Genomic DNA, 102,152 nt, shown 5'->3' on the forward strand with positions numbered 1-102,152 from the left:
CACACGCATTTACTTGGATCCTGCCTTGCGGGTGAGTCTGTTGGGGTGGGTGGGTGAGTCTTTGCTGCCCTTGAGAAATAAAGATGAGGAACCCTGTGGCCCTCAGAGCACTGCCGGAATACAACTCCCATCATTCCCGACAGCTGGCCGTGCTGGCTGTGGCTGATGGGAGCTGGAGTCCTGACACAATCTGGAGGGCTTTAAGAGACTCCCCTGCTGCCTGTGGAAGGGACACGTGGAGGCCTCTGAGTTGACCATCTTAAGCTGCTTTCAGCAGCAGCCAGGAAACTGAAATCTGATGCCCTTGCAAAGCAGCAGGACCGGATTCTCAGAAAAACTCTGCACATTCATTTCTCTGGCTCAAAAGCTGGGAGCTAAATTCTGGGGGGGGGGGGGGGGGACTTTGTTCACCACTTCACAGACAGGCAGGATACCCATTTTTAATAGGGAAATAAAGCTTTCTATCCAATGTCCCATCATGCTCTGAGCAGACGCATGGAAAGCAAGAATCAGAAGAATCTTTATTTGCATCAGCCACTAGCCATTAGCAATAAAATAAAATAAAATGAACTGAAGGTAGAGGTAAAAACATAACTATAGAAAATACATTTTGGGGGGTTTACGTCAATAATCAAATACAGTTGTACCTTGGAAGTCGAACAGAATCCGTTCCGGAAGTCCGTTTGACTTCCAAAGCGTTCGAAAACCAAAGCGCGACTTCTGATTGGCTGCAGGAAACTCCTGCAGCCAATCGGAAGCCGCATTGGATGTTCAGCTTCCGAAAGAATGTTCGAAAACTGGAACAGTCACTTCCAGGTTTCGATCGTTCGGAAGCCAAAACATTCAAGAACTAGGCTGTTCGAAAGCCAAGATATAACTGTAATAGATCTTATTCTAATTGCCCCCGCTAAAACCCTTGCAGTTTTTGCTCTCACCTGATCATCTTGATCTGCTAAAAGAAAGGACATCGTCGCAATGGAAAGCAATGGACATTTATTATTTGTTTATTTGTTGCACCTATATCCCACCTTTCCCCTCAAGGAGGTCAAGGTGGTATTTTTAGTTCTACCGCCTCCTTGTTTAATCCTCACAACAACCCTGTGAGGTAGGGTGGGATGATGGTGATGATGATGATCATAATAATAGTAATAGTAATAATAATTTATTATTTATACCCCGCCCATCTGCCTGGGTCTCCCCAGCCACCCCGGGCGGCTTCCAACAAAGTATTAAAATACAGTGGTCTGTTAAACATTAAAATCTTCCCTAAACAGGGCTGCCTTCAGATGTCTTCTAAAAGTCTGGTAGTTGTTCTTCTCTTTGACATCTGATCAGAGGGCGTTCCACAGGGTGGGTGAGAGTGAGTGAGTGGCCCAAGGTGAGCCTCATGGCTGACTGGGGATTGAACCCTGTTTCTCCCAGGTCCTAGTCTGATACTGCAAGCACAGTGAATTTATATACAGATAGGACATATAAATCCTTGCTGGATTTGTGTTCATAGTGGCATTCTATGGGTGCTTTGTAATTGTAGTGTTTTGATGGAAGATTATGATTATGTAAGGGGAGGCTTCTGTTCTTACCTCCTCCTTCCTGTCTCCCTAGGAGAAACATAAGATCACGCTGGATCATAAGTCAAAAATCTTCCAGAACTTGAATGGTGCCATCGGTGAGTGGTTGATATTTTCTGTATCAGTGTTCCGGTTGTCTATGAGTGAACACATCAGTAGGGCAGCCAGAACCGTATATTTAAAGCACTGTGATACCACCTTAAACAGTTGCGGCTTCCCCCAAAGGATTCTGGGAGCTGTAGTTTGCTAAGGGTGCTGCTTGGAGGCCCCTATTCCAGAGCTAGAATTCCCTGGGAAGAGGGCTTGATTGTAGCTCTGTGAGGGGACGAGGGGTCTTCTCAGCATCCTTAACAAACTTCATTTCCCAGAATGCTTTTTTGGGGGTAAGCTATGACTTTAAAGTGGTATCGTGATGCTTTAAAATGTGGTACATTCCCATTTAAATGCATGGTGCGAATGCTGCCTAGCTCCCCTGATCTGCATGTTTGAAACTTCATAGTCATGAGGCAAGCTGCAGATGGCAATAATTCCCACCGTGTGGTGGACTTTTCTGAAAGGGGAAACATGGTGTTTGCTTGGGGGAGCAGAGATTCAGTTTGTCCCATACTCTTTATTCCATCCTCCTTCTTAACAGACGAGGTAGTTCTGAAATTCGAACGGACCCGAGTGCGCGCCCGGAACGTCGCTTACGACACCTTTCCTGTTGTCATCCATGGCAATGGGCCTACCAAGGTATTTGAACTGCTCCTCTCCTGGCCATGCGCCTTGGTCGAAGAAGACCTTATTCCTTGGGGTTGGGAGTCTGCGGCCAGCTTGCTGAAGCTAAGCAGGTCCGTGCTTGGTCCGTGCCTGGATGGGAGACCCCACTTAGGCCAACGGACAGAAGAAAAGCAGGATAAAAGCACAAATAAACAAAATGGATGTTGCGTTTCAATTTGCCTCTGGGCTTTGTAGCCAAACCAGTCTTGAAACATTGTCTGATATCTGGGAAGGCAAGCAGGCTCCCAAGCTTACAGTCCTCATGGTGACAAAACCCACAAAGAAGAATTCAGGTTGGGGGGTGTTTGGGGAAACTGTCCTCTATTTTATTTCCTCCCCTCATCTTGCTGACTGGTGTTCTTGCCTTCTCCTTCCTTCCCTGCAGCTGCAGCTGAACTATCTGGGAAACTACATCCCCAACACCTGGACCTACGAGGGGGGCTGCGAAGTTTGTGACGAAAACCTCTTGGATCTGTCAGGCCTGCCGGTGAGTCAGAGGATAAATCAGGATGCAGAAGAGTCAGCTGTGAGGCTGGAGGCGGGGGAAGGTGTTGAGGGAGCGGCAAGGCCAGCCCAAGACATTTTTTGACCGCCTGAGGCGAAGGACAAAATGGCTTCCCTCTCGCTCCTCATACGGAAGCGAACTGAGCTGCTGTCGATGAGATGATGCCCTCCTCTATATCTGGGGGTGGTAGGTCTACTTGGCGGCAGGAAGCAAAGCCTAAGGGCACACACACACACACACACACACACACACCCTCCACCGCTTCTTTCGCCTGAGGCAACTGCCTCACCTTGCTGGTCCCTGCGGGAGGAGTGTTTGAGAGTGGGCTTCTGGAGGTTCATATTTGAGCTCACCTTTCCTGTTCCCTCTCCTTTTTGCAGGAAGAATCGTATCCACGTGTGCTTCTGGGTGTGTTCATCGAGCAGCCCACACCCTTTCTGCCTCAGTTTCTTCAGCGTCTCTTGACCTTGAATTATCCGTACTCTCATCTCCAGCTCTTCATCCACAATCACGTGAGTTGTGTACACACACACACACACACACACCCTGCAAAGGTGAGGTATTTTGTGCTGTCCCTAACTGTAGGCTAATCCTCATTTTACATCTAAAGCTCAGGTCTAATTAGACCATCAGATAAACAGCATGGGGGGGGGGGGAGAGCTGTCATAGCTTCTTAAAGGACTTGGGACTTGGGACCCATGGCACAAATTTGCATATGCTGATTTGCATGTGATGCCCTAATTATTTATTTTATTTGCTTTGTAAAATTTATATGCTCCTTGACTGTAAAAAAAAAAAAAAGAACACCTCAAAGTAGTTTACAAAATGATAAAGGGATAAAATTATCACTAAGGAAAATTAACAACAATATCTTAAGTCATTTGAAGAGTTAAAATACTGATACGTATCAGTGCCTCCAGGCAAATTAATAAGCTAGGTAACTGGTGGCTGTCTCTGAACTAGACATTTAAATCACTATGATACCAACTTTAACAGTTACGGCTTCCCTCAAAGCATACTGGGAACTGTAGTTTGCTATGAACACTGAGAATTGCTAGGAGACCCCTATTTCCTTTGCCAAGCTACATTTCCCAGATTGAATATATAAAAAAATTAAAAAATTGTCCAGAGCACCTTAGAGACCAACTAAGTTTGTTCTTGGTATAAGCTTCAGTGTGCATGCACACGAAAGGTTATACCAAGAACAAACTTAGTTGGTCTCTAAGTTGCTACAGGACAATTATTATTATTATTATTATTATTATTATTATTATTATTATTAATGTATTTCTACTGCATCAGACCAACAGTGCTACCTACCTGAATCTGTTTCCCAGACTGGTTTGACAATCCTTCTTCCCGGGGAACTCGGGGAATTGTAGTTCTGAGAGGTGAACGAGGGGTCACCTCACAGCTCTCAGCTCCCTCAACAAACCACACTTTCCCAGGGTGCTTTGTGAGAAGCCAGGAGTGTCTAAAGTGCTAGAATAGAGCTTTAAATGTATGGCACTGATGTGACATGTTTGTTGGGGGGGGGGGATTTTTTGAACCCAGGCATTCTGAGGTTCCGCTGCATCTGTGGCATTTTGATCTCCTGTTCTAGCCTGGATGTAAAGGCGCAGGAACTATCTGCTTTGTCAGAATGTGGCAATGCCAGGGAGACTCTGCTTCCCTGCTAGGGAGGCTCATTTAACATGTCCCAACGTTTTGCAGGAGGTGTATCATGAGCCGCACATCGAAGCCGAGTGGGAGCAGCTTCGTGGGGCCTTTGAGAGCATCAAGCTTGTCGGTCCAGAGGAGGAGCTGAGCCAAGGGGAGGCAAGAGACATGGCCATGTAAGTAAAAGCAGAGCAAGGCAGTAAAAGTCCGTAGTTAAACTGTGGAATTTTCTCCCGTAAGAATAGAAATGTTCTCAACCTGTTCTGACAATTTCTTCGTGTGCAACAGGGACCTCTGCCGCCAAGACCCCACCTGTGACTACTACTTTAGCCTGGATGCTGACGTGGTCGTGGCAAACCCGGATATCTTGCAGATATTGATCCAGGAGAACAAGTAAGCAATGCTTCCCTTTCCCTCCTCTGGAGCCTTTTATAAAACCATTTGTACAGCATTTCTCCTGCCCCCCATCTCCCCATAAACGACTTCTCTTTTGCTTCTTTCCCCCTCCGCGATCCAGGAAGGTAATCGCTCCGATGATGTCGCGCCACGGCAAGCTTTGGTCCAACTTCTGGGGGGCCCTGAGCCCCGATGAATATTATGCGCGCTCAGAGGACTACGTGGAATTGGTCCAGGGCAAGAGGATGTGAGTTGTGGTCAGAACCGGGTGGGAAGAAGAATTATTATTAGTGTTTATTTATTAAATTTATACACTGCTCTTCATCTGAAGATCTTGGAGTGGTATTAATATAGGAGGGTTCTGCTTCGCTCCCAAAATTTTCATTCGTATATTTAAAGCTTTTGGTCTTTAAGCTGGGGGGTTGGGACGCCTTGCTGGGTCACGGCCTGAGATAAGGTGGGTCACAACAGCGGCACAGCCAAAACACAGATATGTACCCAAAAAAAGTTATGAAGTGGGCCCCAAACAGCATGTGGATGGGCCAAAGGTGGGCTATCTACGGGACCTCCTCTCCTGGTATGCCCTGCAGAGAGGACCTTAAGGTCCATGAACAACCATAGTTTAGAGATCCCAGGCCCTAAGGAAGTCAGACTATCCTCCACCAGGGCCAGGGCCTTCTCAGTGATGGCTCCGACCTGGTGGAATGCTCTGCCCCATGAGACTAGGACCCTTCAGGACTTAACCTCCTTCCGTTGGGACTGTAAGACAGAGCTATTCCGCATGGCCTTTAATTTGAATTCAGCCTGATCTTTTATTTCCCTTCTCTTCCCTCCCCCTCCCCTTTTATGAAGATCACCCGCTCTGAGACCCCACAGCTAATTCTCTCCTGGCCTCCTCGCTGGCCCAAGTAGAACCAATTCAGCCAGCTAGCCCTGGGGATTATCTAATGCTTATTTCCCCTAAATTGATTTTTGATTTTTGATTTTTATTGTTATTCATGTTTTTATACTGTATTTTATGCTGCTTTTATAATTGTTTTAAATTTGTTGTTAGCCGCCCTGAGCCTGGTTTTTGAACCGGGAAAGGCGGGGTATAAATAAAATATTATTATTATTATTATTATTTTATTATATTGGCCTGATCCAGCAGGCTCTTCTTGTGCCCAGCTCTTCAGCAAAAAAGTTCCCTGTTCAGCTTACTTGCAGTTCATTTAAACAAGGCAGTTCCTGCCCACAGGCTTACAGTGACATGACACAAAAGGAAAGAAGGGACAGGAGGGAAGAGGAATTTTCTTTTTCATAGTTGCATAACTTATGTAAGTTACATAGATCTGCCAGTGAAACGAATAGTTTTGGGAAGAAGGCAAACTGCGGTGGAAGGGAATCTGCCACATGCGACGACTAGAGGGCAGAATAGAAAACGATGGCCGCTTACCTTCTTACTGGGAATTCTCCTCTCCCTCTTCTCTTCCTACAGTGGAGTGTGGAACGTCCCCTACATCTCTCAGGCCTATTTGCTGCGAGGGGAAACTCTGCGCCAGGAGCTGCCCCAGCGCAACGTCTTCACCTTGGACGACACGGACCCAGACATGGCCTTTTGCAAGACTGTGCGGGAGAAGGTAAGGAACGTTTTGCCTCCCAGACATCCCATGAATCAAGATCTCCCCAGACTCTGCACTTCTGAAAGCTGTGTTCTGTCTCTTCCAGTGATGGTGCAAACCCGACATGTTTTCCTGGGTTTGCATAAATTTATTCTACACCTAGCACTTTTGGGGAAAGTCGAAAGATTAACAGAAGCTGTGTCCTACTTTGGGGAGTTTCACTGCTGGTTCGCTGTCCTGGCTTTCAGTTCTGTCTGCCCAATCTTAAAGGCTAGAAACCTCTTTTAAAAAAAACAAAAACCAAAAACCACCACCTACGGTTCTCTACAAGGGACGCGGGTGGCGTTGTGGGTTAAACCACAGAGCCTAGGACTTGCCGGTCAGAAGGTTGGCGGTTCGAATCCCTGTGATGAGGTGAGCTCCCGTTGTTCGGTCCCTGCTCCTGCCAACCTAGCAGTTCGAAAGCACGTCAAAGTGCAAGTAGATAAATAGGTACCGCTCCGGCAGGAAGGTAAATGGCATTTCCGTGCACTGCTCTGGTTCGCCAGAAGCGGCTTAGTTATGCTGGCCACATGACCCGGAAGGTGTACGCCGGCTCCCTCAGCCAATAAAGCGAGATGAGCGCCGCAACCCCAGAGTCGGCCATGACTGGACCTAATGGTAAGGGGTCCCTTTACCTTTTAAGGTTCTCTACACCATGAATGATGTTCTCAATAGCAAAATTCTGTGATGTTGCAGAACACATATAACCATACAATTACTGTATTTTTTGCTCCATAAGATGCACTTTTTTCCTCCTAAAAAGTAAGGGGAAATGTCTGTGCGTCTTACGGAGTGAATGTGTGGTCGATCGCTGGCTCCCTTTCTGGCTCCGCCCCCTTGCCCAGGCCTCCATTGTTGAATGTTCTGCAGGCGGAGGGTGTTTGTTTCCCCAGCGACATGTGACTGGCTGATTAGATTATCTGTCTGGAAACATTTCTTTCCTAAAGAAGCTGCAGAGCTGTGAGTTGAACCCCATAAAAACAGGATTTTTTCCCTTTGCAAAGTTAGCTCAACAAGTTTGAGCTGATCCTCAAAAAAGGGACTTTTCCCCTTTGCAAAAGAAGCTGCACAACTGTGAGCTGATTCTGCCCCAAAACGGGGCTTTTCCCCTTTCCTCCTCTAAAAATTAGGTGCGTCTTATGGAGCGAAAAATACGGTATATGGGGTTTGGGGGAGCACTTCTGTGGCCTCCCAGGATGCATGTATTTGGGGGTGGACGGTAGGTGTGGTAACTTTTTTCTACTTATCCAAATTTTAACTATCTACTTTCTCCCCCAGGGCATCTTCCTTCACATCAGTAACCGGGACGAGTTTGGGCGCCTCATTTCCACCGCCAGATACAACATATCTCACCTATATCCTGACCTCAGGCAGATCTCTGAGAATCCTCTGGTGAGCAGTCCATTTTCCTGCCTTCCGTCATTCCACAATTCACTGGGGTGTGATGGCTCCCCTCCCGCTACCCATCTTCCCACAAGTTTGAGGGGGGGCCCTAGCCAAGCGCCATCTTGTGGCCACTGCCCCCCCCCCCCCGGAGCTTCACACTTACCTAAAAATTTACCACAATGTCTTGATTTGGCGTTCTCCTAGGATTGTGGGAAATCATAAATGGCTTCTGCCCGCCTGAGGTCTGCCCTTTTAGTATCCCTGAAGTGATGTCGTGCTGGTGTACAGTGGGAAATAAAAATGGCAGCCCCCCAAACCGGCCACACGGTGCTTATCTGGCCTGAGTGCCAGTTAAGAGCCCAGTGTCTCTGCTGCTGTATGCTGGGTTATTATTTTTTAGCATTTCTCTGCAGCCATGAGGTCTAGGAACTTGCTCTTTGTCATTTTGGGAAATCCAAGATGTACTCCCTGGATCCCTTAATGTCTCTGTCCCCCACCCCCTTTTGTTTAGGATTGGCAGGAGAAATATATCCATGAGAATTACACTCAGGTGTTGGAGGCAGACTATTATGAGCAGGTAAGCATCTCTCGGTTGCCATGCCTTTGCATCGTGCATCTTGTGTCTCGGAAACTCTCCTTTCTCTCTCACACCAACCCTTCTCCCCTTTTGCAGCCCTGCCCTGACGTTTACTGGTTCCCCGTGTTCACCGACCAGATGTGTGATGAGCTGGTGGAAGAGGCAGAAAACTTTGGCCAGTGGTCCGGAGGGAAGCATGAGGTGGGAGCCCTCCCTTCTTCTTTGTGCCTAACATAAAGAAGAGCTTTGCTAGATCAGGCCAGAGGCTCATCTAGCCTTGACACTTTTCCTTATTCTCACAGAGGCGAAACAAATGCACCCTGCAGTTTCCAGCTGCTGGTATTGAGAGGTTGTAGGGATGCATGTGGTGCTGTGGTCTAAACTAGTGAGCCTCTTGGGCTTGCCGATCAGAAGGTCAGAGTGACTTCCTGTTGCTCTGTCCCAGATCCTGCCAGCCTAGCAGTTCAAAAGCACACCAGTGCAGGTAGATAAATAGGTACCGCTACAGCGGGAAGGTAAACGGCGTTTTTGTGCACTCTGGTTTCCGTCACGGTGTCACATTGCGCCAGAAGCGGTTTAGTCCTGCTGGCCACATGACCTGGAAAACTGACTGTGGACAAACGCCGGCTCCCTCGGCCTGGAAGCGAGATGAGCGACGAAACCCCATAGTTGCCTTTGACTGGACTTAACCGTCCAGGGGTCCTTTCCTTTATTATTATTATTATTATTATTATTATTATTATTCAGAGGTTTACTGCCTCCAAGAGGGAAGGGGGAGAACACAGCCATCTTGGCCTAGCAGCTGTTGATAGCCTTATCCTCCCTGAATTTCTCCATACAGTCATACCTCAGGTTGAATGTGCTTCAGGTTGAGCGTTTTTGGGTTGCGCTCCGCAGCAACCTGGAAGTAACAGAGTGCATTACTTCCGGGTTTTGCCGCTCTCGCATGCGCAGAAGCTCAAAATGATGTCACGTGCATGCGCGGAAGCGGCAAATCGCGACCCACGCATGTGCAGATGTGGGGTGCGTTTGCTTCAGAATGCGAACGGGGTTCCGGAACGGATCCCGTTCACATCCAGAGGTACGACTGTAATCTTATGTTAAAGCCATCTAAGTTTTGGTGACGCCATCAGCTACACCTTGTGAGAGCACAGTCCATAATTTAACTGTACACTGCATGAAGAAGTTACTGCCTTTTTCCTCTGTCCTGATTCTACCAAGTTTCAGCTTCCCTGGAACATCCCCAGGCTCTGCTTGCATGCTCCCTGTCATGGGCATCTGCTTGGCCACTGTGAGAACAGGATGCTGGACTAAATCGGTCCTTGACTTGATCCAGCAGGTCTTTCCTTATGTTCCTTATCCTTGAATTCTAGTACAGTGGTACCTCGGGTTACATACGCTTCAGGTTACATACGCTTCAGGTTACAGACTCCGCTAACCCAGAAATGGTGCTTCAGGTTAAGAACTTTGCTTCAGGATGAGAACAGAAATCGTGCTCTGGCGGCGCAGCGGCAACGGGAGGCCCCATTAGCTAAAGTGGTGCTTCAGGTTAAGAACAGTTTCAGGTTAAGAACGGACCTCCGGAACGAATTAAGTACTTAACCCGAGGTACCACTGTATTAAGAGAAAGGGAGAAAAGCATCTTCCTATCCACTTCCTATCCACCATGTATTCTTTCATATACCTTTACTTGCTAAATTTGGCAGAAGGGACCGTACACTCCCAGGAGAGGTTTCAGCTTGAAATTTTGGGCAAGGGGAGGCAAATGTGGCTTGCGACATCCTTAATCTTTGTTATTGTTTTATTATAAGATTATCGTAGAATCTTAGAAAAGGCAGTGGCGGAATTTGCCAGTATGCTGCTGGTTTCTCAGTACCATTTGCCTCGGCGATTTTGCCTCCCCCAGGATTCCCGGCTGGCTGGTGGCTATGAGAATGTCCCGACCGTTGATATCCACATGAACCAAATTGGTTTTGAGAAGGAATGGCTGCAGTTCCTGCAGGACTACATCGCTCCGGTCACAGAAAAGCTCTATCCCGGCTACTACACTAAGGTACCGGCTCCTGGGGTTTGTGGGGGGGGGGGGGAAGCATCCTGCCTGCCTGATGAAGCATCACAGCTGAGGGGTTGGGAAAAGGGTCGCTGCAAAGAGCCCAAGTGGGGAGATGAATAGGAAACTGTTCTGAGCTTTGGAAGGAAGCAGAGGGGGGAGGAGCATAATCAGACCATCTCCAGTTTCACGAAAGCTTGAAGTTTTTTCTCACATCTGGTGGCTATTTATAAGCCTGGGCACAGCAGCAAAGTCTGGCGTTTCCTGAATTATTTCCACTATTCTTATTTTGGGTGTGGGTGTGTATGTGCAATTTGCCATTCTACCGAAGACAATGCTTGACTCACTGCTGTTCTGCAGGCACGAGCGATCATGAATTTCATGGTCCGCTACCGCCCGGATGAGCAGCCCTCGCTCCGGCCACATCACGATTCGTCCACTTTCACCATCAATGTTGCGCTGAACCACAAAGGGATCGACTACGAGGTGAGCGCCCCCTAGAGGGCAGGAGTTGGATCTGGGGTTTTGTGTGTGTGTGTACAGGTAAAGGTACGGGTGGCGCTGTGGTCTAAACCAGGCTTCCTCAACCTTGGGCCTCCAGATGTTTTGAGACTACAGTTCCCATCATTCCTGGCCACTGGTCCTGCTAGCTAGGGATCATGGGAGTTGTAGGCCAAAAACATCTGGAGGCCCAAGGTTGAGGACCACTGGTCTAAACCATTGAGCCTCTGGGTCTTGCTGATCAGAAGTTCAGTGGTTTGAATCCCCGCAATGGGGTGAGCTCTTGTTGCTCTGTCCCAGCTCTTGCCAACCTAGCAGTTCAAAAGCACACCAGTTCAAGTAGATAAAAAGGTATTTCTGCGGTGGGAAGGTAAATGGCGTTTCCGTGTGCTCTGGTTTCTGTCACAGGGTCCTGTTGCACCAGAAGCTGTTTAGTCATGCTGGCCACATGACCTGGAAAGCTGTCTGCAGACAAACACCAGCTTCCTTGGACTGAAAGCGAGATGATCACTGCAACTCCATAGTCGCCTTTGACTGGACTTAACCATCCAGGGATCCTTTACCTTAACCTTAAAAGGTAAAGGGACCCCTGACTGTTAGGTCCAGTCACGGACGACTCTGGGGTTGCGGCGCTCATCTTGCTTTACTGACCAAGGGAGCCGGTGTATAGCTTCCTAGCTTCCGGGTCATGTGACCAGCATGACTAAGCCGCTTCTGGCAAACCAGAGCAGCGCATGGAAATGCCGTTTACCTTCCCGCCAGAGCAGTACCTATTTATCTACTTGCACTTTGACGTGCTTTCAAACTGCTAGGTGGGCAGGAGCAGGGACCGAGCAATGGGAGCTCATCCCGTCGTGGGGATTCGAACTGCTGACCTTCTGATCAGCAAGCCCTAGGCTCTGTGGTTTAGACCACAGTGCCACCCGCGTCCCTGTACCTTAACCTTACACAGGTATAAATACTCTACTTTCATTGACTAAAAAATGCGAACACTGCATGTTCATAGTTCAACAAGTGCACAGTCTGTACGTATAACTGCTGAGCTGTGCAAATCAGCAATTGTACACCCTTTTACACAAGCACATGCGAGCCTCAAACACAGTTTGTGACGTACATTTTCTCTCTCTTTCTCCTCTCCCCACCCTCCTGAAGGGAGGCGGCTGCCGGTTTATCCGCTACAACTGCAAAGTGGAATCCCCCCGCAAGGGATGGACCTTGCTGCATCCCGGACGCCTCACCCACTACCACGAAGGACTGCCCACCACCCGTGGGACCCGCTACATCATGGTCTCGTTTGTGGACCCCTAACACCAGCTCCCCCCCCGGTCCTGGGGCAGTGAGTGGGCCGCGGTGGTCAACACACTGGCAGGAAGAGACTTGTGGGGGGGCAGATGCAGGCGGGTCCATCTCTCCGGCTCGGCTGCTGCCTTCCTTGGTGCCTTCGAAAATGGAGGGAAACAAATAACTCTACGTCCGGTGCTGATGGATACGGTCCTTGCCTGGCACTGAACTTTGGGTCACTACTAGTGCTGGGAGCAGCCACTGCTGCCTTGTGGTGTTCCACCAACCTCCCCCCCACCCCATAATATGTGGGTTGAAGATGACAGGTTGTCTCTAACAAAATGTCGCTTGTTCAGGATGTGTTTTCAGTGCCTCCCTCTCTCAGCATGGCCCAGCCAACTGGAGATACAGTTGTTTTAGCAGTAGCACAATCATTCTCTAAACATTTTTTAGTCCCTTGCTCAAATCAAGGCACCTCTGGGGTTTTTTCCTACAAATATATGTACTGCTGCTGTTCTGTTTTTGCCCCAGGTCTTCACTCTTTCCCTCCACCCACCTTTTATATGAGTGTCTTTGTTACACCGAAGCTGCATTTTGTGAAAGAATGCCTCTGAGCAACTGCAGAGTTTTTCATCTATAATTCCCAACCGCATGCGGTTGAGGATCTAAGTGGAAGGTGTTTCTTCGTTTCATTGCACCATTTTTTTTAAAAAAAAAGAGGCAGGGGGAGGATGAAGAGAAAAATCTCTTCCTATAGGCACAGGGTAAAATCAGTATTAAGGGAGAAGTAAGTTAATGAGAAGTAACCTATTAATTCCCACGGAAGGGAAAAGGGGCTTGTCTATACATTTCAAGTTTACCTATATTATACATTTAAAGCTGGTTATAGCACTTGAAAAGTCATGCTCCCTCAAAGAATCCTGGGAGCTGTAGTTTGCTGAGGGTGCTGGGAATTGTAGCTCTGGAGGCAAACTACAGTTCCCATGATTCATTGGTGGAAGCCCTTATGCATTAAATACAAGATGTGGTCTTCCTCCCTGCACACAGCTACAGTTCCCAGGGTAGTTTAACAATCAGTCCCTCTTCCTAGTGAACTCCGGAAATTGGGGCTGTGTGTGTGTGTCTCCCAACAACTCTCAGCACCCCTAACAAACTATAGTTCCTAGGTTTCTTTTGTGAGGGGGGGCCATGGTTTAAAAAAGTGGTATAAGAGTGCTGTAAATGTTTGGTGTGGATTGTGGCCTAACCTCGAGGTGGAACAGCAACAGAGGAGAGCTTGCCTTATGCAGCAGCAGGGGTCCCTTTTATGCTTGATTTTTGAAGTATTTTAAACACTGTGATCAAGGCAGCACCTACTCAGACACACACACGCACCTCTCTTGGGGCATCTGCAAAGTGTGACTAATGTCTTTTTAGCAGTATGTGGAAAACGTGGTTGGTTGGGGGAGGGAGGGAGGAATGTTTTTTCCATTTGTCAGCATGCCTAAGCCAGGAGCTCCCCTCCCCTGGGGTGAGGAGGGAAAGGCCTGGCTGGCACTTGTGAGACAGGGGCCTTGCGTAATCTCCCATAATCCTGTGGGCTTTTCTTTTTGGCCCTCAGCCCTAGTCTGGCTGGTAGGGTGGACATGCGTCGGCTGCTTCCTGTACAAAGCGTGCATTAAGTTATTGGCGTGGCTGTTCCACAGAACACCAAATAAATCTACCTTTTATACTAGACTCTTTTCTGTCCGCAGATTTGAGGGAAGAGGCGATCCCTTGCTTTAAGGGAAGCGCTTTGGTTTAAGATCTCTCAGTCAAATGTGTGAGAAAGACACTCTTGAGCATTGGGGCCTAAGGAACCATTTCCTTGTGAAGATCTGAGGCAGCTTTCTGTCAAGTCCAACTGCTGGTCTATATAATCTGGAAATGTCCGCTCTGAATTATAACCAGAGGCACACCCTTCCTCCCCACTGGCTTACTTTCAAAAGTATGTGAATTGGATGCACTAGGGGTGCCCAACAGATATTTCTGGACTACAACAGGGGTGGGAGGGACCAGTGTGGCCCTCCAGGCATCTCTTAATTGGCCCCTGGAACAGTCCCCAGACTGCACACTCCTCACTGGTCCTGCTTTGCCCCAAATGTTTTTGCCTGGCCAGAACTTTGACAATGCTTTCTTCTTGGCTGGAAGATGTGGGAGTGTGTTTGGAAACTAAGCCTGCATTAAAACAGCAACATTTATGCTCCATACACCCCCCACCCCAGCAAAGGAATGTGGCCCTCTTCTTCCCCTGCCCCCTGGATGACAGCTCTCATCAGCCTTGCCCACTTTAATAATGTGTTGGCTGGGGCTGACGGGAATTGCAGTCCAAGACGTCTGGCAGGCAGCAGGTTACCAAAAGCAGATTGCTCTAGCAGAATAGGCTTTCCTCATCTGGACGCCTGTTCCAGCTAGGAGGAGACCAGTCCAGCAACTCGCACAGAGACACACTGGCCAACCTCCCGTTGAAAGCAACCGCTCCTGCTGCTGTGTTTCTGCACCTGTAGGAGTTAAAAAAATCCACTAGCACCCAATGCTGACATTGCAGAATGGCCCCCTCTCTCGGGACAGGCTGATTGAGCCTTGTCCTTTTCCAGACTAGTGGATCCAAAATAGCAGGTCCTCTCTCCCCCCCCCCCCGTTTGTCTGGAAAGGGAGGGGGCTTGAGCTCAGAAGAATCTTTAAATGTAGGAAACAGCAAGCCTAAGGGTCAGAAGAGCCACTGGTACAGTAGTGGATACTACAGGGCTGGCTAAGATAGTGTTCTCATCTCCCCATGTGGATGGAGCATGGACGTAGGAAAAAGTAATGTCACCAGTATTTTAAAAGGATCTGCAAACACCAGAGAAGGAGCCGCTTGCAGGCAGAGAAAAAGCCCATTGCCACAATGTTCTTCCATCATCTTCATTTTTTTAAAAAAGCAATTCCGATAGAAAAACACAAAACGAAAACGAAAAGACAACAGTGCAGGCAAATATGGTACAGAATAAGTTAAACATCTTTTTCGTCCGCACCTCCTTGATGCTACCAGAGCTGGTGGGGGTGCAGAAATCTCCTCCTCTAGGATATAGGAGTTAAGAGGCTGTCATATATAATAAATAGAAGCCGGTCCGTGGCCACGTTTCGAGAGTGGAAGCAGGGAAGAAGATGCAAGAAAGGCCGAGGAAACTCTGGCAGGCTTGCAACATGGGCGGTAGGGAAATGCATTTGGAGGCGGGGGGGGGGGGGCAAGCAGATCAGACGCCAGCGCCAGAGGAGAAGAAATGAGCGGCCGAGTCCTGGAAAGTGGGCAGAGCCAGGAGGCCCCAATCCCCTGCAAGGGCTAAAGGAGAAGCGGGGGCGCTAGTTGGCAAGGAGCATAGCCGCTGAGGTAGAGAGAGGGCCCTGAGGCGAAGAACAGCAGGGAGAGTCTCTGCAATATTAGCAGAGATCGATGGCACCAAGAGGAAGGGATTCCCCACTTTTGCAAAAGGTAAATCCCAGGTTCCTAACATGGCCTGATAGGAAAAGGCACGGCCAACCCCACAGTTAGGGAACCCTCAAGAGCCAGGGGTAGGGCGTGGGAAGCAGCATCATGCCCACGAGCCCGTGGGGCAGGTTCTGGGTCAGTTTACCCACACGTGGAATTGACCCTCTGTATCCAGAGGAGGATGGGGGCTGTGTGCAAATCCGACTCCAGCTTGCTGGCAAAGAAGGTGCTGTGTTCAGGCATCTGATTCTGGGAATGGGGCGGACTACACTTGCAACCCTGCTTTGAAATGGAGTGCCCACCTCCCGCATTGTTAACAGGCGTTGGAAAATGGAGGCTCCAACTAGCTGCTCCTCTCTGTGTGAAAAAGGGACCCAGTCTTTGAAAGCACATAAATTTAACCCTCTGAGCGCAGGAGGTAAAGGTAAAGGGACCCCTGACTGTTAGGCCCAATCACGGACGACTCTGGGGTTGCGGTGCTCATCTCGCTTTACTGGCTGATGTGGCCAGCTTCTGGTGAACCAGAGCAGCGCATGGAAACACCGTTTACCTTTCTGCCAGAGTGGTACCTATTTATCTACTTGCACTTCGTGTTTTCGAACTGCTAGGCTGGCAGGAGCAGGGACGGAGCAACAGGAGCTCACCCCATCGCGGGGATTCGAACTGCCGACCTTCTGATTGGCAAGCCCTAGGCTCTGTTATTTAGACCACAGCGCCACCTGCGCAGACAGGAAAAAATAATCCCTGCGCTGACAAAATTTGTCATTGCAGGTGCCCCTGAATCATCTACCTCAATGCATCTGGCCTGGCAATGATGCCATGGGTGTGGGTGGGGCGATCTGGCTTTTTCCCATGCAGAATTGCTGGAGGCGGCCCACCTACCCACCCCTCCCTCTGGCTGAGGAAGTTGGCTGTCATCGCCCTGGGCATTGAGCTCCCCCACCCAGCAGGACAAGTGCTGAAGAGTTCGGACGAGTTTGTAGTTGAACCAACCGTAAGTGGCTCTGTGCACAGTGCAATGAAGCTGAAGATGCTGGCAATACCGCCCTCTTCTGGCAAACAGCAGGCAAAGCAGGCAGGTTGGGTGGTGTGCCTCCGACACCTCCAGTGGCCCACTTGTGGCATTACAGTCTACGTCCAGCGAGAAGCATTGTGGGCATGTGCTATATATTGGTCTTGCTCCTCTCTAGCGCCACCTACTGCTGCCATCTTTGGTGCCCCCCTTTGTGGCAGTGCTTCTCCTGCCCTGAGCAGAGCAGATGTTGCTCTTAGTCTGAGCCCAGTAGTGAGATAAACATCCTCGTTCCGTGGCTCTGTGCCCGCCGCCTCAGGCCGAACTGTACTTGCTCTTCGTGTGGCTGGTGCGCGTCAGCTGGAGTTGGCGGGCGGCCTGCAGGACGCGGTAGCGCTCGCGGAGGTTGCGCCGCCGCACATGCTCGTTCGTGATCTCCTGCACGTAGCGCGAGGGGAACCAGCCCTTCTTGCCGTCGGTCAGGCGGACGCCCTCATACCAGCCTACAAGAGGGGAGGAAAAGGGAAGGATACCCGTCAGCCTCTCGCTTCCTGTCCGCCCCTTTCCTCACCTTCAAAGCCACTAGGAGGGGGGTTCTCTCGGGAGTTGGGTTTGAAGCTTCCAGAAGCTTCCAGAGCAGCCCTGCTGCTTCGCAGGAAGGCTGGGGTCAGAACACAGCATATCAATAAAGTGTGTGGGCCCTAGATTGCAGGGAGTGTGTGTGTGTGTCAAAAACTGAAGGAGGACCGTTCTTTCGGTAGCTACAGGCCTCAACTTCAAAAAACACCGCCTTGTAAGAACTTAAGAAGAGTTTTGATGGACTAGCCCAATGGCCCATACTGTCCAACATCTTGTTCTCTCAGATGCCCTGGTGAGAAGGCCAGAAGATGGATCTGAGCGCAGCCACACTCTCCCCACCTGCGGTTTCCAGGAACTGGGATTCAGAACCATATGTTGCCTCTGGGTGCAAATTCCATAGTTTTAACTACCTCCATGTTTAAACATGGCATACCTTAGGTGATGAATGTTTCCCCCCTCCCCTTTATCTATCTGGGATAAGCGACACTTTTACAGAGTGATTCGATAACTCCACACACGTCGCTATTAAACGTACGCGCATTTCGATATTAAACACACACATACCCTCGTTGGTTTTGCGTAGCACATTGACAATGTCTGTAGGCTCTAGGCTCAGTTCGTCGGCCTGGGCAGCAGAGTAGGTCTCAATGCACTGCACCTGAGGGCAGTCTGTGAGGAAAGAGGGAAGGAGAAAGAAGGAAAGAAGGAAAAAGTGGCATTGGCATAGGGTACAGGGAGGTTTACAGATATAGGTGAAAATGATCTTCCTATAATTGGACACATAGTCATGGAGGAAGGAACACACATCCACAAGAATAGTTCCAGGGGGAGGCAAATTAAACACTGAGAGCAGGTTGGACACAGACTTGTTCCTCACGAAAAACAATGAGAATAGTACATTTTGCCTTGCATTGCAGGTTCGACAAACACTAGAAACTTGCTCTCTTTTTCTTATTTAAAAACCAGAAAATGAACACTGGGAATCTGGGGATTATGGTTCATGGCCAGGAAGGGGAAGAGGGTCCTGCCCTCAAAGAAATAACTTACTAGTTACCACTAATTGAAGGGAACCACAGCTTTAAGGTGAGGGCGTCATTTTATATTGGTGAGCTTGTGCAGCTTACAATTGTGAGGCTTACACAGACCATGAAGAAAAACATTTCCTGTCACAGTTAGTTGCTGATCTATAATTTTAAATCTCGATGTGGTTTTCGTTATGTATGCTGTGTATAATTGCTGTAAACCGACTTGGTATTTTTTAAAAAAATGAAATCGTGGTATTGAAGTATTTTTTATAAACAAATCCAAGAAAATCAGTGTACATGGGGGCTGACCACCACCCCCCTCCCAGCACCACCATCCTGATTCAAATCCCACCTCTGAAGCAGTTAGCGCGTCGGGCTATATACACACTACATACCCTTCAAGCACATTCAAGGAACACTCTTTCCCCTCAAAGAATTCTGGGCCCTGTAGTTTACCCCTCACAGAGTTACAATCCCCAGCAAATCTTAACGTACTACGACGCCCAGAATTCTCTGAGGGAATGAACGGGCTTTGAATGGACTCCAGAGACATAGTGTGTACACAGCCTCAGACCAAGACCTGGGAGACCCGAGTTCAAATTATTGCATGGCAGTGAAGCTCAGGTGGGTGATACTAGGCCAGACACCTTCTCTAAGCCTAACCTATCTCACAAGGTTGTCAGGAGGATAAAAAAAATTTGGGGGGACACACACTCCTTGTATTTGTATTATATTATTGTATTATATTATATGGGATCTAAATATAACAAGAAAGCAAATAAATTTAGCTGGTAGTAATGACAAGAGCAGATTTTAGGCGGTGTGTACATGAAACCAATGTGTCTCACCCCAGTCCTCATAGATGGTTTCCTGTTTGCCAACCGACTGGGATTCATGGCGAGGAAAAGCACCCATCCAGCGGTGCATATCTGACCTGAAAACAAATGACAAATCCATGAAAAGCATCTTTCGCCATGGTGGGCTGGTTCTGGAAGAGGTGAGGCAATTGCGGTCCTGCAAGAATGTTTTTTTGGAAAGTGATTCGATGCATCAGAACCATAGGGAAGCCCCAGGGCAGAGACTGCACGCAACGCAAAGCCAAGGTGTAAGAAACCACGGTTGAATCAACAACGGGTTTGCATTATGTAAGAACCAGGGCTTTAGCTACTTGTCATTTTCTTCCCGAATCCCACGCCCAGCCTGATCTCTGCCACTCACTGTGTTGGGGCACGGCAGAGCCGGTCACTGTTCCGTCCTTGGTGGTTCTCCAGCAGCGTCAGGTAGAAGCTGTTCTCCGCGCTGTGGCTTGTGGAGGATTCGCAGCAGCCCTGGGCCTGGACGAGAGAGCGGTGGGCATAATCCAGCACCACAAAGCGCTCTGAACTGCAGGAGAGGGTGAAGCAGAGGAGAAAACCTATAGCAGAGGGACTGCTAAACCGCAATGTGCACGTATAAGCCCTATTTCTTTGCAGAAAACATCATCTTGAAAAATGGCTTCTTTTCCTTCAGCAAAGTGGAATAAATAGACTGGTGTGTCATTGCCATGTTCACACCCCACAAGCAGCCAACACTTGGGCAATCTCCACTCTTATTATTATTATTATTACAGTCAAACCTCGGTTGTCAAATGTAATCCATTCCGGAAGACCGTTTGACTTCTGAAGTGTTCGACAACCGAAAACTGAAAGCAAAGTTGTAAACCGAACTTATTATTTTTAAAATTTCTAGTCCTTGAGAATACAGCAACAGGTTTGGAAAGCGGGCAACTGACTGAGACTTAAAATTTGTATAAATGTATCACAGGCTGCAGGCTTTCAGCTACCCGATTCTGCTTCTCTGCCCCATGAGTCACTTCTTAAGATCCCTTCCCTTCCCCATATTGACCCTGTCCAAAATTTGCATGCCCTTTCCTTTGTTGGGGGGCCAAGCACAACCTACTCAACCACTCCTTGCCAAGGAGAAAAAAATCCAGCGTGTTAGCTCAGCCTGGTGCTGATACCACCAAGATCATGGGATTGAACCCCATACAAGCCAAGAGTCGTAGGTCAGAGCATCTGACTTGCATGCAGACAACCCCAGGGCTTAATCCCCAGCATCTCCAGGTAGGGCTGGGAATAAGTCTCCTGTCTGAAACTCTGGAGAGCCCCTGCACATAATACCAAGGGAGATGGGGCAAGACTCTGGTTGACTCCGCTGTAAGGCAGCTCGCTGTTTTTCAGCTCACCTCTTCCGCTGGGTGATGAGCAGCAGGTCGTTGAAGAGGTACAAGTAAATGGGGACCAGTTTGGGCTTGGTGCCAAAGATGGTGCCCCGGTGAACCACCTCCAACAGCTCGCCCTGTTTCAGCAGCTGCCGGCTCTGGGAGATGATGGGAACTGCCTGGATCAAAGAGAAATCAAAACAGAATTGAAGCCCCCCAAACAGGCCACCAACTTGGATTACCTTCTGCTGAGCATTTGACGTGTGTGTGTGTGTGTGTGTGTGTGTGTGTGTGTGTGTTCAAGTGTCAGGTCAAATGTTTTTTAGACAGCATTAACTTCATCCGATCAAACACAAAGGTGCTTTAATTATTTACAGGTTTTACACTTACACTAATTATTTTTTAAAAAACAAGACAACAACGGCCATTGTGAAACAATGAAATTAACTTTTTCTTTCCTCTAAGCAATGGGAAGCACCGTACTTTTCCGTGTATAGGACTATGTTTTTTTCTTTAAAAATCATGCTAAAAAGTGGGGGTCGTCTTATACATGGGCAGTGCATAGGGTGGACATTTGATTGGTTGCTGCCAAGGTTGTCAGCGGCTATTGTGCGTGTTATTGGCTGCTGCGTCAATGGGTAGAAGAAGAAGAGGAGTTTGGATTTGATATCCTGCTTTATCACTACCCGAAGGAGTCTCAAAGTGGCTAACATTCTCCTTTCCCTTCCTCCCCCACAACAAACACTCTGTGAGGTGAGTGGGGCTGAGAGACTTCAGAGAAGTGTGACTAGCCCAAAGTTGCCCAGCAGCTGCATGTGGAGGAGCGGGGAAGCGAACCCGGTTCACCAGATTACGAGTCTACCGCTCTTAACAACTACACCACACTGGTTCTCACCACTACACCACACTGGGTAGTGTTGATTGGCTGATGCTCCTTTATGTACCTTATTTGGGCGGTCGATTGGCAACTTATGCAGGCGATGTGACAGACAGGAGGCAGATTTAGCGATGCGTATGGGTGAGTGATTATCGCCCCCCCCCCCAAAAAAAAACCACCTCAACAACCCTGGGCAATCCTCTGCAAAAAAAGCTCAACAACTCTGTGCCATCTCCCCCCATTTTCTTAAATCTGAGTCCCCCAAAATAGGGGGTGTCCTATACATGGGGACGTCTTATAGATGGAAAAGTACGGTAAACTTTCTAGAACTGTGAGTGATTAACTAACGGCTCTGGGCTTTCTTTGGCTTTTATCCTGGAACAAGCGGGTCAGCCTTGAGTCGCAAAGTCTAAAAACACCAAAATTAAAAACAGAAAGAAAGAGAAGCAATGGCAAAGCCTCACTTTTTTTTTTTTTTTAAAGAGGTGGTTGTTCTAAGTGAGTAAATAAGGCCAGCGGGCTAATTTCTTGAGCGTCCCTGACATCAAAGTTTCTGGGCATATTTGACAAAGAGTTGATGGTCAACTGGCAATATTTAACTGGTCTATTAAGAACAATATGGTGATCCCTCCTGGATCAGGCCAATGGGCCATCTAATCCAGCATCCTGTTCTCATTTTGACCAACCAGATGCCCACAATGGGAAGCCCATTCAGCAGCAGAACCTGAGCACAACAGCATTCTCCCCTCCTGCGGTTTCCGCAACTGGAATTCAGAAGCACACTGCCTCCGAAAGGGGTGGTGCTGACCAGCAAGCCAACTCAATTAATTCATTAATTAACTCAATTAATAATAATAATAATAAATTTTATTTATATCCCACCTTCCCCAGCCAAAGCCAGGCTCAGGGTGGCTAACAACAATAAAATAGTACAAACATTCTAAAATCATTTCATTATAAAATTAATTCAAACCAAATTGATGGCAACCATTAGGCTAAAGTTCTGTGAAGATTGCCAAAGGAGGGAGTCAGGCTGCGCCCTGACCAAAGGCCTGGTGGAACAGCTGCCTTGCAGGCCCTGCAGAAAGATGTCAAGTCCCGCAGGGCCCTAGTCTCTTGTGGCAGAGCGTTCCACCACATCGGAGCCACAGCCGAAGAAGCCCTGGCTCTAGGTGAGGCCAGCCTAACCTCTCTGTGGCCTGGGACCTTCAGGATGTTTTTGTTTGAAGACCTTAAGTTCCTCTGTGGGACATACCAGGAGAGGCGGTCCCGTAGGTACGAGGGTCCTAGGCCGTATAGGGCTTTAAAGGTTTTAATTAGCTCAATTAATTAATTAATTAATTAGCGGAATGTGTATACTGCTTAACTGTAAATAAGATGTTCACAATGTCTATTAATAGCATGAATTTTGCAATTATGGTTACATTTACGTGCTGCTCTTCTTCCAAGGAGCTGAAGGTGGCGGCAGATAGGCAATGCTATTTTCACAACAGCCCTGTGAGGTAGGCTAGGCTGAGGGACCCCGGCCCAAGATCAGCCAGTGTGCTTCAAGGCCGAGTGAGGGTTTGAACCCTAAATTCACAGATCGTCAATGCTCCAATCACACGGATAGCGTACTGATTCCAGGGAACGCAATCAAATTACATTATTTCCAAGGATTGGGCAAGGCACAGTTGTAAAGGAGAGGAAGATATTCGGAACCAAGCGGAGAAAAATAACGTAATGCGCTCTGTTACGCTGCTTAGCACAAGTCGCAAAGAGGAAGAGGCACAGCAATGTTTTCATTCTGCAATTTAGGCAGGCAGAGAGCATCAGGGAAGAGCCATTTGGAGTGAGCCAAAAGCAAGGCAGAGAGCTGAAGCCTTCCTGACCTTAAGCTTGTCAAACTCGATCTTGCTGGCGATGTGGATGAGCTCCTCCATGTGACGCATGCGGCCCACCTCAGAGTTACATTCTTCTATTATCTTGGTCAGAGATTGAGGGAGTGGGAAAAGGAGAGAGAGGAGAGAGTCACGTTACTTGTGGTCATCGAGAGACTGCGAAGGGAAGGGAATGCTTAGGAAACAGGCGGTATTAAAAATATACAAACGTGCAAATATCTGCAACAAAATGCAGCAGTGTGCAGCGCTCCAGCCAACCACACCCTTTCCAGAGTACAGTGGTACCTCAGGTTACATACGCTTCAGGTTACATATGCTTCAGGTTACACACTCCGCTAACCCAGAAATAGTGCTTCAGGTTAAGAACTTTGCTTCAGGATGAGAACAGAAATTGGGCTCTGGCGGCGCAGCAGCTGCAGGAGGTCCCATTAGCTAAAGTGGTGCTTCAGGTTAAGAACAGTTTCAGGTTAAGTACGGACCTCCAGAACGAATTAAGTACTTAACCCGAGGTACCACTGTACTCCATTCCATTCCATTCTTCTTGGCTAGTAAACATGCTCAGTCCTCATCAGGGTAAATTTGGGTTCGTTTTTCTTCCTTTTTTTTTTTTTTTACTTCTGCTAAACTTGGGATTTCACCCCAAATAGTCTGATACATCCCTCTTGCTTCACCCTCGGCCCCATTCTGGCTACATAGCCATTGGCACTTAGCACCTGACTATTGGGAAGGAGCAGGATTAAGCAGTGTAGTGCAAACAAGACCATGGCTCAATAGCACATCCGGTGCTTTGGGTGGCAAAGATTCCAAGGTCAACCGAGGGCATCTCTGGTTTGAGATGGTATTTGGTAGCAGCGCTGGAAAAGACCCTGCAGAGCTGCTGCCAATCACAATAGCAGGGTTGACTCGGTCTGAGATGGCTTCGTAAGTTCACATAATCAGCGTCATCCTCACCTTGGAAACAGAGGACAAAGCTTTCATGGCGTTCTGCTCTCGCAGTGAGCCTTCTTCTGTCCGACGCAGGATATTCTAGGAGAAACAAGTAAAGTTAGAGGGGGAGGAAAAGGGGCTGGAAGATGGGTTTCAGGTGCACCCTCTGCTCTTAAGCAATTGGACGAACGGGTGGCGCTGTGGGTTAAACCACGGAGCCTAGGGCTTGCCGATAGGAAGGTCGGCGGTTCAAATCCCAGCAACGGGGTGAGCTCCCGTTGCTCAGTCCCAGCTCCTGCCCACCTAGCAGTTTGAAAGCACGTCAAAGTGCAAGTAGATAAATAGGTACCGTTCTGGCGGGAAGGTAAACGGCGTTTCTGTGCGCTGCTCTGGTGTGCCAGAAGCGGCTTAGTCATGCTGGCCACATGACCCGGAAGCTTTACGCCGGCTCCCTCGGCCAATAAAGCGAAATGAGCGCCGCAACCCCAGAGTCGTCCACGACTGACCTAATGGTCAGGTGTCTCTTTAACCCCCTCCCACGTTGACACATCTGCCACACAACCTCTGAGATTTGCAGAGGATTCTGGGAGAGCATCTCCCATTTGCCCAAGGTGCCAACAGCACTTCTGCTGGACCTCGCTGAAGACTTGCACTGAGTGTGCCTTAGAAAACTCTCAATGCTCTCCCTCTGCAGCTACACGTTACAGGGGAAGATAGATAATGGTTGGCAGATGCTTCCAGCTCTACGATTCTATGGTTCTATGAATGTCTCCAGATCCCCCACCTCTATGAGCATCTTGATCCGGGTGATCCTCTGGAAAGGAAGCAGCAGGAAGGACATGAAGGGGAGCCGCTGGCATTGGGGGAGCTCCTGGAGCCGGGTGACGACAATGGCAAACTGGGGGTTCTTCTCCCTGAGAAGGAAGAGAGGAGGCAGGATTGGATCAGGAAAGAGGGCTATGTCTTCCTGCTGCAGCGCCACCTAGAGAGGGGAGGATGGAACTTGCCATAGTTATATATGCCCAGGTTACACTCAGACTAGACTACAGCAACACATTCTACGTGGGGCTGCCTTTCAAGGTGGTTCAGAAGCTTCCTCTGGTAGAAAACACAGCTGCCTCGTTACTTGAGAGGGGCAAGCGATGGGGGCATATGAATGCTATTCTGTACCGGCTATGCTGGTTCATTTCCAGAGCTGATTTAAAGCGCAGGTGGTTACCTTTAAAGCCCTAAACCAGGGCTAGCCCTCCAGATGTTGTTGAACTGGAGAGCCCCGGCCTATCAGTGTAATAGTAATAATAATAATAATAATAATAATAATAATAATAATAATAATAACAACATCTATTATTATTATTATTATTATTATTATTATTATTATTATTATTATTATATTTATTCCCTGCCTTTCTGCCTGACACAGGACTTAAGGCAGCTTCCCAATAAAAATAAGAACCATTCAAAACATAAAAAATTGGTAGCCAATACTGAGCTCAATGGACCAAAGTTCTGAATCCATATAATGCAACTTCTTATGAACACACAAGCAAGCAGCTATTCCATCAGGCTGCAGAGCAAAAGAAGAAGAAGGGCTGTTTCAGTGCCTCCACTTCTGACCTTGCCTCAACCGTCACATAGCAGGCAGCCATTCCACAGGGCTACCTGAACTGTCTCCGTCCCAGCTGGTCAATATTAGAAGGGTAACTTTAAGAACTGGTGCCTGAGCTTGTTTTCGTCCTCCTCCCTCATCTCCCCTTTTCCCTTTCATGTCGTCTCTTCTAGATTCTAAGCCTGAGAGGGCAGGGACCATCTTAATGCTGTTTTTCTTTTTCTGAAGCCACTCTGGAATACCTTTCAGCCCAAACAGCATGGTTTTCAAATGCGCTAGATAAAAAACAAAGACACAATCCGACATTGCTAGACCAACCGCAAAAGAAAGAAAGAGATTCTTTGGCTAGCGGCTCCCTATTCCCATCGAGAGACCTTTGAAACTATCAAGTCTCCCAATGGAACTCCTTTTGCTTCCTTCTCTCTTTCTGCCACTCACATGAGGCTGCTGTAGGTCTTTTCTTGGTACAGCTGGTTGCGCACGTAGTCAATGTAGACCGAGAAGTTCTGCTGTGCGTGTGTCTCCACTATGTCACAGACGTCCGAGATCTGCAGGCTCTCGGCCAGGCGTCCTTCAAGATCATGCAGAAATCTGCCAAAGGGGAAGGACTGGCATCATGAATAGCCACATATACCGTATTTTTCACTCCAGACCATAAGACGCACCCAGTTTTTAGAGGGGGAATGCAAGGAAAAAAATATTCTTTAAAGGGAGCGCTGAGCAGAGCCTGTCTGCATCCCAGGCTCTGCTCAGCACTCCCTTTCACGAGCCGCGTGGAGCGTGTGTGCGACTCTTGGGGGCTTTTCCCTGAGGGGAAAAGCCCCCAAGAGCCGCACACACGCTCCGTGCGGCTCGTTAAAAGGAGTGCGGCTCTTGCAGGCTTTCCCAGGAAGTGGGTGAAGGGACTGAGGGGCTTCCCCCACCTCCCGCAAAAGCCAGCAAGAGCTGCGCGCTGTTTAAAGGGAGCACGGCTCTTGCGGGCTTTTCCGGGAGGTGGGGGAAGGGACAGAGGGGCTAAGCCAGAAGCTAGAACAGCAAGAGGGAGCACTGCGCAGCACTCCCTCTCACTGTTCTGGCTTCTGGGATAGCTGCGTGAAGCCTCCTCAGGGCAGTGGGATTAAGGCTCCCCGTGCCCTGAAGAGGCTTTGCACGGCTAAACCAGAAGCTAGAACAGCAAGAGGGAGCGCTGCACAGCGATCCCTCTCGCTGTTCTGGCTTCTGGGATAGCCGTGCAGCCTGCATTCGCTCCGTAAGACGCACACACATTTCCCCTTACTTTTTAGGAGGGAAAAAGTGTGTCTTATAGAGCGAAAAATACAGTGTGTGTGTGTGTGTGTGTGTATGGGACATTCACGAGAAGTGGGGAAGGGGCTGTAGGTCAGTGGCAGAGCACATGCTTTTCATACAGAAGGTCCCACGTTCAAACTCAGGGTTGCAAATGTCCCCAGACTTGATAAAAGGCAGGCTCCTATTTTCCTGCATAATCATAGATCAGTTTCCTTTACTTTTCTGGATAGCCCCATGGCGATATAGGGAAAGGGGTCAGAAGAAGGGAAGAGGAAGAGGCGGAGCTGACCTTTCGCTGACCTCCTTGACTTTGCGGATGTTGGAAAAGAGGGTGCGGTGCTCGCGCAGAAGGATGGTGGCTGTCAGGTCCCGCGATTCCATAAAGTGCTCGATCAGCAGCAACAGGGAGCGCAGGTAGGATGCCTCGGAGGTCACCACCTCAAAAAGGCTCTGGACATGGCAGAGAGGCAAGAACCATGGAAAGGAGGATCAGTGGGAGGAGATGGGCAGGACTCATCACAACCATGGTTTGCTTCGCCTGTCGCACTACGCCAAACCATGGTTTAGCACGGACGTGCAGGCTGCAGAATGGGAGATCGTGGCCGCTTCAACTCTTTCCTGGCTATTTTGCTACTGTGCCATGCTGAGCTAGGCAATTATTTGGCCGGAGTGTCGCTCTCCTAGACAAATCACAAGCTGTAAATCGTACAGCAAACCTTGGCTGCAGCTCAGGTTAAGTCTGGAAAGGGCTAAGCCATGAACCAGGTATGGACAACACACAAACCCGAACTCTTTGTTAGTTCAGCATGGCGCAGCTTCAGAATGACCAGGGAGGAGCAGATCGAATGCAATCTCCTCTCTGGTTTGGAATAGCAAACCAGGCCCGTGTGTGTGATGTGATAGAACACAGCTAATCCTACCTATTCTATTTATCTTTCACTAATTAATTACTATGAACCATAAAAAGTGGCATGCCAGGAAAAGCAAACCTATCTACCACATCTCCCATGATGGGCCACTTGAGAACCCAATTAACTTGTATATTTAAAGCTTGGATTTTGTTTGCCCCGGGGTAAAATCAATTCATGCTTTTCAAACACTGATCAGCACCCAACAAACTCATCTGAAAGTGTTCTGCTTCCTAAAGTTTAGAATGAGTGATTAAAACACACAAAACAAACACATGCAATTTGTGAACGAGGAGCCACCCTTTTGAAAGTTGTGCACAATTATAAAATGACCCCATTTTTTTAAAAAAAACCAAATAAACAGCACTAATGGGTCTCTTCCAATGCTACAATTCTTTGGTTCTCAAAGTGTTCTGGGCTCGAAAAAGTTCTTCATTCAGTCTTAGGCTGTGGCTCAGCTCTGACTATGCACAAGATCCCAGATTCAGTCTCTGCCCATCTCCAATGACAGGATCTCACAGTGGCAGAACTGCAGGAGATCACTTTGCCCGAGACAACAGCCAACTCACCTCCTGCATCTTCCTCTCTTCGGGGCTGATATTTCCCAGAAGGCCGCTCTCTCGCACAGCGGGCAGCTCCTGCCAAAGCGTGCTGTGCGGGATGGGGCCCCGAGGCCCCGCGGGCCCTTCGCCAGGGGAAGGGCCCCCATAGTCAGAGCTGCTGAAGCTGCTGTTGCGGGGGACCGTTTGCCGCTTGATCTCCTTGGAGATGACAGCCTGGCGATACGTCTGGTACAGGGGCTCTGAGGAGGGAAGAGATGGAAAAGGGTTTCAAAAAGAGACACGTAGGGACTTCCGGGTTGGCGCCATCGCCGAATGGCGGACTCCCTCCGAGCTCCGGAGGGAGCCTGCTCGGCAGGGGCTGGGTCCTACCGCACCGGCGATGCGGGGACCCTTAAAAACCACGGCCACGAGGGCCGTGGACATGGAGACTCGGCTGGCACCGCCAGCGCCCTCCCGACTCGTGAAGGAGCCTTTTTAAAGGCTACGGATCGGGTGCCGGGGAGAAGCGTGGTGCTTTGAGTCCTCTGCTATCCCTGCCGAGCGCAGCCGCATGCCATCCGGCGGAGAGCGCTGACTTCTTCCATTGAAAATTCGGACTTTTTAACAACAACCCGTGAGTAATTTGGAAGCTGGGTTTAAAAGGAGGAAAAAAGGAATTTCTTTTTGAATTGGACACGAGCGGGGGGGGATCCAAAAAGGAAGTCAGTCCCCCCCCCTACTGTAAACCTTCCAAGACAAGGACGGGGAAACCAAGGTCCAAAAAGATTTGTATTGCTGATAAAAACTAAGAATTCCACGATGGGGAATTATAAGAACTGTGCTGGAGGACGAACTGAGGGAGAAGAAACGTAACCCCCCCCCCCCTGGGAACCGGGGTGATTGAAGAGAGAGCCTGGTGAAAAGAGTCGGAGATTTTGACAGCTGTCAAAGTAGCTGTCAAAGTCGGAAAGCAGAGAGGATTTTATTATGAGAACTTTGCTGGCTAAATTTGTTACAATTTGCTATAACTTGTTAAAACTTGGATACAAAATGGCGAAAACATGGATAACAATCGGACTTTTGGACTAGAGAAAACAAAGTTACAACAATCCCCCTAGAGGAGTTTCGGGACATTACAAAGATGGTTGTAAGTGGAAAAATACCATTGGAATTTTACAGAACTGGTTATCTTCTGGGAAAGCTACAAAACGGAAATAATATTTTGTCTACAGGGTGTTCAGCTAAAGGAGACAATAGAATTTTCTATTGAAGAAAGGAAGGGACTGAACGCAAGTTTTTGTTCCTGAATAATAATAATCCCTGCAGACTTATGAAGCTTCTGAATTAGAACGTTTTGTCAGCGGAACAAGAGGAAACTGGACTACAATTTGGAAAGAACAATGGGGGGAGCTTTATTAAAGATCTGAAGTTAAGTGTTTAAAAATAATTATGAAAGGAAAAAAAAAAAAAAAAAAGAGTCAGCAAGGAGTTGGGGGAAATAGGCGATTTATGGATTGTAAGAATTCCAGGCGGATAACATGGTTTGGTGGCTAGGGGGAAATTAAACCGGGGACAGGGGGGGAGAACTAAACTCCAAAGGCCTGTCAACTTCTTTTTTTTTTGAACTGGCGTTGTTTCATCTATTATATCTTTCATCTCTTATTTCTGATATTTCTATTATGTGGGGTGTCTTTATTAATAAAAAAAGGGAAATTGTGGAATAAAAATGGGGTGGGCTCTGGGAAAGAAATTTTTTGTTTTTCTATTAAGGGTATTGATGAGGAATCTAGAAATTTGAAACTCGAATAATGGTCTAAACAAATTAAGTTTTTAATTAGAACCGAGAGCTTGTGGAGCCAACAACATGAAAAAGGAATATGGTAGGGGTGGGGGAAGGGGGGAGTCCCAGAAAGCGGATATATGAAAATAAGGTTCTGAATGTATGTTACTTCTTACTTTCTGTATTTTTGAAAATTTTAATAAATATTATTTAAAAAAAAACAAAAAGAGACACGTAGCCCCTCCAGACTGATGTGTGTTTTTTTGCAGATGTATTCTGTATCGCATCAAATAATAGTGCATTGGTAGTTGATCTGTGTTACTAGGCATCATTTCATCAGATGTCAAGGAAATAAGAAGCTATCCTATTTTTAAAAGACATCTGAAGACAGCCCTGTTTAGGGAAGTTTTTAATATTTAATGCTGTATTGTTTTTAACACTCGATTGGGAGCCGCCCAGAGTGGCTGGGGAAACTCAGCCAGATGGGAGGGGTATAAACAAATTATCATTATTATTATTATTATTATTATTTGTACAGTGGTACCTTGGGTTAAGTACTTAATTCATTCTGGAGGTCTGTTCTTAACCTGAAACTGTTCTTAACCTGAAGCACCACTTTAGCTAATGGGGCCTCCTGCTGCCGCTGGAGCACGATTTCTGTTCTTATCCTGAAGCAAAGTTCTTAACCTGAAGCACTATTTCTGGGTTAGCGGAGTCTGTAACCTGAAGCGTATGTAACCTGAAGCATATGTAACCCGAGGTACCACTGTATTTGTTGTGGTTGTTGTTGTCTTGCTGTTGTTGTTGTTCCGCAAGGCAGGACTAAATAAACCCCCAGAGCATTTCCTGAAAACCAGAAGCAATCTAATGGAAGCTAAGTATCGGGAGATTTGTGACAGACAAAAGGAGGAACTTCTTCACACTGCGCATGGTTAAACTCTGGAATTTGCTCCACAACACTGTTGCTGTATTAGGCAGTATAGAAATCTATGAAATAAATAAATAAGATGTAGTGATGGCCAACTTGGAAAGCTTTTAAAGAGAGGAGTGGAGGAGGATAGGTCTATCGGTGGCTAATAGCCATGACAGTTCTGTTCTACCTTCACTTTCAGAGACCTTATGTCTCTAAATACCATTTGGTTGGAATCACAAGTGAGGAGAGTGCTGGTCCTGCTTGCTGACTCCTCAGAATGGGCCCCTAGTTAGCCACTGTGAGAACAGGATGCTGTACTCAATGGGCCTTTGGCCTGATCCAGGTTCAACCCTTTTCCTGCACCAATTTCCCACTTACCATCCTGTAGGTAAAGTCCCCAGTCAGGGCCCTTTGGGGATAGCACCAAGCAGTGTCTGCAAGGAAGGAGAAGCAGAAAGAAACTAACTGGTAAATTATCTTAAGAGATGATGCCATACTGGTTGAACCAAGGATGATGGAGCAGTCAGACTGCAGGCTTGTAAGATCCACTTAAAAAATAAGTGGCTGAGCATCTGCTTTGCATGCAGAAAGTCCTTGGTTCAATACCCAACATCTCCGTTTAGGACTAGGAACGTCCCATGTCTGAAACCCCAGGAGAGATGCTGCCAGCCAGTGTAGATTATATTGAGCTAGATGGACGAATGTTAGAATGGACCTGGTAGAAGTTTAGGCACGTTGAGAGATTCTCTGGACAGGCAAGGTCAGCTAAGTGATCATACAAGCAGAATGCATGACAATCTCTGTGTGTGTTTATGGCACTTTTAAGTCCAGCCTCCTGCTTCAACAGACACAATTTGCAGAAGACGGTATCCCAACCCCATACTCTGATTGATGCAAACAGACCCTCTGCCCTCCTGAAAGCTGGGATATGCCCTAGAAACCTGGAGTGATCCAACCAGTTCTGCAGAGATAACAGTGCAGACTTTGCTTTGCTTAGGTTACAACTCTCTCAAGATTCAATCTCCACTCCAGAAGGCAGTGGCTTGTCCAAAGTGGGGCAAGCTGACTCAAATATAATGCCTCACTTCCTATGTCCCTATATCCACTGTGAATCACCCAGAAATCTGGGCAAGCCCATCACAACATCCCCCGATCAAGATCAGCATCCTCTTTGCACACAAATACCCATGGACATCTTTCATTCAGGAATTTGCGGGCACGCGGAAGAACACCAACGCACCCGTCATTTGGGGTCTCCGCGTCAGAGTCTCCAGGAGTCGGGCATTCATTTTCGCAGCCATCTGGTGAGAGAGAAATTTTGCAGAGTTAGTTGAGATTGGAAAAGGAGCAGAGATAAAGCTATGTGTGGGCAGCAGGGTATTGCTCTCACTCGTTTTTATTTTATTTTAGGTAACTACCGTACTTTTCCATCTATAAGACACCAACATGTATAAGACGGCCCCTCTTTTTTTTAACCCAAAATTAAGAAATTAAGTTGTTTAGCTTTTTTGGGGGGGGGGAGGTCACTTCCACCAATTGCTCACTCGCCTGCCCGCCACTGCTGACCCCTTGTCACAGCCACTGCCAATCGCACACCTCACCGCAGCTGCCAATTGTTTGCCCGCTCACCGCCAACAGCCCACCCGCCCACTTGCCACAGCCGCCAATCACCTGCCCAACTGCTGCAGCCAATCGTCAGCAGGCCCTTCCGCAGCCACCAATCACCCACCCAATCGCCGCTGCCAATCTCCTGCTTGCTGCTGCCATTAATCGCACGTCCCCCCTCTGCATTCACTATCCGTGTATAAGATGACACCCAATTTTTGCCTAATTTTTTTAAGCAAAAAGCATCGTCTTATACATGGAAAAATACAATATTCTGGGTAATTTTAGTCTTTTATTATTTTCCTTGCTGGCCAATTTCCTTGGGACCTTTTCAGGAGGCATGGAATATCCTGAATAAATCTTAGCCTAACAAATCTCTTAACTCCACCCTTCTTATCCTTCCCAGGCCACCCCCCCCCCCCAATTATGTCTTTCACTTGCAGGGTGCTGTCATTACCTTGACACAGTCCTTCACCCAAGGGTGGTGGTGGCTGGGTTGGAGGAGGAGGCAGGCCTTGAGGCAATGGCGGCGGTGGCTGGGAGGGCGGAGGGGGAGTCATGGTTGTGGGCAACTGGCAGGAAGGGGGCAGGGGGGGCTGGTTCTGCGGGAGGGGAAGGGGCGCCTGCACCTGGGAGACGGGTGGCGGCGGCGGGGGCATTGAGGGGGGAGGCATGAGGAGCCCTTCCACTGCAGAGAGGAGGCAGGTGTCGCCTTGAGCTTGGTTCATCTCCAGCGGGTACTGCAGGGAACTCCGGCGAGAGTAGGCTAAAGGAACTAAGGAGTTGCGGGGCGGTTTTGTGGGGGCCTTGGGTGGGATGGCGGGGGGCAAGGCCTCGCCATCCAAAGAGGCAAGGGAACCCGCTTTGCTGCGCCGGGGGGGCTTGGGCATCAAGGGCGGGCAGCGCAGCGGAAGAGGCTCGGCGGTGGATCGGTACCCCGTCAAGACCACACCGCCTTCGGGGTGCCCGTTGGCCGAGGGAGGTGGGTCAGGGGGCTTCTTGCTGCGGGGAGAACGGCGGGATTTAGGGGGCCGCCCACTGCAGGCTGGGGGGCTGGGGGCAGCTGGGGCATTGAGCACCAAGAGGTGTTGGAAGACAGGCCCTCCCTCATCCGCAGAGGACGAAAGGTCTGAGGCAGGCCCGTCCTCACAGTCGGCCTGCTGGGAATGTGCCGGAACCCAGGCCAAGACCATGCCTGGCCGCTGTTGATGGCAGACGCAGGGGCAGCCTGAGGGGCAGGTGGCTGGCGACTCGACGCCGTTCTGCTCCACCACATGCGACATGGGCTGCTGGGGATCCTCACTGGGATCTGTGGGAAAGAGAGAAGCAAAAGAAGATAAAGCCCCCACCAGAGAAGAACGGCAGATCAAGTTGACGGATTATGCCGAAATGACTAAAATGACTGGAACCGTCGGAAATCAGGAAGACAATTTTTTAATAAGGAATGGGGGAAATTTATAATTTATCTTAAAAACCACTGTAAACAGCTAAAATCGTTAGTAGGATGGGAATAACACTTGTAGTTTAATGGTGAATTTTGGACACAATGGAGATGTAGACAATTTGGATTATCATAAAAGATGCAGGAGGAAATGGCTAACAATAGGATCCCAAAGGGGAGCAAGGGATTCCAGGAGATTCTTCAGAATCTTGTTTTTATATTGTATGTTGGATATGTGATTGTAAAATTTTAATCTGAACAACCAAATACATAAATTTAAAAAAAGAGAAGAGAAGCAACACTGGAGGCCTTGTCAAAGATAAGACAGAGCCTCTGCCGTGCAAAGGAATACTGCTTTAAATATTGCCATGCACTGAGGCTCAAAGATAAATGCATGAGAGGAATGGGGGAGGGCGGAAATGGAAACGAACAGGGATCCTACAGACAGGGATTGTGGAATTTGGAAAGCTCAAGTAGAGTGTGGAAATTAACAGCTAGGACAGAGCTTTCCCAACTTTTCACGTTGGTGACACACATTTTAGACATGCATCATTCCACGACACTGTAATTCGGTTTTACTAGCATACTGGAGTTTAAACTAACCCCTTTCCAGTCCCGGGAGGAGCACCAGGAGAATTCGCACAACACACCTACACACCGCAGCCGACACACTAACATCTCGCGACACACAGTTTGGAAAGCTCTGAGCTAAAGAAATGGAACAAACTGTTGTGTGAATGAAGCCTGTTTTAGTTGTGTCCCCATCACACCTCCCCGCAAGGGCAATACTGACACTAAAGAGGAGAAATTCAACAGCTAAGGCCACCTCTCCCTGCACTGGTTGTTAAGGACAGAGGGGTGGTTGAGGGCAGAATGAAGTTGGCAAAGCAGCGCTCCATTCAGCCTAATGGACCAGCCTGGGCTGGTATGCAAACACACTTTGCTTGCACAATTTATACAAGCAGCAAAACAATTCACCATTACTTGGGGCAGAGATTCCAGCTTGGGATGCACGTGGCTTTCGAAGCATCCTAAGGCCTGCAGGGCCAGAGGTTACCTTCCAGCCAAAGACATTTTTATTTACCTTACTTTGAGTTCTGTATGTTGTATACTGCCTTGCTGTGTTTTCTAATGAGTGTGATCTATAAATATTTTAATACCGCATTGGCCCGAATATAAGCCACACCTGGATATAAGCCGCACCTTTAAAATTCGGGGGGGGGGGGGAGAGAAAAAAAGACAGTACAGAGGTACCTCAGCTTAAGAACTTAATTCGTTCTGGAGGTCCGTTCTTAACCTGAAACTGTTCTTAACCTGAGGTACCACTTTAGCTAATGGGGCCTCCCGCTGCGGCAGCGCCGCGGCCGCGCGATTTCTGTTCTCATCCTGAAGCAAAGTTCTTAATCTGAGGTACTATTTCTGGGTTAGCGGAGTCTGTAACCTGAAGTGTCTGTAACCTGAGGTACCACTGTACTCAAATATAAGCCGCTCCCTTAAAATTCTGCAGGCACTCACACCCGTTCCGTTTTACCGTATGTCTGTTTCAGCAGCAATATTGTAAAAACCAATTTTTGTAAGGTAGCGAATTTAAGCCTCACTTTTAACTTTTCATGGTCAGAATTTGGAAAAAAAAAGTGAGGCTTATATTCAGGCCAATGCGATAATAGGGAAGGAAGCCACAAACAGCCACATAGCCTTATAGCCAAGTTCACTTACCCAACTGCCCCTCCTTCCCCTCCAATATCTTCTCTTCCCCATTCTCAGCGACAGGCACCTGGCTGCAGTTCACAGCAGGCTGAGCCGGCTTCCCAGCCTCTTCCTTCTCCGTGTGGCTGAAGCGCACGACGATTTTACGAACGGCGCCAGAGTTCTGCAGCTTGTGGAGCTGCTGCTGTTGGCTGTTGCAGGGGGGATCAGCCGACCTGGAGGATCCATCATTGGCAGCCTCAGTTGAGGAGCCCTCTGGGGGCAAAGGTGGGGTTGGTCCACGGCTCAGCCTGGCAGAGTCCGGCCTGGGGGGCAAGTACGGTCGTGGCCTGGTGGGTGGGCGGGGCTTAATGATGCGCGTGGGTTTCTGGGTCGGAGGGGTCGCCGGAGGCAGAGGGTCCATGGAGGACATCTTCACAGCGGGTGGGTCATCCGCAGCGCTGCCGCCACGACTTCATTTCCTGAGGTGGGATGGAGAACGAGAGGCAGACACAATCAAGCAGAAGCCTAAATAATAACAAATAACAGAATTTTATTTACCATATTTTTCGCTCTATAGGACGCACCCGACCATAGGACACACCTAGTTTTAGAGGAGGAGAACAAGAAAAAAAATAATTCTCCCTCTCTGCGCAGAGCCCCATGAGCGAAGCGGCAGGAGAAACGGAGCCCCTTCCATTTTTTCTCCTGCTTCGCTGAAGGGGCGCTGCACAGAGAGGGAAAGCTGCGCAGCACCTCTCCAGTGAAGAGAAGCCAGGAGAGCGAGAGGGATCAGTGTGCACCAATCCCTCTTGCTCTCCTGGCTTCGGGCAGCCATCCCTGAAGCCAGGAGAGTGAGAGGGGTCGGTGCGCATCAACCCCTTTCGCTCTCCAGGCTTCAGAGGAAGCAACGCGAAGCCATGAAGCCTGCATTCGCTCCATAAGACGCACACACATTTCCCCTTAATTTTTGGAGAGGGAAAAGTGCGTCCTATAGAGCGAAGAATATAAAGCGAAAAATATCCCGCCCTCCCCAGCCGAAGCCGGGCTCAGAAAGGCTAACAACAGTAAAATAATAATAAAGGCAGGGGGGAGGGAACATTTTTCAGCCTGACAAGCTGCCCGGGGGCGACTTGCATTTTTTTAAATGCTTCCTCACATTAAGCGAATGAAATCATAGAACTGTACATTTGGAAGCGTCATCTAAGGCAACCCTCTGTAATGTAGGAATCTCAGCTAAAGCATCCAGGACAGACGGCCACCCAACCTCTGCTTAAAAGCCTCCAAGGAAGGAGAGCCCACCACCTCCCGAGGAAGCCCATTCTACTGTTGAACAGCTTCAGAAAGTTCCTCCTGATGTTTAGTCAGAATCTCCTTTCTTGCAACTTGAAGCCATTGACCACTTTCAGACCATTCCCTGCCGTGCTCATCCTATGTTTGCTGAAAAGTCTGGTGTGTTTTGCTCATAAAGCATTCAAAAGACTGGATCCCCACCATCGAAAGTGGCTCAGCCTGCTCTATCACTTAAGGAGGGTGGTAGCTCAGTGGCTGAGCATCTGTTTTGCACTCAGAAGGTCTCAGGTTCAATCCCCGGCTTCCCTAGGTATGACTAGGAATGTCCTGATACGACAGACAGCTGATGTCAAGTCAGAGTAGACAATATTGAGTTGGATGGACCAATGGACTAACTCTGTAGAAGGCAGTTGGTTGTATATAGAGAGTGGGGATCCTTCTGAAACAACAGTAGAATAGACTGTGCCACTTAAGATGGAAGGAGGGAATGGTTTTTTAATGCGCTCTCGTGTTGTTTTTTCAAAAGCCTCTCTGCAAACGGGAGAATTAGCAAAGTCAGAAACAGGCTAGAATGGAGCCTTTGTCCCCGATGCACACACATTATTTTATTTGCAGAAAGTGCTTGTTTGTTTTAGCATAAGGGAAGGATTCACAAATGGTATCCCATTTCACTTGCAATTGTAGCCAGCACAGTCCATTACACCATCTCGTGACTCAGTCACATCATTCTGTTTAATACAGGCATGGGTCAAGGCTAAGTTTAAGAAGCTGGAGGGGCCCTGGACCCCTTGGGGAAGGAGGGGGCACATACTGGTCTACCAGCCCCAATTTACACTGTCCCACAAAGGCTACTAGCAGTATATATTCATGGGAAGTTGCCTTATCACACTGAATCATACTGGATGTGTACACATACAGCTAGGTAGTTCTTTTCCTCAATTCAGATCGAAGCTAGTTTTGGAGAGGAAAAACACTATTTCATAAGAAACAATAGGATAGATATGATTGTGGCTAACATCACTTTCCAAACCACCAATGGGAGCACACTGGATGCAAAGCAACTGGGAGTGTGCACACTTGGTGTGGCAAAGATGTTGCCCTCCCATTCGCTGCTGGACTACAAAACCCATAATCTCTGACCACTTATCACACTTGCAGGGGCTGATGGGAGTGGTAGTCCTCAACATCTAGAGGCCACTACGTTGGCTGCCCCTGTTCCCACACAGACAGGCAGCGACTCTCTCCAGTGTTTTGGACCAGGGCCTTTCTCAAGTCCAGGGTGAAATGGGTGTCGTTGGCACGACAAGCACGTGCTCAGCCACAGAGCTACAGCTTTTCGCTCATGGGAGGCTGAGGCAAGAGCCCTGTAGGCAAAAAGCAGCAGCTTAAAGGAGGGATTGTGTCAACACCCCCTCAACCCCGGTTCAGGATAAAAGTTCTGGGCGTCCGGTTGAATCAGGCTTCCTTCCGGAAGCATTCCAGAGTCATACGCGAGGTCTTGGCAGCGCTTGCCCAAAGCCCTGTCGTCATCTATCGCTTGGACTAGGCCTCTACAACCTTGTTCGTTTCTGCTCTGCACGCAGGCAGAGCATCCTGCCCTCCGGGGAGCTGAAACACGCGGCAGCCCAGCCGGCTCTAAATGCTACCCCCCCCCCCTTGAGGGCCAGCTGCCAGAACAGGCCCTCCAGCCTGGCTAGCGCACTCCCGGGTGTGGCTGTCATACTTCCAGCTGGGGAAGTTGACCGCAACAGGGCTGCTCAGCCTGGCCAGAGGCTGCCCAAGGAACGTGGAAATAAAATAAGAGGCAAGTCATAGGAAATGGAGGAGGGGAGGCGGTTAGTCTGACCCTGATGCAAGCAGCAAAGGGGGATGGCAACTCCACCTATTTTAGGTAAAACATGAGGATGGAAAAGATCAGACATCCATTTTATTGTGCATTCTTGACGTTTTGCGCTTGGAGAGTTTATACGTGACCCTGTTTTGTGGCTGCAGAGGTTTCAGGGCAGAGATACGACTTCAGTGCATCTTGCGGAAACCCTGCAGCTTTTCATACTGCAAATGCTCCGGTTTTATTTTTTTGGCCCTCCTTTCGTCGCTCTATGGAGCAAGAGCAAACGTAACAACCTAAGATGCGCTTGCAGGATCAGGCCAGTGGCCTAGCTAGTCCAGCATCCTGCTCTCACAGTGGCCAACCAGATGCCTGCGAGAAGCCTGCAGGCTTCTAGGCGGCAATAAAGTCAATAACACGAGGCAAGAATCGCAGAATATCTCATAAAGTGGAATGACGTGCAGACGCACAGCAGGTTCTTATGGAGATGGTCCAGAATAAATCCACCACTGATGCACTAATATTGCACCAATGGTATGTGTTGCAGAATACAACCCATAAAAACAAAAGCCCAACTTCCAAGAGCCCTTGTCTGACTAGGATTTGGCAGAACAGGGTTCAAATCCCACTCAGCCATGAAGCTCACCGGGTGACCCTGGGCCCGTCACTGCCTCTCGGCCTAATCCACTTTACAGTGGTACCTCTGGATAAGAACGGGATCCGGAGCCCCGTTCATATCCAGAAGCAAACGTAACTAGCGACGGCACGTCTGTGCACGCGTGTGTCACTTTTTGCCGCTTCTGTGCATGCGCGTGACGTCATTGAGCGTCTGCGCATGCGCAAGTGGCGAAACCCGGAAGTAACGTGCTCCGTTACTTCCGGGTTGCCATGGAGCGCAACTCGAACGCGCTCAACCCGAAGCACATTCAACACGAGGTATGACTGTACAAGGGTTGTTGTGGAGATTAAATGAGGAGGGGGAGAACTATGTATGTCTTGACCTCCTTAGAGAAAAAGGTGGGATATAAATGCAATAAATAAATAAGAAAATGACCACGCTATGCATTGTAGTTGCATCAGCGGTGGCCAGCATGGTGCCCCTGCCCAGATATAACTGAGTACAACTCCCATCAGCTCCAGCCTACATGGCTGATAGTCAGGGATTATGGGAGTTGTAGTCCAACAGCATCTGAAGGAGTACTCCTGCATGGCATAATGACATGTCAACCAAAACCAGTTACAGTGATGGTAGCGAAGTAGACGCTGGTCCTTATTGGGACTGTGGGAAGGGAAGATTTGACTTTCCACTCGGAGCCATTTTCCTGCCAAACCTTTCCTGCCCACTCAAAGCTGCTATTCTACCAAAACCACCCCCGCCGCCATACAACAAGTAAAAGTTGTAGACCTTTTTCCCCTCCAGGGCTTTTCTGTTTCTCTAAAGGAACTCACAAAACAGCAGTTGCTACTTGACCCAAAGGGACCGTGAAACCCACTTCAGTCCCTGCCCCTGCCTCCAGCACAAAAACATACCCAAAACATCCCACAATCAAGTGAATCTTCCATACTTCTGTGTTTGCATGAGAATCTCCCTCCCTCCCTCCCTCACAAACACGTCAAGTTTGTAGCCCTTATGATTTCCAAAAGATACCTGGGGGGGGGGGGGAGGAATATAGGGACTGGTGAAATTTCAAGTTATACAGGAGTGGGCACTCAATGCATGAGTGTTTATATGGTCAGGATGCCAAACAAGGGCAGAATAGCTCAACCCTCCCCCTCCAAGAAGCGGTAACAAAAACTATGCCAAAGAAACTATTAGTGCAACTGCAGTAAGCTTGCATCGCCGACTCCACTAAATACTCTGGCATTCCTCAATGAAGATTGTGGAGGAGGGCAGAGAGTACTATTACAGAGAGCACATACCCCTGTATAGATTCCCTTCATTTCAAATCCAATGCCACAGCTTCTATTTACTTCTGAGCCCAAGTGAGTGCCCTTATCAGCTGCATATAAACTCTCCTGGATCAAAAACTGGGCAGGGCTGGAAAGAATGTGCCAGTCGTCCCCTCCAAAATCCCCCCTCCCCGCATCCGAGCAGATTTAATTCCCAGGCCGACTGTTCCTTTTAAAAAAAAAAAAATTGGCCTAGATCTCGATTCCAGAAAACACGTTCCAAACCCTGCCACACAGGGACACACCCTCGAACATCCCCAAGCACATACATACAACACACAATGCTCTTCCTCTGCAGGCTTCAGATTTCCAGTCTGTTCTCCTAGCCTCATCTTACCTGTTCCCATACCTGACGGCTGCGAAACCACGGCCAAGCAGAAGAGGGGCCGCTGAACACATGCAAACATGCACTCACATACATGCATGGCGGGGGACTGGCGACGGGGAGGTGGGGTGGCGAGGAGGCAGGAATGAATTTGGGACAGCTGTCTCTTAGGAGACAGTTGCAAGGATGTCAGCTGCTGGGTATTTTGGGCCCGCCATGTGGGTAGAGAAAGTCAGGCTTTGTGCCTGTCAGGAAATAGAACAGCAAGGGAGGCAAAGGGGACGGGCCTGTAGAGAAAGGATGTGTGCGTGTTTGGAGGGGTACTGGTCGGCAACCGGCGGCCGTCAAACCGAAACACGGCCAGTGTAAAGTCCTTGCTTGGCCTGCTGCTCCTATTGGGCCCTAAAATCAAATGCCAGAAACCTTTAGCCCCAGCAGCTACAAGAGGCTGAGAAAGTGCCATGCAGGTTGAAACCCCCCCCAAAACAACTGAATACAGTTCCTCTCCCCAATTGGCCCAAAAACGTGGCCTCCCCTATACCACCCCCCAATCGTATATTTTCATACATATGAAAATAAAAATCAGTCCTCTGTGTGTGGGCTAAAGGGAAGAGAAAAGAGAGAAAATCATGGGAGGGAGGGTGCAGGAATGGAATGGAGTATCCTGGAAGAGGGAAGGACTGTCTGGCTCCCTTAACTAGGAGCACTCCAGTCTGTGGATGAGCAGTGGCGGGTTCAAGGCAGCCTGCTCTGCTCTTTCTCATTCCTGCATTGCAGGGGGCTGGACTAGATGACCCTTGGAGTCCTTATTACAGCTCTACAATGCTATGATTCAGTTGCAAGCCTCTTTTGTTCTCTCTGTGACCAACCACAAACACCCTCTGGGCAGCACTATAAGATTGCAGAGGAAGTCGGGAACTTCGGGCCTAGGGGCCGAATGTGCCCCCCCCCCCCAAGGTCTTTATCTGGCCCTCATAGCTCTCCCCAGGCTAAACCCAGGTTCACACACCCCAGAGCGTTTTTGCCTTACATGCATCCAAGTTTTCTAATAATGCTGGATGGAGGATAAGGGAGGAGTGTGCGAGTGTATGTAGAAACTAGCCTCCTGTAACAAAGGTAAATTTTACCTTTGTTGCTCTGTCACCTTCTGCCTTAAGCTCTGCCTTACCCTGGACTGGTGGCCCTCAGGAGGTTCGTGCAGAAGGGAATGTGGCCCTTGAGCTGAAATAAAAGGTTCATCGTTCCTGCTTTACAATCTAAAGCACTGAGTGTGGACTGAAAGGTTGCAGAGAGACTGTCTGCCCCGAAAACCACGGGACTCCCTTCCCCAAAGCCAGAGCTTCATCTTCACATCTTTTTGAGATTCCCTTTAGGCTGTGTCTAGGATTGAACCTGTACAAGCCACAGGGTGGGGGGCAGAAGTAGGAAAGGAAACGTTCCCCCTTCTGCTTCTCTGTTCAAAGATGACCTGCTTTATTTGCCTCCTTCGTTACCATTCGGGAAGAAGAGAAGGCCTCTCCCTTTAGCAGCAGGAGCGTAGGCCGCAAGAGTGCAGCGGTTGCTACGGCAACCCCGTAGCCGGTACCTTACCTAAGCTGCCCCCACCTAAGGCTTTCAAGCCTTTGAAGCCACAACGAGGGGCCAGAAATTCAACAGGAAAGCTCCCTCCACACCTGTTGAATTCCTGCCTGCTGTTTTTGCAATCATTTAGTGCACAGGAGCTTTGCTGGGGTGGAGTGAGAGGCTATCCTGCCCCCATTCTCTTCTCTGCAGCGGTGCAACGCTGCAGAGTCTTCTTCCTCCCTCTCTCTCCACCCCCTTGGCCAGAAAAGCCTCCGTCTTGATCCTGTCCAAAAACTCTCGCTCTCAGCCCCTCCTTACACTCCCCACACGCTCATCATATCGATGACAGGGAGGGAAGGCAGAGCACGCATGACCAGCTGAGGAGCAGCGCATATCCAACGCCAACCGGCTGCACGCCAACGTCCCCCGGGGAGGCCGGAGCCAGGCGCCTCCCAGCTATAGTTCCCTCCTCTCTCTTGACAGGCTGCAAAGCTGCCTGCCTTGCAGCTGATCTTCAGCATTTCAGTGGCAGGCCCCCCATTCCAGGCTCCCAGGAGAGACACAGCCATGTTTTGGGAGTGGAGAGAGGGAAAGCATTCAATAAAAAAAACTTCTCTTTCCTCAAGAACAACAAAAACCGTTTCTGGGGGTGCTCGCCCCCACCATACACTTAACAGCTTCTACACAATTCTCAAATTATGTCTACTCAGAACCCTATTTCTAATATTGGAACTCATCCTGGCCCATGAGAAATAATAATAATGATCCCATATACTGAAAGCAAACTGTGAAGATCCTTAGGTAGCCAAAACTGCACCGTCTACAGACAACACAGCAGGCTTTTGGGGACAGTCTCTAAGACAAGGTACTGTAGTAGAACGTAGTCATAATCAATTATGGGGTGCAAACCCCAACACCTCTCGTTTTAAGAATTAAATACAGTGGTACCTCGGGTTAAGAACTTAATTCGTTCCGGAGGTCCGTTCTTAACCTGAAACTGTTCTTAACCTGAAGCACTACTTTAGCTAATGGGGCCTCCCACTGCTGCCGCGCCGCCGGAGCACGATTTCTGTTCTCATCCTGAAGCAAAGTTCTTAACCTGAGGTAATATTTCTGGATTAGCGGAGTCTGTAACCTGAAGCGTATGTAACCCGAGGTACCACTGTACCAGAGAGCCCTGCTTTCCGAAGGAGAAGAAAATAAAGCAAGATGGTCAGAGCTTGGGCAGAGATTCAGACTTTTAAACTGAGGGAACAAGTCCCTATTTGGACAGCAGCACTTTTGTTCTGAGAAGAGGAAAACTCATAGGCAGAGCATGCTAAAACTCCCAGATTCAATCCCTAGCATCTCCAGGTAGGTTTGGGCAGGAGCACTGCCTGAAAACAATCTTCTGCCAGTCAGTGTAGACAATACCAAATGAGCCACTGGCATGACTCATGTATAATACAGCTTCCTAATGAATTCTAGGCATGCTCAGAGATTCTCTGGACAGGAAGAGTCAGTTCAGGCATCCTCCTACAAGTAGAGTGCATGACAACATGTGTGTGTGTGTGTATGACACTCTTAAGTCCAGCGTCCGCAATTAGCAGAGACAACCCTCATCCGACAACATCCCACAGCCATTCTTCAACCGATGCAAGCAGGCCCTCCGCCCTCCTCAAATCTGGGCTATGCCCTAGAAACCTGGAGTGATCTAGCCAGCTCTGCAGTGACAAGAGCTTGTTTAGGTGACAGCTCCCTGGAGGTTCACACTCCAGAAGGCAGCAGCTCCTAAAAAGTGGGACAAGCTGAGAATGGGATAGATCCTCAAAATATCAAAATGGAAGCTCAACCCAGAGCTCTTCTGTTACATCTCCAATAAAAAGCTGTGGCTTGTTTTCTTTAAAATGTGGGGGCTCTCTTCCATTTTGCAGCAAGTTTCTCAGCCTGAGGGCCGCCTTACCTCTGGAAAACTTTCTGGGGGCCACACGTCAGGGATGGGCAGGGTCAGAGGCAAAGGCGGGCAGAGGAACGAAAGTTAATTTTGCCTTTGTATGGTCAGCTGCTTTCTAAATACATTCCCATACCCATCTCTAGCCTGTATCTAGTAAAGCAAGTGGGATTTTCATAGTTCAAGAGCACATCCCAGTCAGGCAAAAACACCAGAGGAGGATTTGAAGAAGGACCAGGTGAGGGTGTGGCTGGAAAGAGTCCTAAGGGCCAGATTAAAAGACAGATTTGGGAGGTTTGGCCCCAGGGCCTTAGATTCCCCAACCCTGCTTTACACAATGTTCCTCCTTCAAGAAACCTGTTGCAATATTCACCTAAGTCCAAACCACATGCTATGTGGTAGGAAACTTTGCCTATTGAATTCCTGCTCCTCGTGCAGCTTGGGACTGAGGAGACCCAGGTTCAAATTCAAAGTCAGTCAAGACAAGAGGTTCACTGGTGGACTTTGTGCTAGCCCCTCTCTTTCAGCCTTGCCTACCTCACTGGGTTGTTCTTAAGAATAAAGTAGCCGAGTAAGCAGAGCATCATATACCCTTCCCTGGGCAGCTTGAAATAAACCTCCACATAAATGAAACGAACACGCCTCCCCTTTCCACCCCCACTGGCACTCCAGATAACTTTACATGGCAAAAAATATCACAAATTGGTATTATCTGTAAAAATGTTAAATCGCTGGCAATTGCAAAACGCAGGAGCAAGACCTCCCTCCCAGAAGCAAAGCACAGGTGCAGGATTCTACATTTTGAACAGAGGCTCAAGCAACGGCCGTGGGGTGGGGCTTTTGCACAGAAATGCCAGAATAAAAGATACCGTTTTGCAGATAACAAGTTGCCGGTCCTCATTATTCAGGACCGTACAGGCACACTGCGCTGCAGCCCAGGCTTGTACGGCAACTCGGAGCCACCAGATAGAACCCCAGGGAAGAATCAGAAAGGGTAGTTAAGGCCGAGAGGTGAATCCGTACCTGGAACAATTCTGTTGGCCCCTCTCGGTCAAGGACTTATTGGAGAAACTGCAGACAGGCTCCCTGCAGATGCGACTTGGCTCTTCCAAGCCACAGCCCCTTCATGAATCCTATCCTTCCAACCCTTTTCCATGGAGAAGGGAAATGCGTCTTTCCGGACGCAGGAAACGAGGAGGTTTTAGTTAGCATCCTCTCACTGCAGAGGAAAGGAAATGCTAGGAAAAAAGGAACAACCAGGGGGACGGGGCAACAATTGTTCGGCCAGCACTGCCAGAGTATTGTTTTCTTATCATTTCTAAAGCACCATCTATGCGCAAAAGCTGTGCTTTTTACATCAGGGTGTGGGAGAGCAGCGACTCATCCCCCCCCCCCATGCAATTTTCCCAACAAAAAGTCCTACATCCCCTGTTCTTTGCCCCTGCTAAACTAGACTTTTTCCTGTGTACAAATCTATCTGTCATATACAGCCATATCTCGGGTTAAAGACACACCAGGTTGCGTTTTTTCAGGTTATGGACCCGCCGAAACCCAGAAGTACCGGAACGGGTTACTTCCAGGTTTCAGCGGTCGCGCATGCGCAGCAGCACTAAATTGCACTTTGCACATGCGCAGAAGCGCTGAATCATAACCCGCGCATGCGCAGATGCGGCACTGCGGGTTGCGAATGTGCCTTCTGCACGGATCACGTTCACAACCTGAGCGTCCACTGTATAGCTCAATTGGCTAGAGTGTGATGCTGATAACACCATTGGTCGCGGGTTCAATCCCTGTACGGGTGAGCTGCATATTCCTGCATTGCAGGGGTTGGACTAAATGATCCTCGAGGTCCCTTCCAACTCTACAATTCTCTTATTCTATGACCCAAAATCCATGTACGGCCGCGGCCGCCTCACTTAAAAATATATACTGTTCTGAGTGATTATATACATACAGATGCACGCATCACAGCACATTACTTTCAATCTGGAACAACCAGTTCACCTGCTTCCGCTAATTTGGAATAAATGTAATGCGAAAAAAACAACTTTCTCCACAAGCAGTGGAGCGAGGTGGTAGAACAGACTGTGCCACCTTAGCCTGCAGGTGAAGAGGAGGGGTTGGTTGCTGAGGGAGGCGGGAGTCCACATTATAAAAAAACACACCAATCTGCTATTTTAAAAAACAAAAAGCCTAGGATAGCAGTGAGAAATGTTCCAGACTTGAGCTTTCCCAGCTACACTATTTTTCCACTTGCATGCAGATGTGCTGAGCGTGTGGTTTGTTGGGTTTTCTTAAATCCAGGGAAGCATTTTTAAAAAAGAAAAAGGGAATCCTCCCCGCTTGCAGCCTAAACTGGTATAATCCACTTTCTGCCCCCTCATTTTACTGCATGTGTTACCCCAACAAAACTTAATGTGTGTGCGTAACATTCAGCTGCTTTAAAATTATCTGTCAGCATCAAACCCGTCTGGAGCAAGTGGTTCTGGCCACTTCCCAGATGTGGTCCGCTCAGTAAAACACTTTAAAGCCCTTTAAAAGCCCACACAATGCTCTTAAAATGGGCATCCTGGATTTCCAGCGTTTCCCGACATGACCTAAAGCCGTTATGAAAGAGCTGCCATGCACTTAATCGCCTTTCTTCCAACAATAGCCAACAAGAAGCCACATGCAGGTTTAGAAGCAAGGCATGATGGGAAAATCCGTCACCTGCAAACACTGTGCATCTGCTAGTTGCGAGTCCGGGCTTTATTAAAGCCAGGAGCAGAGCATCCTAAACCCGTATTTATTAGTGCCACTCAGCCACAAGTAGTACTCAAGGCAAAGCAATACAGAAGAAAAGAGAGTCTCTCAGGATTTGCGGAACTCACTTCTCTCTCAATTGAAAAACAGGAGCCAGTATCTTTGCAATCATAGGTGCTTATCTGATATATTGGGGGGGGGGCACACATTTTTGGCCCAGCAGGCCAGATCTGTTGAATAGTGGGTAGACATAGCAGACGACGCAGCAATTTATCCAAAGCAGCTCTTTATTTGTAAGCTGGAACAGAACTGAACAGCAAACAGCTCAGCCGGCCTGCTTTTATCAGCCGGCTATCAACATTGTAGCAACAACATCCCAGGGTTTCCCGCCTAAAGTAACAGACGTGGACCTGAGTGAAAACTATATACAGTGGTACCTCAGGTTACATACGCTTCAGGTTACATACGCTTCAGGTTACAGACTCCGCTAACCCAGAAATAGTGCTTCAGGTTAAGAACTTTGCTTCAGGATGAGAACAGAAATTGTGCTCCGGCGGCGCGGCGGCAGCAGGAGGCCCCATTAGCTAAAGTGGTGCTTCAGGTTAAGAACAGTTTCAGGTTAAGTACGGACCTCCGGAACGAATTAAGTACTTAACCTGAGGTACCACTGTACATGATACTCCTGGTGGCCAGGGTGATAACTTCAATACATAACAAGATCTTTATCTCCCTCTACCCGGGAAGATAACTTTGACAAGTGGGTGGAGCAACCCACTTATCAATCATCTGGCGTCATGACAACATCAGGTGACCAGTAGGTGGCCGGTCCTGGCACCTGCAGAGGTGGGGTCTTCTTCAGCACAGAATTTCTTGCACGGAGAGTACTTGTGAAGCAGCACCCAGCAGGACTGAACTCTCCACTTACCAACCGATGAGCAGAAACTTCAGTCATGCTCTCTGCAGGGGTCTGCTTCACCAACCCAACAGAACTGAGCCACGTCCCCCTGCCCATCAGTGGCAATGAGTTCCATGGACAAGTTACTGACTGCAATATCAATACCACACCTTTCTGAACCCAAATAGAGCAAGGCAGCTAAGAACCAAAATGAAACTGTCATCAGATTAAAAACAAATAAGCAAGCAAGTTTTATTTCCATGATCAATGAGGGCTAGCGACCTGTTATTTGCAAAACAGCATCCGAGATTGTGGCAATTCTGCACAGCACCCCCACTACTAATCTTTATTTTCTAGGCCTCTAACGAATTCTCTGAAATTGTGACACTGAAAAGCACATTAAAACAATAAAGTTTTTATCTGGCATCTAAAGATACAGACAGGGGCCTGAAAAATCTACCTAGGCAGTGTGATTCCCCAGCATACGTAATTGTGACAAAATCTGCCGTGACACCAGCACACCAGCAGAACCTGCACACACACAGACTCTTGACCAAAGCTATTGCCACGTCAATCCAGGGCAATGCCAGTTTCAAGTGTACTCCTGAACTGTGAACTATTGGAATTTATTTTGTTAGTTTGGGCCCAGTTTTACGATCTGTTAGGGTCATCTTGAGTCCTGATTCTGTCTCCTGAGGCATTAGCTACCCCTCCCAGTTTGGTGTCATCTGCAAATCCCCTCAATTCCTTCAGCCAAGTCGTTTATAAATGGTCTGTGCGACACCCCACTTCTCACTTTTTCCCAGGATGATGAAGATCCATTAGTGAGCACTCTTTGGGTTCAGTCAGTCAACCAGCTACAAATCCACTTAACAGTTACCTCATCCACATTTGCCAGCTCCTCGTGGATCTCTTCACAACAGCGTTTGAAACTCCCATTGTTCTAGCCGCGTTTTGCGGCAAGGAATTTCATTAGCGTGAGCTGTTTCTGAGCTCTGGGTGCAGTACTGCGCCTAAGATTTCAGATTAAAACTGCGGAGTGGAAGGAAATGAGGACCTTTTTCTGCCTCTCCACTTCCAGTCACTCTCTGAAGACTGGAGAAGAGATTCTCTTAAGAATATTAGGGGGGCAGACAGGTAAAGCATGGCTTTGTTTTTTGCAGTCTTCAGGTGAGGACTAGACCATGTGAGAAATGAAAATAAGATTTTAGCTGCACTTCATTTTCAGCTTTTTATTCTTGCTATTAAAAAAGTGTGCCTAGACATTCTGTTGTTGTACCCATTACCGAGGTTTAAGGTGCCATTTAGCTCCCCGCTTTCATATCTCAGTTTCTAACACTGCTTCACAACTGTACATATCCTTTACATACTTCTCCTTTCCTGTTTGGTCTATTCCTTTTTAATAGGTTATACCCCTCAATTTCTACATTCCAGTCATGAGTCTCATCCCACCAGGTTTCAGTACAGTGGTACCTCAGGTTACATATGCTTCAGGTTACAGACTCCGCTAACCCAGAAATAGTGCTTCAGGTTAAGAACTTTGCTTCAGGATGAGAACAGAAATCGTGCTCCGGCGGCGCGGCAGCAGTGGGAGGCCTCATTAGCTAAAATGGTGCTTCAGGTTAAGAACAGTTTCAGGTTAAGTACGGACCTCCAGAACGAATTAAGTACTTAACCTGAGGTACCACCGTAATGCCTATTAGGTCATATTTGCCATCCTCTATTAAGAGCTCAGATTCATCTTGCTTGTTTCCCATTCTCTGGGCATTAGTATAAAGCCAACTGAGACCATAAGCCATCCTATCCAGCTGCTTCCTTCTTTAGAAGGTTTCTGGAGCACCACCTTAGTTCCCTGTATATCAGTGAAGGTATTATCTCTAGTATCAGGTTTGACTCTGTCATCTGTGATATTGTCTCCCTCCCTCTCAGTATTTAGTTTAAAGTTGTCCTGATTGGGTTTCCCAGGCCTCCTGCAACCACTCCCAGCCCACACCTAGTAGCTGAATAAAGGGAGGGATTTGTCCACAGACCACAAAAATATCTCCTCCTTCTTCTTCTTTTTGAAAATCAAAGTTTACCTCAAAGTTGAAAATGAAAGGAGGAAATAAGGAAGAACAGAATCTGTCTCATTGACTCTTGGCTTACACCAGGGTGAGTCACAAAGCGGTGGTATTCATCAGCTGCAAAGCAGATACTTCTGATTTCCTAAGAGTATAAGGAGAATGCTGATGGAACAGGCAAATGGCCCAATAGTGGCCAAACTGCTGTCTGTGGAAATAAGCCCACAAGCAAGACGCAAGTGCAACAGCACTCTTCCTACCAGTGATTCCTAGAACCTGGTATTCGGAGGTATACAGTCTCCTCTAATGACAGAGGTAGAGCTTAGTCATTGTGACTAGCAATCATTGGTAGTCTGATCCTCCATGAATTCCTCTATCCTCTTTTAAAGCTATCCAAGTTGGTAGCCATCACTACCTCTTGCGGGAGCAAATTATGCTGTGTGAACAAGCACTGGGTGAAAGGCAGAGTGAGAATCGTGACTTATCCTTCAGAGTTACTCCAAATTTACACGCCCCAAAAAGGAATGATTGCAAAGAGGTCCTTACGATTCACTCCAGAGCGAAAAGAGGTAGTAGAGGTGAAATCCCAGGATTTCAACTGAGTGAAGAAGGGGTAAGTAACTAGTTCAGGAGACCTCATATTAGTTGTTTCCTGGTGAACGAGCCCAGTGAAAGTCAATTGCACTGATGGTCACTAAGTGTTACTCCAGGCTTAAAATAAAAGGAGCCAGACTGTTGGGCTATGTACACACTGGTAGATGGCCGTCTTTCATGGATGCTTTAGCAGAGATTCCTGCATTGCAGGGGGCTGGACTAGATGACCCTTGGGGTCCCTTCCAACTCTATGATTCTACAAAAACACAGTGAGGTCATTCCTTCCCCCTGCGATTCATATTGCATTTGAACGCTGCTGTGCACACCAGACCGGGAGGGGAGCAGGCATGTCTTCATCCAGTGCGCACAAGCAGTTTGGTTCCCCTCCCCCCAGCCCTGCAAACCACCATGCCATGAACTCTGAATTCGTGAAGCCATCACCTGGGCATGTGCTGTTCTCTGTTCATGTGCAATGGCTGCCTCAAACGTACAGACCTCAGCTTAACCGCAAAGCGAACACGGCCTACGTTTTCAGATCGGATGGAAGCTGGTTAGGGGGAAAACGCATCGAACTGCTGTGGCTAACATCATGTGTACAGTGGTACCTCGGGTTAAGAACTTAATTCGTTCTGGAGGTCCGTTCTTAACCTGAAACTGTTCTTAACCTGAGGTACCACTTTAGCTAATGGGGCCTCCCACTGCCGCCATGCCGCCAACGCACGATTTCTGTTCTCATCCTGAAGCAAAGTTCTTAACCTGAGGTACTATTTCTGGGTTAGCGGAGTCTGTAACCCAAAGCGTCTGTAACCCGAGGTACCACTGTACATGTTTTCCAACACCAGTGGTGGGAACAACACACTGAAGCCAGAATAAACATGCACACAGAATAATGTGCACACAGTCTTCCTGGCTCCAGCAGAATTACACCTTGTTCACACCAGGATAAGGAGTTGGTGGGACAGAGGTTTAACAGAGGAGGATCCCCCCCTAGTTTACAGCAGGGTGAAAAAAATCAGCCCCCATAGAGAGCTCTTCTTTATTTACAGCAGGAACACATGATGAGAGTCCATTTAGCTACATTATTCCAATGGAGCACAACTTGATCAAACCTAGAGAAAGCTGAAGTTATACTACTCAGTATCCCTTATGCTGGGTAGAAATTGGGCTCCTGAATCAAACCCAATTTTTCTGCTACCAGAAAGGCACTGGAAGTGTCTATGCCACAGTACGATCGCTTCTCCAATTAAATTATTTTGCTTTGTAACCAAAGACTCCTTAGGGACGCGGATGGCGCTGTGGTCTAAACCACAGAGCCTAGGGCTTGCCGATCGGAAGGTCGACGGTTCAAATAGCTGCAACGGGGTGAGCTCCCGTTGCTCAGTCCCTGCTCCTGCCAACCTAGCAGTTCAAAAGCATGCCAGTGCAACAAGATAAACAGGTAAATGGCGTTTCCGTGCACTGCTCTGGTTTCTCCAGAAGCGGCTTAGTCATGCTGGCCCCATAACCCGGAAAACTGTCTGCGGACAAACGCCAGCTTCCTCAGCCTGTAAAGCGAGATGAGCACTGCAACCCCCGAGTCGTCTGCAACTGGACTTAACTGTCAGGGGTCCTTTACCTTTACCTTTAACCAAAGACTCCTAATGTGCTGAACTACAGTACTTTTTGGGTTGTGTTGTTGTTGTTTGTTTAATTTTATTATAGAGGTTTTCTTCTTTTTTTCATTTTTCTGATTTTCTTTTTATCCATGTGTGCTTGTCTTTCATGAAATTTCAATAATCACTTTAGTAATCTTTTAAAGTCTTTGTACTTTTTTGGACAAGTTTGTGTGTGTGTGTGTGTGTGTGTGTGTGTGTGTGTGTTTAAAAAGGCAAGATATTTGGCAACTCTGCGTGTATTCAAAGCACTCTTTTTTGATGACATCACATAATTCTGCCTTTTTAACTCTCTGAACTGTACTTTCTCCCTGTCTGCAACCAAAGTCTGTCCTGTCATTGTGTTCGTTTAATGGGCTCTTCTCTCATTTGAAAAATCAAACTGCTCAGATGAATCATTCAAAATTGAGACCACATGAAGCAGGAACCTTTGTAAATAAACCATTGAAATTGGCAAGTGTGGGGGAAGAAGGGAGAGAAATGCTCATTCTTTAACCCTGGACATATTTTATTCCCCATACCCTGTTGCCTCCTTTAATTTTGGGGGGAGGAGAAGACCCTTTCACTGCTATGTTCTTTTTTAGTTGGGCAAATTTATTCCAGCCCTGCAGTTTTTCCTCTGCTCCAGATTTCTGGAGAGGGTGGGGGCGTTCCTATTACTGTAAGACTTTTCACGCTCCCAGTTCCAAACTAGCCTCCCTTGGGAGCGGCTTAAGAAAACACATGTAATCCAGCCAGCGATAAGGCAGAGATGTTAACTCTCCTCTTCTCGCCCCCCCACCCCCAATTTCACTTGAATTTTAAGCCTGCAAGGGGAGGAATCATAGAATCATAGAATTGGAAGAGACCACAAGGGCCATGGAGTCCAACCCCCTGCCAAGCAGGAAACACCATCAGGAGACAAAGGATTCCCAAGAAAGTGAATGTGGAATTGGTCCCTATGGGGCAGAATCTTTTCCAGCTCACGGACTCTTGGGAAACATTGGGGGGGGCACATGTGAGTGGTGGGTGGAGCCCGAGACAGAAGTGGGAGGGGCAATGGATCTCTGAACAGCCATGCAAAGGAGAGACGCTTCCACAGACACACACAAACACACGTGTGTGCAAAGGCGGCCCTCCACCCAGGCGAGCAAAAGGCATAATCGCAGCTGAAGGACAGATGCCAGCCAGGCAAAAGCACCTGAGGAGTGTGTGCAGCAAGAATGGTGAGGGGTGAATCCTGGAGAGGGGGTGTGGCCTATTATTGAGAGAGACCAGAGGTGTGAAGGACCACAGATTCCCTACCACCTTTAAAAAGAACATTATAAGTGTTGCTCTAAGCCAGGGTTCGGCAAGGTTTACTGGCCATGGGCCGAATCACTCCCACGGAGATTGTCTGTGGGCTGGACTGGCGCAGTGCGACACCAGAAATCGCGTCTGCACATGTCCGCGGCGCCGGAAATCACTTCTGCGCATGCCCAGACGCCAAAAATCATGCCTGCACAGAAGTGATTTTCGGCGTCTGGACATGCGCAGGTGCAATTTTTGGTATATGCACATGCGCAGACGCAATTTCTGGTGCCGCTCAGCAAGTCCCCACACCGCGCTGCGCCAGTTCAGGGGCGGCTCATGGGCCAGTAAAACAGTCTTTGTGGGCCGCATCTGGCCCACAGGCCGCACGTTGCCGACCCCTGCTCTAAGCCTATGTACTTGGAAGACTGGATCCCACCCAGCCTAGTCCTTCCTGGAGAAGATGGAGAGGTAATTCCTTCTACCGTTTCCAATCTACTCCTGGGACCAGATCCGTTTCTCCAAAGGAGATTCTCCCAAGCCTGCGGAACGAAGAAGCCCAGCTACACCCACCCCGGCACGTGGTTGCCAGGGAGTGGGTGGGGAGATGAAAGGCGCAGAAAATCCTGAACAGGATCCTCCCCCTCAAACTGCTGGCTTTGATGTTCCAATGAGCGACGGAACCCCCCTGCATCTTAGGAAAAGATTTCCAAAAGGTTAGGTTGCCTCTCCCCACTGGGACCATTTTCTCTCCTAAATAAGAACACCTTTGTTAGGCCCTGTTTAAAATGAAATAAAAACCCTTTGTTAAGCCCACCCTCCCAGAAACTCCCTTGCACGAGAAAGATCCATTACCCTTCAGTTCCAGGCTGCCTCCGGAGTATTTCCACGCCAGATTGGGTCGACCATCCACAATGCAAAAAAAATAAATCCCTGCAAGGCGGGGGAACTTCACATCACGGACTCACTTGAGTTTTCAGAGAAAAGCCAGAAATCCAGAGGCGGACTTGCACACACACACACGCGCACACACACAAAAAGAAAAAAGCAAGCCAGCTTCCAGAGTGGGGAAAAACCGTCCTCTTTCCTTCTCTCTGTTGTTACAGGATGGTTACAACAGCTGCATTCTGCAAGCCTGCCGCAACTCAGTCCTCGCCAGCCGTCTCTGCCTGTGGTCCTCCAGAGAGAGCTTGCCCGTAAAAAGAATCAAACCGCTCCTTGTTTCTGAGTTGGCTGCTGGAAAAAAAGAAAGGGAGGGGAGGAAAAAGAAGAGCTGGTCCTCCTCTCCTCTTGTCTGATGAGAGGGTGCCGGGTGGCACAAAAGCAGGAAGGGAAGGGTTGGGATTGGCAGATGCCTTTGCACACAGGAGGAAATCAAGAGAGAGAGAGAGAGACAGAGCATAGCACGCCTTTTTTCTCATTCATTGGGAAGGGAAGGGAGTGGCGGTCGGAAAGGTGGGAGACAAGCACAGAGGACTTATTCATGGAGCGGGCTTGCTGGAAAGAAGCAAGAGGACCTAGGGGATTTGCTTCTGCAAGAAGCAGCAGCGAGGACCACCAGTTTGGATGGCTGTGAAAGAGGGTGAGGGGAAAACATGGATCAGGCTATCCATGGCTCCTGGCCACGATGGCTGTGAATTAGAGGCATCTGACTGGCTGCCACAAGAACATGATGGTGGGTTACATGGGCTATTGGGCTGATCTTGCAGGGCTCTTAATTCCCTCAAGCGTTCTTCAAAGGTTCTGGAAGCCAAGACTTATGAGGAATGGTTGAGGGAGCTGGGTATGTTTAGCCTGCTAAAGAGGAGATTGAGAAGAAGAAGAAGAAGAAGAAGAAGAAGAAGAAGAGGAAGAGGAAGAAGAAGAAGAAGAAGAAGAAGAAGAAGAAGGGGAGTTTGGATTTGATATCCCGCTTTATCACTACCCGGAGGAGTCTCGAAATGGCTAATATTCTCCTTTCCCTTCCTCCCCCACAACAAACACTCTGTGAAGTGAGTGGGGCTGAGAGACTTCAAAGAAGTGTGACCAGCCCAAGGTCACCCAGCAGCTGCATGTGGAGGAGCGGAGACGCGAACCCGGTTCCCCAGATTACGAATCTACCACTCTTAACCATTACACCACACTGGCTGAGAGAAGATACTACAGCCACCTTCAAATATCTCAAGGGTTGTCACGTGGAAGATGGAGCAAACTTGTTTTCTCCTGCTCTGGAGACCCGAACCAATGGATCTAAGTTACAAGAAAAGAGATTCCAACTTAAGATCAGGAAAAACTTTCTGACCACGAGAGTTGTTTGACAGTGGAACAGACTCTCACAGGAAGGTGTGGACTCTCGTTCCTTGGAGGTTTTTAAGCAGAGGTTGGATGGTCATCCGTCATGGATGCTTCAGCTGAGATTCCTGCATTGCAGGGGGTTGGACTAGAAAACCCTCAGGGTCCCTTCCAAATGTACACTTCTATGATTCTTGTGTTTATGTTCATATGGCCACCAACAGGCCATGAAAGATGGGCCAGAACGATGCAAAACGTTAATATGGGTGGAGATTTGGCTAAGCTATGCCAACTCATTGCAGCATACACCAATGGTTTATTTAAGAGAGCGCCACCCTTTTCAGGTTAAGGCTTGCTTTCTTCTCCCAGGGTTAAAATGCAGTGTGCCAAATAATGACTGCAAAAAGAACCCATTGTTATTACAAGCAGAAACCTGCAAACATACACAGAGGTTAACAATTCTGGGAACTCAATTCTTTTTGACTGTGGCATATCTATTTATCACATTTTTGCAACCCCGATCTTCTGCCACAGAACTCAGCGCAGACTACAAGATTTCCCTGCCCCCAGGTTAAGCCACACAACACCCCTGCGTGGCAGGTTAGGTTGGCCACTGGAGAAAATTGGCTGTGGAAGATCAATCATGCAAGATATATGTCTAGTGTAAACTGTTTAAGATGCTCCACCTTAGGGTGTAGGGACCATTGGTCTAAAAATAATTCAGGATGTTTTGTATATACACCGTTTAATATGTTTACATGCGCACTAGTTGGTTAATATGTACTGTGAACTGAGATGTAAGTCAAACCATTGGTTCATCCAATCAAATATTGCAGTGGCTCCATGGTTTCAGCCAAGAGTCTTTTAGCAGCCATTTTAATTACCCACAATGCCCCTGACATAGCACCAACCCTCGGCACTGTGGGAAATTAAAATGGAAGCCAATTGCTGCTACCTGCCGCTACCTGATAAGCCCATGGTGGGAAGGGGAGACACAGCTTTGCCACCCCTCAGAAAAAAACCCAAAAAAACCTGTAACCAGCCTTGACCTTATCTCCGAACACACTTGTTTATTAGAACAGTCATTCCTGGGCTTTGTTAAACCGTAGCTGTGGTACTCCAGATCTTGTTGGCCTACAACTCCCATCATCCCCTGTTCTCTGGGCATACTGCCTGGGGCTGATGGGGGTCCCCAGGCACTTTGGCTGCAATCCAGAGAGCCTTGCAGATCTCAGTGCGACTGTGTCTCTCTGGAGCTTCGGCCTTTTCCCTCCCCAAAAAAGTTCGACAACGACGAAGGTGGGATTCGAACCCACGCGTGCAGAGCACAATGGATTAGCAGTCCATCGCCTTAACCACTCGGCCACCTCGTCCTTCCTGGCCTCTCTGTGCACAACATACACCTCATTTGCTGACAGCAGGATCTGCACTCTTTTTAAAAAAAAAAAGCTTCCATTTCTTAAATCAGAAATACAATTTTTCAAGGGACAGGATTTAAAAATACCTTTTTAAAAAATCTGCTCCGTGTGCAGAAACAGGCTCCTGCATGCATAGTTACTGTTTCTTTGCACAAGAGGGTTGCGAAAGAACCTTATTACATAAGAGGGGGTGGGAATCAAATGTAGCCAGACATCCCACTCTGAAAGCTTTCTTGCACAACTTTTCCCCCACGGCCGCCCACACCCCGTGCCAAAAGCTGTCTGTATTGCCATGCACTAAAGAAGAATGATAATAAAAGAAACTATACCTGAAAAGAACTTGGGTTTGCCCACCTGCACAAATTATGCAATTTAAGGACCTTATTTCACCGTATTTTGCATCGTCGTTTCTACAAATATCAAGGGACAGTCTGCAGCAAAAATGCCTTGCTTCCGTGACTTCTCAAAAAAATTTCAGCCACCCCTTCAGCTTCCAAGACTGAACAAGCCTTGCATGCATCAAGCTGGCCTCAATAAGAACTAGAAACTTACCAGGGGGAAGGTATAAAAGGGAAGCATCTCAAGGAGCTTTGCTTTGCTGCCAAAGTCACACCCTTTTGTGCGTGTGGCATCTGCATAGTTTTCTCTGGGCACACCCCAGGTTGTAAAGCGCTTGTGCATTCCAGCACAGAGAGTAGGGAGGGATTTATTGCACTGCATATAGATTTCTGCGTCAGGAGCACGCAAACATATTTTTTGTCCCGCGTGTGCTGGGTATGGGCCAGGGCGGGGGCGCAAGAGCAAGGTTGTGAAACCTACAAATCTGTTCTGCCAACCCACTTGCGGCTTGAAATCAGGTAAGGTGTTTTAAATCACACTGCATGTGCTAATTAGCAGGCCGGTGCTCAAATGTTGTGTCAACACCTACACATTAATAACGGTAATTGCCGCTGTCTGTACTTTTCTGCCTGTTTACATCCACAGCCCTGTGTAGAAACACCAGCAACTCAAGAGAACGCTTCACATGAGGTGGGTTTGTAATGAAGAAAAGGCTCGTGACAAGGATGAGAAACTTGTGGCGGTCCAGATTATTATTATCAGCATCAATTTATATACAGTGGTACCTCCGGTTACATATGCTTCAGGTTACAGACTCCACTAACCCAGAAATAGTGCTTCAGGTTAAGAACTTTGCTTCAGGATGAGAACAGAAATCGTGCTCTGGCGGTGCGGCGGCAGCAGGAGGCCCCATTAGCTAAAGTGGTGCTTCAGGTTAAGAACAGTTTCAGGTTAAGAACGGACCTCCAGAACGAATTAAGTACTTAACCCGAGGTACCACCGTACCACCCTTTATCAAAAAATCCCGGGGGGTGTACAACATTACAAACACATTACAGAACATCAATGATAAAAACATTGCTAAAAAGATGATGAAAAGCACACCGACAGATAGCCTAAGAAAAAAATAGCCATCATAATATCAGTCCTCTCCCCCACACTTTGACAGATGTTCCTGAACTACATCTCCCAACTTCCCTGACCACTGGCCCTGCTGGTCAGTGGTTGATGGGAGTCCAGCAACATCCATCGTCCAGCTACCAACCTCCCCCCCATCCCAGACGCATGTCACAATAAAATGTTTTAGTTGTTCAGGTGCTGCAAGACTGTTGTTGTTGTAGCAGCAGACTCACACAGTTCCCCTGCTGGAAATCAAGTGTGATCGTGGGGGTACACTCCATTTCATCCCCAACACATAATTCTGGGAACTCTGGATGCCAGGCCCCTTTAAAGCAGTATTTTACTACTTTAAACATTCACGGCTTCCTCCCAAGAATCCTGGGAACCGCCATTTGATAATGGCACTATTGTGAGTTGTCAGCAGACCCCGATTCCCCTCACAGAGCTACAGTTCCCAGCGTTCCCAGGAAAAGCGAATTAATGGCTAAGCCGTTCTGGGAATTGTAGCTGAGGAATAGTGGTTTACTGCTCCCGCTTCCCAGGGAACTCTGGGAATTGTAGAAACGAGCTTTACAATGCCACCACCCACCCCGCCCCCCCTTTTTGGGTGGTTATGTTGAGACCCAACTGTTTAGAAACTTTTGAAAACTGGCACAGGCTTTTCCCAGAGAGGAGGCTGATGAATCACTTTCCGAGAAAGGGGAGCAGTCCGCAAACTGTCTTGTGTCCATTGTCCCTTTCCAATGCAATGTACACTTCCTTCCAGGCGGAATGAGAGCCCGGTAAGCAAGCGATCTCAATGGACAACTACGCATGAAGAGACAGTGCACTCCTTTCGCCTCCCTGCCCCATTTGCCCTTTAGCAATTAAGAAGAAGAAGAACAGCACCCATAGGTGTGGACAGGAAGGTTTAGATTCTGGACTTAATGGTCATCTGGGGTGGAAGAACCTAGTGCATAGACAGCATGCATTTAAAAAATATTTGAAGTACACGCCGTCAAAAAAAGAATTCTGGGAACTGTTTACCTCTCACAGAGCTAGCACCCTTAAACTACAGTTCCCAGGATCCCTGCATTGCGGGGGTTGGACTAGATGACCCATGGGGTCCCATTCAACTCTACAATTTGACAATTCTATGGTTCTTTGTGGCTAGCAATGTGCTTCCAAATATATACGCAGCCTCATTCTAAAATGTGGTATGCCCACCCCACTGAATTTGGAAGCCCACCTGCTCTTTGTGCAGTGCGGCACTCTGGCCCGCTGCTCTAGACTATTGCCCTAACGGTGCCCCCCCTCAACCCTGAGAGAGCTGACTTTGATGCTAACAGTCCCTTTCACTCGGCTCCAAATTCCCACAGAAATAGTGATAGTGGTTATTAGCAAATTTATATCCCCGTCTTCCACCCGGAAGAGCCCAGGGGAGACAAACACAAAAGTGATAAAGCAATGCCCTCAAAAATAAAATAAAAATATACTTAGTCAAGCCACCAGTCCTCAATGAGGTGGGAAACCTGTGTCTAACTAGCACCACCTGCAGCAGCACAGGGAGGTTCTTAGATAACTGAATGCTTCCCAAGACACAACACTTTCATGCATGTAGAAAACTAGGTGTTTAGGGGCAACAGCTAGGCTGCAATTCTCCAAGACACCTCGTTTTCCTTGGAGGAGGTCACAAACAATGACTGCCTGGGAATTTCTGTCTGGGAATTCCCAGGTGTCAAAAAATGTTATCTATGTACAGTGGTACCTCGCAAGACGAATGCCTCGCAAGACGAATGCCTCGCAAGACGAAAGAGGTTTTCGTTTTTTGAGTTGCTTCGCAAGACGAATTTCCCTATGGGCTTGCTTCGCAAGACGAAAACGTCTTGCAAGTTTGTTTCCTTTTGGATTTTCAATGCATTCCTATGGGAAACCGTGCTTCGCAAGACGAAAAATTCGCAAGACGAAAAAACTCGCAGAACGAATTAATTTCGTCTTGCAAGGCACCACTGTACGCCACTACTGCGGCCCGTATTTTGTTAGCCCAAAAATGGAAAATGAGTGAAGTCCCAACTAAAGAAGAATGGCAACTTAAGCTGATGGAATATGCAAAGTTTGCGGACTTAACATACAGAATAAGAGAACAAGAACAACATAAGTTTAGCGAAGATTGGCATTCTTTTATTGAATATATGGGGGGGGGAATTGTGTACACTTGAAAACGCTGGCAGCATTAAGATAAATTCAATAGTGTAAATAAGTTTTGATGGACGTAATAATAGAACATTGAATGGTTTAGTTTATGTAAAATATGCAGGGATTTATGATATGCAAAATGAACCATGGAAAGAGAAGAAGGGAAGTCATTGATATTTTAAGGATGTTTAAATGAGTATTCTAAATTGCAAAACAGAAAATTTAATAATATAGGCAAATAATGACTGCCACCAGCAGCCAAAATCCGTGAGGCACCGACCTCTTTTCATCTTTGGCATGCTGAATGCATTTTTTAAAAATTTTAACCGTGAACAAGCTTTGAGCTTAAACAGGACCTGTGGCCATGGACCCTGTCCCCAGGATCAGAGAGAAAGAGAGAGAGAGAGAAAGAGCAGTTCTGAGCATGCACAGAGCGCCTTCCGCTATGGAGCTATCAAAATAAAAATAGGTTTCCTGGAATGCACTATTATAACATTTCAGGAAAGTCGACCGGCCCACGCCCCTGTTGAATGATCACTCTGCAAAATAAACACAATTACCGCCTCCTGATATCTTACCTGCATTTCCTCTGACACAGTTTCCCTGGTATCTGAAGGTCTGAGGCCTCCCACAAAAAGCAGGAGACGAGCACCCATTTTTTTCACAAAAGACGGGTAAAAAGCATTCTGCATGCCGGGAACTGCCACTGGCTGGCGACATTATTATGAATCTCTCCTGTGGCAATTTTTTTTATTGCGAAAAGACACTTTATGGTTCCGCAGTGCCCAGCTGAAGGCGGAATCTGAACCCAGATCTCCCCTAGCCAGACTCCAAAGACGGAGTCCACTACATCAGGCCAACTTTGACTCTGACCATTTCCCCATGCTGCCAGTGTTTCACGGGAAATAAAACAGTGAAACAATTAAAGTCCATCCCATAACTCTCTTTATCACCTTGGCCTCCTTTCAACCTGTCTCGGAAGCAGGAAATTCTTCCCTACCTCTGCACTGGATGTAATTGGATCATTCAATCACTCCCAAAGCGAGCATTCAAGAAAATTCAACTACTTCTATGGTTGGCAATTATCACTCTGCAAGACTCACGGTTCTCAGCTCAGATATATCAGCTAATCACCAAATGGCACCTTAAATCTAGGTTGTGGTCGCCACAACCGAATGTCTAGACACCTTTTTTCTTTGTTGCAATGAGGTTTATTATTATTGATCTCTATACTGCTTTGTATTTTAAAGAAAAAAATCTCAAAGCGGTTTACATCACTTCAAAACATCAAATAAAGAAATCCAGAATAAAACAAATGCAAGCTTCAAAGAAAATATTTCAAACCCTTCTCTAAGTGACATTTTGCTTTCCCCATATTTATTTACCGACTTAATTTATAGAGCTGTCCCATAGCAGAAAGGCTCTAGGGAGCCAGGGTGGTGTCACAGACATGGCCAAACTTGGCCCTTGAGATGTTTTGGGACTACAACTCCCATCATCCCTAGCTAAAAGGAGGAGTGGTCAGGGATGATGGGAATTGTAGTCGCAAAACAGCTGGCCGGCCAAGTTTGGCCATGCCTGGTAGAGTGTTGGACAAGGAACTGGGAGCCCAGGGTTCAAATCCCCACTGGGCCATGAAGCTCACTGGATGACCCGGGGGCAGTCACAGACTCTTAACCTACCTCACAGGGTCATTGTAAGGATTAACTGAGGAGAGGAGTGAACTTTGGGAGAAAAAAATGGGATATACAGTGGTACCTCGGGTTAAGTACTTAATTCGTTCCGGAGGTCAGTTCTTAACCTGAAACTGTTCTTAACCTGAAGCACCACTTTAGCTAATGGGGCCTCCTGCTGCCGCTGTGCAATTTCTGTTCTCATCCTGAAGCAAAGTTCTTAACCCGAGGTACTATTTCTGGGTTAGCGGAGTCTGTAACCTGAAGTGTATGCAACCTGAAGCGTATGTAACCCGAGGTACCACTGTAAATGCAATAAATGAGCTCTTCTGCCTACCTGCTTAAGAAAGCAGGAGGGGCCAGTCAGATGTCAGTCGCGAAGCTGGCACCCAGAAATCACAATTGGACCTGTGCCAGTCCCAAAACTTGGCTGGCGCCTGGAGAATTTATAAGACTGCACGGATAGTACGCACCCTGGAAATGATCTCTTCCAGCTTCTGCCTTCTGGAAGAAGGTACATGGTTATAAAGACTAGGACTAGCTGCCTGAGAAACAGTTTTTATCCAAATGCGATTTTGGTTTTAAACGCAGTGTAAGGTAGTCTCTGTGGGAGTATATTGTATTTAATTATGGGGTATCAGACTTTTTAGTGGGTAACCAGGCTGGGATAGCAGGCTTGTTTGTTTTTGAATGTCTGGTGTAGATTTTTTCAATTTCGTTGTTCTGTATGGGACAATGGCAATAAAGATGTATCATATCGTATCATATCGTATAGTGAACCCTTTTTTGTACCCAGGACCGCTGACCCATGGTAAAAGAGTTTGCAGGATTCTATAGCATCCTCTCTCTCTAAATCCTTCTCTCTCCATCCATCCATGCCACTTCATCTGGCCAACAAGCTATATAAAATTTTGGCAGTTTCCCCCAAAGGGTGAGCCCATTCGGTCTGTTGCAGCAAGAACAAAACGTGGCAAGGCTTTCCACGGGCCACTCCGCAAAGCACGGCCCTGACTTGGCAAGCATTTAAAGGGATTTGCGACACCTAAAGGCTAGCAGATTTACTGTGGCGTAAATCCACATGGACGGGAGCCCATTCCGTCAAATGAGTTGGCAAACGCATGTCCACATGCCCAAGTGTGCGCTGAGTGTGCGCTGAGTCGGGATGTAAACAACAAGGGTCCAGGGAGCAGGTAACACAATTACTATCATCTGACGCTTCAATTAAAGCGGAAAGGGATACCAAACGAGCACAGCGGCCACCGCTACTCATTGCCATATTGAATAAGCCCCGTCTTTGCTATGTTTCATTTCACATGGGAAAGGGACGTGGGTGGCGCTATGGGTTAAACCACAAAGCCTAGGACTTGCTGACCAGAAGGTCGCCGGTTCGAATCCCCACAACAGGGTGAGCTCCCATTGCTCGGTCCCTGCTCCTGCCAACCTAGCAGTTCGAAAGCACGTCAAAGTGCAAGTAGATAAATAGGTACCGCTCCGGCGAGAAGGTAAACGGCGTTTCCGTGCGCTGCTCTGGTTCACCAGAAGCGGCTTAGTCATGCTGGCCACATGAGCCGGAAGCTGTACGCCAGCTCCCTCGGCCAATAAAGCGAGATGAGCGCCACAACCCCAGAGTCAGTCACGACTGGACCTAATGGTCAGGGGTCGCTTTACCTTTATTTCACATGGGAGTCTCCCATTATACTTCCTCAGTTGGAGAACAGCGACTTTCACGATGAAAACAAGGCTTTTTGGGGTAGGGGAGCCAGCAACTTCTTTTAAAGACAAAGATGATGGAGTGTTTCTGTTTTAAAGGGAGATTGTTCACGTATATGTGGGGATGTAAAAGTAAATGTAAAGGACCTATGGGCGGTGAAGTTGAGTCAAAGGCGACTATGGGGTTGCGGCACTCATCTGGCTTTCAGGCCGAGGGAGCCAGTGTTTGTCCACAGACAGTTTTCTGAGTCATGTGGGCAGCAAGACTAAACTGCTTCTGGTGCAACGGGATACCGTGACGGAAACCAGAGTGCACAGAAACGCCGTTTACCTTCCCGCCGCAATGGTATCTATTTACCTACTTGCACTGGTGTGCTTTCGAACTGCTAGGTTGGCAGGAGCTGGGACAGAGCAACAGAAGCTAACTCCATCGCGGGGATTCAAACCGCCGACCTTCTGATCGGCAAGCCCAAGAGGCTCTGCGGTTTAGATCACAGCGCCACCCACGTCCCTGTGGGGATGTACACCCCTGTTGGCATCCGTCAATGAGAGAGACAATGGAGGAATACACCTTGGGGGTAAAGTCAAACCATTGGAGTATTAACAGTACCTGCTGTGGCTGCACACAAACCTGAATAAACCTGAATAAAATATATTCAGATGTTTATATGCAGCTGTTTAAAATGCAGATAGAGAGAGACAGATGTACTGTATATATTTTCAAAGTGCGATGTTTTACAATTTTTTACATACATGCTGTAAGGATATATATTTATTGTATCATTTCAATATCCATTTTCGCAAGAGTTCTTTGAGGCAACTAACGACACTGGAATGAAACGAAAAGTGCCCCAAAGGCAACAGTCTAATTCTCTACGCATCTACACGGCAGTAATGTTTCAATGGGACCTGCTCCTGGGTAAACATATCAATAAAAGGCAATTAACTACAGAACCGCAGCCCAAGATCTGACTGATGGTATCGTGCCAAAAAAAAGCCCTTTTGAGATCAAGCACTACGTATGTTGCAACAGGTTAGAAACATAGATTCCGCAGATTTGCAGAACTGGAAGGGACCCTGAGGGTCATCCGGTCCACCCCCTACAGCGCAGGAGTCTTTTTGCACAATGTGGGGCTTGAACTCACGATCCTGAGATCAAGAGCCTCATGCTCTACCGACGGAGCCATCCCAGCTTGTTAGAATTGTCAGGCAAACTATAAACCAGGTGTGGGGAACCTTTGGTCCTCCAGATGTTGCGGAACTACAACTCCCATCATGCCTGACCGTTGGTCAGGCTTGCTGTGGCTGATGGGAGTCATAGTTCAGCTGTAGCTGGAGAGCCAAAGGTCCCCCCCCCCAACCTGCTTATAAAGCATTTAGACCAGCAGTGGGCAACTATTTTCAGGTCCAGGGACCCATGTCCTTGTAGGCAGCCCTTCAGGGGCCAGAGGGAACAATAGTAAAAGCCACAAATGGCCTTTGTACAGTGGGCTACATCCAAGCCACATATCAATCTTTGGTTTTCAAAGACACTCAAATCACCATCATCCATCCAGTCGGGCAGCAGCGTTGCAGGAGGGCATGGCGCACAGGCAGCAAAGGCCATGGCTTGGGAAGAGTCCCAGGGGCCAGACAGAAAAGGGATGAAGGTCTGCACTTGACGCATATTTAAATAACCTTAAAATATCAAAGTGGAAGACAGGAGTGCCTGGCGTGCTCTGGTCCATGGGGTCACGAAGAGTCGGACACGACTAAACGACAACAACAACAACAAAATTTCAAAAACTTCCCTTGGTTCTCTTTCCATGGTTCATTTTGCATAACATAAATCCCTGCATATTTTGTATTAACTAAACCATTTAGTATTCCATTATTACATCCATCAAAACTTATTTGCACTGTCGAATTTATCTTAATGCTGCCCACGTTTCAAGTGTACACAATTCCCCCCTCCCCATATAATCAATAAACATTTTCCAGTCTTTTTTAAATGTATGTTCTTCTTGTTCTCTTATTCTGTATGTTAGGTCCACAAGCTGCGCATATTTCATCAGCTGAAGTTGCCATTCTTCTTTAGTTGGGACCTCACTCATTTTCCATTTTGGGGCTAACAAACCACAGGCCACAGTAGTGGCCTACATAAATAACCTTTTTTGACACCTGGGAATTTCCATCTGAATTATCCCCAACAAAAAGGCCTCTGGGTGTGTGTTTTTTGGAAAAGTACTTTTAAACATTTTTTTCAATTCACTATAAATTATTTCCCAATACTCTTTTACCCTTTTATAGGTCCTCCATGTGTGAAAGAACATACCCTCTACCTCAGGGGTGCCCAAACCTTTTCAAAGAGGGCCAGATTTGATGAAGTGAACATGCGTGACGGCCGACCAAAGTTGTTTTTTTAGGATTGAAGTTGTTGAGCTTCTTTTTTAAGATTGAAGCTGTTAAGCTTTTTTTAGGATTTTACCCCAGGAGATAAACTGCCACAGGAGCCAAATAAAACTGACCGGCGGGCCGGATTAGGCCCCCAAAACAGACTTTGGACATACCTGCTCTACCTCATTGCATCTCCAGCCTTTATCTGATTCAGATAAGTCCCCACCCCGATTCAGACTGCCAACCAGAACAGAGTGGCCCTTTATTTAAAAATATGAGATATAAGGTACATTAGAAACTGCTAATACCGAATCAGGCCATTGGCCCACCCAGCTCAGTATTGTCTACACGGATTGGCAGAGGCTCTCCAGGGTTTCAACAGGTGCTCCTCCCAGAGTCCTTACCTAGAGATGCCAGGAATTGAACCTGCAAGTCAAATGCTCTACCACTGAGCTGCGGACCTGTGGACCTCCAAACCTGCAGCCTTCAAGATGTTATTGGGCTCCAACCCCCATCATCCCTAGCCAGCGTGGCCAACAAGCACGATGATGGGAGTTGTAGTCCAACAACATCTGGAGGACACAAGCTAGGAGAAACAAGGCCTCCTGCCCATCAGATTCACCACACTGAGTCCAACCAGACTTCCTTCTTCTCCACGATGCAACTCCAGGATTGCACTCTCAGCTTCCAAGCAACGTGTTTATCTCACTTTGCACATCTTTGCAGCTGCGCAGCAAAAGCTTATCAGAAACCTGCGCATTATCTCTACGCAGATATAATTCACCGCCGCAGGGGTCGTGCACGACCAAAGGTTTTTGGACTATGGTCCTAGGCTCTATAAATGCTCTGCTTGGCTGCAAGCTGAAATAATTCTGTGGTTATATAAACCACCAGCTTGGATGCACGCATGTTCAGGAGAGTATGTGCATTTAAAAAGAGAAAGGGGGGAAGGGATTTAAATCATCCCATTAAGGAGAACCCCAAACATCGATCTAGCCCAGAATCCGGCTTCACATAGTGGCCAACCAGATGTGCTCTGAAAGGCGAACATGCAGGACGTCAGCACAACTGTACTCTTTGGTTGCTACTCTCCAGTAAGCGGCATTCAACCCAAGGGAACCTGGTGGGTGGGGCCAGAGGCAAGTGGGCGGAGCATCAGGCTGGTTTGAACAAAAGGCTAGTTACGGTACTCTGCAGCACAAACCCCCCTCTTGGTCCCCTATCTGCAGAGCATTCCAAGGGCCAGATAAAAAGCCCTGGAGGGCCGCATTCAGTCCTCCAGCACCTGGAGGACTCCACAGCTAAAAAATAGTTGGTAACTCCCACTCCTTCTTCATGAATGTCTGATCCCCTTTTAAAGCCACCTGTTTGAAGCTACACCTGCTACTGCCATACCTTTGCCAGTTCCTTCACAAGGCATCTATTTAAAATGGCCTTTTTTGTCCCCGCAGCAATTTAAATCCGCTCACCCAGAACACACTTCCCATTCTGCTTCAGATGAAAACAAAGGGTCCCTTAGGCACCGGAGATTTGGCACAACACTGCTCTAACCACTAGGCGTGACTTCCTCCAAGAGCAGGACCCCAAATTCCATGAACTTGCCAGGGTGCGGATGAAGCTTGTCCCCCAGTGGGTTCCCTTTGAAACATGAGGCTCAGGGAGCTGGAAGTTCCCCATCATTTGCCCGCTAAGTGCATGAGTGCAAAGGCACCTGGCAACAAAGCCACCTGTCTTAGGCACACACAGGCACACATGTGTCAAGGCTTTCCTCTCCCAGCTGTCTCTGTATGGAAAGGCAATTGCTGACAGATCCTCCATATTTCATCTCACCAGTACAGTATAAAGCTTCCTTGTCTCGTACACAGGGCACACCTTTCCCATTTCTAACCCAGCAAACCTTGTGGGTGACAAGGAGAAGGTCTGTAGTTGAGTGGTAGAACATCTGCTTTACTTCAGAAGGCCCCAGAAGGCTCAATAGAACCTCCCAGGTAGGACTGGGGAAAGACTCTCTGCAGAGCTGCTGCCAATCAGTGCAGCCATTACTGAGGTAAATGGACCAATGGTGTGACTCGGCGTAAGGCAGTTGTCGTCGCTGTCCGCCCCCCCCCCCCCCCGTTCTCTGCGAGCCCTTCTGGATTGTCGCAATTTTCAATCCCATACAGTGGTACCTTGGGTTAAGTTCTTAATTCGTTCCGGAGGTCCATTCTTAACCTGGAACTGTTCTTAACCTGAAGCACCACTTTAGCTAATGGGGCCTCCTGCTGCTGCCGCACCACCAGAGCACAATTTCTGTTCTGATCCTGAAGCAAAGTTCTTAACCCAAGGTACTATTTCTGGGTTAGCCTGGGTAGTCTGTAACCTGAAGCGTATGTAAACTGCAGCGTATGTAACCCGAGGTACCACTGTACTAGCAAATTCGGGATTGCGCAATCAGAGTTGAACTGGGTGGGTGTGCCTTGAACGACAAACCCGTTTGCTGAAAATATCGGACCTTTTGCAACAAGGAAAGCAAAATGCAAACGTGTGAAATAACACTTGTTTGACACATCGTCTAACCACCCTGCGAACAAATCAAGATAACTGTTCAACAGCCAGGTGGAGTGTGTGGAAGTGCCCTTTGTCCAGAAAGCCTCCTGATTTTGCCCTCTGCTCAGGAATCAGTCGTCACCCGGAACCCTGCAGAGCTGGGGGCTTTTCCCTTTGCCTGTGACTGGAGAAACTGACTCACTCCTTTTGCTCCAGGGTTTCCTGCACCTTCATCAGATTAGAAGCCAGGCTGATCTCTCAGCCCCAAGCTGTAGAAGCCTCACCCTCGTCTACTCCCCACCCCCCAAACCTGGAATCAGTCGCTCCATCTGGGGCCCTACAGTGAAGTCACAATGGAAACTCACGCCAAGGCACTAAGATTGTGCGTAAAATGGAGGTTGCAATAGCCTGAGCACAGATCGCAGCCAGATAAACTGAGCACTGTCATTTGCGACATCCGGCTGCGGATGTGCAAGAGGAGGATTGTGTTGGTCTTTGGTCAAGAGGTCGCCCGATGGACAATGTCTTTGGAAGGGTATCCTCCAGGTAGCAAACCTGAACCGCAAGGTGATCAAATGAGGTGCTCTTGGTGGCCACTCTCTGTAACAGCAGGAAATGGGCAAGAAGGTGTTTCTGGAATGGCAGCAATAAATCACTCCCTCCAATAAGAAGCCCAGGTGGTGCGTGCCGACAGGACTGTACCAAAACAGGGCCGCCGAGGAACACAAAGGAAGTACGAGCATGTTCAGGGGAACATCCTGAGGACTTGAACATCAATGAGGACCAAGCTTGCTCAGTTGGTAGAGAATGCCGAGTTGGAAAAGGAAAACTGGGTGTAGGTGGAATGGAGTGTCCTGGAGGAGGGCAAGCAGGCTGGAACCCTGAACTGAAACCTTGCTGAAATGTGGGTACCGTATTTTTTGCTCTATAAGACTCACTTTTCCCCTCCTAAAAAGTAAGGGGAAATGTGTGTGTGTGTCTTATGGAGCGAATGCAGGCTGCACAGCTATCCCAGAAGCCAGAAGAGCAAGAGGGATCGCTGCTTTCACAGCACAGCGATCCCTCTTGCTGTTCTGGCTTCTGAGATTCAGAATATTTTTTTTCTTGTTTTCCTCCTCCAAAAACTAGGTGCGTCTTGTGGTCTGGTGCATCTTATAGAGCGAAAAATACGGTATACACAGCCACATTCTATTGCTGGTTCCATACATGTTAGGAACATCAAATGGTTAAATAAATCGCTACCTGACTATTTATATGGCCTTTAATTCGTTGACAGTAGAATTCTATGCACATGTACTCAAAAGAAAATTCCACAGAGTCCAATGGGGCTTACTTCCTGGTCAGTGTGACTCTCCATGTCCCTGAGCTACATTGTGGTTATCCAAAACCAGGTGATCGTCGGAGCTCCAGCTGCAATTTTTTCTAACCTCTGTATCTGGGGATGCGCGGGCATTAAGAAGATCCAAATAAAACCAGAGGGTACAAACTGTTTGTGGGGCACCGTTCTAACAATGCGCTGCTATGCACAATTAGTCCCGCTTTGCACAATCCGGAGCACGCTTGTTCAAAAATAAATGCCACGGAGTTCAGCCGCCTGTAAACATGCACAGGAATTCGTGTAGCCTTTCGCCTCCTAAATACATGTACATACCTCGGAGGCAGAGCACATGATTTATATGTGGCGTCAGGCTCAAATCTCCGGCAGTCTCCCGTTTTAACATCTCTGGCAGCGAGTGTGGCAAAAAGATGCCCACCACTCCATGCCTTGGAGAGTCACCGCCAGACAGAGAAGGCAACAGTGGACCCACAATCCGACTCAAACTTGAATGCCCTCATAAGTCCAGCTCTTCCACATGAAAAGTGTTGGGGGCCCTGCTGGGAGCCGCTCCCTTAAAAACCCCATAAGGAGTCGCCGATTCTCACCGGGGTTGCAAAAGGCACTCTGCATATGTTCAATGACACTCTCACACACTTGCACGCGCGCTCTCTCCATATATACATATATATATTCTTCACGCGTTGTAGAGTGGAGCCCGGCCCTTGGGAAGGGGTAAAAAAAGGTTCAGGGGCGCAGAGGGAAAGGTGCGCGCGCGCGTTTCTACAAGATCACCCACCCAGCCGCCGGATCAGGTTTATGGGAGATCCAGCCGTCAGATACCAGAGGTTTAACCCAGAGCCTCTCCCTCACCTTCTCACCTTGAGCAGCTCAGGAGCCGGGCACGATCCGGCGAGAGCGATCGAGGAGAGGGACGCTCGGCCAAACCGGATCGCAGATCTGCGCCTCGGTGAGCAGAGGCGAGGCTGGCGATGCCTCCTCGGTCGCTCCGGGTCTCCGATCTCCCGCAGGAACTGGGCTCGGCCGTCCTCCTTTGTCCCGCCCGCCGCATGCCGCCAGCCGGCTGCTGCGCTCGCCTGCTGCCGCCTCCGCCGCCTCCGCCAGGGCGCAGTTGGCTCAGGGACCCGCCTCCATGTGCGCCCCCGCCCTCGCCTGGGACCCGGACCAGAGGAGGAGGAGCCGGCGAAGAGGGCGAGGGAGACGATCCACCGAGACGGCACCCCCGCCCGGCGCTTCCAGCCCCACCCCGGGGCGCTCCGGGTCGCGCGTAACGCGCAATCCGGGCCCCTGCCGTTAACATGTTTGCTAAGGGGTAAACCACGCTGGGGTGGGTGGATTAAGGGAGAAGTCATAGTTAACTGTCGAGTTGGAAGGGTACCCCCCAGGGTCATCTAGTCCAACCCCCCGAAGTACAGGTCTCCACTTTCAGGTACCGCCACTGCCCCTTGGGCACGGTGGGTCTTGCTTCCCTGCAAACATTATTATTATGAACATTATTATGCCTTATGCGCAGGATGGCGCTGCAGTCGTTGCAACGCCCTCTCTTTCTCTCCGGGTGAGCTTATCAAGTTGTCTGCGCCCCCAGCCCAATTAGGAATGTAAATGGAGGTCAAGAAAGATCCGTACGCAATCAGCGTTCATTAATCATCAACCACCATTGCCAGGAATCATAAAGTAAAAAAGAAAAGTAAAACTAGTGAAAATAATGAGGTCGCCCTGCTTTTTAATCTCCTCTCTGAGATGGACTGGGCTGATAAAGCTTTAACAAGCATGTGACTGTTGGGCCTTAGGGTTGTGAGTTCGAGTCTTGGGTCACCGCGTTTTAAGAATGTTCGCTTCCGCCTGCTTGTTTGTACAGAAGATCGACAACATGGCTGAATCCAACTCTGACCATCATTCTTAAAAACGCCCCGTGCTCTTCTTTTCCACCCTAGGCCCTTTCCCTCTTCCTAGGTCTTTATTCACCCCCTGCACAGTTCCACTGACCCCAAGGGAAACCCTGATCTAGTAACTGCGTTTAGGGTTGAAGCTCAAGACAGTTATTCATTTCTGATCTTATTAAAAGAGAGCCAAAGTGTGTCTGCTCCTAGCAGTGTGGCAAAAAAAGGAGTATTTTATTTTTCAATGCCTGTAAATGTTTAGGGAGTCCCTCCTTTAAAATGATATAACAAATCCAACCCCACAATAAGTTTACTCCACTTTGATCAATGGCATTTACTCCTAGGCAAATGTGCATAGGACAGTAAGCTTCATACACTGCCCAAAATAGGGCTGCAGTGCTTAATAAATCTATTAATTGACAATAAAAGAAAGTTCCTCCTGGATGAACTAAGCAGCAGTTTGCGTTTTTTAACAATAATGATCTGTTATTCTGAATACAAGCCTTTACAAAAACTGCAGGCGGGGGAAAAAACAAACTCATCACTCTTAACAAACTACACTTCCCAGAATTATTTGGGAGAAACCATGATGGTTTAAAGTGGCGTGATACTGCTTTAATTGGATAGTGCAGATGGGGACTAATAAGATTTTGTTAGACCAGGGGTCAGCAACCCGCGGCTCCGGAGCCGCATGTGGCTCTTTTACACCTTTGCCGCGGCTCCGGGGCGGATACTAGTGAGGGGAGGAGGCGCATTGTGCGCCCCGACACTCCCTACTGTGGCGGACGCTGTACTGGCTGTGACGTCGCATGGGGGCGGTGCGTGCGTTAGTCACGCACCGTCCCGACGTCACCTTCCCGCCTGATTGTGGCTCCCAGGTTTTTTTTCTTCGGAAACGGGTCCAAGTGGCTCTTTTTGTCTTAAAGGTTGCAGACCCCTGTGTTAGACCAATTACTTCTATTTATTATGTCCGAGAGAGGGGTGTCTTTGCTAATGCAGCCAAAACAGCAGCACCCATGCACCAAGGGGGGGGTATCAGCAGGCTCAGGGAGCTCCCAATTTGCACAAGTATATAATAATCATAATAATAATAATAATAATAATAATAATTTATTTATACCCCGCCCATCTGGCTGGGCCTCCCCAGCCACTCTGGGCAGCTTCCAAAAAAATATTAAAATAGTGTAATACATCAAACATTAAAAGCTTCCCTAAACAGGGCTACCTTCAGATGTCTTCTAAAAGTCTGGTAGTTGTTGTTCTCTTTGACATCTGGTGGGAGGGCGTTCCACAGGGAGGGCGCCACTACCGAGAAGGCCCTCTGCCTGGTTCCCTGTAACTTGGCTTCTCGCAGTGAGGGAACCGCCAGAAGGCCCTCGGTGCTGAACCTCAGTGTCCAGGTAGAACAATGGGGGTGGAGACGCTCCTTCAGATATACTGGACCGAGGCCGTTTAGGGGTTTAAAGGTCAGCACCAACACTTTGAATTGTGCTCGGAAACGTACTGGGAGCCAATGTAGGTCTTTCAAGACCGGTGTTATATGGTTTCAGCTCCCAGTCACCAGTCTAGCTGCCGCATTCTGGATTAGTTGTAGTTTCCGGGTCACCTTCAAAGGTAGCCCCACGTAGAGCGCATTGCAGTAGTCCAAGCGGGAGATAACCAGAGCATGCACCACTCTAGCGAGACAGTCCGCAGGCAGATAGGGTCTCAGCCTGCGTACCAGATGGAGTTGGTAAACAGTTGCCCTGGACACAGATTTGACCTGTGCCTCCATGGACAGCTGTGAGTCCAAAATGACTCCCAGGCTGCGCACCTGGTCCTTCAGGGGCACAGTTACCCCATTCAGGACCAGGGAATCCTCCACACCTGCCCGCCTCCTGTCCCCCCAAAACAGTACTTCTGTCTTGTCAGGATTCAGCCTCAATCTGTTAGCCGCCATCCAACCTCCTATATTAGCAACATAAATGTGGGGGTGGCCACACATCATACCCAATGAGATCTGAGCATGCTCAGTGGCCACAGAATGCTGGCTGGCTGCTGGGGGGGGTGGCAGAATACAGCAAACCTGGTGGGAGGGGAAATGGAGCGTGTTGGAGAGGGGCAAGACTGGCAGACTCCACACTGCAACATTTGGTTGCAGCTCCTACTTCCCTTCTGCAAAACATGGGCATCCTATGAAATTGAATACCACCCATTGTTTCTACCCATTTGCAAATTTAATTGATTAACTAATTGACATAACAGTACATCAGGGGTAAGTCCCGTTGAGTCTAAAGGGGCTTAATCTCAAATAAGCAAGAGTCTACCCCCTTTTAACACTGGGGCTTACTTCTGAGTAAACATGCATAGGATGAAAACTGGCATGTTTACACAGTGCGCATGATGATAAAATATATAGACTGATGCTTATTTTGGCGTTGTGGGACGTAATATTTTTTAGAGTTTTCTCACTGAGTTGTGTTTCCAGTTTTCATGCAGATAAGGAATGAGTAACCAACTACGACATCATCCTTCCATACTTGAGAATAAACAGCATTTAGGCTCCCTGCTCCTGTAAGACCCCTTTACCTGCCTGGACTATTAAATTCTCTCCTCCCCCCCCCCCCCCGCCACCAGTTGGCTATTTCTCCCTTAGATCATCTCTTCCACAAGCCCTGCTCATCTCCAACTGGCCCAGCTCCCACACTGAACTGCTTGGCGCTGTCCCAAGCTTGGGTGCCAGCTGGAGGAGCTCCCTGGCACTGTTCCCAGTTTGGCATCTCTCAGTACACCTCCAGCCTGAAAAGCAGCCCTTTCCCTCCCTTCACCATGGCCTTTTGGTGGCCACTGTCTCCTTGGGGAAAGGACTGTAGCTCAGTGGTAGAGCATCTGCCTTGTGGACAGGGGATCTCAGGTTCGATCCCCGATGACATCTCCAGGTTGCGCTATGACTCCTCTCTGAAACCCTGTGGCATCACTGCCAGCCTGTGTAGATACAGGTAGGTAGCCGTGTTGGTCTGCCGTAGTCGAAACAAACAAACAAAAATTCCTTCCATTAGCACCTTAGAGACCAACTAAGTTTGTTATTGGTGTGAGCTTTCGTGTGCATGCACATGTGTATCTGAAGAAGTCTGCATGCACACAAAAACTCATACCAATAACAAACTTAGTTGGTCTCTAAGGTGCTACTGGAAGGAATTTTTTAAATATTTTGTTTAGCCTGTGTAGAGAACACTTTGCTCAATATTCTGACTCCGTATAAGGCAGTGTTCTATGCTCCCATTGTGGAGAGAGTCTCGAAGACCAAATTGATAAACTTAAGACTGTTGCATTTGGCCTTCTAAATATACAAGGTGTAACTGGAAATTTTGGTGAATGGTCACAGAAATCGGACAGCGAGAAATGTTGGAACGTACTGTACCTGCCTTACAGGCCTTCAAAGTAGGCCCCCTCTGATACAATGCACTGTTGACAATGTCCGTAGAAGTGTTGGAAACTTCTGGAGAAGTCCTCTTTTCATATTGCTTTCAGTTCCCTCATCACAGCAGCTGGGACATGTGAAATGTTAAAAAATCTCTGCACTTTCAGTGCAGATTTCAGTTTTGGAAAAAGAAAGAAATCCGATGGGGCCAGATTGGGAGAATATGGAGGGCAGGACAACTCGGTACCCTCAGTAACGATTTCACAGGGAATATACAATTCTTCTGCCATCATTCGGACAGACAAACGGTGATCCCACAAACTCTTGTCAACATTTGCCGCCGTTCTGCTCGTTGACGGTCTGACAGACTGAGGGTCATCTTTGATGGTTTGCTGCCCTTCACAGAAACACTTAAACCACTCACACACTGTCTTTCGAGTTACAGCTTCATCTCCATACACAATTGTGAGCATTTCGTGCATTTCCAATGCCAATTGTATGTTTGAATATTTCTCGCTGTCTGATTTCTGTGACCATTCACCGAACTTTCCGGTCACACCTTGTAAATTTGTAAACCACCCTGTGATCTTCAGATGAAGGGCAGTATATAAATGTAATTAATTTTTTTTTTAGTTTTTACTAATATTTTTATTACCTTTCACTAATAAAATATAGCAAAATTAGTTTTAAGTAATGCATATAAGAAAGTAAACATCAAGAACCAAAGAACAAGCGTGTCGAGTATAATTCAGAGGGGAAACCTGACATATTAAAGTAGTTGCCAAGTCAGCTGCAATGTAATAGATGAATTAAAAAACGAAAGAAGCCTAATTTACCCACCGTGACTTATCAAAGCTCTCCATCAGGATAACTAGGTAATTGGAGGAGAAAAGAACCAGCATTGTTCTGTTAACATATGTGAGAATTGGAAACTGAATGCAGCCGGATTTTATCTTTCCAAGACAGCCCACAAACAACTCCGCAGTGGTGCATTAATTTTTTCAGACGCGGCCGTTTCCAACACCCTGTCCAGCCATCCCTGCAAGGGAAAAATTGGCTGCCAGCTTCCGCGTTGGAGCAATTTCCATGCCAGTTGGTAAGACCACCAACTCCTTATGAATCACTTGTATGCTAGGTTGATCCTAAGGGATACTCATCCCTGTTCCAAGCACTGATGTAGAAACTTAAGTGGGCTGCAAGCGAAGGGAACCCAACATATAAATAAATGCAGCGCTCTGTCTCATTTGCCAGCCCCCAGAAGGAAAGTGAAGATATATATGTATATATTCATATATAAAATTTTAAATATATAAAATCGCATGCTTGTAAATTTTGTGGGCTTACTTGCCTACGATTTGGGGTACCCTCTAAGGAAAACATGCTGTCGTTCTTATTTTATTTGACTTTTACTTTTAAAAACTAATTATTAACAGTTTAAGAACAGTGATATGTTCCGTATCGCTGCTTGGACGTTCTAATCTAAACCTTAAAATAAAGAATCGATGTGCCCCTTTTTCATGCACGCATCTCTCAACACACTGTGCCTGTTTTTAAAAAAATAAGAATGTGATATGTGAAGAAGCTCAGAGCCAAGGCCTCCTGCTTATCTCCGCCAGGGGTCAGCATCGGGCATTTTTTCCCCCTCGCCTGTAGAATGTGCGCCAGCATCCCATTCTGGGGCGATGCTAAATGACCATCATTACTCCTCCTGCCTTAATTAAATTGGCTAGTCGCAGAAGGGGATGGGATGCTCTGCAAAGCTGCCATCTGGAGGAGGAGGGTTGCCAGCTGGACCCTTCCCCACCTCGGATGCTAATTTGCCCTCTCCTATTGGCTGCCCCCCAAGAGCTCCTGGACCAGCCCCAGCATCTGCCAGAATGAACTCTGCCTCTCTCCATCTTTCCATGCTGCATGTGGCTGCCTTTTCTACAAGTTCCGAGAGATTCCAAGGAGGAGGAGCCGAAGCTTTTGTCTGAAGCTTGTAGTCCTCCATGCTGCGAATCTCATTGATCCTGCTCTCCCTTCCTTCCTCTTGGGGATATAAGCAGCTGTGGCCCTTAGGCTTCCCCACCTAGATAAATGGCTTTTTGCCACAAGCGTGCGCCGGTTAGGGTTTTGGTTATTATTATTATTGGGGGGTTTTTTACAATAAAATGTAATCAAAACATTAAGAATTCTCTGAATTATTTGACATCCTCCCTCCCCTCTGTGGCGTGCATTGATAATCCTTTTCCACCGCATATCATAACGTTCTCTAGTTGTCCATAAAACTATCCATAGTTCATTTCACATTGCAAGAGTTATTGTATTCCTGCCAATGTGTTAAGCTGCTTACAGTGTTCTCTCAAATAAGTTCAAATTTTCCCCAGTCCTTTTTGAAGTTTTTCTCACCCTAGTTCCTGTTTTTTCCATTCAATTTGGCCATCTCAGCATAGTCCATAAATTTTATTGTCCACTCTTGTAGGAATCTTGTCTTCCTTCCATCTCTGGGCTACGCCATCGCTGCATACATGAAAAGTGTTTTTTGCTCCTTTGCTATCTCCGCACCTATAATTCCTAATAAAAAGGCTTTTGGTTTTTTAACAAAAGTTATTTTAAACATTTTTTTAACTCATTCTAAATCATTTCCGAATAAGCTTGTTTGGTCTTGTTCTAAATGTAGTTGCTGTTTTTTTTTCTTTGACTGTCTTTAACTATTTTCACCTTGAGACAGCAGCTCAGAAGGCAACTAATAAATTAACTTCATAATAATAATAGCAGCAATAATAGTTGGGGTGGCACATCCTGTTTGGCCACTTGAGGTTACCACCTCAAGTTAACGCGGTTTCAGGTGACAGCTTGTCGATTCTGGGCAAGAAACCATGTGAGGTTGCCCCAAATCGGTGAGATCTCACCCCAAATTGGTGCTGGTGGCAGGGGATACTGTCACAGGGGCTTCTGCCACCTGAGGCAGCAGCCTCACCCCATCTAACAGCTGGGCCAACCTTGATAACAGTCACTGTCTAGTGGGTGAGTTTTGGTGAAGGACCTTGGTTCTGTGGTAGGTTTCCCGCTGTCAGTCAGTGTATGCACTATTGGGCTACATGGTCTGGCTGGGTGTTGTTGAATTGGGGGTTTTCGGCAATGAAAGCAGATACTCTGTCTCTGCACCAAAGTCCTTCCCCAAAACTCACCCGCCAGACAGTGTCCATCCACCCCATCCAGCCCGAGAGGCATAGCTGTCAAGCATCCCTTATTTGGCAGGACAGTCCCTTATCCCAGTGCCATGTCCCGCTGCTGTCCCTTATTGATGATGTCCCTTAAATTTCCCGGGTTTCAAAGGAAGCAGCTCCTCTCCCTCCCTGCCGGCCAGGGAGGAGGGAGGCTCCAACTGTGTTGCTTGGCTGCGTTGCTCACCCAATAAGGAGTCTAAGAACGACTGGGGGGTGGAGCTTGCATGCCTTGTGCCGATCAAATCGGCCGCGTTGCCTGGGGACTCGCCTTTGCTCAGCGCTTCCCAGCGGAGAGATGACGGTGGTTTTCCTTGCTGCATCCCCTTTGCTGGGTTGCTGCGCTATGGGAACTACCACTTGACGCTTCGTTTGGCTGCTGGTTGACTAAAATCCCTGATTTTGGCTGCTGATTCCTTATTTTCGAGACTGCTGGTCCCTTATTTTCAAATCTGTAAGTTGACAGCTAGAGGTGGACCTATATGGGGCTCAGTTAAAGCCACTTCTGCCCTTCGGAGGAGGTGGAGTTGTGGTCTTCACAGCCCCACCACACGCGCTGCGGCTGGAACCCAGCCCCCGCGCGACGGGGGGGATTCCCGGCTGTGTCACCTCCTGGCCAGCCAATCGGCTGACTCTGAGGGTGTGGCCTGCCCTATTTAAGGCAGGACGCGGCCAGGGATCTCCCTCTTTGCCTCTTTCCAGCTGTTCGTGCTTTTCCCACCCTCCCACCCTATAAGGTTTTCCTTCTTTGACCTTGCTTTGGACGTTGTTCGGTCGCCGTTGAGGGGCCTGGTAGAAATTTTTCCACTTGGCAAATCGGCACCAGCCACTTGGTTTTCGCCTACCCTGTAGCAAATCGTCACAACTTTCTTGGTGGTTAGGCATTGGTATTGCTCTGTAGATGGAAGAGGGGAAGTTACAGTATCACCTGCCCCGCATATTGAAGGGTAGCCTGGTAAAGGATTCTGGGGGGTGTGGCCCTGTCCGAAGCCTAAGGAGTTGAGGGCCTAAGGCACACCCCCTAGTGGTGACCCCGGGGGAGTTCCTAGTTGATGTGCATCAGCAGGACTTCCCCTACTGGTGGTTAACCCTTCAAGCGGACAGACTGAAGTCGGATATAGTCAGTTAGGATCAATGCCTAAGCCAATACCGCTCATCACCTGTAACCAATAAAAGTTGTAGCCTCATTTAGCCCATTAACCTTAATAATTGTGTCACGTGTCATTATTTCCACTGGGGGGGCGGGAACTCGCCATGCAAAGTGCTTTAAATTGAGACAAAGCCCTTTTGCGGCTGGGGGCGCCAGCGCATACAGAATAGTTAGCTGCTCTTGAAAAATGCTTTAAGTCTTTTTAAAGCTCTTTACCACCAAGCGACTTCCTGCTTTAATGTTTTTAACGTAAAGCACTTGGCACGTAATGTACTTAGACCGGGCGATGATGGCTGATTCATAAATCTGAAAGCCACATACATCAAAAACGTCCACGGTGTTTCCCGGCTCCTTATTCCTCATTCCTTTCAGTAGACTTAGACCCCCACTTGCATACCCCACAAATGTCCCAGAAAAGCCGGGACACTCCACGTTTTTCGCGAGAGAACAGCGGCCATTTGGGGAGCCACGATCTTGTGTGATTTCATACCTCTGTCCCCCTAAAAAAAAAGAGCTCTTGTTCAGAGCCACAATCTCGCGCAGTGCCCCATAATATGCATTTTCAAGTGACATGCCCCCCCCCCGAAAAACACTTTTTTCAGTGGAAAATTGCAGCGCGAAATCGTGTTTGATCATGGCTCCCAAAATGGCCGCCGTGCTCTCGTGAGAAAAAAAAATGGGAATATGGCATCCAGGAAGATGGTGTCCTGGATTTTGCTTTTGCGGTGTTGGAAGATACGCACTTGCACTATACCTCTTTAAAGTAGTATGATGCCATTTTAAACACTCGCGACTTCTCCCAAAGAATCCTGGGAACTGTAGTTTGTTTGAGGGGCTGAAAGTTGTTAGGAGACTCCTATTGCTCTCAGTTCCCAAAGTGGTTTAGCAAACAATCCCTCTTCTGAGGGGATTCTGGGAACTGCAGCTATGGGGGGGGGGGGATAGGGAGTCTCCTAACAAGTCTCAGTCGCACCCTTAACAAACTACAGTTCCCAGAATTCTTTGGGGGGAAGCCATGACTTTTTAAAGTGGCATGATAACTGCTTTAGACTTATAATCTGAATAGCGCCCTAGTAAGAAAATTCAGATGCCCCTGTCTCACCACCCCAATTCAGCTATCTCATACCACACTGTCCCCTTAAGATAGACCAGCATTCTCTAGTCAGAATCCTTGTTTTCACAAAATGCGCTTTAACCCATGATGACCCCAGGCCACATTTATGAATCAGGAACTAATAGTTTCTACAGGAACCCACCTCCCAATACACTTCGGGTCCCTAGAATTGTGTCTGGCCCTATGAAGGTGTGTCTGGCAGATTTAATATATATATTTCACTATATGCTGAAGACATACCTGTTCTCACTGTGATCTTTCACGCCCGAGAACTATGTGTATCTTAGGACCTACCCTAGTCTCCTGATTGTAAATTGCTTTTAATGGGTTTTAATAGTTTTATGTTGTTGTAACCTGCCCTGAGACCTGATGGAGAAGGATGAGTAAGAAATGTAATTGAGGATGATGGCGATAATAAATAATAATTGACATCTATTAAGAAGCGCATGTCTTACACAGAGGAATTCCAGCCATGTAGAAAATTGTTCACTGAAAAGATGGATTTGTGTTTTATTGTACATCGTTTTAATTTTTGTTAAGTTGTTTGGGGATTTTGAAATGTTATTTCCCTGTATTGTATAAATGTTTCCAAGAAATAAATCTGTAAAATAATGTAAATCGGAAAGTTGCTGCTGCTGTTTTAGGTCTCTCTTATTCATAAACATTAGTGTTACTGCTGTTTTTATGTGTCTTTTTTCATTTTGGAGGGGGTCATATTTGAATTAAGCTTCTAAATCAGGCATAGGCAAACTCGGCCCTCCAGATGTTTTGGGACTACAACTCCCATCACCCCTAGCTAACAGGACCAGTGGTCAGGGATGATGGGAATTGTAGTCCCAAAACATCTGGAGGGCTGAGTTTGCCTATGCCTGTTCTAAATGTTGTGTTGTTGCTTTTACTTGAGTGTTGATTGTAAGCTGCCTTAATTTTTTCAAAAGATTTAAAAGAAATGTTAAGGTGGGGTAGATTTTTAAATTTATTTGTAAAGCAGATGATCTGACTCCACCATATTTTCAAGCACTTCCTAGGACTGGAGAGGAGAAGATGACAATGGATGCCAACCCCATTATATGAACAGATCTGAGGAGTCCAATGTCAAAAATAAATAAATCTAAGTTTGTTGGGTGGGGGCATGGCTTCCTTCTATGCTCTGAGACTTTTGCAATGCAACCCCAGCCTTGCTTTCTAAAGACCTCTCCAGGTTTCATGGTGATCTGTGCTCATGATGGCATTGGGGCATTTGCGTGTCCCTAATGTTATTTTATTTTATTTTTATTTATTAAATTTGTATACCACCCTTCATCCAAAGATCTCAGGGCCGTTCACAACATAGAAACACAAAATAAAGCCACAAAATGCAGTGCAAGTGTGCTTAGTTAGGACTGCAGCTCTTGAAATAGGGACTGGCCACTGCTTCAGGGGCCTGTAAACCTCACCAGACATGCAGTGTCTGAGTCATATCCAAAATACCCACCATCAAAGGACCGTGATTCATCATGCTGGGCCCTGAGGAGACGGGCAGACATGTGCTATCTAATGATTAGCCTGGTCACCTTTTAGGCAGCTTCCCCCTTTCACCAAGGATGGATGCTAAAACGGCAGCCCAGAGTGTCCCGCTTTGGACATAAATCTCATTCCATCCTGAGAGAGGCCTGTTCAGAATGGGGATGGTTAGAAATACATTCTTCTAGTCCAGTGGCGGTTGTGCAGGTGGCGTCTGGAGCAGCGGTTTTAAAAACAGCCACAAAGTTTTTGTCCATTTAGGTGGGGGGAGGGCCTTTTTTCAGTATGAGGGCCACCGTCCCTCAGGGGCAACCTTTGCGGTAGGACATGCCAGGCATGGGCATGCAGGGAGCAGCCAGTGCCCATCTTAAAAAGGTAAAGGGGCCCCTGACCATTAGGTCCAGTCGTGGCCGACTCTGGGGTTGCGGCGCTCATCCTGCTTTACTGGCCATGTGGCCAGCATGACTAAGCGGCTACTGGCGAACCAGAGCAGCGCACAGAAACACAGTTTACCTTCCCGCCGGAGCGGTACTACTTGCACTTGGACGTGCTTTTGAACTGCTAGGTGGGCAGGAGCAGGGACCGAGCAATGGGAGCTCATCCCTTCACGGGGATTCGAACTGCCGACCTTCTGACGGCAAGTCCTAGGCTCTGTGGTTTAACCCACAGCGCCACCTGCATCCCCAGTGCCCATCTTACTTTTGTACAATAAGCAAAATTTCAGCTATGCAGAAGTCAACGGTACGTAGGAACAGACGAAGAGCGCTCCTGGATCAGGCCAAAGCATCCTTCTCTCACAGTGGCCAACCAGATAATCTTTAGAAGACATCTGAAGACAGCCTTGTATAGGGAAGCCTTTTGTAATGTTCTGTTGTGTTTTTATATACGGTATGTTGGAAGACATCCAAAGTGGCTGGGGCAACCCAGTCAGATGGGCGGGGTACAAATTATTATTATTATTATTATTATTATTATTATTATTATGCTCATGGGAAGTCCACAAACAGGACCTGAGGGTGGCAGCATACATCTTAGGTTCAAGTTCTCCACATTGACACATCTGTTTGTGATCTTTTTTAAAGTCCCCATGAAAACCCACCAGCATTTTCGATGCCGATTTCTCCTAAGACATTTTTCTACACACTGTCTTGCAAAACAATTATCCCAAATATAATGCACAGTTGTATGCCCTCCTCACTAATATATGCTTGTTTATGCGGACTTTAGCCTAGTAAAAGTTGTGGAACTTCCTTTCCACAGACGTGCCTCTGGCACCTTCATTATACAGCTTTCTTTGAATGCTGAAGACACATTTCTTTACTTTGGCTTTTGACACTTGAGGTATATATTTAGCACCCGCCTAATTTCTGTGATTGTTTCAACTTGTCTTTAGCATTGTTTTAATTGTTGTAACTCGCCCTAGGACCTCAGGGTGAGAGACAAGTGTTGGTGTTGTTGTTGTTGTTGTTGTACCCCACACATCTGACTGGGCTGCCCAGCGATAATAAAATGCCATTTTGGGCACACATTACTTGACTGGAGACATTTTGAGACGTGCACATTTCAAAGGCTGGTGGTGTTTTGGTTCATATATTTTTTCAGGAAGTGCAAATCTCTTAGGTTCACTTTTAAATAAGAATTGTATTGAATTTCTCCTCCACCTTTACCCCCCACAACCAGCCAACGGGCACATCCAGGTGTAGTTGTTCCGAATTTTCGCCTTTCCCGCCTAGGAGCCAACCCTTGGCTCTCCCCTCCTCCATCTTCCTGGAGTTAATTGCCAGCCAGACCTCATGATGACTAGAAAGCTGATAATGATTTGCGGAGCCTCCTACACGCCTGGCTGGTCCAGCTCCTCAGGGCAGGAGGCCGTCTTGAAGGAAGCATGTGCTGCTCAGCACATCCTGCAGACTCAGCCAGGGAGCACTTATCCTGCCGCTACAGATAATTCTCCCAACCAGCTCCAGGCGGAATCTTTTCATGCCATGGCAATGGCCTAAGTGAGCATCGCTTCCAGCTTCCCACGCATGGATCTCCCTTAGGGCAGTGCTTCCCGAGGCATTTTGAATCCCAAAGTTGCGCTGCTAAGCTCGTTCTGCCTTCTACCTTGCCCACCCTGCCCTGACCCATAGAAGAGGGGGAGAAATCCAATTCAGGTTGCGTTTAAAGACGTAACCTACCTAATTCACACTTTTGGAAATGGTGCATAGACTGAAACAAAGCCGTCCCCCTGAATTCACACTAATTCCGAATTTTGCAGTGTGGTTCTCTGTGGGTTAAACCACAGAGCCTAGGACTTGCCGATCAGAAGGTCGGCAGTTCGAATCCCTGTGACGGGGTGAGCTCCCGTTGCTCGGTCCCTGCTCCTGCCAACCTAGCAGTTCGAAAGCACGTCCAAGTGCAAGTAGATAAATAGGTACCGCTCCAGCAGGAAAATAAACGGTGTTTCTGTGTGCTGCTCTGGTTCACCAGAAGTGGCTAGTCATGCTGGCTACATGACCTGGAAGCTGTACGCTGGCTCCCTCGGCCAATAAAGCGAAATGAGCGCTGCAACCCCACAGTCTGTCATGACTGGACCTAATGGTTAGGGGTCCCTTTACCTTTACCTTCTCTGGGCGAGTAATGTATACTGCTAGGTAGAAGTCTGCCCATAAATGAATGCGTAAGTGAAAATAACCTATGCAAATGCATTGGTGCAAATGATGGTGCCCTGGAGGCTCTTGTCCTCTTCTCAGTTGGCATCTGCCTGTCTCCAGAGACAATGGAGTGCACCTCTAGGGGTGAAGTCAATCCGCTGCATTAGCAGCACCAAAGCAATCCCCCTGGGGCCACAGGAGCCAACTCCTAGGGGCTGAGGTCCCTTCCCCCCCCCATAAAATATTTGAGCCCCCTCCCAAGTTGATGGGCGTTGCTATTCAAATTGTGTGTGTCTGCCGTGTCTTGTGAGATATTATGTGTGACGGAGCTTGCCTGCCCCCCCACCCATTTTATTCATGTTGGCACCCCTGCCCAGGGCACTGAGACCTGCGGGTATAGGGCAGTATATAAATTCAATAAATATACATAAAAATGAGGGGCCTGGGCTGCCCAGGCGACAAGACCCTCCATCGCAGCCTTCCCGATGTGGTCCAAAGGAAAGTAGAGCAAGACATTTGGCACCAGCTTGGCTTCAGGAGTTGCCGGAAGGAGTCGTACAAGGGACCATCCAACCATCTTAGGGACTCCACTCTGGATTTGTGTAGGATTTACTCCTTAGCCTTTTCTTCCAAAGATATCTCACAAGGCAGTGGAAGTTTGGGGTCAGAGTTTTCCGTCTCCTAGATGGACTACCTTCCAAGTTGATCAGCCTTATCGACCCCTCACTTCCCTCTACAGCACAGGTAGAAACCGCCTTCTTGACTGTAAATAATAATTATAATAATAATATTTATACCCCACCCACCTGGCTGGGTTTCCCCAGCCACTCTGGGCGGCTTACAGCATATATAAATACAGTGGTACCTCGGGTTACAGACACTTCAGGTTACGCGATTTGGGGTTGCGCACCATGCAGAACCTGGAAGTACCGGAACGGGTTACTTCTGGGTTTCAGCGCTTGCAAATGCGCAAAAACACTAAATCACGCTATGCACCAGACGTGGCGCTGCAGGTTGCGAATGGTCAGGTTGTGAACGTGCCTCCCGCACGGATCACGTTCGCAACCCGAGGTTCCACTGAACATAGAATTAAAAACTTCCCAATGCAGGGATGCCTTTAGATGTCTTCTAAAAGTTGTGTAGTTCTTTTATCTCCTTAACATCTGAAGGGAGGATGTTCCCCAGGGAGGGCGCCACTACTGAGAAGGCCCTGTGCCTGGTTCTGGCCCTCTTCCTGTTGGATTCACTATTGGGTTCACTATTCATGCCTGTCTTTGCATGGAAGGGAAGTCCCTAACTCACTGAGGGCTTGAGACCCATTGGCTTCCCTCACCTGGTTTAGCTGTCCAGTCCAAGCAGTTTCCTTTGTGTGGCTATTGTCGCATGGTGACAGCTTCTAGGAGCCACAGCTGAGAGCTGAGCGCAGGGTGGGCACCAAAGGTGGGCAAACTACCTCAGAAGGAGCACAATGTGCCCCCATCAGTAGTACTACCCCTACCCTAACATACACCGCAGTGCTGAAGCAATAATCAGCAATCAGACAACTCATCTTCTGTAGGTGATATTGTGTGCTGGAGCAGAGAACCGCCTTGTCCTTTGCCCCAGCCAGCAGCATTGTCTTGGTCTATGCCTGTTCCTTCTCCTGGGCTTTCAGATGAGCCTCCCTTGTACCTGTGATGGTTTTTCTCCTTTCCAGAATTCTCCTGGAGTGGACTGGTTTAGGCTTAGGCATTCTGGAATCCTGGTCTGGATCAATAAATGGATCTATCATAGACGTTACATTTAGTTTGCTAAGGATTCTGAGACCCCCGTTTCCCCCAGAGTGTGATGGCCTGGGACTCGGAACCAGTGGAGTCTCAGTCTGCACTGGATCCTTTGCCTCAGACATCATCTAAACCAAGTCTGTGGCCTGAGCCTGAAGAGTCCCAGTCTGCACAGGTTCCCCCGCAACAAACACCAGCTGGGCCGAGTCAGGGGCCTGAGCCTGCCCTGGCCCCCGATGCGGGGATTACCTCGTTGCCTTCAGCTGGGCCATCACTTACAGCTGCTCCACTACCGGTTTGGTCAGGGGAGGCTGAGGCAGCCCCTGGGTCTAGTAACCCACAACATCTCCCGATCTGCAGAGACTAAGGTCTGAGAGAAGGAGAGAACTGAGTACTCGCAGGAGGAGTGCTTGCCTCTGGGCGAAACAGGGAGGTGAGTCACCAGGGGATCAGGACCGTCTGTTACCCCGACAAAGATAAAAGGCTGTCAGACCCTGCCGCAGGTTGCGGGAGCAACATTGCCGTATGCCAGACCCTGCCTGAGATCCTGTACCTGAACTTGCCTGGTTTCCTGCCTTGAGCCGGTTGGACTGACTCCTAGCGGAACCGATGGATTCTGGACCGGACCTGGACCACGGTTCTTGGGTTAACCCCGGGCCCAGCACACAGAGAATGAGAATTCTCAGAGTGGCTTAACCATCAATTCCTCTTCCCAGATCTTCCCATAGGCATCTGCTTAGTCACTGTGAGAACATAGGAACCGAGTCAGACCTTTCTAGTTCAGTATTGTCAACACTGATTGGCAGCTGCTCTCCATGGTTTCAGACAAGGGATATTCCCTACCTGGAGATGCCAGGGATTGAACCTGGGACTTCCTGCATGCAAGGCAGATGCTCAACCACTGAGCTACTATGGTCCTTCTCCCAGAACGGGATGCTGGTCTAGATGGGCCTTGCTTCTGTTGTTATGACATGTTGGTTCACCTAATAAGGGCATCATCGTAATATGGATTTCGGGATTTTTCTTATGGGCCAACACAGCTTTACTATTTGTGTTCTTAGGATCCAAGACTGATGTTAGGTGACTGTCACTCCACCCCAATGCAGCATTCAACATTAATTTTTTTTTTTGGGGGGGGGGTGAACAGGGGATTGCAAGGGGTTAAGAGCTGGCAGGAAACTTTCCTCCTGTGAACGCCCTTAAGTCATCTTAAGATCCAGTCTGACGTTCATTAAGAACAAAGGAAACACAGCAGGGACAAAGCATGATAGAGTAAGACAAACTTTATTGGTGACAATAAATAAATAAATAAAATAAATACACGACTGTTCAGAGCCACACAGGGCCCAACCCGTCTGAATAATTTAACAAATGCAAAATTAAAAACATTTAACAACAGCACAAAAATAGATATCCTCTCCCACTGTGGACAAGTCTTGGAATAGTTTCCAGGCTAAGTCGGGGGAAACCAGATTTGGGACATTTGAAAGATGCGGAGGACAACAATAGATTAAAAGGCAAATTAGCAGCTGAGGGAAGGGAAACGGCTTATGGGGTTTCCCTTTGGCTCCAGCCTTGGAGGGTGAGGGGAGGTCACAGTGGAAACTGGCAATTTTCAGTGACTTAAACTTAAGTCACTGCCATGTGAAGAGCAAGGACAGCTTTGGGTTTTTGTCTCCCCCAGCAAGGAGCATTATTTTTTGATAGTGTCCTTTGAAAAGGAGAAATCCTTCATACTTTTCTACTCAATGGAAAGGAGTTTGGGATCTCTGTTGCTTTTCATTCTCATTGCAGGAGAAATGCAGGAGAATTGCAACAGCAATACCACCTCCAAATGATAAGAGAATGATTTTGTTGCAGAAACTAATGTGGGTGCGAGCGTCTGCTGTTTGCAAAGGTCTGTGGGAAGACACCTGAGTATCTGTTCAATCTGGGGTGAATTTTGGGAGCTCAGAGAGTTTCCATCCCCACAATTTGTTTCAGCTCAGTTCGGAGGTTACAGACATATCAATGAAAACACAGTGAACATCACCGAAACAACGGTATCATGGACTCACACAGTGGCCAACTACAAAATTACATTCAACCCACGACTCCTCCCTGTCCTCCGCAAAAGGAACCCAAACCAACACGTGGATTAAATTCCCCTGAGTTTACAAGTTCTGACTGAGCACTTTGGATTGAGTTATGCGCATACACAGACCTGAGAATCTGAAATGACTCACATTTAGCTGTGTGGATCATTTCCACGCAAATACACAACTTTTGAGGATTTCTCCCCAGATAACCTTTCTACTGGAAATCTAGCACATCGTGGTATCTGGACCTGCTTGGCCATTCTAGTTGGGTTTGCTCTCATGGCAACCCTGCTGGAGATCTTCCCTTTCCCCCGTTTTTAAAATCAGTGAGCAACCGTTATCAACGTTGAGCTTAAATGACTTGCCCGAGGCCTCGCAGTAAACCTAGGCCAACTTTCTCCCTCTTCATGCCCTCTAGGTGTTGTTAGACTCCAATGCCAAGTAGCCCCAGTCAGACAGCCAATGGTCAGGGATAGTGGGAGCGCAGGAGGTTGACCTAGGTAGTCCCTAGCCAAGAACCATGCTGTTTTCTTAGGTGGTCAAAGATACAGGCCATCTTTCTTCCAGAGTTTCTCTTGTTTGCTGCCATCTATTGTCCAACATTCCACCAGGAGATATTGTCTGACCAAGAAGACCCAATGGTCCAATCCAAGATGGCAGAAGAAAATGGCTGACCGGTTAGAGGATTCAGTTCAGTGTCTAATTACAACAGGTCTGGCTCAGACATATGTTTTGAACGTCTCCTTCCTGAGGCAGTCGTCACATTGCTGCTGCCAGCAGCTGTCCATCCTGTTGCCCAAACTCCGAACACGGCGTACCTTCCGTTTGGAAACCTGGCCTCTGCGTTTCTCAGCCATCCTCAGCTCCGTCTGAGCCTCCTTGTTCTTCTCCTCCTCGGCCAAACGGCAGATCCGGACAGTGCCTTCCAGGGTGAGCCCGTCCTCTTGGAGGAGCTGCTGCCTGGCGAGGCCGTCTCGGCAACCCAGCACGACTTGATCCCGCACCAGGGACTCCCGCTGGGCCCCAAAGTTGCAAAAACGGCACTTGCGTTGCAGGTCGGCCAGGAAATCCTCCAGTGACTCGTGGGGCTCCTGGAAGCGGGTGCGGAAGAGGAAGCGCTCGTAGGCCTCGCTGCGGCGCGGCACGCAGTGTCTTTCGAAGCGGGCCAGCACCACCTCAAAGTCTTCTTCTTCCGTCGGGTCCAGCTGGAAGGAGTTGTAGACCTGCAAGGCCTCTGGCCCAGCCACCGTCAAGAAGAGGGCCACTTTTTGGTCGCTGGGCCACTGCGCCGCGCCTGTCGCTTTCATGTAGAGGAGGAAACGTTGCTTGAAGAGCGGCCATGTCTCTTCCAAGTCCCCGTTCATCTTAAGGTCTTCAGGAGGCACCAACAAAGCCATTTGGAGATGGACAGATGCTACGTTAGATAGATGCGTTGCTGCCGGTATATCGCTGGAGGTTATGTCCAAAGTAAGGAGACTACTGTTGCACTGCTTTGCACACCAGCATCAAGCTCCTATTTGTACCTCCTGTCGGGTGCGAAGTGATGAATCACGGGGCAACCATGCAGGGCAGGCAGCGACTCGCCGCCTTGGTTCTCATCCCAGCTTTGTCACTCCAGGGCAGGAGTTGATGAGACTGAATGTACCCATCTGGGAAAGGAAGGGACTCACCAAACAAAGCTTTACATGAGCCGCCGCTTAAGGGCCATTAGATGACAGCTCTCCACCGCCACATTCTCCAACTTCTGCCTGGGGCTGCAGCAGGATTCCCAAGGATAACCCTGTGCATGGGGCCTCCTGAGTAAGCAATATTTGCTGGTTGCACACAGCGATGGGCTTAGGGACCTGAGCTGCGTACATATTTTAATGTATTTAATGCATTTAATGTATTTAATGCTGTACTGTTTTTAACACTTGATTAGGAGCCGCCCAGAGTGGCTGGGGAAACTCAGCCAGATGGGCGGGGTATAAATAAATTGTTGTTGTTGTTGTTGTTGTTGTTGTTGTTGTTGTTGTTGTTGTTATATTTAAAGCATATGGCTTCCCCCAGAGAATTCTGGGAGCTGTAGTTTACCTATCACCGAGCTACAGTGACCGGCACGCTTAACAAACTACAGTACCCAGAATTCTTTAGGGGAAGTTATGGGCTTTAAATGTATGGCGTCTATGCAGCCTTAGGTGATCCCCCGGGGCAGCAGCATTAGCGGTGCATAAATGCAACAGTAAAAAAGGATTCATACAAACAGTTCATCTTCACTCGTAAAAGCTGGGAACTGTGTCCTGCTGGGTTAACTATGTCTTCTTCTTAATGCACGGGAAAATTGGCAGCATCGGCGTCTGTTGAACAAGCTGGGTGTGGGCGTACATGTGGGTGGGTGGATGAGAGAGAGAACGCTTGCAGTCAGATCTATGCATGCAGACTTAATCTCTTGTATGACAAGAATAAATCATGAATGCACCAGAATCACTATGTGGGCTCTAAATATAAGTGAAAAATAAAAGATGTTCCAAAGTGAGAGCTTTTCAGCAGCGGAAAAGGACTCCCTTGGAAGGTGGCGGACTCTCCTTCCTTGGAGGTTTTTAAGCAGAGGTTGAGTGGCCATCTGTCACGGATGCTATAGCTCAGATTCCTGCATTGCAGGGGGTTGGACTAGATCAGGGGTCGGCAAAGTTTTTGTGGCTTGGGCCGGTTCACAGTTCCGCAGACACCACGGTGGGCTCCCGGAGTGTGTGCGCATGTGCATGCACGCACACATGCGCAAACGCTATTTCCGGCGCGGAGGAGGAGTGTGCAGCTACCCATTGGCTACAGGAGCTTGCTGCAGCCAATGGGAAGCCGGTCAGCATCACGGAAGGCGGTCCCCACTCCGCTCCGTGCCAGTTTAGCGCGGCACATGGGAGCCGGCCGAGCGGGTGGCGGGGGTCCATGGGCTGGTTAAACGACCCCCATGGGCCTTAGGTTGCCGACCCCTGGACTAGATGACCCTCCAACTCTACAGTTCTATTAAATGGAGGCAGGGAGTGATGGAGATTGAGATGGGCAAATCTGTCAGTTTCATTTTCTCCTTTTTTCCAGTCCTAAATTTGGTTTGCCCTGTTTCCATATTTGTGACTTTTAAAAAAATTATATATGAACATTCATATACAGTTTCATTTCAGGTTCTCATATATGCATTTTTATCTGCCATTCCGCCTAGTAGATGCATAGACTAGGGGAAAGTACATACACAGATGTGTATATGAGGAAAAATTGGCATGAGAATTTCCACCTAAAGGAATGCGATCTTTGTACAATGTAGTCGCACTAATATTTTTGCTTCCATTTTTCACTACAATAAGCATTTTTGCATGCATTCTTAGGTGGGAGAACAGCGTCATGAAATTTATAGAAGAGTCACTTTGGAAAGAGAGCCCTTTATTTCAGCTGCATATTGGTTCAGGAAATGTTAAATTGGTGGTTCACATTAAAAGGGGAGAAACCAGATTCCTCCTGATGCTCCTTGCTTGGGGCGACATTTGGCTTTGGGGCTGGGCCTAGTTGCCCTATATCCCCAGGGTCCTGCCAGTCTTGAACAATCTACCTCCTCTGCTCTGTCCAATTCCAGTTGTTCTATGTGGGTGAAATATACTCGGAGTTGAGAGTGGATTTCATGCTCTTTATTCAGCTCATAGTGGTGAGGAGGAATGGAAGTTCCCCCACAATATCTGCTTTATATACATTATTTACACAGTGGGCTGCACGTGATTGGCTAATTCAGGTATTCTCCTGTAGGCCAATCAGGTTGTGGATTCACTTCCACCTGGAGCTGGATTGGGTGACTCCTGCAGACCAATCATACTGCTGCATTTTGGATCCTATTGTTCTAGGACCAATCAGACTGCTGCATTTTGGATCCTATTCAACTCAGTACATAACAGTGGGCTTCCCCCACAAATGATCCGAAAGCTGTACTTAGTACAAAATGATGCAGCCACAGTTCACCTTTCTGCCTGCTCAAAGATTTAAGTTGCCGTGTTCCTGGTGCCGAACTCCGAAGAGCCATAAAGCGAGCAACTCTCACCCTGCCTGCCTGTTTTATGGCTTTGTTTTTCGTGTGTTCTCTTCCATCTGCTGCTGTAATTGTTCTCTCTGTTTTATATGCAATATATAACGAAATTTTAAAATATGCACGAAATAAATAAACAAAGCGAGCAACTCCCTGGAGGGCAAAGGGAATGTAAGGAAGCGAAAATAGGAATGCAGGAGCAGCGATTTTAACAGTAATGAGCGGGAACAAATAAGGGACCCTGAAAAAAAGAAGAAGAGGGAAGCAGGCATTGTTGGGATGCCATGGGGATGTGGCAGTTTTCAGGCCTATTTAAACCACCCACATTTTTTTGGTTTTTCAGTTTTATCTCATTGTATCCTATCTGTTTATCTATCTATCTATCTATCTATCTATCTATCTATCTACATTACTATCTATCTAATCCCCTGGTCTCCTCGCTGGCCCAAATAGGACTAATTTAGCCAGCTAGCCCTGGTGATCATCTAATGTTTATTGGATGGATTTCCCCCCCTAAATTGACTTTTGAATTCTGAATTTATTGTTATTCACGTTTTATACTGTATTTTATGCTGTTTTTTGTTGCATCAATTAAGTGTTTTAAATTTGTTGTTAGCCGCCCTGAGCCCGGTTTTCTGAACCGGGAAGGGTGGGGTATAAATAAAAAATTATTTACATATTATTTATATTCCTTATCCTCACAACAACCTTGAGAGGCAGGTTTAGGCTGAGGGTTGGTGACTGGTCTTGCCGTCGTGCCGCTGCGTAAATACATGAATACATAAATAAGAATAAGAATAATGGAAATGAAATGAAAGTTAGAAAGGCCGCCTCAGGCCCTAACAGACAGTGAACAACAGGGCGTGAGTGTGTAATGTTTGTGTATGTGCATTTGCCCCTTCATTTGGAAGTCTTCCCTTCAGTCCTCCTAGGCCTACAGAGGCGACACAGCAGCGTCAACAGTCATTATCTTATTCCTGGCTCAGGATTCCCAGGCCCTGTTGGATTATGTAATAGGCTGCTATCAGGCAGCTCCCATCTCCCCTCAGGGCTGAAGTTTAATTACAGGCCCTGTTAGGTGACCAAGCGACGCGTGAGCCATACGCCAAACTGGATTCCACCTTCAGGCTGCCAAGTCTTGGGTTCAGTTCTTCCATGATGGAGAGCAGATGGCGCTGAGTCAAACCCTGCTCATGCTTAAGAATAAAGCTGTGTACATACCGTACATTTACGGTTCACCTCCCCTCCCCATCCATGAATCCTGAAAACTGAGGTTTATCCCTCAAAAAAACTGCAATTCCTAGGATTTGTGGGTGTGCACGCTTTAAACGTATACAGCCAGAGGCTGAATCTACACAGATATAAAAAACGCTGTGAAAATGCTTTTTTAAAAAATGTTGTAACATATACAATGGAACCTTGGAATCCATTCTGGAAGTCTGTTTGACTCCCAAAACATTCAAAAAAAGACAAGGCACAGCTTTTGATTGGTGCAGGTGCCCTGGAAACAGTAGTCGACCGCCGCATCGGATGTTTGGCTTCCGAAAAAAGTTGAAAACCGGAACACACACTTCTGGGTTTTCAGAGTTCAGGAACCGATTCGTTCGTCAACTAAGCTGTTCGAGAACCAAGGTTCCACTGTATATGCACAGGCATATACATATATACTGTATATTCCACTGTATAGGCACAAGCAGAGGGCCTTCTCGGTAGTGGCGCCCGCCCTGTGAAACGCCCTCCCATCAGATGTCGAAGAAATTAACAACTATCTGACGTTTAGAAGACATCTGAAGGCAGCCCTGTTTAGGGAAGTTTTTAATGAGTGATGTTTTAATGTATTTCTAATCTTTTGTTGGAAGCCGCCCAGAGTGGCGGGGGAAACCCAGCCAAATGGGCGGGGTATAAATAATAAATTAGTAGTAGTAGTAGTACCATGAGCTCATCAGCGCTATCTAGTGCCACATTTGTATAATGCACTTAAAATGCACTTATTTGCGGCTGTATAGCTGAGCCCAGAGTCTTACAGGCAGGGCGTTCAGTTCTGCTACAGAAAACATCAAAGGCTTTAAGATAAATGGGATCAGAGCGCGCTCACAAATTTGGACCGCTTCCCTCACTCACCAGAGTAGAGTCTTCAGATGAGCACAGTTAAGCTCTGAATCTGAAGGTTGGCTGCAGTTGTAAACAAATAAATCTCAGCCTGGAAAGTACCACTGGCTGGTTCACAGACCATGGGTGTTGCTATGCCTGAGATCTTCAGGCTCCTAATCCACAAGATGGGGCAAGGGGAGTCACTAGATTTTGCAGGTTCCAAGGGCTGGGTATCACAAAGGTGATCTCACGTTCAGTCTCTAGCATCTCTACATAGGGTTGGGAAGAACCCCTGTTTGAAAACCATCAAGAGCTGCTAGGGATTAGGGAAGATCTGAGATGGGGAACGTGTAGCCCTGCTGTGCTGGTCCCGGGGGGGGGGGGGGGGAAGGTACTAATACCGTAGCCGAAGTTCAGTCCAGAGTCACTAGCAGGGTAGACAATCACTAGATGAGACGCGAGGTCCGAAACAGGGAGCCGGGCGGGGGAGCAGGAACACTGGTAGGGCAGCAGCAGGAAGCCAGGCGGGTAACAGGAACACTGGTAGAGCAGAAGCAGGGAGCCAGGCGGGGAACAGGAACACTGGTGGGTCAGCAGCGGGCAGCTGGGCGAGGAACAGGAACACCGGAGAGTCAGGAGCAGGAAGCCGGGCGTGGAACAGGCACACTGGGAGTGCAGATCTAGGTCTGGGGAAAGCAGGTACTCCACAACGACGTTGCTCCCGCAACCTGGGACCGGGCTGCCTGACCTTTATCTTCTTCTAAGGCTGGGGGCGGTCCCGGCCCCCAGGAGCCCCGCCTCTCTTGGCCTTAAGGCGAGCACTCCTCCTGGGAGAGACCAGTTCCCTTCGCCTCTCTGCCCTAAGCCTCTGCAGTTCAGGAGAGGCCGAAGGGTTACTGGGCCCCGGGGGAGGCTCACCTGTAGCCACTGAGTCCTCCAGCACCTCTGGGGCCAGAATGGTCTCACCTGGTGCCTGCCCCTGAGGATCTGGCACAGGTGCAGGCTCCTCAGCATCTAGGCCTTGCCCCAGTTCAGCCGGCCCTGGAGGCGGGGACTCCTGTGCCGGCTGGGATTCCTCCGGTTCACTCTCAGACTCGGAATCCCAGGCCATCACACCATCCCCCCTCCCAGGCCCCCCCCTCAATTGAGGTTCCGGACCCGGCTTGTTGGGGTACGCCGCATGAAACTCTCGGAGGCAGGCAGGCGCGTGGACGTTGGTCGCTGGTTCCCAGGAACGGTCCTCCGGCCCATACCCCTTCCAGTCTATGAGATACTGCAGCTTTCCCCTGCGGTATCGGGAGTCCAGAATGCGTTCCACCTCGTACTCAGGCTCTCCCTGAACCAAAACTGGCTGCGATCGGGGACGGTTCGGGTGGAACTCGTCGGGTGGGGCCACCGGACTCAGAAGGGACCTGTGGAATACCGGGTGAACCTTCAGGGTTGCTGGCAACCGGAGACGGAATGCCACCGGCGAGACCTGGTGCACGATGGGAAACGGGCCGGTGAAACGGGCGTCCAGCTTCCGCGAAGGTCGAGAAGGGTGGAGGTGGCGAGTGGAGAGCCATACCAGGTCACCGACGTGGAGTTCCGGCCCCACCTGGCGGTGGCGGTCGGCCTGGACCTTGTACGCCTCCTTGGCCTTACGCAGCTGCTCCATCAACAGCTGTTGCTGGGACTGGAGCTCCTGAAGCCACTCTGTCACCGCAGGGACCGCAGATGCCGGCAGCACATCCGGGAACAACCGTGGATGAAAACCGTAGCTGGCCTGGAACGGGGTCTGCTGGGTGGACGCATTCACCGCGTTGTTATAAGCGAACTCCGCCAAGGCTAGGTGGTCGACCCAGTCATCCTGCTGGTAGCTGCAGTAACACCGGAGGTACTGCTCCAGCACCGCGTTCGCCCGTTCCGTCTGGCCATCAGTCTGTGGGTGGTAAGCAGATGAGAGACAGACCTCTGTTCCGAGGGCCTGGTGCAAAGCACGCCAAAACCGGGACGTGAACTGAACGCCACGGTCGGACACCACACGCTCAGGTAGACCATGCAGGCGGAAGACATGCTGAAGGTACAGCTGAGCGGTTTCCTTAGCTGAGGGTACGGATGGGCAGGGGGCACAGTGCACCATCTTCGTGAAATGGTCGGAGAAAACTAGAAGGCAGGTGTAGCCCCGAGACGGGGGTAGCTCCACTACAAAGTCCAGAGAAACTGTGTGCCAAGGACGTGGTGGAACCGGCAACGGCTGAAGAAGGCCGGGGGGTCGCCCGGTAGGCCCCTTGGCCCGCCTGCAGACATCACAACCAGCGACGTAGCGAGCCACGTCAGCCTTCAGACGGGGCCACCAAAACTCACGGCTTACCAGATGGGTGGTCCAATACCGCCCAAAGTGCCCCGCTGCTGGAGCATCATGGGTCATCCGGAGAACCTCAGCCCGCAGCGGCCCTGGTGGGATGTACAGGCGCCCGTGGTGCAGCAGAAGACCCTGATGCAAGACCAGCCCTGGATACTGAGGGCATGACCCTTCGGCCAGTTCCCGGAGTCGTTCCTGGGCCCAAGCGTCGACCCGCTGCTGTTCCCGCACCCGAGCCTGCAGTGGCTCAACCTCCTGGGTGGCCAGGAATGCAGCTGGTGGTAGAATCGTGGTGGGTACTGCTTGCTGTACCGTGTCTGCGTTGTCTTCAGGTTTCCGGGACAGGGCATCCGCCTTCTGGTTTTGGGAGCTAGGGATGTAGCGGATCCGGAACTGGAACCGGGAAAAGAACAACGCCCACCGGATCTGCCTTTGGTTCAGCTTGCGGGTGGTCTGGAGGTACTCCAGGTTCCGGTGGTCGGTTCTCACCTCCACCGGGTGTCGTGCCCCCTCAAGATGGTGGCGCCAAACCTCAAAGGCCACCTTGATGGCCAGTAGTTCCCGCTCCCACACGGTATAGTTACGCTCCGCTGGAAGGAGCTGGCGGGAATAAAAGGCGCAGGGTAAGAGTGGCGCTTCCGGTCCGCACTGCTGAGACAAGACGGCACCGAGAGCCGTACTGGAGGCGTCAGTCTCTACCACAAAGGGTCGAGAAGGATCCGGATGCTGCAAGATTGGCGCTCTCTGGAAACAGGCCTTCAATCCTTGAAATGCCTCCTCTGCCTCCTTGTCCCAGGAAAACGGCGTCTTGGGGCGCAGTAGCCGGGTCAACGGGGTGGTGCGATGAGCATAATCTGCAATGAAGGTCCGGTAATAGTTGGCGAACCCCAGGAAACGCTGTAGGTCCTTGCGGTTCCGAGGTGCCGCCCATTCTCGAACCGCTGCCACCTTCCCAGGATCCATCTGCACCCCACCTGGTGAGAGTCGGTGACCCAGGAAGTCCACTGACCGCTGATGGAACTCGCACTTGCTGAGCTTTGCATACAAACGGTGCTCACGCAAGCGCTGCAGCACGGTCCGGACATGACCCTCGTGGCGCGCCGGGTCACGGGAGTAAACCAGAATGTCATCCAGGTACACCACCACGTACTTGTCTAGCAAGTCCTGGAACACGTGGTTGATGTACCGTTGAAACACAGCAGGCGCGTTGCACAAACCGAAGGGCATAACCAGGTATTCGAACTGCCCGTACCGGGTCCCGAATGCTGTCTTCCACTCATCCCCGGCTCGGATCCGAATCAAATTGTAGGCACCCCGGAGGTCTAGCTTGGTGAACACCTGCGCCCCTTGCACCCGCTCCAGCAACTCCGAAATAAGGGGCAAGGGGTACCGGTCTGGGATGGTAATTTTGTTCAGGGCCCGGTAATCATGGCAAAGGCGGAGCTCCCCACATTTCTTTTTAACAAAGAGCACTGGCGCAGCAGTGGGCGAGGTCGAAGGCCTAATGAACCCACGCTCCAGGTTCTTGCGCAAGAAGTCCTGCAAAGCCTCGCGCTCTGGCTCTGTTAAAGAGTATAAGCGACTCACCGGTAGGGGCGCTCCGGGCTGGAGGTCTATGCCGCAGTCAAAGGACCGATGCGGCGGCAGCTGGTCGGCCCCCCGTTCCTCGAACACGTCGTGATAGTCCCGGTACTCAGCGGGGAGCGTTGCAGCAGCCTCCTCAGTGGGCGCAGCTGCTAGCATTTCAGTCTCAGCAGGAGAACTTGGGTCTGGGAAGTGTACAGTCCGTTTGACCCAGTCAGTCTGCACATTGTGAGCCTCCAGCCAGTCCATCCCAAGCACCAGGGGGAACCGGGGCATGGAGGCAATATCCAAAGTTCGCATCTCACGGTGCTGCTGGAGGCACAGGACCAGGGGCTGAGTCTCCTGAGTAACGGCACCCGAACGCAGGAGCCGCCCGTCGATTGCCTCCACCTGTACCGGTTCTGGCTTGTTCTGAAGTGGCACCCGATGATGGGCAGCAAAAGCAGCGTCCATATAGGAGCGGGTTGCCCCCGAATCCACTAGAGCATGGGTAAGAATCCAGGGTCCACCTGGAGGGTATAGACGTACCGGAACCATAAGGTGTTGTAGTTCAATTGGTGCGGCCCCATTCTGTGCTGTTTGGGACCCCAGGTAGCCAGGGCCATCAGCTACTGGGGTTGGCGGTTTTCCCTGTGGCTGGCGTTTCTCAGGACAGGACCGGGCATAGTGTCCGCTTCCGCCACAATAGAGACATAGATTCCCCTCCCGACGCCGCGACTTCTCTGCGGGGGAGAGGCGTGGCCGCACTGCCCCAAGCTGCATAGGTTCCTCCAATGACTCAGCTGTGCCTGTGGGGCTGCTGGTAGAAACTGGTGCCGAGAACTGAAAGTGCCGGCGGCCCCGAGCCTGACGACGGTCCTCTAGCCGATCGTCTATCTGTAGACTCCGTTGAATGAGGGTGTCTAGTGTGGTGGGGCGTTCCATAGTGGCCAGCTGGTCCAGTATCTCGTCTGAAAGCCCCTCGAGATACTGGTCCCGAAGAGCAGAGTCATTCCAGGTCAAGTCCTGTGCCAGCAGCCGGAATTCCGTGGTGTATGCGGCCACCGTGGACTTGCCCTGTTTCAACCGCCGAATCGCCCAGTTGGCTTGACTCCCCTTCTGGGGGTTGCCGAACGCGGCCTCCAACAGATTGCAAAACCCCACATAGTCCACCAGCAAAGGGGAGTCCTGCCTGAGCAGCGGCAACGCCCACTTGGCCGCCTGGTCTTTTAACAAACTAATCAAAAAGTGCACCTTGGTGCGGTCGTCAGGGAAGTTCCGGGCGCGCCCCTGAATGTACAGCTTGGCCTGGGCAAGAAACATGGGAAAGCTGGCCGGGGGCCCCATCAAATTTCTCAGGCAAGGCCACTGGGTACTTGCCAGGAGCCGGGGCGTCGGCCCCAGGAGCCGGGAGGGCGTCCAACCGCTGCTGAAGTGCCGTAACCGCATTACTGAGCTGCTGCACGGTGTGCGTCAAGGCCTGGTTCTCCTGGGCTATTGCCAACAGTCTAGCCGCTTGGTCGGCCATGGCCTCTGACTCTTCCCGAACGCACCCCAACAAAGAGGGAGTGCGGGTGTGGCGGGAGCAAACTGTGCTGGTCCCGGGGGGGGAAGGTACTAATACCGTAGCCGAAGTTCAGTCCAGAGTCACTAGCAGGGTAGACAATCACTAGATGAGACGCGAGGTCCGAAACAGGGAGCCGGGCGGGGGAGCAGGAACGCTGGTAGGGCAGCAGCAGGAAGCCAGGCGGGTAACAGGAACACTGGTAGAGCAGAAGCAGGGAGCCAGGCGGGGAACAGGAACACTGGTGGGTCAGCAGCGGGCAGCTGGGCGAGGAACAGGAACACCGGAGAGTCAGGAGCAGGAAGCCGGGCGTGGAACAGGCACACTGGGAGTGCAGATCTAGGTCTGGGGAAAGCAGGTACTCCACAACGACGTTGCTCCCGCAACCTGGGACCGGGCTGCCTGACCTTTATCTTCTTCTAAGGCCGGGGGCGGTCCCGGCCCCCAGGAGCCCCGCCTCTCTTGGCCTTAAGGCGAGCACTCCTCCTGGGAGAGACCAGTTCCCTTCGCCTCTCTGCCCTAAGCCTCTGCAGTTCAGGAGAGGCCGAAGGGTTACTGGGCCCCGGGGGAGGCTCACCTGTAGCCACTGAGTCCTCCAGCACCTCTGGGGCCAGAATGGTCTCACCTGGTGCCTGCCCCTGAGGATCTGGCACAGGTGCAGGCTCCTCAGCATCTAGGCCTTGCC

General features: G+C 48.7%; 2 protein-coding genes across 7 annotated transcripts; one reads left to right on the forward strand and one right to left on the reverse strand.

Annotated features, from left to right (window-relative positions):
• Positions 1-4: 4 nt before the first annotated feature.
• On the forward strand, positions 5-14,041 carry LOC308469135 (multifunctional procollagen lysine hydroxylase and glycosyltransferase LH3-like; the record flags this gene model as incomplete). Its single annotated transcript, XM_081024474.1, has 15 exons — positions 5-31; positions 1,603-1,666; positions 2,203-2,300; positions 2,713-2,814; positions 3,213-3,344; positions 4,546-4,667; positions 4,780-4,884; positions 5,009-5,134; positions 6,365-6,506; positions 7,809-7,922; positions 8,428-8,493; positions 8,590-8,694; positions 10,400-10,546; positions 10,904-11,029; positions 12,197-14,041. Coding segments are annotated over 15 exons (1,632 nt in total), but the record flags the coding sequence as incomplete, so codon positions are not given.
• Positions 14,042-15,233: 1,192 nt separating this feature from the next.
• On the reverse strand, positions 15,234-72,204 carry LOC308469134 (rho guanine nucleotide exchange factor 15-like). 6 transcript variants are annotated; one of them, XM_081024469.1, is made up of 16 exons: positions 71,988-72,204; positions 36,114-36,565; positions 33,414-34,265; positions 32,592-32,652; positions 31,730-31,785; positions 28,686-28,918; positions 27,498-27,658; positions 26,360-26,512; positions 25,097-25,226; positions 24,337-24,411; positions 23,377-23,469; positions 20,653-20,807; positions 19,647-19,811; positions 19,277-19,362; positions 17,968-18,072; positions 15,234-17,327 (listed from the first exon to the last, which is right to left on the reverse strand). In XM_081024469.1, the coding sequence occupies exons 2-16, from the start codon at positions 36,514-36,516 to the stop codon at positions 17,140-17,142; spliced, it is 2,916 nt and encodes a 971-aa protein (XP_080880595.1). In that variant the 5' UTR covers positions 36,517-36,565; positions 71,988-72,204; the 3' UTR covers positions 15,234-17,139. The 6 variants fall into 6 exon arrangements, with proteins under 6 accessions (XP_080880595.1, XP_080880597.1, XP_080880599.1 ...); XM_081024471.1 differs by having other exon boundaries at positions 71,980-72,204; XM_081024473.1 differs by lacking the exon at positions 71,988-72,204 and adding an exon at positions 58,203-58,902.
• Between the last annotated feature and the right edge of the window lie 29,948 nt (positions 72,205-102,152).

The sequence above is a fragment of the Podarcis pityusensis genome, assembly GCF_964106645.2.
Source record: "Podarcis pityusensis genome assembly, contig: HAP1_SCAFFOLD_152, whole genome shotgun sequence".
In the NCBI taxonomy this organism is placed as follows: domain Eukaryota; kingdom Metazoa; phylum Chordata; class Lepidosauria; order Squamata; family Lacertidae; genus Podarcis; species Podarcis pityusensis.

Excerpts from the sequence above, each read along its gene's own strand:
- LOC308469134 (XM_081024469.1), bottom strand. The coding sequence starts at position 36,516 with ATGTCCTCCATGGACCCTCTGCCTCCGGCGACCCCTCCGACCCAGAAA. Across the intron at positions 28,919-31,729 it reads GGGACTTTACCTACAGGATG|AGCCCCTGTACCAGACGTAT; the intron begins GTAAGTGGGAAA and ends TTCCCTCCTCAG. Across the intron at positions 25,227-26,359 it reads AAGACCTACAGCAGCCTCAT|GGAGAAGAACCCCCAGTTTG; the intron begins GTGAGTGGCAGA and ends CTTCCTTCTCAG.